Source organism: Thunnus thynnus, chromosome 7 (assembly GCF_963924715.1).
Source record: "Thunnus thynnus chromosome 7, fThuThy2.1, whole genome shotgun sequence".
Lineage (NCBI taxonomy): Eukaryota > Metazoa > Chordata > Actinopteri > Scombriformes > Scombridae > Thunnus > Thunnus thynnus.
This window is the reverse complement of record NC_089523.1, coordinates 14,130,279-14,274,457: the sequence shown is the minus strand read 5'-3', so window position 1 is coordinate 14,274,457 and position 144,179 is coordinate 14,130,279. Positions and strand designations below refer to the sequence as shown.

General features: G+C 39.5%; 7 protein-coding genes across 16 annotated transcripts; 2 read left to right on the top strand and 5 right to left on the bottom strand.

Annotated features, from left to right (window-relative positions):
* Positions 1-8,424: 8,424 nt before the first annotated feature.
* grk7b (G protein-coupled receptor kinase 7b) lies at positions 8,425-15,682 on the bottom strand. Its single transcript, XM_067594499.1, has 4 exons — positions 14,576-15,682; positions 13,978-14,415; positions 12,469-12,740; positions 8,425-10,216 (listed from the first exon to the last, which is right to left on the bottom strand). The coding sequence occupies exons 1-4, from the start codon at positions 15,173-15,175 to the stop codon at positions 9,892-9,894; spliced, it is 1,635 nt and encodes a 544-aa protein (XP_067450600.1). The 5' UTR covers positions 15,176-15,682; the 3' UTR covers positions 8,425-9,891.
* A 1,861-nt stretch (positions 15,683-17,543) lies between these two features.
* On the bottom strand, positions 17,544-19,726 carry rnf7 (ring finger protein 7). Its single transcript, XM_067594498.1, has 3 exons — positions 19,499-19,726; positions 19,308-19,355; positions 17,544-18,021 (listed from the first exon to the last, which is right to left on the bottom strand). Exons 1-3 carry the CDS (start codon positions 19,662-19,664, stop codon positions 17,903-17,905), a joined length of 333 nt encoding a protein of 110 aa, XP_067450599.1. The 5' UTR covers positions 19,665-19,726; the 3' UTR covers positions 17,544-17,902.
* A 6,149-nt stretch (positions 19,727-25,875) lies between these two features.
* LOC137185937 (transmembrane protein 255B) lies at positions 25,876-51,432 on the top strand. Its single transcript, XM_067594497.1, has 9 exons — positions 25,876-26,854; positions 28,784-28,923; positions 29,670-29,732; positions 37,039-37,128; positions 38,702-38,782; positions 39,303-39,388; positions 39,564-39,723; positions 45,048-45,152; positions 50,314-51,432. The coding sequence occupies exons 1-9, from the start codon at positions 26,791-26,793 to the stop codon at positions 50,461-50,463; spliced, it is 939 nt and encodes a 312-aa protein (XP_067450598.1). The 5' UTR covers positions 25,876-26,790; the 3' UTR covers positions 50,464-51,432.
* Positions 51,433-65,194: 13,762 nt separating this feature from the next.
* rasa2 (RAS p21 protein activator 2) lies at positions 65,195-96,266 on the bottom strand. The gene is made up of 24 exons (XM_067594495.1): positions 96,144-96,266; positions 92,943-93,066; positions 87,839-87,942; positions 87,656-87,750; positions 85,055-85,131; positions 81,886-81,969; positions 80,876-80,948; positions 80,639-80,715; positions 79,979-80,080; positions 77,699-77,852; positions 77,197-77,345; positions 76,716-76,830; positions 76,231-76,305; positions 76,010-76,133; positions 74,320-74,426; positions 74,132-74,215; positions 73,749-73,826; positions 73,572-73,645; positions 72,302-72,408; positions 70,847-70,929; positions 70,346-70,554; positions 69,265-69,368; positions 68,689-68,869; positions 65,195-68,595 (listed from the first exon to the last, which is right to left on the bottom strand). Exons 1-24 carry the CDS (start codon positions 96,199-96,201, stop codon positions 68,565-68,567), a joined length of 2,469 nt encoding a protein of 822 aa, XP_067450596.1. The 5' UTR covers positions 96,202-96,266; the 3' UTR covers positions 65,195-68,564.
* A 16-nt stretch (positions 96,267-96,282) lies between these two features.
* Positions 96,283-143,202, top strand: trip12 (thyroid hormone receptor interactor 12). 9 transcript variants are annotated; one of them, XM_067594485.1, is made up of 43 exons: positions 96,283-96,408; positions 97,136-97,216; positions 117,223-117,369; positions 117,747-117,872; positions 118,084-118,871; positions 121,839-121,944; positions 123,191-123,327; positions 123,552-123,635; positions 123,748-123,843; positions 123,941-124,092; positions 124,284-124,319; positions 124,431-124,526; positions 125,007-125,099; positions 125,201-125,362; positions 126,551-126,619; positions 126,755-126,920; positions 127,574-127,691; positions 128,550-128,706; positions 129,013-129,166; positions 129,667-129,895; positions 130,118-130,236; positions 131,981-132,188; positions 132,561-132,661; positions 133,392-133,566; positions 133,752-133,893; positions 134,110-134,301; positions 134,458-134,609; positions 134,713-134,870; positions 135,167-135,240; positions 135,369-135,568; positions 135,962-136,089; positions 136,467-136,618; positions 136,813-136,955; positions 137,080-137,236; positions 137,502-137,600; positions 139,164-139,278; positions 139,548-139,702; positions 140,162-140,326; positions 140,472-140,636; positions 140,761-140,874; positions 141,094-141,188; positions 141,483-141,586; positions 141,690-143,202. In XM_067594485.1, the coding sequence occupies exons 3-43, from the start codon at positions 117,272-117,274 to the stop codon at positions 141,884-141,886; spliced, it is 6,177 nt and encodes a 2,058-aa protein (XP_067450586.1). In that variant the 5' UTR covers positions 96,283-96,408; positions 97,136-97,216; positions 117,223-117,271; the 3' UTR covers positions 141,887-143,202. The 9 variants fall into 9 exon arrangements, with proteins under 9 accessions (XP_067450586.1, XP_067450587.1, XP_067450584.1 ...); XM_067594486.1 differs by lacking the exons at positions 96,283-96,408; positions 97,136-97,216 and adding an exon at positions 113,518-113,656; XM_067594483.1 differs by lacking the exons at positions 96,283-96,408; positions 97,136-97,216 and adding an exon at positions 113,971-114,100.
* Positions 98,388-110,624, bottom strand: zbtb38 (zinc finger and BTB domain containing 38). 2 transcript variants are annotated; one of them, XM_067594494.1, is made up of 2 exons: positions 110,045-110,624; positions 98,388-102,790 (listed from the first exon to the last, which is right to left on the bottom strand). In XM_067594494.1, exon 2 carries the CDS (start codon positions 102,788-102,790, stop codon positions 99,086-99,088), a length of 3,705 nt encoding a protein of 1,234 aa, XP_067450595.1. In that variant the 5' UTR covers positions 110,045-110,624; the 3' UTR covers positions 98,388-99,085. The 2 variants fall into 2 exon arrangements, with proteins under 2 accessions (XP_067450595.1, XP_067450594.1); XM_067594493.1 differs by lacking the exon at positions 110,045-110,624 and adding an exon at positions 105,876-106,669.
* fbxo36a (F-box protein 36a) lies at positions 111,464-113,538 on the bottom strand. Its single transcript, XM_067594496.1, has 4 exons — positions 113,419-113,538; positions 112,851-112,959; positions 112,159-112,331; positions 111,464-111,927 (listed from the first exon to the last, which is right to left on the bottom strand). The coding sequence occupies exons 1-4, from the start codon at positions 113,536-113,538 to the stop codon at positions 111,778-111,780; spliced, it is 552 nt and encodes a 183-aa protein (XP_067450597.1). The 3' UTR covers positions 111,464-111,777.
* Positions 143,203-144,179: the final 977 nt, after the last annotated feature.

The following is a 144,179-nucleotide window of genomic DNA, read 5'->3' as shown; positions in this document are numbered from 1 at the left end:
GATGAGAGGCAAAACATCTTCAAGTATCTTCAACCAAGTCCATTTGCCCTCGATTCAACCCTCCTTGAAAACCATGATGACTGAGAATCTTCACAGACAAAGGAGAGAACAATTTGAAGTGTATCACAATATTTACCGAGGTTAGAAACAGACTTTGGTGATTACACACCATGGATGTGAAGCATCTTCATTAAGTGTAGACACTGGTGGACAACCTGGTGGTGATGGGGAGCTGGTGGGTTGTGCAATAATAGGTGTGAAACTAAGAATGACAGAATTGCAATAATATTTAAAGAACAGCATCCAGGGGCTGACTGGCTCACTGAACACAGGCAGATTTTGGATCAGATTTCACTTCGAACATGTATACACATGTATCTGAGAAGTTGACATTTTGAGTAAAGAATGAAAAAAGTAGACTACTACTACTATAGTTTGTTTCATGGTTTGTTAACTTAGCCTCCACAGCTGGTGGAAGTCTGCCGAGTGGCAGCTTCTGTGAGCTGCTGGCCAATCAGAACAGATTGGGGTCATTGGGAAGGGGGCCTTAAGGAGACAGGACCTAAAACGGCAGACAGAGGCTGAACTGAGGGGCTGCATAAAGGGTCAGTATGAGTTAAAGTTTTCTGAAAAACAACCTGTATATGTGTTAGGGATGTGCAGAGAGCCCAGTATCTGTATTTGTATCTATATTTGTTTAGGCAGCAAAATTATTTGTATTTGAATAAAAGTGGAGAGAGGCTTGAAAATCCTGTTTTTGTTTTTATTACGCTTTTAATTTTAGAAAATTAAAGTATTATAATAAGTGTTCATGAATAAACAACCTTACGAGGGAGGTCCCTACACCGGGTCTCAAACTGGAGCCTCCCAGATCATAGACAACTGTGCTGACTACTGATCTAAAACTTAACTCATCACCTCATTGCAGACAGACTTCTACCTATTTATACACCCAGAACACAGAGACAGCACAGCGTTTATTGCCTATTTTTTACAACCTAACTTTGTTGAAAGGGAAGGGGAACGACAGGTTATGGAGACTCCCTCGGGAGCACTTTGAATCTGTCAGTAGCTCAGTTTTATCTCTGGGGAACACCCCCAATTCCGAGAGTGATGTCCAAATTAGGAAATGTGCGTCATGTAGCTGGTGGATGTGACTCCCTTCGTTGAGACCTGCTGATAGACATAACAGCGGAGCAGAGGAGAGAGACTGAGATAGCGATGTAACCAACCTGCATGCTGGTACTTGACTTTTTTTTTCCTTCCCAAAAACAAATAATTTTTAAAATATTTGGATAAAACAAATATTCGTGTAAAACCCACTATTTGTGCTTTGCCGAATAATGTATTTGTATTCGGGCACATCCCTAATATGTGCATGATGTGTCCCTTTTAAACTTAAAGCTTACAGTTAAAGTTGTAATAAACCATATTTTCCTTTAAAATCCAACAGTAAACCAATGATAACAGAGGTTGTGGCAAAATCAGATTAGTTGAAGTGAATAGCAATAACCACACTGAGTCAACGATGCAGGAAACATGTATAAATAGGAAATGATTAGTGAATTGCATGGCACCTTTGGGACACCTGCCACGGCATGTCTGACATATACTCAAGGAAATATGTGCTGGTGTGCTGGTGGTGTTTCAAGAGAGCAGATACATTACCAGCATCAGTAGAACCTTTTGGCGAAGCATCGGTATTTGGACGAACATTCCTTTGTGCTTGCAGTTTTATGCGGTGTCCACCTCCAAAATTATATATTTTTTTGTCAAAATACACATAAAAAAACAAAAACTACCCATTTTATGTGTACCGAAGAATATTTCTGTTTGAACCGTTGTGCTTCTGTGTTGGTTCAGGAGACCTTGGGAAAAAGGGTTCCAGTGGAAAAGTGCAGAGCTCTGTTGTGCAGGGCATGGAGAGTTAACTATGCATGCAGGGATAAACAAATGGTACTGGAGTCACAGCAGACCATGTCAAAAAACATCTGGGGGCAGTGTGTGTGTCTGTGTGTGTGTGTGTGTGTGTGTGTGTATATATATGTATTTGTTCTGGCATATTTGTGTGTGTGTGTGCATTTGTGTGTAGGAGCCAATAGACCACATCCTCCTGATGATCACAAGATAAAGCTCAGCCGATTAATCCCGTTATATGTTTGAATATAAAACGTCATTCACCAAAGATAAAAATAAGAGCGATAAGGTTACAGTGTGGAGTTTTTAGATTTGAGGCGTGTTACCGCTGAAAGCATTCTCTGTGTTATGGCCACCGTTACTGAAACGGCAACTTGAGCTCAGTTGGATTTTAAATGCCAAGAGATACCCTGCAACAAGAAAGAGCCTAAAGTAGCCTCCCTAAATTAGCCTGTCTGTCAAAACAAGATGTAGTGCCTCTGAGGACGCAGCATCCAGAGAGAGCACGCTAGTGAGTGTGTATGAGACAGTGTTTTCCATCTGGGAACTGACATTATTAATCATTTTTTCTGCTCATTAGGATGAAAAATGTTTTGACTAGTATTTAATTAGACTACAATATTTTATGTTGAAGCTACACAGCAAAGTTATGGCAGCATATCCTCATTATATGAACCTGGAAAAACAGCATCCATCCATCCATATTTCCAACAACCTTTTCCTCTTTGACCAGCTCCTCATGATCAGATGCTCTTGAATCACCCTGATCTCATTCTTTTGGTCACTCCCAGGTCTTATTTGATTGAAGCAGATGTTCTCTCTCCAGTCACCTGTTGATGAGGTAACTCTAGCTCTCGGTTAGGATCAGATGTCATCAGATGATGCACAACTTTAATTGGGTGTTTTGACCCTCAACCATTACGGCTCCCAGCTGGTGGGTCAGCAGAGCTGGCCAATATGCCCCCTACTCTGGACTCATCTACTTCACATCCAGCTGAGATGCTCTCCCTACTTTTGCAGAGATACATCCCTCTTCCTCCTTGCAGTGATACCCAGAACAGTCACGAAGCACCGAACTGATGCTGCATCTGACCTCAGCAGGGAACAACCAAGCGGGCCACTGTTTGTCTCTGCCAGTGGTGGAGGAAGTATGAGGATCCTTTAAAAGTAGCAAAGCTGCAATGAAAAAATACTCCATTACAAGTAAAAGTCCTGCATTTAAAATCCTACTTAAGCGGAAGTACTGCAGTATTATCAGCTAAATTTACTTAAGGTATTACAAGTAAAAGTACTCGTTTTGTAGAAAATCTGCCCCTGTGGCTAATATATGAAATATGTTTAATAAAGTAATACTGATGAATCAATGTGTAAGCATTTGACTGATGTAGCTGGTCTAACTACTTTATATACAGTCAGCAGGTTTAGTCCAATGGTTCCCAATAGAGTTGCAATGATTAATCGATTACACAGGAAATTAATCAACAACTATTTTTATAATCAAGTAATCATTTTGAGTCATTTTTTAAGAAATATTCTCAAATTCTTCGGTTACACCATCTCAAATGTGAATATGTTTTGGTTTCTTTAGTCCACTATGATAATAAACTGAATATCTTTGGGTTGTGGGAAACAGGGATCAACACTTTTCTCAAACGGCTATTCGATAATTCAAAAAAACAACAAAAATAAGCATCAGCCGCAGCCCTAGTTCCTAAAGGGTCTTCTTGTGAATAAAGCAAAGAATTAAAAACAAAGGTCTGATACAATAATTTGGATTCATTTTCAAATTTTTCTCTAATCTTTCATTTCTTTACTGTGAAGTATTGGAGAGTTTTACTTCTTTGGGCCTTAAACAGTTATTTATTTGACAGTTTAAAGGGGAAAATGTCTTTTTGGTGGAACTGCTAAGAACTCATTGACGTCTGAAACACAAGGAGCCACAACTACACACTGATTTTTATAAGGGGTCAAAAGCCAACAAAGTTAGAAGAAAAGTTACTACTATTTTATTGTAATTCACAACTGTATCATATGTTATTTTATGTAAACTATTAATCTGAACAGCAACTAGTAACTAAAGCTGTCAAATTAATGGAGTAGTAGTGGAGTAAAAAGTACAATATATCCCTCTGAATTGTAGTGGAGTGGGAGTATTAAGTAGCATAAAATGGAAATACTCAAGTAAATTGCAAATACCTCAAAATTTTCCACCACTGGTCTCAGCAATCCTGAGCTAAAGGTTCATATTTTGAGGCTTTCCTTTCATGTGCCTCTTGCTCCTGTTATTAGCGCTGTGAGTTGCACTACAGTTTTCCTTGTTTCTTCTGTGGACAAAAGCACAATTTCAGTACACGGATAACATAAAATGATGTGAAGGACAGCATGAAGGCTGTAAATTGAAAGTTTTGCTTAGGCTCCCTTTTTAAACCAATGCACCTATCCATTGGTCAGTCTCCTTCTAACCTTAATTACTCCTAAGATTATGTTCCTAAACTCTTCCAGCTGCATCTCAGTCATCTAGGGCAATTTGTACTGCATGAAACGTGACATCATCTGAAAACAGCCGGGATGCCAGCCTGCTGTCACCAACGTGGACGCAGAACTCGGCTGACATCCTGTCCATAATGAACGAGAAACAGGGACAAGGTGCATCCTTTTAGGAGTCTAAACACTTTGCCAAGAATCTGAATATACCTCTTCCTCCTCTTCCTGTTAGCATACAGGGACCAAATGAGTCATGGTATGAAGAGTACCTGTGAGGAAATACCACATCATCTGCTCATAGTATGAGGAATAGTTTGTCTCTTTTTAGTGTTGAGCAGACCTGCTAGTATATACACATCCTACACTTCTTTGTCGGTAAGATTTGATCCATTAGCAGCTGTGTATCAGCACACCCCAGATGTCCGAGGATGATGTGATAGAAGTGAATTTAGTGACACACACACACACACACACACACACACACGCACATACACACACACACACAGTGATACTGCAAGTTTGAACCAAAGTGACAGACTGGGAGAGGCAGGTTACAGAGTCTGGGAGCGCACACTAACCGCAGAGATGGACTTGGATTCAGTCCAGACTGCCTGCCACGCCAACTGTCAGTCATATTACACCGCTAACAAAGTATGCAATAAGTACCAGCTAATTAAGTCAAACTGGATGCAGTCTTAGAAACCAATACCACCTCACAGCTTACATTTCTGTTTTCGTGTCACTGTCATCCAACACTGTAGAATCGATTGCTTTTATACCTGTCACTGAGACATAAACACACACACACACACAGGCGGGCAGAGACGTCAACACGAACGCAGATGCCAAAACCTTCTCGGTCAGTGACCCCCGGAGGCAGCATGTTGTACTGTAATTAAAGTATATTAACACATGCACCATGACTGTTTTTTTCTTTCACAGTCCAGGAAGAGGGGTTGTAAAGTGTTTCCCTGATACAGTATTCTGTATCATTATATCCCCCCTCCCTGCGTTTGATGTGCTGATCTTCAATCAGCCTGCAGTGGAGGGGTGAGGAACATCAGAAAGCTTTATACTGCCGCCAACTCGGGTTTCAGGATGCTGTAACTTTTTGAACTTTAAGCTGTTTCCTTGGGATTTTCTACTTGTGGGAGAGAATTTTATTCCTTGTGACAGGTGACCAGAGAGCAGAGTGATGGGAAAGGGTAAACTGTGAAAGTTAAGAAGTAGGATAAAAAGTTTGGTTTAGGCCTAGCCTAATAACCAGACTGAATCAATGAAGAATTTAGGTCCATACACTGTATATTGTATATTATATAGTATATATACTGTGCATATACATCTGCTTTGCTAAGTGTTACTGCTTTAGCAGATACTTGATACTGTGAGACTTTGGTTGGACACCCAGAAACCAACCAGTACTCTCACGCTCGAAAAATATTATGTGGCCCTCGGTTTTACTGTGTGTCAAGTACTTTGAAGCAATTTCACAAAACACAGGAATGTGCACCATCTGAGCCCAACATAAAGTGAAATAATTAACGTCTAAAAACTAGATTTTGACACAGGTTCCCTCCTTAAGACCAAGATTAGGAAATTAAAGACCCCTCTTAGTTGATATTGTACTTTAATGGTGCAAATTCCACAACAAATTTGTAATTAATCAAGCTTTATCCATCTGATATTGAGTAAACCTGGGGCTCTTAGGGTTCCTGGATGTCTGTGGCGGTTGCCTGCTTTGCTGGGCGGATAATCTAGCCTTGTGAGTGAATCACTTATTTATTCATTTATATAGCAAAAATGTAATTTTTTCATCATAAAATCCAAAATCTCCTGCAAAAATTCCCATCAGTCATTTCCATCTTCTGAGTCTTAAAATCTTATTTTCTTTAATCAAGTGAAAACAATCTGCTAAAGTGCTAAAGTGGTGACATAACTTTCCCTGCTTCCAACACTATTCAACTTGTTTCAAGAATTCTGTGCAAATGTGTTATTTTCTTGATCCTAATTTCCCTTCAGTTATCCATTTATAGAAAGTTCCCAAATATGGGATTTGATGGGAAGGAAGTGGGATTATTTTGCCCCACTGGCAGCATTCTTTTCTTGCTGAAAGAAAAATAAGTCTTGAAGGGTTGAATATGAGACTAAATGACATAGACAGATGATTTTTGCAGTAAAGGGACCAAAGATGGCGGGGAGATAGGACGAGAGCTGACAGTGTGGGACTGTTTACAAGTGTGTGTGTGCGTGTGTGTGCGTGTGTGTGTGTGTGTGTGTGTGATCAAGCTCTATCCGTGACGTTGTCCAGCCCCTGGCAGTGGAAGGGGACTGAGGTCTGGCCGCCATGGAAACTGCCCATTGGGCCTCAGTGGGGAAGAATATCACGCACACACGCACACACACACACATGCTCTGTTTCTGTTGGACCGCCCTACAGGAATTCACTTATTTGTGGAAATGTTAAGAATTCAAGCAATGAAGCTTAGAGAATTGAACGTTAACCAAAAACGAAACACTTCCTGAGCGGCAGTAGGGTCACTCTGGTGGCTCAGCACAATGAGGCTCATACCATTTGGTTCTAGGTCCTGAGCTCTCTACAGTGTAGTAAAATAAAATGCCATGAAAAACTGATTTTATACCAAAAATAAAGACGTTACTCGCATGCTGGCTGTGAGTGTGAGACAGCGAGTAACGACCTACCGTCTTCTTCCTGTTCAATCTCTCTCCCACATGGCTGCCTTTCACTTTCCTTGCATAGACAATGGCCATACTGTCTCGACTGTTTTCTAACCTATCCTAAACACTCACACACTCTCACAGACACACCCTCACGCACACATGAGTGCACATACAGACACTGATCAGTGCGATTTTCATGTTAACATCAATGTAAATGCATGCAGACACACACGTTTGCAGGGAGCACAAATACAGGCGCACACTCACACCCAAAAAAGGAAAAAAGCAGCAATATCACGGGTGTGATACCATCCTGAGGATGCCAGGGCAGAGCTAAAGTGTGGCACATGCCTTTGATGTGAATCCAGAGCATGGGCATGTAACAAACGCAGATACCAAATTACACCCTGTCCTGCTTTGATCTCTAAAACCCCATGCCTGCTTCTACAGAGGTAATAAGATTGTGTGTGTGAGAAAGAGTGTGTATCAGAGTGTGTATATGAAAGTGTTTATTCAGAGGTTTGCCTGCATGATCAGCTGTGACACAAGCATGCAAAGATGCATATATTTGTATGCATGTGTGTGCGTGTGCATGCATGAGTGCAAATGTGCAACGATCTGTGCAGTGTGTGTGTTGCAACGTGTGTGTTTGTCTATTGGAGGGCAGCAGTAACTGTGACGGGCCGTTGGGAACTAAACCCTGGCAGAGGCTTGTAGGCGCCTGGTAAAAACATGTTCCTGGAGACCTTTTGCCGCGTTTGTCTTGTCGTCACGTTGTCCACAGTAGACTCCCCACTCTGCCTTCGTAGCCGATGATGATCAGGTTGCGTCTTGGATTTCCATCTGAACCACCCTCTAATCTCATGACAGTCGAGCGTGAATGGAACCACTTCTCAGCCCTGTTAGGTCACCCGCTCGCAGGAATTAGCACAACACATGTTTATGTGTCCCTCATTACCTAAATGCGTCTCAGATTTTGGAGTGATACACCAAGTGATGGGTGATGCACTCAGAATCAAACACTGAAGTGACACTATGTCGTAAGTATGAACGTACTGTGGTTGATATGTTTTAAAGATACAAGCGCCCTCCTGTTTTTCAAACTGATCCTTGCTGATAGATGCTGATAGATGATGCACCTGAGTTGAGCAACAAGAGGATAAACAAAATAACTGCCGGACTGTTAACCTGTAACTTTGAATGTCATCACGTAGAAGACTTCTGGGAAGTCTTCTACTGAAATCATTACACGCAGTGCAGATATGACGTAAGAGAGTTGCTTTTTTCCCCACTCAAGCCTTTTGAAAATCGGTTTTATTTTATCTTTCTTTTCTTGCTCAAACATTTATTAAAAAAGATAAGAAACATTTAAAATACATGAGCTCAATCATTACAAATCAAAATATGTCACATAAAGAATTGAAAAATAAATATTAAATTACAAAATTACATTTAAATATTACAAAATTTGATTGGCACGGACATGCTTTGAGTACATTGTTATTTAAGGCTGGACACGGGTAAAATCAGTCATCTGAGTCAGAAAAAAAGACACCTGGGTGGCCCGGAGATCTAAGATGTTGATCATTTCATTGCAACGCCTCTGGTTCGAGTCCAGACAAGGATCTTTGTTGCTCGCTATCAAATCAAGGCAAAAATGTTTGAAAAAACACCTGAAAATGAAGAAGTTCCTCAAGTAAAAGCTGTAGTAGAGTTTGTTTTGACTGTAATCACTGTTGTCCATCAGGGGCTGAAAAATCCAAGATTATGCAATACTTACAATATTTATTAACAGCAATTGGAGATAAATGTTCTGCTATCATGCAGCAGGATCCATATATGGATACAAGAAGTAACCTTCTGTGAAGGCTGCATAGATTAGGTTTTCAGAAACAAGCGATGTTGTTTGTTGTTGCTATGCTGTAAGTAGTTCACATCTTTTAATTATGTTATGTATTGCCTGTAAACACAAGATGATTTGGGGAGCAATAAAGGGGGTTGGCAATGCCTCGTTAAAGCTGTTAATATCTTTTTTTTTAGCGGGAAAGTAGGACAGTTTGTCTCCCTGCATCCCCTTGGTAAAGCTGAACGAGTCATCCAGTGCTTGTAAATACCTGAGCAGCACAGCCAGGCTAATGGGGGATGGTGATGATGAACAGTGCTGCGGGAGGTTGAATGCACTTCACGGGTGTCTGGCGGCACTTAGTGGTGAATGTCTGCTACTGAGAGACATCAGTCTGTGGCACTGAGGTCACATGCGGTGGGTCCACTCACATGAGCAAAAGGCCTTCATGGCATCTTATGTGACACTTAACTCTTTCAAACCGGTGTGTCGCATCACTGCAAATACTGATCATAATTGTGCTGCTATTCAGTGACACACAGCCAGTATGCAGCTTGTTTACAAACACGTGTAAACACTTAAGCCTGCCAAAATGGCCGAGTGATGTAATGGAAACTATGAACGCACTGGGATCTGCTGTCTCACCAGGAATAGAGGGCAAAGTATGAAGCAGCGGCACAATGTCAGCATGTGTTACCATCCGGGCATGAATCTGAAAGCAGCAATGGTTTTATTTTACCACCGAGACAGATGTCCCATCATGTTTGACTCTAACTTCCAAGATGATTCTTCTTAGAAAGATTAAGGCAAAAGGCTTAAGGCAAAAGGCAAAGCTGTTGGTACTTAAGGTGCTTAGTGTATAGCGTTATAGCGGGCACTTCATATCTGTAAGACGAATTAAATCAAAGGACATTTGCATGTTTTCAAGTGTTCAAAAACATGCAAATATTGGTGAGTAGTTGAGTTGCTTACAAAATGATGCACGTCCTGGATCTCCATACAGCTTCACGATCATGGCTGCTCAGTTTGGGGTCATTCAGTTCATCGAACAACCCGCAGTCAATCATCTCCTTCTGCCACTGGATGGAGACTGCGCCTGTGCTGAATTCCCTGAAGAATTTCTCATCCTTGGCATCGAGCTTAACGTCATTGACCTCAGAGGTGACCTTGAACTCGTCTGTGTCCTTGGCGTAGACCACGTTGGACTTTGGCACCCAGGGGGGCTCCACCAGCCCTGCGTCCAGACGATGGAAATCGATGCTCTTGAAAAACACGTGGTTTCGTGGGTCACCACTTGTCCAAAAAAGACACATAACAGGTAATGATTTTACTATTGAAAAATTGGACAGTTTTACTTGATAGGGGGCAGGTGAAACAGTGCAATTGGGCAATAAAAAGAGTTCATTAGGGGGCGTTAAAGGTTGGATCAAAAATCCATCTGATGATGACATACTGTGATATATTAAATTCTCACAAGGTTACATTATTCATTAATTAATTTAACAGAGTAATACAACTGATTGCTTCATTACTGTATATGCTTTTCTTAACACAGTTGCAAGACGGAAAAAACAGGGAATAAGACATCCACTATCAGTGAAATAAGAGAAATAATAGTGAAATAAAATAACAAAATCAACAAATATATATGAAATACAAGTAGAAAAGAGGTCAAACTAGTTAAAGTACCCTACACACCCATGGTACATCCCACAGGTTTTTCAATTATTTAGCCTGGTTAGAGCTCTTCTCAGAACTCTGTGAGCATGTACAGACTTTGCTTAATAGGACTTTTTTCACAGCAAACATTTTTTAATGTCATTCTAGTAAAAGTGTGTGACTAAGGACATTAACTATGGTTCTGGGTAAAACCTGAAAGTGATGCAGCTAAATAGAAGTGAGCCATCGTTAATGTGATAATTTACACCTGTGCTTTTCCTACTGTGACATGTGAAAAATGGTTATTGACGTCTCGCTCACTCTATTATTCTTATTAGTGCATAAAATAAGGTGACTTCATGTAAATCCCACCCAATTCCATCTAAGAAGAAAGATGTCCCATCCTTAATTTATTGGTAAGATCAGTTCCCTCATACAAGTGAGCTCTCCGATACACCCAAGTGGCTGCAATTGGAGTCACGGGCAGTAAGAAACTTCTCTTTCAGCTCTTCTGTTTTCCAGTGAGGATTATTCAACTGCATCTGGTGGAAGATAGTTTTGTCCTGCAAAACTCACTTAAAATTTGAAAACAAATTAAAAGGGTGGTTCAAGCACCTGAATTTTCTGTATATTCTCCTGTTTGTTTCAATCTTGTTTCAATTTAATTTAATTTAATCCCAATTTGATCAAGCCTTTACTTACTGGAAGGATAAAAGTCTGACAACCATCACAGACTTGTATATAAATAATCACTTTGCATCTTATATGGGGCTGAGAGAAACTTTCGCCCTTCCACAAGCCCACTTTTTAAATTATTGAAATTTTGTTGAAAATAATTTTTGAAAACCAACTCAAGAAACACTCTTTTTATGCTTTAATGAAACAACATCCTGACTCTAAACATCTTGTCTCAAAATTTGTGCTGCTGTTTTCTAATATGACTGTTGTATCATCAATCCATGTCAAACATGCCTGGGAGGCAGATGTTGGTGTAGAGTTGACTGATGAGGTGTGGGGGGAGGGGTTGGTTCAATTAATGCAGCTGATTCATTTCAAAGTCACGTGTAGATTACTTTATTCTAAAGAAAAGATTAACAAGCAACACACAAGGTTTTCATGAAAAAGTCGAGAGTACCTGGTTCCCAGTTATTACACAACTTAACTCTCCTGCTTGTTAGCAGAATACCCTTCTGTCTGATATCAAGTTTTGCCATTCTCAGCCATACGCTTTTTTAAATGTTTTTCTTTTTTTAATGATATAGGCTGAAACATTGTTGTATTTTTCTCTGTCTAGTCTGGCTTTATGTGGTTGTTGTCTTTTTTTAATTTTGGTTCTGTTTTGCATCAACCAGAATGTGGCTGCAAAATGAGGAGGAAGTATGTAGTACATTAAAGTATATAAAATCACTTAAAAGGGGCAGTTCAGAAGAGATTTAGAATTACACCAAATTGGGGAACTTACGAACGATAGATTTAATTTAATTGTATTTAATGGGAACCCAGCTGAGAGAAAACAGAATATGTTGTGATCTCATTTCCTTGTTTAAGTGCATGATCTGGCTGGTGTGTTTTCAACAAATGTCAGAGTATGTTTTCATAAATTCAGCACCCCCTTGTGCTGGCAGGAATCTGTTGCTTCTGCAATATAATTTCTCTGATCTCTGAACATCTGAACATTGTTGTGTAGACTTTTAATTTAGGTGGTACTTGTATAATAGCAGGATAACAGCATGTTTTCATTGTTTTGTGGGAGAGTTAAACATTGGACATTAGACATCTAATTGGATCAAAAGTGCTGCTGCCAGGTAATGAACTGTGTTACTCATTACACCTACACCAACGAACCTCATGTAAGGAACTTAAGTTTGAGGGTTTTTTTTACTTACCGGCACCCAAGGCGTTGGTGCACTCTCTTCTTCAAAAGCCGGCTGATGATATCTTTGGTGGGAGAATCAAAGCATTTGTGGTCAAACTTGCACTCATCCTCCAGAGTGCGGCGGGTCACCTCGTCATTCAGCACCTTTTCTCTGAAGTCTTTAAAAGGCAAACGGGCAGCCACCATCTCATAGACGCTGCAGCCCAGAGCCCACCAGTCCACAGACATGCGGTAATTCTCTTGCCTCAGTATCTCAGGAGCCATGTAACCTGACGTACCGGCCTGACGACACACAGAGAGAGGAGAAAAAAGAAGAATAAGGGAGGATTCAAATCTTTCTCCATAATTTAGGGTATACAAAGGTTTTGCAATCTTACAGTCTGTTGAGGTTTTTAGGTCTATTAAAATTCTGGTGGCCAGGGACAACTGTGTTTTTGTGATGGCGCTGCCTTCTGTTTCTATAAACCAATGGTTCTCAAGCTGGGGGTCAGGACCCCCACAAGATAAATCTTTGCTTTTTTCTTGTGAATTACTTGAACATGTTACCTTGATAGGCCTCTAAAAATGATGGACAGGCATATACAACTGGTGACAAAGGGTTATGAGTATACATTGCTTCATTTTGAGGGGCCACAAGCTAAAAAGGTTGGGAACCACTGCTATAAACAGCAGTGTAGATAAACAGTATAAACACTGAAAGACAAAGATTCAACACAAAAGACAAATATGTATGCTATAGTGAGTTTAAAATGCTTAAAACTCATCTACAAGGAGATTTTAAAAGATACTATTGTAGGTCCCGCGGTGAGGTCAATATGATGTACACTTTTCTCAAAGGTGGACGAAAGTTTGTGAGACCAGACAGACTTATCTAGTTTAGAAATAATTTCAGTCTGTTAGAGAGCATCTTGACCTGCATCCACATGATGGAAAACTAAATTAAATAATGAAACGTGGAGACACAAATACAGACACAAGAATGCAATGTGAAAAAATCTAAATGGGGGCCTGACAATCAAACATTGTTAAAGCAGATAATGTTTGCATTAGGTACACTTCATCAGGTCTGTCAGCTGACAGTTGAGGCTTCATTGTCCCGCTTATATCCCATCTCTAGTGAATGGAGACTCGCTGTGAATCTCCTGACTCATCTCCTTGTACAGACATGTGGAAGCCATCGTTGGTATCAGTGATACAAAGATTAGCCAGATAATGCTAACAGGCTCTGGTCAGTGTTCCATACATTTCCCGGCCGATGCAGCGTCCAAGTGGGGATGGGGTCAGGCACCTTTTAATAAGATTAATTTGTGCCAAACAGGGTTATGATCTTGTATGTTGTTGGTCAGAGCAGGATTAAGACCCATCATATCTATTCCTGGTAAGCTACTTGTAGTAGTGTGTGAACAAATATACTATATTAAGAGGGAGGGAAGATGAGCGGAAGAACAGTGCAGTGAACTTCAGGGAGCAAAGGTCACAGAAAGGTAGGTTCAGCCAAAGGACAGGTTATTACACTAACCTTCTGGCAAATCATTTTGCCCTTTGGCAGCTCAACAGCCAATCCGAGGTCTGACAGCCGACACTGGCCTTTACCGTCCAGCAGCACATTCTCAGGCTTCAGGTCACGGTACACAATGTCCATCGAGTGCAGGTGGAGGATCCCGGTGGTTATCTGGGCCGTATAATAAACAACACGATCCATACGGATGCCCCGCTTCCCAAGGTCGTAGATATGGAACCTGAGGTCTCCTCCATTCATGAGGTCCATGACCAGGCACAGGTGGGTACTGTTGTCGTAAGCGTAGGCCAGGTTTACGATGAAAAGGCTGTTGACCTTCTCCAGGATCTCCTTCTCCACAAGGGCCAGCCTCTCGCCACCTTTCTTCTTCAAGCGCCTCTTATCCAGCTTCTTGCAGGCGTACATCTGGCCTGTGTGTTTCACCTGCACCGCACACACCTGCGAGACAGTTTTATTCATTAGCTGTTCTTCTTTTATTGTTTGTTGTCTCTATGCCATCCTAAAATATATTTCTGCACTGTCTTTCACTCAGTTGTGAGTTCATCAAGGTGTTTCCTAAATAGCAATTTGAGATTGTCATAAAATGCTGGACACCTACCTCACCAAAGCCACCTTTTCCCAATATCCGAAACTCATAAAAGTATTTGTCAGTGATCGTCTGTTTCTCATACTCCTTCCACTGCAGAAACCTATAAAAGTAGATGCTTTCCAGGTATTCAGAGAAAGGTTTGCCTTTCAGGAAGTCCCGTGTGGCTTCTCTTATCTTGCTCACGACCGCATCGTCAAAGTTCTCGTCTGATAACTTCTTGCATCCCTCAGCAGCCTCTCCTGTAAGGTAAGAGAGAAAACTCCTGGACTCAGGTTGACAGTACTTGGCAAGGACTCTCCATTTGGCCGTCTCTTTGGTTTCCGCTTCGGCAAAGGTCATCTCACTCAGCTCCTCCAAGAACTCAGCAGCAGCCACATACTGTGAATTCGAGGCAAGGAGAAACTGCTGGAACAACTTCCTTCCAATAGGCTGCTGCTCACACAGTGACTCGTACTGTTCCTCTGCTGCTGCCCGCAGAGCAGAGGACTTATTTGGTTTGGGCAGCGTCAGGGAGGCTCTCTTCTTTTTCAGCTCATTGCGATCTATCTGCTGAGCCTTTAGGTAGGCCGTGTTTGCCACCAGGTTGTCTAGTCCCACCAGGTCACCCATATTGGATGTGTCCTGTGGCCCGCCTGTAGGCAGCTGGGCCAGATAAACTAAAACACTCAAGCTCACTCATCTGCAGGTTCCAGTCAGAGAGTGAGCACCTCAAGCACCTGCACCCTGAACATCCTCTGCCTCTTGTGCCACGCCTCTTTACGACCATTAAAAGTACAACTGTCCTTGGGGATTTGTTGGTAGCTAAGTGTCTATGCAGGCTTATTTGTAGACGGCACACAGGGAAAGTAACTTATGTGGTTTGAACTTAAGAGGATTTAGGCTTGTCTATTTTTAGAAGATGTTAAGTGCCTGTGCACAGTAATTGGGCTGCCAGCATGACATGATGAGGTGGCACATCCTGACCTAAACAAGTTATGGTTGATTATGGCTTGTTAAGAGATAAAGAAGCCACTGAGAGAGCAATTTGTGTGTGTTGTGTGTCGTATGCAATGAAGTAGGTACACTTCATACTTACTAGAGGGGAAAGAATGAGGACTTCACTGACTTAACAGTAATTAAGCAGCCTAAGAAATTAATGTTCATAACAGATCAGTGATGCAGCTGTAGGCGCAGTCATTGCTGAACATTCATCAGTGTTCAACAATGATTTTAAAAGCCCCTGAGATACATACTGATCATCAATATTCCTCTGTACGACAGTGGACTATTGCCACACTTCCGCTTATACATCGTGTGAACAAAATAACATGAACACCTGCGTAAACTAATGCAATTAAACAGCCTTGCTATAGATATTACACTTCCAAAGCTGAAAAGGTTCAATATTTTCTGAAAGTGTCAGAGAAATGTTGTATGAACTCTGTTATCTTTTGAGAACACAGTTGGTATGAAGTGTTGCTGTATAAAGATGCATCACATGGTAATGGTTGTATTGATAATTTGATGGTTAAGCTTGTCAGATACTTCTCAAATAAAATTTTCTGCTTCCTCCTGTCTGACATTATAGTAAATTGAATATCTTTGGGATTCAGACGTATTCAGGACAAAACAGGATATTTGCTGACATCCCCTTGAGCTCTAGCAATTGTGTTTCGTATTTGTCACAGTTTTCCTAATTAAATCAATTTCATAGATGATTAGAATATTATTGGCAGAATTAACTGATAATGTTAATAATTGTTAGCTGCAGCCGTAATATCAATTAAACATCACATTCAGGGTCCTACTCGTGTGAAATTTGCTGGATGAGACGTCAGGCAGTGCCTCATGTTCACTTCCCCCACATGGTCAACGGGTTTGAAGCTACGATCTTCCAGTCATTAGTTGCACGTCTAAGTGAATTAACCCAATCAGTCTTCCCCTCTTACAATATTCCCCCAACAAAGAAACTGTGTTCAACAAGGAACACGAACTGTCCTACACAACAGCAGCTGCAGAAAATCCACAAAAACATTTTTAACATGTTGATGCACTCTATATGTTTGAAAAATTCTAACTATCGTCAAATCCCATGTAATTATTCCACAGTGTGCACATTTATCACATTAAATTTCATTGATCTTGGCTGGGTTTCGCCTTGCATTGAAAGCAATGAGAAGGTTAAGCTTTGAATTGGAAATAGCCCAGCCTTACCATCCATGTATAACATAAACGCTAGTGGTGGTATGGTGGTTAACATGGCTGCCTTCCAGGTAGTTCACTTTGACTGCCAAAGTACTTATGGTGGTGTGTAAAGGTTTTAGAGTCTGTTGCACATATAGGAATTGTTTGGTGTTTAGAGGCGTTGTTTAGTAGCTTATTCTGACACATCTTGTCTATCAGGATCTCATGTACAGTATGGGCACCTAAACTGGATTAATCTAGACCTCCGGTTACTGTGCAGAGAAAGTTGCCCATTTTGTGAGTGTGTGTATCAGTGGAGATAAATAGTTGATGTTAAGATCAAGGTGGTTATGAGGTTAAAGGTGCCAAGTCAGAGATGATGCCCTTTCCCAGTGACTATTTCAAATGCGAAAAAAACATGTATTTAACAGATAACTTCATCCTTCAAGCTCTATACTGCAGACATGATACCTGTTTTAGTACCAAAACTATAATATTTTTGAGAAATTATCTTATAAAAACTGAACTTTTACTTAACTATTATTAAACATTTTCCACAAAAGCAGTTGTACAATAGTCTAAAACTTGCATAATTATGCTTTGATTCAGAAACTGTCTGATGAAAGAAAAAGAAAAGCTGCATAGCAATTTTAGCAGGAATTTGGTGCCAAATTTTAGTACTTGACAGCTTTTAATTCTTTCTCAAATCTGGTATTGAATATCTGTTGTAGAGCTGCATCAATTTATATTGCTTATATGAATTATTTGCCAAGCTTATCCACACAAGTAATACATACACAAACTGGACACAATGTTTACAGCTATACACAATGTTTTTTATTCTTAAAAAAACAGTCACATATTCAAGATGTGCCAAACACCACCACCAACAATAATGTAACGCTAACAAATGACCAAACACTGCAACAAGTTTCATCCATCTCTTCACGACTCTTCATCCTTCCAGGTCATATCAACCAATCGGTGACCAAGGAGTCTGCGCTGCTTTATTTTGGCCATACTCCTCCTTCGCCACTTGGAGTACTGGAACATGCAATCATATGTAGGAGGGGAGCTGTAGACAGTGGCTCTGTAATGATCATTGTCAAGTCTGACACCACTTTTGGGTGCATTCAGGTGTAGTCTGAGAATCAGACTGCCTGGAGGTGGAGCTTATTTGCCGATTCTCTGAACCACCCAGTCCTGCTGGCAGAGGGGACAGCGATTGTTCTGCTTCACCCACAGAGACATGCAGCAGTTATGGAAGGAGTGGTTGCACTCTCCCCACACGACTGAAAGACAGAGACGGACAGAGCATGATGAGTGACATGGTGAGAGATAATGAACGAGCACCAACAGGGAATAAAACTGATTATCTTTTAACTGGCACTTTTATGTACACTATGATTTCAGTTCAGTATCACCCTTTTGCAAAAATCACATCTCTTGGTGTTGTGCTTCAGTGCAGTGAAACAAGGTAGTGGGGAAGCTTACAGAGACTACTAAAAAGGAGAAATTATAATATAGTGAGCTGGTTATGATACATTTTCAGAAAAAAAGAAACTTACAAATATGGTATTTGTTATATCTTTCTTCATATAAATAATGCTTACAATATTTACTCTAAGATGGCTATAAAAAAAGCTGGAATAACCCCATGTACAGAATAAATGACAGTAGGTAATCCAAATTGAGTGAAGTTTTTTACATTTAAAAACTATCCTAAAGCATGTTTTTGTTACAGTCTAAAACTTTCAGTGACAACAATACAGCACCAGAACAGAATACTATCAGTAAAGCCGCAACTTACCATTTATTTCAATATCATTTAATCCCTAAATGATTTTTCATATTCACAATTAAATATTTAGACTATAAAATGTCAGAAAATAGAGAAAAAGGCCTTTCACAATTCCCCAGAGGCTACTGCGTCATCTTTTTCTTGTTATGTTCAGCCAGTGCTCAAAATCAAGACAAATTTAAACTGATGTAAGAGAAAAGCAGCGTCTGCTCACATTTGAGAAGCTGAAACTGGAAAATGTTTTTGCTATATTGTTCAACTTATCAATTTATCGAAATTGTTCCATTATATTCTGATGATCAATTAATCATCTGAGCACTAACTGTCAGTTATATTAATTTAGATTATGTCAGTGGTTTATAGTGTAGGTATCCAGTAATCCACTGGTATATTGTACTGTTAACTGGTTCATGATATATGTCTTTATGCATTGCACTGCTTTACTCACATTAGTTATATAACAGTTACTTTGCATGTAGCTCTTATCAAATGTTGACTTATGTCATTATCACATTCATTTCAAACGTTATATAACTAAATAATGTGTTTCACTGTCTCTCTGTGCAGATTCTGGCTGATTTAAGTACATTTGATTGACATTAAAACGGTAAAAAGAGGAATTTAAAGCTCCTTCCTCTGTGATTATCTGGCTTGGTGGATTTCCGTGACAGCTAGCCGAGGTTAGCTGGTTGGATTAACCTGCTGAGTAGCTTTAGTCGTGTGATGACTAAACACTAAACACTACTAACAAGTTTTTAAATGCTGACATGATCTTACCCACACAATCCTCCTGTTTGTTTTCCGCCTGGCATCGGAGACAAGCGTCTGCAAATGAAAAAAGACACGTTACAGTTGCACGACGCCTGGGACTGCAGATAACTGTTAGTTAACGCCGGGTAACATTAGCCATGTTAGCTTCACTGACTGAGCTAGTAGCCGACTAAACGCCGTCAGCTCCCCAGACTCACCCATCACCTGCACCCGACAAATGGCACAAGTGTCACATTCAACGTCCCAGCTCCACATGGCTACAGCATTCCACTTCTTTAAGGAAAACATCTTGTCCCCGCCCGACTTAGAGCCCGAAGAAGTGTTGTGAGAGAGGACTATACCCGGCTCGTCACCGTCATCCATCTCTGCTACACAGCTAGCTAGGCTAAACAAAATGGACGGAACTGAGGCGATGCTAGCCCCGATGCTAGCTGGGTTAGCAAGCGTCTTGTTGTCATAGCGACAGGAGAGGGCGCTGTTTTCTAGGATATAAAGTAACTGCTCCTAATATTATGTCCACCCCATTAAGGGGGGAAAAATATTAGGAACACTTTTCAATATAATGCACTCCAGTACACCACCACCCACTACGACCTCAGTAATAAACATAAAGCAGAATTATCACATTTCTGACAATGTCAACAAAAACTGAACATGTATAAACTTTGTAAATGTAGAATTTTCTGTTGTATTGGATTGTATTAGATTGCATAGGTGTACCTAATGAAGTGGCCGGTGAGTGTATGTACTATAATTACTTATATATGCATGTCTAGGGGTATGTAAAGATGTATATTTGATTGTTTAAAGACATTTGGTTTTTATTTATATACTAAAACAGTGTTTTTGTTCATCACCTCAGGGCAACATTGTGCAGTTAGACCACTCTTGTTAGGGCATCATGCATGGAGATGTGCTGGGAGGCATAGTTATAAGACTGCAAACACACACTCGAGCATATATGTAAAGAGAGAAGCTAAGGCTACACACACACATATTTTTTTGGGGGGGGGGGGGGGGGGGGGTGTTGTCCTCTCAGTGTAGATAATATCAATTATATATATGATTAATATATTATCATTAATATATTACCCCCAAAAAACAAATACAACGATGTACACTTACAGTTTGGTCTTCTATAATGGGTGATTAACAGTGGGAAAAGGCTTGTTGTATTCAAAATAAATACTACATTAATAATAGATTCAAGATTCCTTTATTGTCATTTCTTGGTACTAGAGTACATTGAATTGAAATTCTGTTTCTCCCACATCAAAAACACTTGCAGAATAAGTTATTTAAACAAACGTAACTATTAATAATACAAGATTACTAAAAATATACTTAGCAAATATATTAAGAAAGTTTCAGAAACATAAAGTAATGGAATTATATAAATACACACAAGTACACAAAAGTATAAAAGCCTTCAAACTGGAGCAATGGTAACCATGAGTATCCTTCAAGATTTTTCAATTCGACAAATTTGTCCTGTAAAGGAAGTGTGGGAAAGATTTAGGCTAAATATAGACTATGCCTGTGTTTTTTGCAAGTCAGATAGGGAAACAATATTTCATTTGTTTTTTCACTGTGCTCATTCAAATTTATTTTGATTAGATATGCAAAACTTTATATATAGGAAAATGTGTACTAATGTACAGATGGATGTATTTGATGATATATTTTGTGTTCAGTGGGATGGATAGCAACATTACCTACCTCTACCTCCTACCTAACTTGGTAGATTCCACATCTGCAAGAAATAGTCTGACTCCAAAACTGCTTTCATTGGTTTGTTGTTGAACTCAAGCATTATGGCACCTTAATTGAAGACGTGAAGAAAAAAAAGCCAAGAAGACTTTCAATATTTTAAAGGAAGTTTAGAACATTTTATTTGAACTCTAAAAGGACTCACAGTGAATGGACTTTGGACTCCTCCGGTTTGTATGACAATTGTTATTATACCAAATGTACATTTAAAATATAAAATATAAAGTCAAAAATATACTCACAAAATACACACACACACTCACGCACACACACACACTATTAACTATCAATAATGTGTAACACAAAAAAGTTTGTAGTCATAAAACTCAGGCACTTGCTTCTTTATATGAATACATATATTTATACATAATTTAATAATGATACTGCCATCTGTTGGCCCAAAGGTAAAATGTCCAATTCTGTGGACAATAAATTATATTCTAAACCATGTTAGTCTGTTTCTTTATGTATACTGGAGGCTCTGTGTCTAAATGTGTCTTTTCTTCTGACAAATAGTAGCAGATGTAACACTAGGCTGAGCGTTTATTAACTTAAACTTTATTTGTATTGCAGGAAAGAAATGAAAAAAAGGCACTAAATACCTCTGCTCACTAGGTTATGTACCAATCAGGTAACACCTGTCTTCAATCAGGTTTAACGACTGCTTCTCTCATGCTGTAAAGTTTATGCACACTGACGAAAGGCCTAATAAATAACTTTTGTAAATTTTGTCCTTCCTCTGAATGTTTCAAAGATGTTTCAGTCCCTTGTTTTGACTTGAGATTTTTTTCAGATTCTCTTAAATTATTGCATCTTCCCCAAATCTTATTGATTCAAGGTTGTTCTTGCTGTGCTTGACCTTGATTTATGCAATATCCTTTAGCCAGACTCTCAGTGTGGAAGCTTTTGTTCATTGTAGAATCTAAGAATAAATTATTTTAATATGTTAAAATAAGCCAAATTAATAGCAGACTCTCATTAAATATTGAGGGGAGTTGTTCAGTTAAGCGTGAAGTGACTGAAGCCAACTTCTCTTTTTGAGACAATAAATACTCTTGAGTTTCATTGTAAACTTAACCATGAACTCATGGACAAGATGCTATTGAAACAAATGTCTGTCTGCAAGTGATGATGAAGTACTCCCTTCGAATGTGAAAGAGACATCCTGCATTAAACTTCACAGTGTGACATTCAATGTCAATGTTAAACTATTCTTATGCTGCCCCTGCAATCAGAAATAAGAATCCCTGCATTAGGTTCTTCTTGAATAACCTCCCATCAAATGTGTCAAAATAAGTCCATCTACTCATTGTTATGGGAAAATGTATAATTTAATGCACCTGTATATAGTATCAAACCCTCATTCACCCTGCATATGAAAAGGCATGAATGAAAAATCTAAAATTTAAGAACGAAAGATAATTGAGATTAAGGAGTTGCTTCATATACAATTCTGGTGAAAACAAATGGTTTTCAGCTCCTTTTCATTTTCATTTAATTTCACTGGGCATGATTTTTAATGGCACAAATGTTCAGTAATGCCTTCTTACACTTGTTCAATTACATACAAACATTATGAATACATTGTGGGTTTCAATGTCAGCTCATAAACTACTAAAACCTAGTCTGACAATGTGATTTTATCTAGCATCACCAGATTTACAGAAGTTAATCTGTAAATCAGTGATGCTCCTATAACGTTCACACATCTTTATCTATCAGCTTTGTAGTGCCGCCTTATTCTAACAGTTGTTAATTCAAAAATATAGACTTTTTTCTCTCTTTCAGCAATCAAAAATTCTGCACAAACAGATCAGAAGCTGTGAAACCACTAGCATTCACCTTTTACAGTAGACAATATAGACAGCAAACACTAATAGTGTGTTTAGTTAAAATACCAGCTAACTAGTCAGAGTGTAAGTCCTAAAGCACTATGGGAGTGTCTCATCCATCTCTGCTGTCTGTCTTGCACCACTTCTGCCCTCACAGCGTCTATTTTCTCAAGAGCAAGCTGAACAGGCATCATGGCAAGCAACATCTGTTTTTCTTGAGAATTCCTCAAACAAACCTGATGGCAGAAAAAAAGTTCAGGGGCCAGCTGAGATGGGAGTGCACTGTCAAGTCATCCTTGATGTAGTGTGTGTGGATACTCATTATCTCCACCAAGTTTAAGCCTGGAAGGAGATCATGTGTTTGGTCATGTGTGTGTGTGTGTGTGTGTGTGTGTCTGTGTGTCTGTGTGTATCTGTCTGCAGCTAATCTTGCATACTACTTGACTTATCAGTAGTGCACATTTATCACTGTATGCTCAACGATCTCTTGTGAGAGGTTTGAAAAACCTATTGTATAATGCCAAAAGCTTACACTTTCATCTTGTTAGCAGTCCTCGCCATTTTACGATATCTGTTACGACATAGCAAAAGGCGTGTCCGGTAATCGGCTAGGCTAAAAAACAAAGCTTACTTAGTCTGTTGCAGGCCACATTTTGGCCTTTGTCGTGACTCAAAAACTGACATCCATAGAAAACTTTGGTCTAATCTTGAACTGCAGCATCTGCAGATTAATTCCATCTCCGATATGTTATGATCCACTAAAGTTAGGAACAATACAGGATGAATACATCCCCATTTTTGTTATCTTCGCCCCTATCTCGACTGTACACACCTGGTGGAGATCTGAACTCTATCGAGTGCACTCTTCTCGTTCCTCACTGAATTTACTCCCATCCTAAAACACAACCAGTAACACACAGAAATCTGTTTTACATCATGTATACTGTATGTAGGCATGGTGCCACGAGGCCCTCTAAATTTAGGTTTTAAATAAAATCATGTTGTCTCAAACCCACCTCACAGCAGATAACATTACCATTTCTTTTGATATGATAAATGAGACAAATCCCTTCTGTGTGTTTCTGAGTAAGGCACAGCGTGGAGATAGCCTACACAGTATGCATGTGTTATCTTTAATTTATATCTTCATATTTTAAACGCCAGGTGTGACCTGGTATAGATTTGCCTCAATCAATCAACGTGCAGCCCTCCCAAAGTATCCCAGCAGGTCAGACCAATAACTCCACCTATGACTTCCAGGATCACAGTAAGTGCACTGGGAGATGAAAATAGTGTAAAAAGCTTTGAGGTAAAGCTTTGAAGTAAAAACCTCATATATGGCTGGACCGACTGTGTATGGTCAATGTGTGAAATTGTGGCCAATTTGTTACAGGGATAGTCAGTGGTAGTGTCTATAATGTGAATTCCTGGATATTAAGTGTGCATCTGCAATTTTCTGTAGTGGTCCCAGTAAAATTTGTTGTTAAAATGTACAAGAACAATTGCCTACTTTCCACTCATATCTTGGGATGTTTGAATTGAAATATAACTTATTTTAATTATAACTATTCTAATTATCTTTTAACTCCTGCTTTTTCATCTGTTTCTATCTGTCTGTAAACATATAGTCTCATCCATTAGCATGCTACACTAACAGTCTGTCACCGCTGTGACATCTCTCAGAGCACACAAACACTGTAAACACACCTGTGACCTGCCCAGCACGGGGCTGTTAAACCAGAAACACCACGGCTACACCTTATTTTTATACAGTTTATGGGCTACTCATAGCACAGCACACCTATGCTAATGATGCTAGCCATGCTAACTAACTGCTAGCCGCCGTGCAGGCAGGTAAATTGGATCCATTGCGTCTCTTTATATCCGTGGGTTGGTGCTCCTGTCAGCGTCGCAGCCTTCGTGTGAGACGCTTCAATCAGTAAATGTGTGTTTTTAAAACTTATTTTGGGACGAGACAGTTTCTGTTACGCCCCCTAAGGACGTAATATAAACTGTGCCATTTCATTTTGAAAGAGCAACAGCCAATGGGGAAATTCCAACATTGAGCCGGCCAACCAATGGTGTAACCTCATCAGTCATTGAGTCATTGACGGACATTCGGGGTTATAGGGCTGATCCAGCCAAAAATGATAGTATTATATATAAGAGTTTCATACACTAGCCAGAAAACCACACAACATGAGATTAAGTGTTGAATTTAAAGATTGAATTCACTGTCTCCAATAACAATTAACCATCCCTGAGTTTAGAAAAGAATCTGGTGCTTTGCCTGCCGCTCAGACTGAAGGGCCATGTTGTTAACTCAAATTTGATTCTGGCCATTAAATCACTGGACAGAGTGTGAGATCTGAGGGGCACTTTAGATGTCTGGAACTGGGCTAAGTAGAGCTGACTCCTCTTATCTCGGTATCTCCACCTATCTGTCTGCTCCATAAAAATGATTTATCACGCAATAGATTTCCCTGGCTCTAAATACTGTATGTAGAGTTTCTTGTAACTATGTCCAGCTGGCTGTTGGGATTTGATTGATTACCGTGACGATTGGGTGGTCACAGAAAGAAGGATAAACTCTTAACAAACTTGTCACTAATATGGATGAATTAGAGTTATTACTCTCCAAAGGCCATGATGATTATAATCATTAATGATTTATGAAGTGTTTTTCCAACTAAAACAGCCTATAAAAGCAGGAATTTCCTTGTAATTGTGTAATTGGTCTGGATATAGATGTCATTTTACATAAAATTTTATTATCTTCAGTATGTTTCTTCACATGTTTGCTGTAATAATCAGGCAGTGTTCAAGCCATCATGGCTGCAAGTTTAGTGCTAAAAATGTGAGTGAGAAAATGTGACATGCCTAAAGACGAACTCCAAAGCTTGCAGCAGAATTTCACCATTTACTATTAATATAATTGTAGCCTACATGTGTGCAGTCTTTACAGTGAAACATCAGTTTCATCGTAACAATATAGTGTTGAATAGCCTGACATAATCTGTTCTTGCTCATTGTTAACTAGTCAGTGCATCATGCCAAACATTTGGCCCAATCCACATGGTATGACAAGACACCATTATATGTTAAAATAAAAAAATAAAGCCAATTTTAGTACTACATACAAAACAAAGAGAAAAATAATATTAATAATACATATTCTGGATTACCAACCAGCCAAAGTGGGCACTTGCCTGGGCACTTCAGTGCTATGTGCTAATTTAATTGAAAATTTGATTGGGAACATGTACCAAAACAAAAAACTCATGATAATGGCTTTTTAACATTGCTGCTGCTTTAGTGCTAAATTGGATGGTTTCTTGAAAAAAATCTGTCAAAATCAAGTTTTAGGATCTTTATTGTTACAGCTTATAGTAATAACATAGAAAAGTGTGCACATTTCATAGAGAGTGGGAGGAATTGGGGGTTAAAAGAGGCCCAGCAGCAAATTTTTGTCTCCCCAGATGTTTAATCTGTCCAGGCATAGAGGTAAATTCCCACTGATGAAGATCTGCTTTAGGAGATGTGTTCACATGATATGCACATGTTCTCAGCAGCACATAAAATAAAATAATATGGTGTTGCTTGATTTATAAGAGTAATATTCTTTTATTATTGGCACCACCACTTACTATTGCTTTGGCTTCCAGTAATTGTTAGAAGTAGCTTATGTGAGGACAGCAGTGCACACACACAGGTTTCCGACTGTCCTTGAATGCAGCAAAGGCCGGAGCAGATGCACCCTGCACACACAGCTGCACAGAAGTAGACTCACACACATACACACAGCAGACTCTTGCAACTGCTCAGGGTTCAGCAAGCATTCAGGTGGGAGAAGAGGGACTTCTTTCTTTCAGATAAGTGGAGCTATCATGACTGCGAGAATCCAGGGAGTGGCGGGCCAGGACAAACCAGTGCCAAAGAGCCGTGCAACAGGTAATTTACACATGCATTTTTATTAATGTCATATTGAAACTGAGTTAAACAGCTTTAAAAGTTCAGGTTTTAGACCATTTTTGCCAAAATGATCCTTTTCCTAATATATGTTAATCAAATTTGTATCAGTGAGACAGGTAAATGTTGCCTTTTTTATTTTTCAATATATACAAACAGGTGTGCTTCCTGATATGAGTCTATACTTTTAGTGTAGTTCATTGCAAAAGTTCAGTGATATACTTTTTCTGTCACTAATGGTGTCCCATTTTTGTGTGTCTACTTTTTAGTAGAAGCCTCAGGGTGCCGACTAATTTCACAAAAGCACATTTAGCTGTGGTGGTTTTATACTCTAATGATCATGGTCATGACTGAAGTTTATGGCCAAGAGGATACGCTGTTGAAATGTAATTCAGTCGCTTTTTACCATAGAAACTCAATAATAAGAGGACTGCAGGGCAAGAAGGTTTGGGTTTATCCTTTAATTTAGAAAGTCTGTGATGTTGTTGTACAATTCAGATTACTGTACTAGTTTTGAGGTTGCGTGCACTTCCTAAGAAGAAGAGAGGAGACGAATTGAAATAATATGTGAACTCTCATTTAGCATTTTACTAGCTATAATCTTGTCCTGTGTGTGATGTTTGTCTAACAACAACACACAAAATTAAGAAGGAATCGGAGCCATTTTTCTTCAGTTTACACAGAGGCTTTATAACAAATGTGTTAAAGTTTTGTTTGTTTGTTTGTTTGTTTTAGCAGTGTTGGCAAAGGAAGAAACAAAAAAAACAAACAATGCAGGTGGCTAAGTGATCATCAGACTTTAGTACGGAGTTGGTTGAGTTTGCTTGTTCACTGTATTTGTGGGTTTCTCAGTTTCAGTTTTCAGTTCTGCAGTCCAAAGACTTTAATGTCTGCTGGATTGATGAGCATATAATTTGCTGACATATTTGAGTAAATACAAAGAAATGAAGGACAAGAGAAAGAAACACTTCATTTTTAGGATAAATTGGATAAATATGTTTTAATGTGTGGCAACAGTTGCCTCCATGTAATGAATACAACAAATTGTATCTAATAACAGACTAAGTAATGTCAGCTGTGGGACATGTCTGTAATGAATGTGGTATGTACTCTTCAGTGGGATTATCTCTGATCTTTTATTTTTCTTATTAATAGGAAACCTGCTTGTTGGTATAATATAGCCTGAGGATTACAAGCTGAATTTTGCTTGTTAAACTCAGATAGTTTGTTTGTTGACCATATTTACACTGAATATACAGGAGCAATGGAGAATAATGACACCACTTTGTTTCAATTAGGGCTGCAACTGGCGATTTTTTTCTCTATTAAGTGATTAGTCGTTTGGTCTATAAAATGTCAAAAAATGGTGAAAAATGTCAATCAGTGTTTCCCAAAGCGCAAGGTGACATCTTCAAATGTCTTGTTTTGTCCCGACCAACAGTCCTCCACCCAAAGATATTCAATTTATTATCATACAGGACTAAAGAAACCAGAAAATATTCACATTTGAGAAGCTGGGATAAGATAATTTGGACATTTTCTTCTTAAAAAATGACTCAAAACGATTAATTTATTATCAAAATAGTTGGTGATTAATTTAATAGTTGCCAACTAATCAATTAATCGTTGCAGCTCTAGTTTCAATAGGCTGAATTGTAATCATTCATGGCATTTAAGTTGAACAAGATGGAGACATGGGGATTGAATAATTGTTTTTAAAATTAAATCGGGTTTAATTAAATTAAATCAAATTGAGTTTGTTTTATCGACCTTGAAATTAAATTAGAAATATGCAGGTAGGCAGCTGCCAGGAGGCTCACAGCTGGCAAACATGTACTTATATGTTTCAGTCTTAATGTACTTTGCCATGTAACACAACTTTGGGTTTTCTTCCTCCTCTGTGGGTGGCAGAGACGATGATGAGGGTCAGGAGAGCTCTGTGGCTTGTACTGGGCATGCTTAGTCTGTCCCTGCTGCTGGTGGTGCTGGGAGTCTACATATCGACCCGCACAGAGAGCCTGACTGTCTCTGGCTACACTTCTGGAGTTATTGTAAGCAATATTTTTTTATCCCTTGAGAAATTCCTGTCATGATTTATTCAGTGAGAAACAGTGAGATGACACATTGATATGATTTTTTTTTAAAAAAGATGTAAAAATTGGGTTTTCAGTTTGTAGCTACCAGGAAATCAGCTGGAAGTTTTAAAACACAACAAAATATCCTCCAGCATGTGATATCCATTATGAAATTAAAGCTGCAATCCTTTAGTCTTGCAGCGCCGGCCAATAGTTTTGTTTCACTCATTGTGGTCTGAGGGGCGTTTTTTTGAGACAGACACAGTTTTAAGTAGGCTGCGAAATTGATGATTGACATTTCTTTGTGCTTTAGTCAGACATCAACGTGAACACTTCCTACAGTGATTGGTGCTTGGCTGGCATTCAAGTTTTCTTCTTTTTTCCTGGAAAAGCATGATCTTGAAATTCCTCCTGAACTGTATCCACCATAATCAGTTTCACTGGCAAGATTCAGGCCATGCAGTTGCTGAATTATGCTTTATTTTATATGTTAAAACACCCTTTGAAACAGTATGTCCACAAAATTGTACCAAATGAGATTTATTTATATACATATAACTGTGAAATGCTAATATTGCCTTGTCATTCTTCATTTTACAGATTGATTTCCATGGTAGAAAACTAAATCATAACAAAGTGTCACAGTTCATATGAAAAAAGTGAACAGTATTTCTTTATTTTGCACAACACTTACTGTGTTCATTATACTATGTTCTCTACAGCTGACCCTTGGATCATTCCTGGGACTTCTGGGACTCCGCCTGGAAGAAAACCGCAAGCAGCTGGTATATTCTTATGCTGTACTTGAATCACTTCATCTGACACACACACACTCACGCACAGTCACACACATACATCCTCTGTCATAATTTTTCCTCGTCTTTTCCCTGTGCACTAGGGGTGGCAAACACAGATGAATTCACAATATGATACTGTCACAATATTCTTCCCACGATAACGATACATCACAACAAAGGCGATTCTGCGATACACGATATATCACAAAGAAACACTCTAAAATATATCACGATATCTGTAACTGAAGAAGAAAGAAAAAAATTATTTCAAAGAGCAGGAAATAGTCAGATAATTTACAATGTTTCTTGACAGTACATTAGTTTCACAGAGCTGCTCGTCCTGTTAGCAAGTCTGATAAGAAACAACAGAGAGGTGATGTCATGCTAATACCCTGAGATATTTATTCCTTTTCTGTGGCAGTAAACACAACACACAACCTGCTGATAACTAACTATGGTATATTTAAAACTTTAAGAGACATTCAGGGCTATCGACGGCAACGTTAACATGATAAACAGCAGGGCTACAGCTACATACTGACCCTCCCCCACAGACACACCGGAGAGCCTCTCATAGTAGAGCTGCTAGCTAAGCTACAACACAGGTACCGCACAGAAACTTTTACAAAGAGCCATGAATGTACTTCTAGTGACTGTCAAAGCTCCGGTGGACTGTCTGTGCTTCCAGCGTGTTCATGGAGAGTCTGACAGCAGCTGATCATGGCTGGTTATTTTACTTGCATTTCTTCTTCGTTGTCACATATAATTGCCTGACCACCACCGGTTTGTTCAATGTCTACATAAGGAGACGGAGTGTAGTGGTGCTCTTGTAGTGGTAAGCCAAAGTAGCTGAATCAATTCTGAGTGGTCCTATGTTTAAAAAAAACATATTGATACTTGGTACCAGTGTATCAATAATGTATCACAAGTGGAAATATCACGATATGTTGCAATATTGATTTTTTGTCCCACCCCTACTGTGTACACCTAGCCCCAACCTGCCAAAAGGGAGTGAACTTTGTTGCACTATAAGCTGCAATCGCAGTTAGCATGTCTGGCTGACTAGCTTATTGGCTAGCTAGCTTTCTTCTGCTCTTCAAACTGGAAAAAAACATGATGGGTCTCATGGAATTGTTGTCAAATTTCTACTAAACTGTATCCACCAAACTCAATTACTATGGCGAGATTCAGGCCATGCAGCTGCTGAATCTTATTTATTTATTTTATATCTCAGGCCCTCCAGGAAATTGCGATTTTTTGCAATAATTAACACAAATTCAAGAAATCTCTGCAATATTTTCGAGAGCTTGCAATTTTGCTAAATTACCGATTTGGACCAATTGTCGCATTTTGTGTCGACGTAACTTACGTCAGCAAAGCGCGCTTTCAGGTGGAAGATGGACAAATCCCACCTGCCAACAAAAATTACTGCAAAAATTTACTACAAAAAGTTTGTTAGTGGAGCTTGGAGCTGAGATTATTTTGTCACAGTACAGTCAGGTAGGCGTGTTGAGGACTTGGCATAAAATAAAACAAAATTTAATATAGACTGATCTGCTCATTTTAATACATTTATATTTATTGAAATGTGGTGATATCTGTACATATAGAGCCCCAGAGGCAGTGCTGTTGTTCTGTCCAGTAAAAACATGAAGCTTCACTTAACATTCAGACAAACTAATGTGGCAACTACAATTGTTAGATTGTGCAGAAACATTACAACCAGTGGTATATCACCAAAGAGCTGCAGATTAGTTCACTGGATCATTTTCTCTCTGGGATGATGACAGAGGACTTTGGCTGCTGCTGCCAGATGACCAGCTGGCCTCACCCGGCCAGCGGCTCCTCAGATCTCTGAAAACATCGTAACAGATTTACAAACAGGTGTTATTTGGATAAACTGACCACATATTGGGAATCTTAAAAAATATTAAAACTTAATAAAGTGACATATTAATAGTCCAAGAGCAAAAATTACAACAGTGTCACTCAAAATCTCCGCCAAGATACCATCGCCCTCGGATATCTTTGTCGGACTGCAAGGCATACTAATGTAGGCCCAGCAAAAACCCTCCTGTCTACACCAAAACGCTGACAGAGTTGAAACCAGTGACACTGAAAAAAGCTGACAGCATAAAAAAAACCCTGTCACTGACAAATGACAGGGAAAACATATCATAATGCAAAACATACCAAAATAAAGTAAGATAATAATATCGTAATCTTTTTAATGCCCGTGTTTTATTTTTCAGTGGAGTTTTTTCAGTGCCAGTACAACTTTTTCCAATACAAGTGTTGCAACGCCAATTCTTTTTCAATTCAGGTTTTGTTTTCATTGCCAAAATTTAACTGCCACTATTCTGGCCCCATAAAACCGCAGCTAGTGTTACCCAAGATAGCGTTATGTTTGCAAAACACTTTGGCTTGTCATTTTCTTTTGTAATACTAAAACTGAAAATATAGTTTTGAAAATAGAAAACACGAACATTTGCCAGGGATGCTGTGGTGTAAACATCCCAAAGTCCAATAAAGACCAGTACAGAGCTGCTAATTTTACCCTAAATGCTGATAGCACCCTGTTACACAAATTTTTCCTTCCTGCTTTAGCCTCAATCTTTGGCATGATATCATATGTATAGCTATCATGTGCGTATTTAAGACCACTTTTTTAGAGCCTCTTTTAAACCTTTTTTTAAAATCTGTTCTTGATTAATGAGTGTACAGTTTCTCAAATATAAAACACTGGCAGCTATCACACAAATGAGCTAATTCATGAGAATCTATCTGGTATTCATCATCTGAATGTACTGTAGTGCGTATTTGTGTCTTTGTGTCATTTTATTTAACTAGCCTAACTACATGTTCAATGTTTTGAACAATGCTAGCGGCATATGGCTGGATAGCAATGTCTATCTGCCAGTTGATCACTCGGTCCACCGTTTATCTCAACAACTATGAGATGGATTGCTATAAAGTTTTGTACACACATTCATTATCTCCAGAGGATGAATCTCAAAGCATTTTCAAACCTGCTTTGTTTAGCCCAGTTGAATTGGACTCGTTTGTTTTTTTCCCTTGGTATGATTTGTTTGGACAGGTTTGAAAACAGAAATAATACTGTGCTGACCAAAAAAAAAAACAAAACATTGCGATCCTTTGAGGATGTGGTCTTGGTCCAGCCCCAAATGAACACTGGAGCAGTTAATTTGTGGTGAGAATGTGATCCAACCTAATGTAGATCCGACCCAACTATAGTGCACTTTGCAGACTAGGATGCGGATTTGTGAAATCAACAGTTGCTAGCAGCTAGCCGGAGATTGAATTGATGTCTGGCCTGGACTAGCCCAACGAAGAACATTGCCTTCTTGATATTTGGACTGATAGCACCTTCTTCTGGACCCTCTTCCTGTTTCTATATTCTTGCTCCCGCTCCAGATAGCCTACACCTCAAGGCATTTAGTGATGCATTTTGGTTCGCTTGAATTCCGAAAAGAAACCAAACCAACTCATTCACTGAATTGGACCGGAGCAAATAAACTCTAGATTTTAAAACTCTTTTACTGACCTTGGTGAATCCCTGACTTTTCCTCTTGCACCACCACAAGGATGACACTTGTGCTCCAAAGAGAAATATCTTGACAACTAATGGTGATGGATTTCCAGAAATTTACAAATGATTCAAGGTCCCTAGAGGATACTTCTAACAACTTTGGTGATTCTCTGACTTTCCCTCCAGCACCTTGAAATGTCTCAAACAAATATTGGATGGGTTACTGTGAAATTTGGTATACACTTTCATGGTCCCCAAAGGCCAAATTGCAATAACTTTGATCTCTTGACTTTCCATCTAACAACATCTGGTCAAAATTTAATTTTGTCTAATACTTCGGTTTATGACCAAATATCTGCAAAACACATGACAATCCCATTAGCCACAGCTGCACTTTATGTTCAGCGCAAATTAGTAAATACTTGCATGCTAAACCAACAGAATGAACATGGTTAACATTATTCTTAGCATCAACATGCTACCATTATTATTCTGAGCATGTTAGCATGCTGATGTGAACATTTAGCCTCACAGAGCCACTAACATGGCTGTAGACTCTTAATCTTGTTTAGATGTATATCCTGTTCTGTATATGAAGCTTACAGTAAATCATTGCAGTAGAAATAAGGGGAAAAACAGACTTAGATGCTAATCTGCGCTTCAGTCCTTCAACATACATTGCTTTCACTAAAATACAGCTCTAGATTAGGCAACTAGTCCCAGTGTTATTTCTACATTTGTGACACATACCTCTATCTGCTCATCACTGACTGAGTTTTATTTTTTCACTGGTGACATTTTACTGAGTCAAAACAATTTAAGAGCTAATAACAGTACATTAGATAGAAGTAACAAAAGTATGTCTGGTCACAGTATGAGAATGGGAAATGAGGTAATTTGATTATTTCTAAGAAAAGAGCAGTGTATGTTGTTGCTTACGTAAATGGACTGGCCTGCTGTAATCATGTTATTCTAAAATGTTCTCTAAACAAACTTTCCAAAAGTTAATTATCTCCTCACCCATGTATCAGTGTCATGTCTGGGCCATATATTTATGGTCTGATATACTCAGATAAGTGTTATACCTTTTTTCTCAAGAAATGCTCAAGAAATACATAATTGAAGATGAATTTACAATTAAAAGAATTTACAATTAAAATTTACAATTAAAACAACAACTCTGTCCTTTTTAGACAGCATGTGCTTTTCTTCTTCCTCATCTACAGGCTTCAGAAGTCAACTTTGCATGCATGGTAAATGCATAATCACGTTGTCAGATTGGCCTTAAATTCACTGACCACATTCATGCTTTTAATTTAAATCACCCTGTTGTCTTAAGGGGGACATATGCTTTTTGTGATTTTCTGTTATTATTAAATTGTTATGATGTTGGATATCTATGTTAAATTTGGTTCCAAAACTTGAGGTTAACATATTTAGAAATTCTCCCTGCAAGTCAAAAGCCAGGGCTTCAGCCTGTTCTGCACGATCCGTTTGTGAAGTCCGAGTTGCATATGCCCGTAAATGGCTGTCCACTTCATAGCCTTTGGTGCTAAGGTTGTTGCCAAGGTTTTATGTGTTGTCTACGTTGTCCACTCTCATATTTCAGATCATAGTTTGGTTCAAACATGTATGGATGTATTTAGGAAGTCTCCATGTTGAGTAAAGAATGAGTAAAAGAAGTGAAATTCTTACTACAACTGTTTGTTTACCTCCCGAGCCAATGGAAGTCTGCTGAGACGCAACCTCCATATGCTAATAAATCAGAACATCAGGAGGGGGGCCTTAAAGAGACAGGAGCTAAAACGGCCTGTTTCAGACAGAGGCTGAACTGAGTGACTGCATAAAAGGCCAGTATAGGATTAATATGGAGTTTTTTTTAACTGTAGATCATGCAAAGATATTCCAGTAGAGCCCCAGAATAAAAATATAGACCTGGAAAAGTGCATAGTATGCCCTCTTGAATTCAGGACAAACCTGCTGCTGGTCAAGGCTGGGGTATGAGTGAAACAAACCCGTTTTGCCATCCAAACATGTCTAAAAGTTTGGCAAGTTGTGAGAGTGTAATTTATTTTAAGTGGAGTTTAACAAGCAGTGTATTCAACACATGTCTGTCCTGGCTGCACATCACCTCCATGGCTTCCAACATAAACACAGTTTATATCATACACACACTACATATAATGGAATATGAGTTGATACAGTAAAACACTACATAATATAACACAAAAAAACACTTGTATATGTTTTGAATACTTATCCAGGCAATGTGGAACTTGTGAAACAAACAAAACAAACAAATGTAAAAAAAAACCACTCAAGGAGCAATGTGCCAGAATGAACAAAACAGAGATTTAAAACAGACGGTAGATACATTTTTTTATGATTGTTCATTGCAAACTGAAGGCACACTCAAAGAACCAGACGTGATCTGAGCATAGTACTCATGGTCATTACTTTATCCTTACCTGATACGATATCAAAAGATGCTGTCAAAACAATCCCAGTTTATGTCAAAAAGGTTAAAAACACCGGATCATCATGTCCATGAGGGACGTGAGGGCATTTGTGGACAAGACTTCCATTGGTGGAGTTTTTGGATAGAGCTGGTTGTGCTTGGTCACGCTTTTAATCCATTTCAGTGGTGAGATAAATTTCCCTGATAACAACTTGAAAGAGATGAAACTAATTCAGTGCAGAATAACATTCTGTTTTCACATTCAATTTATTCAGCTGTCGCCATTTTTCCAAGATGTGGTAAACCGAGATTGTGATTAATGAAGAGCAGGAATAGAAGAAAGATACTCTGTCTGTTCTGAGTGCTGCACAGTGAGTGGATATAGCTTACACTGTGTTAACACAATTGTCTTGCTTTGTTAGCTGTCAAATAGGCAGAAATAATGTTAAGATTTTGAACAGTCACTGTTCAAACAAAGAGGACTATCACGTTTCTGATATCAGGCCTTCAGAGAAAGGCTTTAGAGATCTCACCCACAGCAGCCACGTGTTTCCTTCTGCCCTGGTTGACCTGCAGTTTACTGTAGTGGATACAATTAATCTGCAGTAGCAATTAAAAATTAAACAAATACAGTATCAGCACAAAATATGTAACAAATGCCGAGATTGTTATAAGAGGCTGTTTAATGGAAAACAGTATTACCCAATGTTTAAACAAAGTCTGTGTTCACATCCTGTAGTTTTCACAAGGGAGTAATAAGACATCGTTCACAGCTATTAACTACTTAAAGCTATGTTTTCTTCCAAATAACTTTCTTTTTTTAAACTGCCCCACGAAGAAACCAAATAGCTTCACATGTATCAGATAAATAAATAAAATCGTGGTTTGTATGTGTGTGTTTTGGAGGGATACAAAAGTATATATACATGTATGTGTGAGCATGTGTGTGTACATTTTTATGTGTATGTGTATTTTACTCAACCATTTGCACCTTTTTAACTATCTCAGGTCACTTTTACTGCACATATGTATATGTATTTAAGTATATTTATGTTTTTATTGTTATTACCTGGTCCTGTGAGGAACAATATCTCATTCTGCTGTATGTATATTCTTATGGATATCGTTAAATAAACTTGAACTTTGTTAGAAAAAATCAAGTTATTTAACTCAAAGTTTTCAGTCATAATCAGCGTTCTTGCATTCAAACTGTGCTCTCATGCAAACCAAGTCATTTCAAAAATTCAACATGTAAATTCCCTCCTTTGTGCTTTATCCTTCTCCAGCTGACTGCTGCGATAGTTTTCCTCAGCTTTGGGATCATCTCCTCTTTTCTGTGCCTGGTGATTGATGGTGTCTGTATTGTCTTAAACCTGGTGAGTTGCATGCCCTCGTATGTGTATATTGTGACAGTAGATAGGTATCAGATGATGAAACTAAGCAGTAATAGGAGACTGTGAAACAATAATAAACCACTGCGTCGGTTGACTTGGATCCACCTGGACAGCCTCTCGGCCCGCAGTGTGTGCCAATATTATTCTGTTGGCAATATTGACACTTGACTCAATTTTTCCCACAAATTATAGCTCAGTCTTTATAACATTCGCCAGCTTTGTTTTTTGTTTTTTTTGTTTTGTTTGACCACATAAATTACCAGTTGTGAAAGCACATGTGAGAAAAAAAACTGGACTTGACTGGACTGGATTTGGTTTTAAAGATGTTTTGACCAAGAGGCTCCATCACTGCAGAAGTATTGAAGGAAGTCTAGTTGCTTTTGGCCTAAAACACACAGACATGAAGACCTGGATGACTGAGAGTTTTCAGACACAGTTACTGAGTTTGATTGATGTTAATGTTATAGAGAGCAAGCAGCCTCCCTAAAAGAACAACTGGTTTAAAAAAGCAAAGAAGCATATATACATTTGTTGCAACTCTTAAAAACATCACCAAGCAGTGCATGACTTACATGTCTGTCTGATTTTTTATCTTTTTGGACCAAACAGTCAAATTATTCAACAAGGATGGGATGACTGCTGATTTTAAATACTGTTTCACACCATAATGTTCTTAAAAGTTTAAATTACATGCAGCATAGAATAGAAACATGACAAAAGGGAAATAGTGCTTTGATTTATTGTAACTATAAACAGCAATTTCCTTTAAAAAAAATTAGATGATGTAATCATGCTTAATCACAGCACTGCTGTGCTTTCAGAAGAGTTACGAGAAGGGACCTCCCTTTCTAAGTGTTTCAGTGTGTTGAAGAGTCTATTTGCTGTGTAGTGTTTAATTTTAATTTAATTTAATTTCTTAACTTAATTAGTTTATATTCATGGTATTGGTTTTAATGCTACATCAGGAAATAGTTGGAAACGTGTAATATTAAAATAACCACTTTAAGATGTAGCCCTTTTTGTTTTTGTACTACAACATCATTGACTGGTCAACATTATTCCCTCGAAAGACGAACAATCATTAATCAGAACAAAAAAGAGCAAATTACCGCTTGTGTTGAGTTTTGTTTAACCACACAATTGTTGGAACAGAGTTTCCAAAACTTCATAGTTCCAGTCAACATCAGTGTAGGTCCAAGTCAAACCACACACTTAGAGGCCATGATGGACAAAGCAACTTCTGACAAAGTGTTATATGATGTATTCCATAATATATATCTCAAAATGTTGCCAATATAGCGATCAGGAGAAACAATTTCCACCTTTGTTTTACCAATTCTAAAGAGCCATAAAACAATATTCAATCAAAGTGGACTGAGTGTGTTTTGGAAAAGCTTGTGTTGTTGTCATATTGTACACATGGCCATCTGGATTATCTTGTATAATAAATGTCAGTTCATTTTTATTTTTTTCTCACTTTGTTCTCACTAAAATTGGATCTGTGTTGTTTTGAAATGGAACTTGTGGCTGACATTTCTTCGTAAATTTTTGCCAGGACATGCGTCCACTGAAAGCAGGAAGATGCCAGTATTACAGCAGCGGCAGCAGCTACATTTATGAAAATTTCTACACCTCTGTGAGTACTGCTGTGTTACTATGTGAATGATGAGTAGTATTTTATACTATACTACTAGAGGCAACTGACAATCCTCCAGACACTAATGGGGGAAGGATCCAGAGCTTAGTCTAGTCCAGCAGAGTATGAATTTATGTAAAGTACAATGCCACTTTACTCAAAAATAACTGTGACATCTTCCTTTGGGAGGTACTGACATACCTGAGAGCACTGCATCTTTACCAAAAAAGGCCCACATTTGATTTGGGATATTAGGGCCATATTTGCTATTTAACATGTGGGCCATTTCAGACTCACATTCATTTTGTCTCAGCCAGAAGAAGGCCAGCAGTGCCGCATCATTGCCTGAAGTAGCCCACTTCCATATGCTATATGGGCTTCCTCTTCAGCTTCAGGTTTATTATACTGGACTATAAAGAGAGAATTCAGTCTCAATATGTCATCAGTACTGAGACTAATTTCTCTTCATAGACTTATCTGAAGTGCATTGTGGTACAGTTGAACTTGTCTCTTCTTGCAGGTGTCGTGTTGGAATGTAAAGGAGTCTTGCAGCATGACGGTACGAAGTGGCACCTGCTACTGCTGCGACCTGTACGACTGTGCCAAGTGAGACAATGCATCATCATGCGTGTATTATTACCACTGTCGTACCATTGTTTTTTAAATAAGCACACATTATCACACCAGCGCACCATCTCAGAGGGTCACAGGCTTTTGTTATTTCTACCTGTCATCCTCCAATTTTTGTCCAATAAATCAAAGCTGTTGTTTTGTTCTCCAGCGGAGGCTATCTCAGCAACTACTACGAGTTTGTTGGAGTGCGCAGCTGTGAGGAAGTTTTCACTCTGTACATTTTGATCTGGACCCTCACTGGACTGAACCTCGTGGCCTTTTTCACAGGCATACTGACCACAGCAGTACTTGGCAGCATCAAGGACTTGGTAAGACACACAAACACACACACACACACACATACACATTTCTAAAGTGCATTTTGTGTGTGCACATGGTTACATGATTTTATTTTACATTGCAATTAAGAGCAAGAAGGTATATTACTGTTATATCCACACATACAGACATAAATCAGACCTGCCCAGAAGGCTAAATGGGATTTTTTCTGGATATATGTAAGGGTTTCTCTTTCTTTTCAATAATGAAACATTTTTGTCTGCACAATGGGAAGAGTTATGTAACTTTAGATGGATTTAAAGCAGCATTCATTGATTTTTAGCTACCAGGAGGCAGAAGCACTCCAAAACAAGCTGGAGCACTTTGTCTTTACCTTAATTTACACCACCGAGAACGAGAATTGGTCTCTTCACATATGCGTACAACTTTCACTGACTGTTTTTATTTTTACTTTTTAAGTTGACAGCAACTTTGTGGTGTTGTCACACAATCACCATAGTTTCTTACACTGTGGCAAAAAACATCAAATCTGGATGAACCTGAAATAACGTAGGCAGGGATTTTGGCAGAGGTTGAAGCTGATCCAAGTATTTATCAAACACTCACTGCCTGCTATTCAGCATCCTTCATATTCTGGTGCTTGCCGTTTTCACCTTGCAGTTTTACAAACAAGGAAAGGCAACAATCAATACCTTCTGAGAGAGAAATCTGTCCCATGACCTCTCTAAAGTTGGCTGGATGCTGGTTGCTCTCAGTATTTCACAGACCAAAGTTCAATTGGACTGAAACTCTGCACAAAAGCAAAGGAGGCAGGAAGCACATCATGAATGTGAAGCAATAAACCTGAGTCACCAGGATGCTGCACTGTTTTCTATTTCAATAATCAATGAGAAAACTGTTTTTATTTAGCAAAATCACTTTCACTGCCAGCATTACATGCGGATCAAATTTAAATGACAGCCAAAAGGGCTATGGTAGGCCATATCCAACAGATGCACCACAAAGGTGACCTGCAGAACAACGCCTGCCTGGAAAGTCAAAATTGATAGCATTCAGCCACACGATGAAGCCTTAACCCTCTTGGCGTGAAGCATTTCTCACTGATTGTTTTTCATGCACAAGATGTCCACTTGTAAATTTATAAGAAAACAATGGATAAGTGAGGGGATGTGGCTCACAAAGTACAGGAAATTTTGACTATGTGCTGTCCACAATGTTCTACCGTGCAAGCCCAATATGGGACTCATTGTGAAGAGATTATGTCTGGCTCAAGGCACGATGTAAACGCAGTCTCCAGACCTGTCAGTGAGAATCATCCCACCATGATCGGCTGATGAACATTACACTGGAAAGACAAGTGGGTTTAGAAGAGGCCTGGAGTTCATTATGAAAATTTTAGAGATGGTTACACAGCAACTGAACCTTCATTTTCTGTGCAGCTTTTAAAGTCGTAACTTCATGCCTGAGCTATTACTTTTAATATTGAAGTTTATGGGATATCCGCTAACAGAAAGCTAACTTTATTCTTGGCTTTATATCTTAGCATGGTCAACTATTTAATGGGCTTATAAAATGCTTATTTTGTTCCAGGCTGTTTCATTGTGTATTTAACAAGTGTCAGCCAAGAGCTTTAATCTCTTTCACAGAGGAGTTATAACATTGGGTGGTGTTTTAAAACACCAAATGACGGATACTTTGCAAGTTTGTGGTCTTGGCATTCTTTGGTTGCATGCTTGCATGTTATCTACTAAATTCAATTTCATTTCAAGGAAAGACAAAGTAAGTACTCCATACAGTATATACTTGGGACTGATGTCAGGTGTAAAGAATATAAAATGGCTAAAATTGAGTGCAGGATTTTTAGGATTTGTGGAACAAAACCTGGTGGGAATGCAATGTGTTCCTGATCCATGACAAGCATTTTTAATCGTAGTTACATCTAATTTGGTAAATGTGGTGCTGCTTCAATAGCATACCAACAAACAGCCTGAACAGATGATCTCAAGACCACATTATGCATTTGAGGGAAAGAAAATCAGTCTGGTTTACTTAACCATGAGAGTATGACTGTTAAGAGTCTCGCATGCTGTAGTGAGATGGCTGGAGAACAGTCACTACCAAATCAGAAACACTAAACTGGTAACAGGTTCACATAATTGTTCAAGTCCACATCTGTCCGAATGCTGTTGTGTTGCAACAACACTCTGGTGTACTGGGGCGGCAGCTTGCCTGCATAATAAACTCTCCCTTATCTCTCTGTCGATCCCAGCATGTTTTTATGGTCTCTTAGAGAAAAGTAAACACACAAGGTCATAAATGTCATTTGCAATATTCTGAAGCCTGTGTGGCTTTAAATCAATCCACAACTATGTCCAGTTCTGTTCAGATCAGAGATTTTTTGTGCAGCAAGACAAACATAAAACAGTAAGAATAAAAAAATCACTACTAAACATGACTGCGATAGCGCCTGCACTCACACATCGATTGCAGATGAGTAATGCTTGTTGAGATCAGTTCATGTGGCTGTAGTGCTTGTGGTCAGTTCACCTCTGACCTTTGTGACTCTCCTCCTCTGCCATTAGTGGAAGTAAGAGCTCAGGAGACAGGATGTGAAGTTAAAGACCACGAGAGCTAATAAAACATGAAAAACACTAATAGGTGTGATAAGTTAAGCAGAACCGTCTCTGGATGCTAAACCCCTCTTCATCAGGGAGGAGACACAGAGTCCAAGACATTTTTCCAACCAGCCGGAAGCTGAGAAAAAAGATTTTCTATAATTTTCTACATTTGAGAACTTGTTGAAATGTTTTGCATGTTCATCTTATTACAGCAGTTTTCAGTTTGAAAGGAGATTACAGCATTATTACAGGAGCAAAAACTAGTGTCAGTAAAAGTTTTGGTTTCCATTGTTCTACATGTGCTGTGTTTGATGTCAAGTGATAGCAACTTTGGGGGGGAAATTGCTCTCAGAATGATATATGGTAATATATACCAGCTATGTCCAAATTTAATAATACAGTAAGTGATGTATCCTTAGGCTTTGCACCAAGATAAGGGCCACTGCTCCTGGTCGCTGCTCCTTCCAACTGAAATCTATAACTGGTCTGGACATCTTATTGTCCAGAGAACAGACAGAAGAGGAAGGAAGAACAAGAACTTTCTTCTTTAATGATGGATTAATTGTTTTAAGCTGTTTTTTTTATAAACAAAAATGCTACAAATTCACATTTTCCAGCTTCTCAAATATTCATATTTGAATATTTACAGCCCTCTATGTTGGTAAGTTAAATATCTTTGTGTTTTGGACTGTTTGTCAGACAAAACATGCAATTTGAAGACATTAACTCAAATGTTTAATCTAATTTATTATATTTTGAAGACCAAAAGATTTATTGAGAAAAAAAAAATATAATAGTTAGTTCCAGCTCTGCTTGATTTGTCTGTCCAAGGAACCAGCCTGGTCGACACCAAACTGATATCAATCTCAGCCCTGACCCCAATTGTCATGGTGTAGCTGCCTGGATAGCACTGAACCAAAACAAAAATCTCAGTCTGACTGGTTTTGGATCTCAGAATCAGTTTCAACTGTCCCACTAAAATCTGCATTGAAAACTGCTAACCTAGCCTCATTAAACAGCAAAGATTCAGCGTGTTTGTGGTCTTTTGAGAGCTCAGTGGGTCCTCTGCTGCCAGAGATTGAGCTGATCTGCACCGAGTGACCCCAAATACTGCCCACAGACCACACAGACTCTGTCCTGCCATCATCCTTCACCGAATGCTGCCAAAGCTACCATCTCTCTATTATACCATGCAAAAAGTATTTCTGTAAATAATTTAGGGAGTAGACTTCCTGAACGGTCATAGTTTTCTCTCAGTTATCTGTAGATCAGCAGTTGGAATGTATTCAGATTTTCCTCCTCATGGTCTGGAATTTAATATGATTAAATACTTAAATCATTGATCAGTCAACCACTCTCCCACATTCCACGTCCTGTATGATGTGTGTGTGGTGTGAAAATACTCTAAGTAAACTTCCATGTAGGAGTGGAAATGTTATTACTCCTCAGCGTGAAATTAATCTAGTATCAGAGTCCCTGAGGTTTCCATTATTGGAGTGGTGACTTATTGTCCAGTATTGTCCATCCCATACTTGCTTCATACCTATGAGAAGATTGATCATGTTATAATATTTACATTAATTGTTTTGCAGATGTTTAACTTTTTTTTTTCCTATCTGGCTGCAGCAGATTATATAAAAAGGCAGGGAAAGTAACAGTTTGTAAAATTTATAGATTCCCAACAGTTTGGGGTTTAACCTCAAGTGTGCTACAGAGAGACCACCCAAATGGAGACCAAAACAACACTGAGGCGCAGATTCATCAAAAATTATTTTGCAGGGAAGAATGCATGTATGCATCACCAAAATGACCATGAAAGACCACTCGTCACTAACTGTGTACACCAAGTGTCAGATGTGCCACAAAGCAGCTTGAAAAAATTTAGCTTTTTGAACCACAACCTGACCTAAAGCAACTGGGATGCAGAATAACATGTAGAAAACAACGTGGTGAAATGATTCAGCATCAGACAGTTAATATTATAACATCATTATTAGTATTATAGATTAAACTTAGTGTTAGTTCAGGCAGAGCATCAAAATCGTGCTTGCGATTATTTTCTTGATTAATCAATGAGTCATATGATCTATAAAGTGTCAGAAGATGGTAGAAAATGTCAATCAGTGACGTCCTCAGATGTCTTGTTTTGTCCTGACAGTTCACAGTTCACAAAACAGACAGTTTACTATCATAGAAGAATAAAGAATTCAGATATTTGGATAGTTGGGATATTTTTAATCAAACTAGTTGATTGATTGATTGATTGATGTATTGATTGATTAATTGACAGTGTCTCTGACTGAACTGATTTTGAAGCTTTCAGTTCAATCTCCAAGCCCAAACTACAGGGTCACATTCACATTTGCACAGATTTCAGTCATGTAAATAAGATGTTTGAATTGTGATGGTTCCAACTGAATTTCTCATTTGGGAGGAGAGACATGAGTCTGTCCGTGGTGACCCGCCCTATAAGTGCTGACCTTTCCATAACTGTGCACAGAGTGTTCAGATCATCTTAATCTTTTCATTTCGAAAGTCTGAGCACGACAGTTTTCATTTATGTTTATGCATTGAGCTGTATATGTAAGAAACTTAACAGATTGTTACAGGTTGTTAATATAAATTTATGGCTCTTGAAGGGATTTAAATCAAACTGTGTCTCTGTGGGTTTCTGTTTCTTCGAATGTATGATAATATTTTGTGTGTGTGTGTGTGTTTCTCTTTATTTGTCTCAGAGGAGTAGCAGCCAAGCGTCCAAGCCCTCTGAGAGTGCAGCATCCTCCCCCACAGCTCCTCTGCTGATGGACGCCAACACACACAGAGCACACCAGCTCCACACAGTCAGTGTGCACTGCAACACACGAACACACACACACACACACACACACACACACACACACACTAGCAGAAAACTGCATCAGTCTCTTCTTTATGTTTCTCTTTTGATCGCTCTCTCTGTCTTTATCTGTGTTCGTGAGACTAACTCAGTCATGCAAACAACACAAACCTCAACCCACATCCTTTGACTCACAGTCAATTGAAAATCATTTATATCCAGGAAGTACCATCCTATTTCTCTGTAGAACAGGGTTTGAATGAGCTCCATCAGTCTGATTCTGTACGTAAAAACTGAACACACAAAGCAATAAGTTGCAACAAATGTAATTGACACTACTGAGTAGGACTTGTTAAATGCATATAAAGTGAAAACAATACTACATGGAAAACAAGTTACTATTAATTAAAGAAACAAACAACAATGGTTTGTACCATTTAAATTTTTTCTTGTTTTTTATGGTACTTCTTGCATTTTTTAGGGTTCAAGGTTCATTTTAACTGACTGAGAAAACTGAGATATGAACTAGCATTAGGGTTTCCAGCCTACATTATTCTGTATGTCTATTTGGGATGTCAGTGACATAGTGTCATAGGATGAGTCAGTCAAATGAGTCAAGTCAGTATATTAATCTGAATGATCAGGGGATACATTCTGTGAATTATTGAAATAAGAGATCAGGGGTTGTATGAAAAAAACAGACCCTCTGGTTGTAAATTAGATTTTTTTTTCCAGTTGTAAAAAAGACAGGATGTAGTTGGTGAGGGAGTGTCTGATTTCCAATGTAAGAGTATTTTTCAGCAGGCAATTAAAGAGGAAAAACCAATGACACTAGTCTGTTTAGCAGATAGACCCGCATCCTCCCAAGGAACCCCAAAGATAGAAATTTGAGGAGATGGATATAGTGTCAAAGAAGGATTACCAAAACCCAGCCAGCCTCAGACATGACCAAAACATATGGGATAAGTCCCCTGGTGCTTGAGAGCACCTGCTGCAGACATCTGCTATTTCAGGTTATATTTAAGATAATTTAGTTTTATTGGAGTGAATTTTATGGAGCACTTTATGACCTGGCTTATGATGAAGAGGCATTTACACGTTCCAGTGCCTCCTCCCACCACTGATCAGAGAATGGAAACACTAACTCTGCCTCCCAGCCTGTTCTGATCTTAAGTATGGATGAAGCCAGAGTCAAGTTTGGCAGGCAAAAAAAGGTGGTTGTTACAAATGGCTGCTGAAACAGAGGGTGAAGTCCATTCAAATCTCTGTCTAATTTGGCCTCAGATTTTCAGTGTGGAAATGACAGTTGGGTTATTACAGTACTTAGAGGGCAATAATGTTAAATTACTACAGGCTCCAAGAGAGGATGTACAACAAGATTTAGCCTCCAATTGGCACCAGTTTCTCTCTGGCTTATTCAACCAAAGCAAAACGTTTTGTAGGTTGGCCCAATAATAGCAGAAGAGGTTTGGTGAGCCAAAATGTCTCTGCAATAGGGATATGCGAGCCCTTGGGTTTTTGCCACCCCAAATGAATGATGAAAGAATGCTATTAATCTTGTGAAAGAATACTTTAAGGAGAAAAATTGGAAGGCATTGAACTAGATATAGATAGCTAGGCAATAGATCAGTTTTACAGATTGTACCCTTCCAGCTATAAAAAGGCATAAGCCACTCCATCTCTGCAAATCAGGCTTCATTTTAGTTGTCAGGGCAGTGAAGTTATGTTCCTGAAATGCATGAACAGACCTGTTGATATTAACAGCCAGGTATGTAAAGCCTGGCTTGGAAAGAAGAAAAGGTATGTGGGACTGACATATGTTCTGAACCAAGTTGTTAATAGAACATTCACATTTCTGTATATTTAATTTATAACCTGAAAAACGTCCAAATACACTGAGAATAGATCAAATATGCAGAATGCTGGATACCTGGTCAGATATGTAAAGAAGCAGATCTTCAGCATATAGGGAAACTTTATGCTCAGTATCCCATCTCCTGTACCCAGAGAACATGGTACTAGCCCTAATTGCTATAGACAGGGGTTCATTGGCAAGGGTTAAAACACACCTTGGGAAATGTATAAGGTAAACACATCCAGGAGGATATTTTGTCTCCAAATACAAACTGTTTCAGAGTGAAAAAGAGGTAAAAAAAAGAAGAAAGCTTTTTCAGCATCAAGAGAGACTACTATCTCAGGACTAGTAGGAGCGGGAGAATGAATGACACTTAAGAGTCTATGAATGTTTGTAAAGCAATGACGGTTCCTCATGAATCCTGTCTGATCCTCAGAATTTACAGTAGGTGAAATCTTTGCTGCTACCTTTGCTAGTATCCTTATGTCCACATTAAGGAGTGAAACTGGACGCGATGAAGAGCAGTTTGTGAGATCCTTGTCTTTAAGAGGTGTCATCTGGAGCCTTAGATGTATGTAATTGGGAGTAGAATATTCTGAAAGCATCGTTAGGGGTCATGGGTCCATTGTAAGGGTGTCCAAGCTGTTGCAAATTTGTTGAATTAATCGTGATGCAGTTCTGCTCTTCAACTGTTGGGTCAATAGACAACCTGCCCAATCCCCATGTTCATACAAAGCACCCCGTGTCTTAAAGCAAGACTATGTAACATCTGCTGAACAGCAGCAACAGCAGCCTCTGCTGCAACATCTGGTAATTAAAGGACGCTGGTGTATTTAATTCCGTTGATAACAGGGCAGCCAAAAATCTGTCAAGTGCGAATAAATGTTTTCATTGATCGCACAGGTGCGCCTGAAATTTTTCTCCTATGTTCCTGTTTGTATTTTCAGATATCAGCCTTATTTTACTGTTTCCCGATCACTTTCAGCCATATCGGAGCCAGAGCTAAGATACATACTAGCAGCCACTGGACTGTGTGATGATGATGTGGATGGTAATATAAGTCAGTCAGTATAATAATAGCTGTTAGCAACTACATTTTAGCACACAGCTGCTGTGGGTTCAGATGTTGATGATCACAGAAATAAGATCAGCCAGAAGCACATTAAGGGATGTCACAACAGTAAGTGTTGAAGTCTGTTCCCCTTCAAATAGTGTTCCCTCATGTTACAATACTGTGGTACCCTCACTGCAAGGTAAAATAAGTTGTTTAGGCTACCTGATGGAGATGTGCTGTTTGCCGAAAATGCACTAAGAGCCTGTCATCCACAGCTCCTCATCAAACCTCTCACTGTGGCTGTTTCTGCTTTTACTGTTCCTCTCTGCAGTATTTCTAAGTGATCTGCTGAACAAATAGCTCCAAATAACTCCAAATTTTATTGCGTCAACTTGTTTTTATTAAAGAATAGAACCACTAACGAAGCTCTGCTAACAAAGCTCTGCTAACTCAGCGATAAACACTTTTCACTTCCTATAAGCTCTTCGCAATAAAATCCTTTCATTAGTTTGTAAGTGGAAAGCTTTTAATATGAAGCAGCAGCAGGAAATGGAGTTACATCCAGTTGACTACTATTTCTTGCAGGTGATGGTACCCACTCAACCCAAGTTACAAAGTGCAAGAACAGGTGTTCAGGGCACAGAGTTGGAATGAAAGAGGCACCATTCTCTCTATTACATGTCAGTGTACCATCAAAATGATTTTGAAGCTGTTATTTTAAGGTAAAATAGTTGCATAATGTTGGTTTAAGTAAAAGGTGTTCAGCATCTTTGGTGGTTAACAGGTTTAACTCTGTTTGGACACTGACTTTTTCTTTATAAATTTCGGGTAAAGGGGCTGCAGAGTAACGGTGATACAGGTCTGTTAACTCCTATTGCCATTTTCACACTGTCTATTGCCATACGCAGTATATGAGATAATGTTACCCCTAATACTTGCCTTCAGGGTTTCCCATAGTAAGGAGGGGGAAGTTCCATCACTTCTGTCATTCTCCAGAAAAAAGGTCTATATGACCTGGGAAATCTGCTAACATCTGCTAACAAAGTGGGATCTAGTTTCCAGACAAGAATTTTAAAATTTAAAAGTAAAATGATGCAACTGGAAATGTGTGGCTAAACACAGGCAGCTGGTTGTGATGTGAACATGACCTGCGGTAAACCGCTAACTACTTAGTTCTCATTGAAGATCACATTACTGTTTACATCACGGTTCCCAGTATCACGCTCTAAAGAGGGATATTTTCTCTGTGAGCTTGATCTGCATAATTCCAGGCAGTAATTCATCCAAATCCAGATGCAAACCACATCCTGTTTGTCTACGATTTACCTCAAAACAGAGCACAATACTGCTCATTTCAATTCTGGAGTTTTGCTCATTAGTGGTGCTGCAGGGTGATGTTTGATGAGCAGGTTCTGGTTTTGTTTACCAGCTGGTTGATGAGCACATGGGGTGACATGACACACACTTCTGTTTGATGTGCCTCCCTTACTTTCATACAAATGCACATTTCAAAATTTGGCGATGGTAATGTGCCAGAAAAGGTAGCTGTGCACCAATAAAAATGGAAAAATAAACAATGGAGGTTTTAGAACATTAAAACTATGCTTTATAAGTGTTTTGTGAAGTATAAAGTAAGTGCACACACAATGTTTTTTTGGTGAAAAACCTTTAATTCTGAAAAAAAAAATCAGCACTTTCCCACAAACAGAAGTTGTATAAATCTACCGCTGCAGTCTCCACACTTAACCACCCACATTTGACCAACTTATTTGGTTGTAGTAATTATGTCTCAACCTATGTAATAAACCCATGTGTTTAGTACCAGGAATGCTGTATTTACAATCAGAGTAGTAAACCAGTCTCATAATAATCCTCAATAAAGCTGTTTACTGGAATTTATATCAACAGAAACTAATCAAAGATTGACTGTGAAAGTTCAGCCTTGACTGTGGAAACAGCAAAAACATTGATATGTTTTGAAAGGTTTGGAAAAAGCTTGTAAGTGGATGTTTTTTGTCAAACTGATCAATGGAAGATTTTACTAATAATACCAGATACCGTAGATTAGACCATTCAGCTTTTTTTCTTCTTAATTTCGTCATTGGAAAGGCAATGACTCATTACATTTATTGTGAGTCATTATGAAATGTCTTTAGTACATATATGTGGGACAGTGGGCAGATGAATTATTTCCCCTACATTAAACTCTACTTTTCTTCTTCTCTCATTCTTTCTCATCCTGTCCTGCTCATCCAGGGAGCCTCTGTGTATTTCCCCCCAGCAGAAGGGACAGTCGCCTCACAGAGTTTTCCCTCATCGTCGACTCCTCATACAGAATCCAACCCTCCTCCCTTCGCCCCGCCGTCCAGCCTGCTGCCTTACAGAATCCACAGCATCTCAGCCTGAGCTCCACCGGCACCCCCCGACCTGCAGCGCTTCACCAGAAACTGACTAGAGAGGACAGACAAAGGGACAAACAGATGCTTTATTATTATTGTTCAGTGGAAAGGAAGGGAAGCAGGTACTGATAAAAGCAAAGATATGCTGGTTTGAATATTATGCCACAATATAAAGATTTTGTTTCCCAAGTTCTTCCGGTTTTTCACTTTAATTTGTATGCAAATATTATTATTCACTGTATTGTTCAAAAATATAAAGGTTTGAAGTTGTAAAATGTTTGTAAATGAAATGTTATGTAATATAAATGTGGTACATAAGTCGACTGCATGTGTACGAGGGGGCGTGTAGGCTGTAAGTCAAACCATCCCAAACATCAGTGAAACCTGAAACACACAAACACAAAACATGAACCTCATCCTGACACAGTAGAAATGCACCACAGACAGTTTTAAAAAGCTAAAGGTTCTCATACAAACTGATACACACACACAAAATTGCTTGTTTCATGCAATATTGTAAATTTAAATAGTGATCATTTAATTTGTCCTTTCAGGCTCCTCTTACATGTCGCATACATACATGTAATGTTTCCTTTTTTTACTAACTGTGGTCCTGTAGAAGATATTTTGCATGACTTCATGTTAAAGTGTTCATTATGTGTCAGGTTAAACTGCATACCTTCAGTGTTTTTTTACTGTTAGTGTCACAGATAACAGTATTAGTCTGGTGACTTGTGCCTGATGTTTCTGTCATCAGAGGATAAACTGACTGTGCTGCCAACAAACTGAAATGAGGACAGTGTAACTTGAATCTGATCTTAGTGACACATGTGAACATTTTTATATAGAATAAGAGATTAATCACTGAACCAACTGATCAAATAAATGAAATATATCAAAAAAGATTGGTCTGGATTCTGTAATCCTTCATATATGTTATAAAAAAATAAACAATTTATGTGATAAAAACATTAAATGTCCCTTGTCCCTTGACCTGAGTTTGTCTGTGCTGTTTGTTTCTTTTTCTGAGAGTATGTTCACTGCATTTGTAGTCAATGAGAATTTAGTTTTGTTGAACTCAAATGTACCTTTCAGGTTTAAAATCTATAAATCTATTTTTAATACACTGTATGAGCCAATTCGTAACTTAATTTTCAGCTAAATTTCAACACAGTGCTGTACTAAAACAAATCTAGAAAAAATATACACACTATATAATATACACACCAGAACTTCTTTTTACAACTCTAAACTAAAAGAATTGCTTCATTACACTGCTAATATAAGATATTTTTAGTAGTAGAAAAGATATCCACATTTTCTGCAGCACAATCGTATTTATTTGCAAGCATATGCAACAAAACAGAGTGCGTGGCAAGGCCTGAGGAGTGTGAGGTAGGTCTGGCAACAAGATGTTGGGGGAAAACCAGAAGGACTGTCAGCACACCAGCTCTGTGGGAATTACAGGGAACTTTTCCTCTGTTAAACACTCCTCAAGACTTCCAGTCAAAAAATAAAAAAGGGTGAGAGATTTCAGATAAAAATGTCACGATGTATGTATAGTGTTGTGTTTGCCAGATTAAGACAGACACGTGCAAACATTCAAACAACATACATGATTAAATAGAGTACATGCAGGCTTCCTAATCTTCCAACCACAACATGACACATGACAGAATAGAAGAGACAGTTCCCAGTAACGAGTGTAATTGCACCGAAATCAACCTAAATGACATGAAACACTTGACCCCCTCAGCAGAAATAGTCCACACCGGTGTTGAAAATGAATGAGCATCATTAATGAAGACACAGTTGTGGTTTAAACCAAGTTGTGCTAAAAGACTTATATTTCAGAACTCTTGCATACCTGCTTAAGATGTGATACTTTTAAAACATAAAAAACACCTTCAGTAAAGTAGTTAAATACCAAACCGTTTAGAAAGCCAGCACCATGAGGATATGTCAGAGTCACCAAATAAAGTCATAACAATATACACAGTAATTGTATATCATGTGTAAATCTCAAGGACATGATGATCCCACAGTGGAAAGATGCTGAGAAGAAGAGCAGAGATCCAGACACATAGAGGGAACAATAACAATGCAACAAGTTTAAAATCTTCGACATCTGACAGTAAAATATGGTTTGGGGGTGATAAACGACCACAGAAAAAGGAGGCTACATAGTTTTCAATATAAGCTCAACCAGTTGGCTTTATTAACCTCATCTCAAATGACTTCCAGGAAAACATAAAAGAGGAAATTGTAAAGCATGGGTCAAATTTCAACAGAGAAATCCAGTGACCTCAGATTAAGAACAGCCAGGCTGTCACTCATACGCTCCCCAAACATTCCTCTGCGGAGGGTGTTGTGTGACACCGCTGAGCCTCTGTGGACTGACACAGCAGTCCTGTAAAGTAAAAAACGGGTCAGACAGTCTCACAGTTGGGTATAGGATGAAAGTCAAAACATGCTCATGGTTTTGCTGTGAATGTGGAGAGTGTGACGTTCCCAGACCACTGTGAGAATGCCCAAAGATGATTCGGTCACATTGCAGCAGCAGGGCACCGCTGAGGTTCAGAGAAATGCCGTCCCCGCTAGTAATTGCACATATGTAATGTAAATAACCAGAAAGAGAAGGGAAAATTGCCAGACCCAGTGACCATAAATGGCACTTTTCACATACTGTGGGTTTGTCTCTGTCAAAGTCAGTGAGACATTGGGTAATAATTGCATGGTTTTGGGAAATGCTTTACCCACTAAAACAGGTGATGTGGAATAAATAAAATGTTGTCTGGAATATGAATTGGACAGCTTTGAGTTGACTATTCGTCTTTTCTGTTTTACTTAACACTACAGGTGGAATATTTATAGGTGGAATACACATAATTGATAACACTTCAGGCCAAAGCGAACTTAGTGTCAACTCAGAATCACACTGAAAAGTCCAAGCCAAATAACCAAGAAATGCAATCCACATTGCAATTTCCTACAAAAAAACTGATTCTTTGAAACAGACAGAGGCAACAATGGCAATGGCCTGATGACCACATTGGTCAGGCATGTAAGGCTGCTTTTCCAGTTTCCAGTGCAGCCAAAAATTTTTTGGATGCACCATACAAAGTGTGCTGAAATGATCAGTGTTGGCACTGTATTTTCTTAAAAGACTGCTGGCTGATATTGGCGACAGCAAATACAGTCTCCTTCTTGATGAAAGCACCGATGTAAGTATCTCAAAGTATCTTGGGATCATAATTCGGTATTTTAGTGAGAACAAGGGAAATGTGGTGGGATGTTAGATCAATAGCCAGAACAGTTGTAGCTTTTCTCGGGAAGTGTGGCCTCAAGAGGGAGAACCTGCTCGGCATTGGCACAGATAACGCATCTGTGATGACAGGAGTGTACAACGGTGTGCAGGAGAGTGACTTAAAACATCTGGTCCTCATCCGCTGTATGTGTCATTCACTACAGGTAGCTGTAAGATCTGCCTCCAAAAACACATTTCCACGTAGTGTTGAATTCCTTGTTAGAGAAACCTATAATTGGTTCTCTATTTCACCAAAGCGCAGAGAGGCATAAAAGGCTGTCTATGAGACAATAAACTGTGAGGAGAAGCCTGATAATTTAGGTCTGTGCCACACGCTGGCTTTCCATGGAGCCTGCAGTGTCCACACTCCTGGATCAGAGTGAGGAATTAAAATTGCATTTCAGCCTCATCATGGCAAGTGAACATTGCTACATGGCAGATGTTTTACATCCCATGTACAGTGACCCACAGATCATCCTGTACCTCTCTTTTTTAAAATCTATAATTAGTGAGGTGCAGTCTGCTGTGAAGGCTTTAGAGGGGATCAGCTCAAGCTGCTTGACTGTTTAATGAGGCTTATTAAGTCTGTCTGCAGCACAGTCATTAACCTAATGGCAAATTTTGACATGCTCCAAGAGCCAATAGACAGACACATCTCTCCCAAGCCGTACTTTGGCTATACATTTGACTCCAAAGCAGCACAGCTGAATCTCTCTCTTGAGGAGGAGGATTGTGTGCGAAGAGTGTGAGTGACACCATCTCCTTAGCAAATGAGCTAAGAGCGACGCTCCCAGATAATGTGGAAATATTGCAGCACATGTCTTTGTTCAATGTGGGAGAGACAATAAAGCACGACAAAGAGCCTGGATGACATCACAAAACTTAAAAGCCTTCTAGGATATTGCCCGGCCACAAATGACAACATCATTAATCAGCAGTGGTCCATTCACCTTCAGAAATGAGAGGAAACAACAAACATCATGGCGTTCTAGGATGAGGTGAAGAAACACAGAGCACAGCAGGGATAAACCCATATGAAGACTTGGTTTCTGCTGCAGTTTCTGTCCTTTCTCTCCCACACTCAAATGCTGAGGTAGAGAGACTGTTCAGGCAGATGGGTGTCATTAAAAACCCTCAGCTCTATTCTATATATTAGATACGGTTTGAGGAGGCTGGAGATGCATGCTATGAGCACAAACTGCCAGATAAGGTGCTGCAGCTCTTTGGCACTTCAATTGCCTACTCGTTGAAGTCATGTCCTGCAGCAGGTTCTAGCTCTTCCTCTGTACCCAACATCACCCCACAGGGGGAGAGCACTGAGGGTGATGATGATGAGTTCTGTCTCAACACCCTCATGGAGTGATCTGGAATCAGATCAGAATCACAAACAGCTTTACAGTATTGTTAAATAGCTTTTATTCACATACAAAGAATTTGCTTTTACCCAGGGAGTTGTCTGATGTTCTTCATTTCAATTCATTTTTTTAAATCAACAATCCTGCCAAGATAAAATGTTGTTTTTAATAGCCTAAGCCTAACTCTTAAGCTAAATATTTACGTATTAGCTTAATAATTGTATTACTTCGTAGCATGGAGACACCTTCAGATCACCTCTAGTGATTCAAGATAAATATGGGGAGCAATGTTTGCTCAATGCAAGCATCAGACTAGACTTCTCTACCTGTTGGCATGATGTCTACATACATAACTCCTTATTTTATTTCATTATTTTGTCATTACTGTCTCTCTGTTCTATTCATAACCCATCAGAAAAAATGCTATAAAATAATCACAGAAGAAACACTGCAAATCTTTTTTCTTTTATTTTTTTGCAAACGACTCTAGTAGCAACTCTCCCTCTCCCCGCTTTCTCGCCGATCCTCCCTTAGCTCTGCTTTCCATCCACTCTCTCCACTCTCTGTCCGTCCTCTCATTGTGCCTTCTGTCTTCCCCTCTCCTTTCTCTCTCCCTCTTCTCTCCTCTCTTCACTGCCACTCTCTCTTTCTTCTCCTCCCTTTCTTCCGCTCATCATTCTTTCTTCTCCTCCTCCTGGAACTCTCTAAGAAACGTGAGCCACTCCAACTCATGTTTCCTCTTAGAGCTACTTGGAGTGCTTAATTCCTGCTCTGGAGGACAGACCACTGTTGCAGGGGTTGGTGCCATGACTGAAGAGATGAGGTTTGGTGGGGTTATAGATGGCCTTTTGCTCCATTGCCTCATCCACGGTATCAAACAACTTCCAGTTTACTGCAGTGGCCTCTCCTCCCTCAGCGCTCACAGCTGTGCCAGGTCCCTTCAGTTCCTACAAAACAACATATACAAAAGTCATCTGATTCAGCTGGATCAGCTAAATAACACACTTGCCCCCCGTTGTTGTGGCTGCTGTTACCGTTTGGCCTCGGGACAGCACACACAACGCATTTCCCTGATTTTGAGTAAGGCATCAGGGTGTATTATCTCTCCGCCAGGAAGAAATACACCTGATGCGCGTTAAACTCAGAGTAAGGGGGATATGTGAGCATCATGTTTTCCTCCATCAATCTCCACACAAGAGACGAGAAAGATTGAACTCAGTGGCACGAATACTGCTGCTGCAACGTTTATGGGATGGCCAGCGGTTACTGGAGAGGGCAATAGGTGGAGTGTGGCCTCCGACAGAGAGCTGACACATCAACTTCCTCGAACTCCAGGCCATGTTTGTGGTCCTCCAACTCTTCAAGTCCCTGGTGCAAGGAGGGAGACTTGTGTTGGGGAGGACTGACAACAGCACCATGATGGCCTACATCAACAGGCAAGACGGAGTTCAGTCCGCTGCTCATGTAAAAACATGTTGCTTTGAGTTTTTAAAAGTACATTTTTACTGTTTCGAGGAGGTTGTGGAGTGGTGACAGAACATCCAGAGGCGTTGCCCAACCCTTAAAGCAATGTCAGGTAGCCGCAGGGGACAGGGGACAGGAAGTTCATGCACAAGTAGTAGAAGCACATGCATCTGCACACAGTAAGGACTGTACATAGGCTTCAGGGATCAAAAAGCAGCATGCCTCAGCATGATCTGTGTATTCTGCATTAAACTTTTAATAACCATTTTCAAGTGTCTGTTTTCCTTCACAGATGCAGCTTTGTACTCTTGTAACGTGAAGACATCTCACACTGTGGTATAAATTTGACCCTTAAAACACAAATATTTTCCTGTCATAGAAACTTTCAAAAATGTATTCCCCCTAATAGAGGTGAAGACAGCTTGCAAGCCCTTATGTTGTTACATATAACGATGCTGACAGTGACAGATGAGAACAAAGCAGAGGTTAAACTTTGAGCCCAGCCCTCTGATTAGTGGCATTTCCCCCAAAATCCATTGTGACCTCCTAATAGAGGTTGAATCAATGATTAAACAAGGCTTAAGCCCGTGAATAATAGTACAACACAGTGTAGTAGACTATGTTGCATAAGCCTACAAACTATAATACACGCTGTTCTGTGATTGATTCTGCCCAGATGTGCTCTGATGATATTTCAACCTCATCTTTCACATCTTTCATCTTTTTTATTTGTTATTTTTATTGTGCATTATAACTGTTCTTCATCCAGCTTTTGTCAAAAACGATGTAAACTCACTGAATACTGCAGAGGATTGTCAGAAGTTATACAGGACTGCCGTGTCGTGAGGAAGAGGCTCGCTGTAATAATAACCCAGTGTTGGAGTGTTTTCCTTCTGCGTAGCCCTTCTCGCAGGACGTGAGAGTGCAGGGTCGGCAGCGGGACAGCATCCTGCAGCTGGTAGAGACCTCAACCAGGAGTCTCCCTGAAGGCAAGGCAGGTTTATTTGTGTAGCACCATTTACACAGAAAAGAGACACAAGGTCAATCACATAAGGCATAAAAAAAACAACATTTAAAAGACCAGGAGAGGGAGAACAAAAATCAATTGAAACAGAATAAAATTAAATTAAATCAAATACAAACTGATAAAATAAGGTTAAGGCTTCTTCCCTGCACACGTTAACAGATATCTGTTAACATAACATATATCTTCTTTATGGATGTGACTTCCAAATGTCAAACAAGCTTTAGCTCAACCATCCATACTGGACATACTGCACTCAATTACAAGAAGGTTCACTACCACCTCCAACATCAACAAACCTCTCAGTCTTTCCCGCTGTGTTACTCTTTGTCAAAACTCCTGTCAATCAATTTAGATATATAAAGAGAGATATAGAGAATGGACTTAAATATTACATGTATATATGATATGTTTTAATGACCATGTGAAGCCACTAAATCAATAGCTTGGACTGTGACCTTTGACAAAAACACCAACACTAACAAAACAATGTCTAAAGAAGACATATGGAAGGACAAAAAAATCTCTAATTCTGACATTTCTCTTGTATTGTAGAGACCAGGGCTGCATAGCTGTCATGTTTGTCTGATCATGTTTCAGTTTGTCTCATTACTTCAACAAGACTAAGAGTCAACAGTCATGTGAAGCTGGACTTCCACTGGTTTCATCTTTAACAATGTGTTGTATTTTAAAAGCTTGTTATATTATCCATTGTGTCAAATCTTCATCTGAAAAGTAACTAAAGCTGTCAAATAAATGTAGTGGAGGAGAAAGTACAATATTTCCCACTGAAATGTAGTGGAGTAGAAGTATAAGTTAGCATAAAATAGAGATTAAAGTGCAAGTACCTCAAAATTGTACTTAAGTACAGTACTTGGGTAAATGTAATTAGTTACTTTTCCCCACTGGTCACTGGCATGGCCTAAAAAATGAACTGCTTCATTTAAGTGCTCACAGGATGCCGCAAGAAACTGCTGAAATGCAATGAGGAGATTTAAAACCAGCTCACCAGTTCATCCTGCAAATGAGATGAATTGAAGGCTTGCAATTTCCAGTTGTCAACACTGGTTACAAAGCCAGGCTGACATATGATGCTGAGCCTTTCACTACAAAACATCCCATGGCAGTATAGAGCACGTAACACTCGACTGTCCTGGTTATGTCAGCCATTATTACAGTTTTGAAATGCACGCCTGTTTAGAGACAAATAAGTATTGCAACACGAGGATCACACAGCACCCTCCTCCAGAGAAGATTTATGTTCCCATGGAGTAGGCAATACAAAAATACATATATTTTCTCTGCACCTCACCTCCCCTGCTGCCTTCCTCACAGGTAGCTCAGACTTCAAGGAATGTGGAAGATAAAATTATATTACTCCCAGGATACAGACTGTAGTTTATTAGGTGCTTCTGACAGAACACATCACTGGGAGCTCATTTCTGTCTATGTGCTCATTATCCACAAGTATGGATAACAGCTTTATATGTACTATATAAGCCTGTTTATTTTATGAGCTACCAGGTAAAACCCAGCTAATGTGGGAGCAAGGCTAGAGAGCTTATCAGCTGAGAAAAGCGGACCCAGCTTTTGTTAATTGTGGCACTGCCAGGGAAGAGAAGAAAAAATGAGAAATATAAGTCTATCCATTCATTCAACTCCCACACAAAGTCATCACTGCGAGGGCGTAGGTTTGGTTTTAACTTTGGACATATTTTGTCGGATGGCCAAAATAAACTGTTGTGTATGTGCACTTGCTCTCTATCTCTCTTTTCTCTTTCGTATGCACACGTACACACATAAAGAGCTTGACTCTGCAAAAAGTTTACTATACTTACTGTGTTTTCTCATATAACTTGCCTGAAACAGGACTTGTATCATAATTTTGTCCTGATTTAATCAGATATTTACAGATATTTATTTGATTTATAAAAAAAAAAAATGGAGACTGAAATACACATTTAAAATTGACACTTGATAGATTTTCACAATTCATGTTAAAAGTAAATCACCTGTAGTTAATGTGCTACTCTGTTAAAAAACAACTATCTGCTGTCAGACATGTTTAAACCTCACCTGAGATTCTGCAGCTCTGTTCTTACATTTTGTTGATTTTGGCAACAAATCAAGTTTCCTTCAACTAAATATTGGATTCATTACAGAACATCTATATTAGATCAGTGAATACTGACACTTCAGTTCTTCTGTAAAAAGGACCTGATGACTTATTTCCACTTTTCGCCAACAGCAATAAAGTTGTTTGATAAAATGACATCATGTTTGAGCAATGATCACAAATTAGCTAAAAGACCTTAAAAACAACACCTGGAATATAAATATAATATCAACTGATTAACGTTAGTTTTGTCCAGTGAAGACGTTTTTAATTCATCATAAAGTCGGTATCCAGATCTTATTGGTAACGTTATGTTTAGTTGACTTGAATGACAAGACAAGGTAGGGACAAGTAAGCAACACCTTGTCATTGGTAGAGACATGTCCCTGCCGTCTAAACCCAAATACGCGCCCATGCATCCCTGGGTCATCCGAAGAAAATAATTCTTCAGATGACCAGATAAACTAATATTCACTCTGTTTTCACTGTAGCTACCTTTTACTTTACCCAATCTTCTGAGGGAAATATCCAACTTTTTAGCACCAAATGCTACATCGCTGAACTCTGTCTGCTGTATGTTGATGGCTGATGGTTGCGGATCGTGGGTTTCCATGGCTTGTGCCTGCTGCCAAGGCCCACACCTTCTATTATTATTGTTATTAGTTATATTTCTATTATTATTATTATTATTATAGTTGTTATTGTTATCATTGTTGTTACTGTGCATCTCTGTGTCTCTCTCGCTCTCCCCCTTGACCTGCTCTGTATAAAAGTGTCATGAGATAACTTTTGAATTTGTCGCCACATAAATAAAATTGATTTGATGTGACATGACTGTAACGCACAGTAACTTTATCAAAGCTTTATTGAAAATAGCTGCTGATGGGGCTGATGAGAACAGTAAAACAGTAAAAGTTGTGGGCCGTAAAACCAACACAACAGAGTCAAAACAAAGGATCCAAAGCTCCTAAAAGATGAGAGGAACTGCAGAGTCAGTTGATGATTAATTGTGAGTTCATCACTATGAGCAATCAGTTTCACATTATACATTTAATTTGATCCATTTAGTAAATATTAAATATTTATTGGTGCAGCTTTTAAAGGTATACTATGCAGGATTTTTCGTTTGGTGTTTGTAAACACACAGCATTCAAAGTTGACCCCTCCTCCCTGGCACTAAGCGAGCTAGAGAGTGAATGAAGAGAGCAAGCGGCGCTGGTGAGAACAAAGCCGTGAATCAGATAAATAAAACATTATTTTCTGAATATTTCACAGCGGTTACGTTCTAAAGCACAAATAAACACACTCACACCTCCGCACAACCCTGCATAAAGGTGCCGCATTGCTGGAGTTTGTGTGAATGCAGAGCTTCATCCTGTCCGCTGTGGCTTCTCTGCTCTGTGTGTTTGTAGCTCAACCCCGCCCTCGGTCAAGCAGACACACAGACATGCAGCTCTTTATACATCCACGACACAGAGACAGAGAGCAGAGGGGAGCAGAGGAGGGAGACGGAGACAGCGATGTAACCTGGTCGCTACCCTTCAAATCCCGACTTCACACCTGTGTAAAGAAGAAGAAGCCTCTCGAGCAGAGTCTTGTAGGAATATGCTGCATAGTATACCATCAAATAGAGTCATCATATTCAATATTTTGTTACAAATCCTTTGCTTTCAGTGACTGTCTGAAGTCTACCACTTTGTATCTGCAGGCACCTTCACTTCTTGCTTATTTGGGTTTTTTGCCTCAGGTCTTCTTTAATTTTGTCATCATGTTCATCTATTTCTCTAATTTCTTGTTCTGTTCTGTACCCACAACATCTTTTGCAGGTCTGTTCATCCTGGCAGAGGGATTCCTGCTCTGTTGCTCTTCCTGAGGTTTCTTCCATTTTTTAGGGAGTTTTTCCTGCAAATTTGTGATTTGTAATATTGGGCTATATAAATAAAACTTGACTTGACTTGTTTTCTTGGCATTCACAAGCACTTGACTTTCTGACCCTTAGTTGGTTTGTTGGCTTGTGTGTACGTTTAGGATGCATTGTCCTGAAATTGGGGGACTATACTCTATAAAGGGCTACCTGTCAAACCACTATTAACTCAATATGGATATTAACACATTTAAACCTTCCAACACCTTTATATCTGAAAGCCAGTACTTCATCACAATCATTTTAAATCCAAGATGTTGGAGTATAGCAGCGTCCTAACACTTCAAAGGTATATGCAGGTATTTACCGTTACACGCAGAGTTAAAACATGAAGCTGCTCCCTGTCTGTTGCCACTTATCATTTTTTCTTTCCCCGTTGACTGATTTTACCGTTGAAATGGGATGAATAAAAAACTCTAAACATGAGAATTTAGATTCTTCAGATGCATTCTTAGCTTGAAACATACACAACAGCAGAAGAATTTTAGAGAGCCGTGATGAAAGGAGGGAAACATCACAGCCACGGCGCCAAAGCACGTTGCCTGATGATATGAAACAGGTGCACTGCACACAAGGAGTTGTAATCAGCTTTGGTGACTTTTGTTGTAGAGAGTAAAACAAGTCTGTTTTTAAAAAAAATAGACAAGAGAGAGAGAGGTTTAGCTTCTAACAATACAATATATAACATGGCTTCAATGTGAAATTCTGAATCTGAAAAGTAAACACATACATCATTGAGTAAGGTAAAGAAAATGTGTGTAGCACTGCAGACCTGGGAAGTTTCCATCAGCTCTGCCATGTGAAAAGGAAACAGATGTGTGTTGACTTAACAACAGATTGGTATTCAGGTACATCGATATCAAACGGGTATTTTACTGCAGGGGAAACGAGCAAAGGATGGTACAATTTAAGAGATCGTGCTGTTTAAAGCCCTGTTTGGAGCCCCGAAGTCCTGGAAGATGATATTTTTAAAATTTTGTGTGGTATTATGTTGAGAGTTCTGCCACTGTCTCTCAGACAGTTATAGCTCTGGGACATGTGGCCTGTATATTTAACCCTTACATACTGATCATACTATGACCCTTCACGATATCCCCTCAGAATTAGCCCCTATACCAAACTTCTGAACCACAAATCTATTTTTCACAAATACCTCATTGGGCATTAATAAATGGGTGATTAATCCTTACAGGACACGTTCATAGTTTTTCCAGTCTGCCCTAAAACAACAGTCAGGTCAAATAAACACTGAAATATGTTTTTCTTCCTATAATCATTCCTCCTGTTCATATTGACCATTAGAAAATGAAATGTCCAAAGTCCACAGTCCTCCTTCTGTGCAAAAATGTATAAAGTTTATCTGAGGCTATTATGAAGCTTCAGCCGACCAAATTAGTCAAATCAAGTAGATATGTTTCAACGTTACAGTCTTTTTAGTGCCAAAGTCTCTTTTTGTTACTATACTTCCACCGCAGCTCAACAGGGAAACACAAAGAGGTAATTTGATGCTAAAAAGACTAAATGTGGCAGATATCCACTTGATATGACTAACTCAGACTGCTGAAGCCTCATATAAGCTTCAGATAAACTTAAATGTATTTTTGCAGCTAGCAGTTGAGAAATTGGGGGAAAAAAGACCATTAGTTGGCTTTAGTTGCACTTAAAACACAGCCGGATATGTCTGTAGGTCAAAATGTCAACAACTTGGCTTCAGCTTGCAACTTTTGTGTTCAAGAGACTCTGTTAGAATCAAACCACCACATTAGCTTTTCTAAAAATCCACTTTATGAAGTAATAAATGGAGGCTCGTGCTGTGAACCAAAGCAGGAAACAAAAACATGGATCGGAAGCAGCCAAAGTTTCCTCTAAGTGCCACTGCTTATAAAAAAATCACATTTCATCAGTTTATTACTGACTGGATCTGAGTTAGACAAGAAAACAATATAATAAACGATACAGCTGTTTCCTAGTTTCATAGTCTTTCAGTGGTGGTATGATCAGTACCACATCCAGCAGAAAAATAATTTTCATTACATAATTGTGCTGCTTTAAAGGATCTCTGGTTTGCTTTCTGTCAGTATTTGGAGATTAAAGCTGGATTTGAGAAACCAGCTTCATTCTGAGATATTGTTTTACAAACCTGCCCTTTTACACCGAGTAGCTGAAAAGTGTGATGGAAATGGATAATAGTGTGAGCACTGGTCTGTTGATGTGTGTTAGACACACATGTAGTTTTCACTTGTCCTCACTTCAGAGTCTGAAAGCAGACTATTAAGTATAATTATACCACATAAAACTTCAAAACCTCCCTCCAGACATGTTTTAGGACATATGAAAATCTTCTGCTTGTGTTTTTTCCACATAAAATTTTCAGGTACCTTGTTAAAAATCCTTAAAATGACACCTACTCCTTCTCTCTCATTGAAAAATACAGAATATGCAAATATTGTTCATTACAAAACTTTAATAGTTAGACACAAGATGTCTCCTACTTCACTGTAAAGTCCATTCTCAGTGTTTGTGCACTGGAGGCTTCGAGTTTTCATATTATACTTGTATAAGTTGTTCACTGGTCCACAATTTGCTCCAAACTAGTTGTGATGTCACAAATCGTGCTCGTAGGTTCACAGCTTAAACTCGGCTTTTCAATGAGCACAGAGAAACTTTCTACTTTCAGCAGATGAAAGTGAAAACAGCCTTCTAGCGTCAAACTCTGCACATACATCATTCAGCACAGTGAAGCTCAAACATCCAACTGAAGGAACAAGAAGGAAAACACATTTCTTGACTGGAGGGGGACTTTAAAGAGTTGCAAGATCATGGGCCAATATTTTTACAGCTGGTTAGTGATTTTCAAATCCACCTCCATAACGTTACTAACATTCCTACATATCATGTAATACGTGTATGTACGCACATCTGTTTGCTTTGAAGAACAGCAGGCTTATTTTAAAGCGGCCGGGCTGATGAAAAGGTCTCAGTGGGTCATTTCTACATCATTTACGTACACATATTCTTCAACCCAGGTCACTGTAGCTCTGAATCTGTTTATGGCATGTTAGATGAGTCAGGGCTGTTTTCAAGAAAGGGGTTAATGACCCTGGAGCAAAATAAAAGGTTTATAAACGACTGTAGACTGACCACAATTCATTTTATTTAAGCGTGATTATTGAAGAAAAAAGGTGGTGCTCTCTGTGATGTGTCTAAAATCAATAACCTGACCTTTCTTTCTATTAATGCTTTGCTCTTCATTACAAAGTGTTATAGAGGATAAAAGTGGCTTTTAATTCAGACAAACTTGAATAACTTTGTGATCAGTTATAATTCATCACTCAGAGATAATCCAGCATCCTGCGGCACAGATTTGACATTGTTTTGCTGCAGCATTGAATCCGTCACACTAAATCCTCGAGCTCTTCATAAAACCTCCCACATAAAACCAACAAACCACAGCAGGTTACGACCACTGCAGTCCCACCAGCTTCTATTTCAGCTCTTGAAATGTCTCTCTTTGTTTGAAAGTCAAAATATTACACAAACAGGAGAAGCATTGGCAAAGTGTTTATTGTAAATTGTTTCAAATGGACACAAAAAAAAAAGACCATGTATGGAAAATATAACATTTGCGTATAAAAAGAACAGACTTTATGGAGACATTCAGAAGAGATGAGTTGGAGATGTGAAGATGCCCTCTGCTTTCTGCAACTACTGACTGTACACTGGACAAAAGCTTTTAAATTTCAGAAAAAAAACAACCTTGTAAAGTCTTCAAATTGACTTACAGAGCAGATGTAAGTTGAACATGACAATGGCAGGGAGAAAAGACTGTTTTTTTTATAAATTATTTTATGCCCATATTTAAAAAGAAATTTAAGGAAACCACGGGAACAGACCTTAAAATCAATTTTTGTTCTTGCACTCTTCTCCTCAGTTTGGTAACATTAATGATATGAATTTGGCCTCAGTCCAACGTGTGACTGTCTTTATGCTCTTCAACTACTACCAGCGTGTCCTTGTGCATCTCATCCACATCCTAACAAGGACTGGTCTTATCGGAGGAAAATGTGCCAACATGGACAAAAAAACCCAAAAACAAACAAACAAAAAAACAAATAAAGAACTTCCCTTATCAAAAAGCAGATAACATTTTTAATTAGTGACCAAGTGAATGAAAATTAAAGCCCAAAACATCTTCATACACAAATGAGCACGCTACCAGAGAGAGTACTGGCCCTTTTTAAAACTAGCAATGAAGTTGACATGCAAGCTTATTTTTTATAATAATAATAATAATAATAATAACAATAATAATAATAATAATAATAATAATGATAATAATAATAATTTTATAAATAGTTTAGATTCAGATTAATGTTGAAATTTGGTCCAGAGTAATCTAGTTGAACCCAATTCAACCGAAAACTTTCACACAGACAGAGTTCATCCAATGATCAATCTTTAAAAAAAAAAAAAAAAAAAAAAATATCAATCACTTTACAGTTTTCTTTAGGCTCCGATCAGGCAGTTCATTCACTTACAGCCTGCATGTGAACAGAATCAGTGCCAGCTGCGGATCGGTGGAAATTTACAGACAACATTCACTTCAGTAACACTGCATTAGCTATCAACAAGTGGAGGTTTGGCAGCAACTACAACCACGTATGGTCAGTGAAGGTATCGCTCGGGGACAAAAGCGGCCAGCCTTGAAGAAGCTCTGAAGACAAGAACAAGGTATCGTACCAGTATAGCAACACATTAAAATCAGTGTTTAAAACAAACAAACAAACAAAAAAAGATACAAAAACATTTTCCTAGAAAAATATATTGTTAAATATACAAGACATGCATGTTAGAAATATATGACGGACCAAAGACAAAACAAGTTATTTCCACGAGCAAAAAAAAATAAAAAATACACGGTTCACCCTGTATTATCAGCATTCAATGTTCAACTTTTGTTGCGAATATAAATTCAAGTTTCTTTTGTATCTTTTCAACACTTCATTGTTCAGATGGGCAGATGACGAAAATCATTAAAGGGGAAAAAAGTGGCAAAAAAATCCAACAAAAACAGGATTTAATAAAAAATTGTTCATTAGTTCTGTCCAGCACAAAAATGATTTGTTGATTAATCGATGTGTCGAATATTATCATGTAAGTGTTTTAAGAATTTGGTTGCTTGTTTAGTTTCATATCATTATAAATTGAATACTTTTCACTTTCTTTCTCTTAAAAATAGGAAATTTTATGACATCACATTGGGCTCTGACAATTTGTGATATGCATTTGTAATTAATTTATGACTAAACACTAATAGAGTCATCAACAGGGTGATAATGCCATCAAATGAACACATCTTTTAACTTTTATACTACACAGACTTTTGAAGCGCTTGACTGTTCTGGCAGTGGAGTGCATCGCCTAACAGCCGGGGAACAGTTAACGATATTTAACTCTTTTCCACAGAGAGCCACATTTCAAACAAATTCTCTAAAACCATAAAGAACAACAGCTGAAGCTGTGAAGTGCTGCTCATTAAATTATTATTTTTTTAAAAAAGGAAAAAATGACAATGTGTTTGTTGGTTGCTGCGATTGTCGGGACTAATTTTAGGGGTGACGGGGTGTTAATTTATCATTCTGACTGACTACTCTCTGCATTTTCTGTATCTTTTCTAACATAAGCCACTACAGATATGTTGCAACACTTCTGCTCTCAACGTGACAGCACAGACCTGATGTATACCGTACCGATACGATTCACAATCACAGGGAAACACAACTCTACACCACAAACATGTGCTATCAGGATTCAAAACTAAAACGCATGCAGTCTGCTTGCCTTAAGTCACTAAAAAGTAAAGGATATATTAGCAAAAACCGTACACATGAACCAACCATTATTTATTTTTATTATATATATATATATATATATATATGTGTATGTATATGTATATATGTATATATACACATATACATACATATATATAATTTGTCTCCATTTTTAAAAGATTTGTATTCAAAATACATTAATTCTTTTTTTCAAGTCAAACCTATGAAATTGTCTTTGGTCAAGAAAAATATCTTAAAATCTACAGGCTATATAAATGTTATTGTACAGGAATGAAACATAAACGTACTGGAGATCATGTAACTGATCAAAAATGGGGAAGCTGATACCAAGTATCTAATCATTTCTTTCATTTGGAGTGCTCCAAATATTTAAAGTGCTTCTGCATTATTCCCTCAGCATTTAATGTGAAAGACACATCCATCAAAGTAAGGCAGGTCGGTTTTTTTTTCTACTTAACTCTGAAAATATATACATTTGTTCAGAAGAGGAAGGACACTACGAGAGTAGAGAAAGAGTGTATATAGTGTACACGGGCACAAATGGAGGACAGTCCTCCAGAAAGATGATGATTATCATTCAACTCTTAGGACAGATGTCAGAGCAAATCCTTAAAAAAAAAAAAGATTGTGAGAGCATCATCACAGCTGTCGATATAAAACTGGGTGAATAAAAAAAATTAGCAGCCTATTCACACACCATCTAATGATGCCTTTTTCACACAGCTGTAAAAGAGGACATGAATTAAGACAAGGAAAGAGTCTCTTTAGAAGGTACCTAAAGGCAGAGGAGGGGAGGAGGTGGCGACAACGCCTAAGGGGTCGCTCGTTTCGAGGACCGAGTTCGTTGGACTTCCTGTTCTTAGGCTGTCACTGCTGTAGTGGACTCATGATGTCTGGAGGTCAGGGTGTATCGCTCGTACTTCTCCTGGACACACGGTGGGCGTCCTTTGCTGGAACAACTTCCGGGGCTCCTTCGGGACGCCCATCGGTGTGTCACTGTGGTGCTCTTTGTGGTGTACTGCCACCTGCTGGCATGGCTGTCTCAGGCCACACCTGCTTGCCCTGGTTAGGAGGTTTTCCCCACGATGGGGTTGTCCCTGAAACAGAAACAATAACAAAAGATGAGTGAGTTTTTCTTTCTGTGCGGAGGCGCAGCTGTGTGTGGGTGAAGTCTAACAATCCACACTTACAGGCTGCCGTACTGCGCTGCGGTGTCGCTCCTGATGTTGTGCTGCCTCTGAAGCTCCTCCATGATGTTTCGGAGCTGTTTGAGTGTCTGAAAGGTCTCTTTGGGTTCCTGAATGGTGAACTTGGAGTACTCCTCCTGCTCTCGCTGAGGGCCCTGGTACACTGCCATACTGGCACATGCATCTAAGGAGCGGACACACATCAGTAGACAGTTTGAGTCTTTATGATTGAGGTCATGTGACTACTACTCTAAGAGCTAAGAGACCTACATCAAATCAAAATCTTAAAATCAAAACTGAAAGTCAGCATTTCAACCTCACAGTCATTGTTTAAATTCTAATCCCTCATGGTGGATTAAAGCCAAAACAACACTTCATGTCTATTTCACAATTTGGACTTAGATAAGTTGAAACATCTCTGTATGAATCATTATAGAGGTTATGACCTCTAATAATGATGTAATGCTCCAGGAAGCCACAAGTGGTTTGGGCCAGTTTTTGTGACATTTGACAACAAGTGTAATCAATAAATCTCTCCTTCTAATAAACAGACCCAACATTTCATGAGGAGACACTGACCCTCCATGTTCTGGAGCTTGGTATCGTTTGAAGAGAGGAGGGAGAATATTCTCTCAGTTTCCCGATCGCAGTCTATGTCCAGCTGCAGGTTGGCCAGCATGGTGCTGAAACAGGAGAGAACAAAACAAAATGTATAAAATGTGTTTGGTAGGAGTGAGTAGCAGAGAGAGGAGGATAATATTTCCATCTGTAAAATGAAAACACAAATCCAACTGAGCTTTTCTATGAACTCTGTGTGTTAAAAAATATAAGAAAATACACATAATGATTAAAAAAAAATAGAGCTGAACAGCTTAATGAAAGAGACATGGCAGTTTGGAGATCATAACATGTGATTCAGGTGCAACTGACAGTTTCTTAGCATCCTCTAACCTGCAGATATAAGACATAACGCAAGTTTCTGTACAGATTTGTGATTTTGTAGAATATTTAGTGGCGATCAAACAGCTACATAAATAATAAAGGTTGCGTTAAACTAAAATAAATCAGCTTTTTTATTACGAGAAAAAGAATTTGCTAACATACAGTACATTTTGATTAAACAGTCATGGGAACTAAACTTGGAAAACTTCATTCAAAACTAAATTTTTTTGTTATTTCCTTAAAAACAAGACATGCAGAGGTGAAAATGAAGACTGAAAACATCAGAAACACCTCTCTCCAGTGTAGTGAGGGTCTGCAGGGCATTTTCTATTATTTTTCTGCCTTAGTTCGTAATTGCACTCAAACAATTATCACATGAAGATACGTTTAGTGCCTAAAGTTTATGGCAACATGAAGAGCGTTGTGCGGCGGACATAAAACAGCCCACCTAGGTTTTGTGTTATGAGCTGTTGTGTATTTGTCGTTTCACACAGTTTCCTTCTTGTGTGTTCTGGGGTCGGCTCTCTCTAAACAACATCACTGTTTTCAGCTGAATTTACCACCAGTGGCACACTTTCAAAACAGCGGTGAGCAACTTTATGAAGTGTTTATTGGGATCGGCAACATATGTCCCACAAAACAGCAGCGAGAATATTTAATAGATCGTGTATTTCTTGTCTTGTTGGTGGTGATGATGACGATGAGGGGAAAGACTCACGTTGTGCAGGGCTTACAGCCTGGTGCGTTGTTACTCTGGCTTTTGCAGCACTGCCAGGCTCCGCTGGTGTAATTGGATGGGTGGAAAGTAGCGAGACGTCCCTCGTTACAGCGACTGACCTGGCTCAGGACCTCCAACCACTCGCTGGCTTCTACACAGTTTCCTGCTTGCACGTACAGTGGTTTCTCAGAGTGGATCACCTGAAACATCTGACATGACAGAACCAGCAGTTCTTAGATGTGTTTACATTCAATAACCTGAGCTTAATTTTGTTTTTCAAGATGATCTCCAGGAAATTTTGCTTCTTCATGCCTTAAAAATGCTGATGTCAAAATTAAGACTCACATTCATCTAACACACTGTCAACAAATGCTCCAGAGACAATGAATACAATATTTCATCATTTGTTTATCTTAGATTGAGGAACTGGTGGTGGGATTTAAGTTTCCGTTACAAGGGGGCCACACTTTCAGGAGTGATGACTATATGTCTAAGGCTTACATTTTTGCGGTTAAAGGCACTTTCATCCAGTTTCTCCACTGCCTGGATATTTTTGACATTGATGACGCAGAGGGCCTCTTTTCCTAAAAAGAAGAAATCATTCTGTTAAGTTTGTGTCAAGACTAATACAAAGTGACAGTCTGGAGTTTTAGCAACCTATATTTTAGGCTTTTTGTTTATGTTAAAACAATGAGATCTTGTAAAATTAGATTATTTAAGAAGAGGGTGTAGGTGAACATTTGTCTTGAAATAATAGCACTTTTTCTCTGTTGTGATCTACATTTTCAAATTGCCTCCCATGACATATGCTAAGGCTGGTAATGTGCCACACATTGACAGATTTGGTGTGTTATCTCAGGTAAAATGGGATGTTAAGCAACCCAAAGAAAGCACTGCATCTTACTTCACTCACAGCAGTGTGCACAAATGTCAAAATACACACAAAAGTTACATTTGTTGCCATCCAAGACAGCAGATATGACACAATCAACATTTCTACAGATTAGACAATATGCACATTGCAGCTCCACTCATGTGAAGGGTCTAGTATCAGAGGTGGCTGACAACAAACTGAGACTATGGATCCATAATCTGTAATTCATGATTAGTAGGTTTTTGTAAATTAAACATATTGTTTGCATTTGAGTTTAATTACAGTTGCTGCTCTAACCTTGCAAAAACAATTCAACCCAACTTTGATGGAGAAGTCAATTTTCGATAGTGACTTAAATCTCTCCAGGACAAAAACAATTACTCTAATTTATCACTACATCTTTTCATTCCCGACACGCTACGCTACAGCCTCAACCTCTCAATCCTCGACCATTTCTTTAAATCTGTTGAGAAGATAGCATTCACTCTGTTCCCCTCCCCTTTAAAATGCGATAAAAACTCATCATCCCACATAATTAACAACCCATCAGTTAAGGCAAGTTTAACACATACTTAACCGTCTTGTGACCCTACTTCATTCTATTTCTGTGCCTGAACAGCCCATAAATCTATTAAGTCACATGTGCAGGCAGAGAAGGAATTCTATTATCTGCTTTTGATGTTACACATATATCTACAGGTAGGATAATATAGTTTCCTTTCCGGCAATTTAACACAGACAAAATTTTAAAAAAACAATTTAATTCCCATAGAGACGCATATATATGTACATATTGATGGAATACTCACAAATTTATTTCATCTATAAGTGATTGAAATAAAATAATAGTAAAATAAAGAATAGAAAAGTTTAATATTGTCAATTTCTCTTACTTTAATAAACAAGAGATTCAGTTAAACCTGCTATGAATAAAACTGGGAAAGGCCGTATTTTGGCGCCATCTGCTGGTTTTTATCAAGAACGACACTGTGACAGACAGACATGCATGCAGCAGACTATATTATACTACAAGTTCTGGATGAAAAATATATTTGGTGTAAGATGATAGAGGGTGGTCTCACCTTTATGTTTGTGGTAGGAGAGCTCTCTGTTGGTCACTCGCAGCCATCTCTTCTTAAAGTTTTTCTTGCCGAGGCGTTTTCTCCCCTGGCCACGTTTCTGTACTTCCCTATCACAGCGAAACACCAACAAGAGGATTCAAAACTGACACGTTTTACTGGAGGTAAGCAAATAAACAGTTTCAGTTACATTTAATTATTTTAAGCGTTTGTTTCACTGAAACTGTCCAGCTTGACAATTTATTACACTGGAACAAAATTGATCTGGAACCGTTTATTACACCTTTATGGTCATTTTTATAGTCTGGTGCAAGATTTAACTTGATTCTTTTATTGTCGATCCATGTCTGAATTGAACGTGTGTTATGGGATTTTTTAAGATCACACAAGGACTAAAAGTCTGGCCACTCTTTTCTTTGTGTGTGTGTCCAAAGTCGCCAAAACAAAAGTGAAATACTAAATCACTGCTGCAGTACTTCAACGCTTCATCTTCACTCTGATGGATAATAAAGCTCAAGGCAACTGTCCAGGCTGCATAAGTTGTTTTTCATATTATGCAACAATGAATGTCTTCTTCTGAAGAGAGAAAAATGGGCCCAATCCAGTATTTCCCAAATATTCACAAACAATACTACAAGTAACAAACTCTTCTGTGGATGAAGCTGTAGTTTTACTGGTGAAATGTCTGTAAATGAAAACATAACACTTCAGTCGCTGCTTCCTAAGTAAAGCTTCCTATTGAGCAAACATTGTAACGATTTCATTTTAAAGCTTCCTGTAGCGTTGGTCAGCACTGTCAGCGACTGCAACTCACTGGAGCAATAATTGCAGAAGGTCGACATACAGATAAGCACATTTTCCTAAAACATTGCTTCAATTTTGTAGGGAAGAGTGACAAAAGAAGAAGCAGCCACAAGGAGCTGATTTGACGAAGAGGTGAATGAAGCTTACGACAGTTTGGAAATATGAAAACTCCCAACATCTCACCAAAATCAGCATCACTTTAACTGTGCTGTTTCTGTTGCATGGAAAAGCAGCAGCACTATGCCTGCATCACTCTTTTATTATGAAGAATGGTATTTCTGGCTAAATACACTCCACTGATGTTGCGTTTCATTTTTTGTTCTGAGTGTGGGTTGAAGTTCAGTGTGATGGGAGGAGTCCTGAGAGTATCAAAGGCCGCCCCGAGCGTAGCTCCACACAAAAAAACATTACTCTTAATCTTATATCTCCTTTCCTACGGATTCTGGCAGGGTTCATAATGAACACTCACCCCTCCTTGAGAACCACAGCGTCCTCCAACCCGCTGGACCCTTTGGAGACGTTAGAAGATATCTCATCAAGAAACTGGAAACAGAGTAGACAAACAAGAATACCAGAGCTAACAATTAGAAATGAGAAAAAACAAATAACATTCTATAAATGTTTGAGAACAATAAAAAAAAAATACCTGTTTAACTTTTTCAATACACTTATCTTCTTGGAATGATTTGAAGAAGTCATACATGTAGGTTTCTTTGAAACTAGACTGAACGGAGAGAAAATAAAGACTTTAAATCAACATGTGACTGATTAAAAAAAGGCTGCATTTTATTGTATTTTTGATTAACAAAGAGTGGCACTCAATGTTTTATGACAGTTGCACATATACTACAGTACATCTAACACTGTTCAGTGTTCTCAGGCCAGAATAAAGTCTTCTTAATGTCGCACAAATGCCTTCATTAAGGAATCATGATTGAACTGAAAGAGTGATGCACCCGTCTTTCCTTCTTTGCTTTAACAGGCTAAAGTCAGAACTTCTCATTGCTACATAACTACCGTTCATCTTACCAGTTTTTTTGACAAACTACCCCAGCTGCCGAGTGTCTGGATGGTTTTTGAGATGAGTGTGAGTGTGCGGGAAATCTCAGGATCCTAGAACAAAAGAAAATGTAAAATGACAACATTGTTTAAGAAATATGTGAATTCAGTTTGTATTCATTGAACGGTCAGCTGTGGTGCCACTGTCATGTACTTACAGGATGATGGGAACGCAGTTGGAAGGAGTGTGGAGAAAGAACGGCGACAGCAAAGAACCGCAGGAACACAAAGCTGCTGACAGCTGAGTACTGAACATGAGGGTCAGCTGTGGAGAGAAAGAACATGTAAGAACGGATTCTGGCTTTACTAAACAAGCTATATCGATCAATAAAATCTTGATGACTTTTAAACTATCATCATTTTATTATGATTGTGTCTTGCTTGTAAACAAATGGAGAAGTGAGAAATAAGCTACTGTAAGATCATATTTAATTATCTCTAACTTATTTTTAAGTTAGGCAGGTAAGTGACGGTGGATGCGAGCGGGGCAGAGGAAAAGGTCAGTAGTAAGTTGTCAGTCTGGCAGTAAATGTACAGTACAGACTACAGTGTGTCAGTTAATAAATGCTAAAAAGTCACGTCTGTTGTTTCCCCAAATGCTGGAAAAGTAAAGGGGGTTAGCTGCAAAGTTAGCAACAATGGGCTAGCATAACCCGAAGACACAAAATAGAGAAATAGAGAACAGAGAAATGTGTGACTGCCGAGTTTACTATGCACTCCGTCCCTAACACTGGCCGTCCTGGATAACCAGTATCACGAAGCTGGTTATCAACTCGTTCAGTCAACTCCTATACAGCTACGAGCACGTTTATGTGAAACGGGGTTGTTAATTACGAATGACATCATCAGAACCATGAATGAAGTACTTCATATGATATGAGATGAAACTGTGATACCAAGTATCTGCGGAAAAATAATGTTTTAGGGACAGAAAAAAGTCATTTTCAACAAAGTGAAATATAACGAGCCTGTAATCATACAACAGAATAAGAAAATGTAGAAACACTAGAAATATTTTCCATATATTAAAAGTAGGCTAATAAGGATTAAAATACATGTAGATATTATTATATATGAGTTAAGTATAGAGTGAGTATTTTTTTTGCTATTTAGTTGGATGATGAAGAAACCATTCTGAATATGTCACATAAGAAAACTTCAATGTAATGCCAGACTTTTTCTGTTACCGAAGCAAAGAGTGGAAAAGTAGTTAATGACTAATGAGGTCTATCTGACTGAAATGTTGCATTTGTGTGGGTTATTTTTCTAATAAAAGACGATCTTTCGTGTTTATTTCCAGTCACCATCACACAGGAGTCTCATGTTATTCTGAGCTGCAGTAATGGAATCAGAGTGTAAAGTCATCCACACTGTCAGCTGTCACTCCGGGGAGAAAATTAACTTAAACAATTAAATTGCAGCTAAAATCAACATTATGCTCCTTTATTGTAAACTCAGGACTTTTGTCCATGTGGGGATACTGTAGGAATGATGACTCTTTACTTCCAGTGATCTGATTGGTCAGTGGTCGGGGTGTTGACAGGTTGAGATCCGATACTCTGAAGTTGACCTGCTCCGGAGCAGGTTAGCGGTTCATCATAAGTTACCATGGTGATTTATCCCAATTAAAAGTGAGTCAGCTTTATGATACCGGAAAACCTGAGTAAAGCCCAAAGATAGCAAACCTAATAATCTTGCTTCATGATACAGGCCCCTGATCTTCTCATATTAAAATATGCACATATCTTTTGCAAGGCTGGTTTCTTTTAGATGTCTGACAAGCAATTCCTGTGACCAAGTAACTACAAAGATGCCACAGTAGCCTCTTATACAAGCTCAAGCACGTACCTGGGAAGCGTTTGCAGGCCAAGTGTCTCAGTGACCTGAAGACATCACACATTAGTGGGGGACAGCTGGCACTGGACTGGGTGATGGAGGAGAAGACTTTCTGCACATAAACCTGAAGATTCTCCTATAGAGGGAACGCAAACATGCACATATGATACAGAGGAAAACAAACCAATGTCTTGAAAAGGTAAAAAAGCCCATCAGAGTCTGTAAGCATTTACCTTGTTGACCTCCACATTGTCCCCTTCCTTTAGTTTAATGGGGTCAATCTCACATGTTTTGTTGGATTCACAAATCTATAAACAGATTAAAAAACACAAGAAAGCAAACAATTAGAGCCAGACGTAATCTGTTAATGTGAAATCAATGTTTGTGTGTATTTTAGGTTTATCTGAAGGACAACACGAGATCATTGCTTTTTTGTCCTTGACATGTCAAAGAACTCAAATTAGTTTTTAAAAAGGTCATGTAACAAATAATATAAAGTCACACATATAATAATAAAAAGATGTGCTTGATTTGCTATTGCTTAAAACATTACAATTACTATTCATACAAGCTATTGGGAGGAAATTCAAAATATATCTGCTTGTTTGCAAAGACAGTCAGCTATTCAAGTGGAGTTTTCCATATTAACCTCAGTGATTCATGTTAATTCTGGCATCTATACTGGAAATGTGAATATGTGTTTCCTTGTTGCTCATACCTCATCTATTACAGGCTTCAGGGTAACAGCCAGGTAGTTCTTTCCCACAATCTTCATCATGTCATCAATGCAGCGCGTTGCCAGTGAGTTGCCACGGAATATAGTGTTAGCCTCCCTGTACGGACACAGCAGTATTTCACTAATTTGATTTTCCCTGTATTACTGAACATTTCTTGACAAAGTAGTTCTGGTTTAGATTAGATGACAACATTCAAAGAACAACTCAGTTTTGAAGGGGACAAAAATTGAAGTATGTTATTCAAATTTCCTTTGTAAATGCTTGTAATTGCCTTCTGGTTTAAATTTGACTTTGGTTATGTTATCATAGCCAATGGGAATGATGGCAGGAACTACAAAAATAACACAAAGAAAAAAGGAACTTAACTTCAAGGCTATGAGAAGTAACAATTTGGCAACGACTTTTACTCGTCTACCTACACACCGCTCTGTATCTGTAGTGTAGGCATGTGGGATTACTCACTGAGTGTTGTCCAGCTCTAGCGCCGCCACAGCAGAGACAAAAGGCACAAAACGATTGTGGTGGAGCAGCAGTCGAACCATGGGCAGAACAGCCTCATATCGCTCTCTGCAGATGTCCCCCAAGATGTGTGCTGCTGACGCCGAGATGGGCTGATGGTGGCGATAAAAAAGAGAGTGCGGAAGGTGAGTGAGTGAAAAGGGGAAATAACACAGATTGACTGTACTGAGGAGAGTAGGAGAGAAGGAAGTAATGGAGAAATAACACAATGTGTAACTAATGAATTCCATGATAATATCTAAAAACTCTCTATAAGAATATGACTGAGGTGTGTTAGATTCACACAAAGAAAAGCTACATTAACATTATTATCTATAGAGTATTGTGCTCAATGGCGTCGGTGCACGTTGGCACAGATTCTGCAAGTCTGTGATTTTTTTTAAATTCTTTTTTTAAAAATTTCTGTCTGTCTTAGGTTTTACTGTAATTCTAGCAATTGCCCAACCTTCACATCTGGGGATTTGAGCAGCAGGTTGCAGAGTGGTGTGTAGCAGGCAGATGGCAGCACCGTGTCTTCTATGTAGGTCAGCTTCAAACGCAACGATCCTAAGTCATCAGACTTGGACTTGCTGCCGTTGCCTTTAGGTTGGAGGAGATACCTTTAAGACCACAGGAAGACAGACTTTTTGTTAGTGAGCTGTGACGGGAGGAAAAAAAAACACAATGCAGTGCAAAACCATGATTAACCAAACTGCTAAGAAATGGTGATTCTGGGAGACCAAGACCCTGGACTACTGCTGTCTGCACCACTATCAACACTAATCACAACTAGAGCAATAAACACCACAACATACTGTATATCAAATTACACACAGATAACATAATGAACAAATAACTTTAAGTGTGCTGCTGCTTTAAAGAAACAGAGACTGATGGGACAGTCGCTCCTGCTGACCTGAAACCAGCTGCTCAGCACAACAGAAACCAACTGTACCAACTATTACCAGCTAAAAAGACAGCTGAAGAAAAAAATGGAGAGAATTAAAGCTTGCTAAACTTCATTGGACTGAAAAGGAGGCAGATATCCTGAACCTGGTGTGAATACAGGAAAGGATGTGCAAACAAAATAAAAAAAATCACCTTATAGAGGCAATGAACACGAGCAATACTGCAGTATAGACAGCAATATGTAAGCTACAGACTTTATGGAAACACAGTGGCTTGTATGCACGGTCTTCTGACTGGAACAATTGTGCTTTTGGGAGAAAAAAAATGCATTTGAGGCTCATACAGAGCAATGTTTTACATGTTTTAATCGACAGGCATAATGACTTGATTTTTACAAAAAAAGCCAAAACCAAACAGTACATACCTAGAAGATCAGCTGTGTCCAAATATCTGACTATTAAAGATACAGTAAAACATCTTTTAAAGAGGATTTGTAACTGTAGCAACTGTTGCTCTGAAAGCAGCTCAAACATCTCGTAAAGGGGGTTTCTAAGTGCTACTAAACAAAGCTAATGCCTTCCTGTATATACTATATAAATCAGACAACTGTCTTTGCCATCTGCTCCTTATTTTTTCCAGTCGTTTAACAATTCTGGTGGAATGAGTAACTTCCACTTCAATTTAAAGCATATGTTAAGAGACAGTTAAGAGAACATTGCTCATATTTCTGCTGCATGCACGTCCTCCCAAAAGCCAACAGGTGGAGCTAAAGACAAACTGATTAAGCACAGAGTTGAACTGCAGTGTTTCTAAAGCTGCAGCTACGCACTGAAGGTTTGTCTTTAAGCTGCTTGATCTGTAATCGTGGCACACAAAGTCGCTTCTGTCAAGAAGTCAACAGATCACCTGCTCTGATTTTATGAAGCTTGATTTTCATGTGTGCAGCATGGACTATTTCCAGCATAAACATAGGACATGAGGTACTGCCACCATGCAAAAAGCCACCCACGCACTCGACTCACAGCCCTCATGTACTAACAGATTGCTATCTGGCATAATCCCATATCACCTACACTGACGCAAAGCTGGGAGACACACACACACACACACACACATTCAGTGGAAAAACCACAGAACACTGAGAAATCTAGGAAGATTTTCAAATCACCGTCTAAAAGGTTCGAAAATCTTAGAAGTACAAGTTTTCCCGACAGATATACAGGAAAGAAATCCTGGACAGAAAGACAAAGCACCTCCTAAGTGTAAAGATTTGATCTAGTTAAGAGGAAGGTGACCGAGCCATGTCGTCACAATGACAGTGTCTGGCTTGGTTTTGTTTATTGCCAGCAATCTAATACATTTATAAAAGAAACGAAACACATCAGAGCATTCATTCAGTGAAAGAACAGTGAAGTCCTGGACTTATTTTCGTCATTGTCCCTCATGTTTCACAGTCCAATAACTTCTACCAAAGAAACAGACTAGCCCCATTTGAACTAAAAAAGGTCTTAGTCTCCTATTATCTTTCCTGAAAATCTAAAATGGGCCTATTCATTTACAGCCAATGCAGTGCATGAAAGCCTTTAAGGCAAAACAATAGGTCTGCGTGTGAAAGGATCCGACTGCATGTGGCTGCATGAAAAGAGTGTGGCCGAGGTGACTGAATTATGAGTTGTATGGAAGAGATGGTACATATTTGTGACCTGTTTTTAAAAGTCTTCATTACGAACCAACAGGCTTGTAACTGAGAGGCACAGACACAGTAGAGAAACTGGAAAGTATAAAACCTTCATTATCCTTTAAAATGTGAAGTCATTTTCTTATGTCTAGTGCTTACCAGGCCTTGTGGATATGGTCATTTCTCAGGATCTTGACAGGCACCCGCGTCTCCCCCAGAAACACATCCTGAGCCAGATTCTCACTGTTCCACAAATCAACTCTGCAAAGGTAGAAGATGCAAACTGAGACCATGTATTTTATGTACGAACATATGGCGTTAAAATACAATCAAACTACATGTACATCAGGTAACACAAAGTTTTTGTTGCTGTGTGTGTTCAGCACAAACACGTAACCAACCAATTCCAATAAATGGCAAACAGGGGTTTTTAAAAAAAAAAAAAAAAATCACTTCTCTATGGTGCTTACCTGTTTGGTGCATTAAAGCCAATAAAATACCCGTGCAATGACATCACCTCAAATCCAAACCTCAAAACCATGCATGAGTGTTTACCTTTGAATCTGTCTAGCCTTACCCAGTGAGCTATGAGTCCACTGTGATGGGAGCCCCACATATCCTTAACCAGAAACCAAGGCTCTCTATCAGTAGTCAGAACACACCAGATCCAAATTCACTTTTTTGTCCTCAAGTTGTTAAGAAATAATTTTTCTTCTGTCAAGACTATAGAGGGGGAACGAGAGAAGGAGAGAGAGAAAGAGAGAGAGACAGAAAGAGTCACAGAAACACACAAATGAGAAGGAAAAAAAAATAACTTACTTGATCTCTAGTTTTTCAATGTCCTCCTCCTCCACTTGGAAATGAGACTTTTTAGAGTAGCTGCTGGACCGCGTGACCTGGGGATGGACATGTCAACCAGTTCAGGCATCTCCAACACTTTCCAGCGAATTGCCTAAAGGCTTCTCTGGTTTATAATTAGACTTGCTTACACATACACAGTGTTTTTGCGAGCCTATCATGTGGTTAGACAGCAAAATGTGTAGGTACAGGATTTACCTCAAAGAAGAAGGTCTCTTCAAACTGAGGGTTGCTGGTTTTCTTCTTTACTTTTGTTTTCTTTTGGTCGGACCTTAGGAGATAAGTTACAGAAACTCTTTTCATGAAAAGGTTCCTTAAACGACTATTTACATGATAGTTTATGATTTCCATTGCTTTTGAAATTCAGTTTTTTGTTCTTAGCACTAAGATTATGGTGATTTTTAAAAATTCTGCACTGAGGAGCAGCTATAAAATAAAGTCAATAAAGTGCAATTAATTATATTCCTGTCTTAGCCACAGTTCCCTTCATCAACTACAGCTGGTGTAAAATGGATCAACATCAAACTAGTTTTAGCTGCCCTCCAGTAAGTCTCAGAATTGATTTAACATTGTTTTCATATGTACTGCACCACATGGTCTGGTCCCTGGTTACTTTGGTGAACTCATGACCCTGCAGTATGTAATAGAAGCTCCTCAGATCTAGTCTTACTAGTTGTACAAAGGTCCCAGTTTGTGGTAAAAGGTGAGTTGACATTTACAGTCAGAAAGACCTACAGTGTAAATTCATTTAAATCACAATAAAAACGAAACAAAAAGAAAAGCTACACAACTGGGCTCTTGATTTGAGACTTGACTGATTGACATAGAAGCCACACAGAATAACACAATGTTGTGATGTAGTTAACATTCACTACATACATATTTTAGGCCAAACATATTTAGTTGAGCTTTATTTCACTTTATGATGTTATGATTAATGTTTTCCCCTTTTTGTCTTTATCGTTTAGTGTAAAAAAAAAAATTAATTACAAAACATGAATCATCTCTTCATTTAAATTGGCAGCAGTCTCCATTTAGTATCATTAATATCAAACTGTCAAATCAACCTAGCAAACGAGCTGCTTCTGTACTTGCACACTAACATGCACTAACATGCATAGAATAATATAACCATATACAGTATATGTGTGTTGTTAAGAACAGAGTGCTCCTTTTATTATATGTCTGTGTGTGGCATTCAGAGTTACCTGGCAGGTCCAACGAGTGACACGGTGGCATAGGGGTCACAGTTCTGCCCACTGATCAAAGGCAGTCCCTGGCACTCGATTATCCTACAGGTGTCATGAGGAAATACACAAGGACGTCAATTAATACTACAATTACCACGATTTTAGAAAAAATTACGCTTAATTTCTGTGTTAATTTACATCAATAGTGTCTCAGTTGCACTACTAGTCTAAAATATATTTCATTTACAGATCATCTTCCACTCTACATGATACTGTGCAGCTGATCATCTTGCAACATAATTTTCAGCATTTCAAACAATTATGAGGTGACCTAAACATCGGGAGAGATTAGCTTCCTTCAGAGCATAAATGGTAGATAATTTCTTGTTTGTTCAACAGATTTTGAACAAACAAACAGTGGAAAAGCATTTGTTTTTAACCCTCTATGTTCTAGTTTATAACTGCACCGAGTGAAAAAAAAGGAGGTTACTTAAAACAGGAAACTTTTATCAAACTTTTTATTTTTATTTGGTAATTTTGGAGTTGCTACAATGGGGATAAACAACCACCAATGTTTAACATTTGTGTCTTTTTTTAAAAGAAGACATTTAATCAGAAAAACAATGTGTTTAGTTGTTTCCTCTGGTATAATGCATGTGCCACAACAGATAAAAAGTCAAAAAAGCTTCCGCACTCTGAAAGATGTCTCAGAAATCTCTCTCTTTTTATTTTTCTATTCTCTTCGACGGTTGAGCACCACAGAACAAGAAATCTGCGTGACTGACAAGCGTAGACATCGGCTTAAACAAAGTTTAAAAACAAATTAAGTCAAAAAGTCAAGTAATAGCCAATAAAAAAAGATAAGAATCAAATTCCATTGCATCATAATTTTTTTTATCTTTCGCACATATTCTCACACAAACACACACGATTATGTGTGAAGGAAATACTACTTATATAATACATTAATTACTTTTAACCCAAAACAGTCTCGTGGATATACTCCAATACAACACTATTATTTTAACAATGGTGAAGAAGCTTGAGCGTAAAGTCATCAGATTGTCAACAACATAAAAAAAACACACTATGCATTGATAAAGTAGTGTTACAGTCGCCATTTAGAAGTACTGCTTTGCCCTCATGTGTGGCTCGTGTCACACAGGGACCACTGCTTTTTTCACAGGTGTTTCAGGTGACAACAAACAGACACTGTAGGCACCCTAAACAGGATGTGGCTGCTAAGCAGGAGTCACCGGGGAATAAGAATGAATTCAGCTCTTCGCTAAGTGAGGCCAGAGGGAGAAGACATGCAGAGAGAATGTCAGGATGTTTGTGTATAATCTTCCTGGGTGTCATGACATTATTCCCTATAGTCTCCTTTGCATCTATTTTCTTACTCAGCCCCACCTCGCTCTGCTCCTATCGTCTCTGGTGTAATCATGCTGCAACAGGATGGCATGCAGACATAGAAAGTGTGCAAATTATAAGCTTGACACCTGTGATTCTGACTTTGCTGCCCTGTCTGCGCGGGCTGATGTTCATCATCTGTGCGCATACAGCACGAGGAGAGCTGAACAGAGAGCAGGTGACAGTTTAAGCAAACAATCTGAGTGACACAGTGAATGACGGCAGCAGAAAACCACAGAGCTTGCAAGTGTGTGAAGCGCAGGCTTCCTGCTCAGATGCCATCACTTCCTCTGCATAACCCTGCTCTCCAAGTATGAATGGGGGGTGCAACAACAGGAGGTGCGCACATGCACACTTGTACGTGTTCTTTATATGCTAACCAAATCCAACAATGAGCGGTTTTTTTCTGAGCAGACCATCATCGCTGGTTATTATCTGGTGACAGTTTTCACTTGTGACAACATTTCTAACTCAAATGTCCAGTTAGGAGGTAAAGGTAACAGATAAAGTTATGTTGTGACACATGCAAACCTTAAAACAACCCACTAAGTGCAAAGATCGGTGACTGATAGGATCTTATCAATGATTACCTCTGTACATCTATTTAAAAAAGAGATCTTACACCATATTAGTCAAAGCACAAATATTGCATTTTAAACAAATACTTTTTTTCTGACAGTTTTTTCTGGTACTATTTTAACTTCAAATGTTTCAAAATAATGTCTGAAATTGCTGAAAAAAATGTATACAGCTTAAAATAATTTGATTTGCTGCAGTCTGGGGCTGCCACTAAAGATTATAACAGTTTCTGATGTCTTGAAATAGCCTTTTTGTCTGACCAATGGCCCCAAAACCCAACGATATTTAATCTACTACACTGTAAGACAAGGAAAAGGAGTAAATCCCCACATTGGAAAAGCTGCAACTATTTCAATTTTTTGCTTGAGGGCTTAAACTGAAGATGTATTGATTATTAAAATAGTTGCTGATTACCTTTTTGTCAATCTAATTTTCTGTCTAATTGTTGCAGCTATACTGCAGTCACCGTTGCTCAGAAGACAAGGGGAAGGTTTCCTCTGTCAATAAGCTAAAGTTGCTGTTGTTGCCTGCGACAAAAAGCTAAAATACAGATTCTGTTTGTTTTGGGAATAGTGCGGCCAAAGACTCCCTAACCTCTCAGGACAGTGGGGGTGTTGTGTCTGCCCCCAGTGTCTCAAACCACACATCTAAAATAACAATCTCTGAAGTCTGGCTAATCGTCCATTTCCTGCGTTGTTTAGAATGATTGTCCACTTATTTCTATGTTCCTGACTGTCTGTCATATCCATATGTTTGATACTATAGTTAAGGCCAAACAAGGGTTTAAACGCGGTCTTGTTCTGTCCCTTTAATTGTGCCTTCATCCTTTTCATTATATTATTGCAGGCAAATCTAGTTTTGTAGTTGGTTTGCACCTGTATTTTCTTTGTTTGTTTAGTTTACAAATAAGATGCATACCCGATACCCGATCCTCTTGTGTGAAGTACTTTAGCACAAGCTTTTAAATTGTTGTAAATAAACAAGAAGTTGAATTTAAAGAACAGGAACACAATTAAGACAACTAATGGAGAACAGAGAGGAAGCAGGATTCGATCGTAGGCCAGAGGAGGGACTCATGTGGTTCTCAACTTTTCATTTCTACCATGATTTCAATTTCACTTCAAACTTGTCAAAATTATACAACAACCAACTGGATCAGATGTCACTTGACTAGCGACAAGAGGATCTAGATACTCACCGGACTAGTAAGTGTTGACCTACTGAGCCATTCTCTGTAATCACTTCATTCAGTTTCATCTCCAGGTGAACCTTGCCCTGTTAAAATACAAGGAGAGGAGAGCGACAAATGAAAACTTTGAAATGACTCATGTCACGATATCTGTTTTACATCAGGTCTGAGTCAAAAGTTTCTCATAAAGTCCCAGGTTACAGTAAGGTGAGGTGTGCTTTCAAGTCAGTGACAGTGAATGAACACAGATTTATCTTTCTTTACTCCAAGTTCACCAAGTCAGTAATTAGCTTAAAAAGGTAAAATATGATAGAAGTGTAGGATGTATTATTCAGCCTAACTAACCACTAACCCCATTTTTCAATTCACTACAGACATGCACAAATACTTTCATTGCATTTAAAAAAAAAAAAAAAAAAAAAAAAAAAAAAAGGAGTCATCCATTTTTCTCTCACTTTCATATTTGAAATAGCTTCTTGTTATTCTCTGTTCTTACTCGAGCTGTTTTAGGTTAATGGAGGTACCATGTGTGACAAGAGCCACAGCAGCTGTGAATTTTGTAATCATTCAAAAGGATCTTTACGGGGTCGGATGTGGTGAAGGCTGCCGGTCTCGCCTTCGGAAGTGTCAGAGAGAAAGAGAGAGAGAGAGAGAGAGAGAGAGAGAGAGAGAGGGAGAGAGAGAGAGACAGAGAGAGAGAGCTAGCAAGAGAGAGAGGGAGCTAAACAAAACGCCCACACACTTGCACTCTGTCTCTGCAATTCAGCACTTGGCTGAGATGGCGAGTAGTTCTTTCTGATGCAAGATAGGCCTTTAAGCCTGTATAATGCTAACCAAATGAGTCAATATCAGCAGCAAATTAAACACTCGTATTACAACTACCTATCCCCTCTGTTTGGAGTAATGAGTCAATGTGGTCACAACGCTGTTTGTTGTTTGTCTCATATGATTTCTACCATTGTAAGTGTCTTCATCAACAAAACAGGTTCACTAGGATATGGGCTAACACAGCTCACAGGGGTACGTTACATGCACAGCCGCTGTTTGACTACAAACCAAGAGGCATTGCAATAACACCTCCATCTCTCACTGATGTAACTTTGCAGTTGAAAGTGTCTACTTGTGAGTGAATCAGTGTAGCAGCAGATACCCAGAATAGTCTGGCGTGGGCTAATGGCAGCTAGAGTCAACACGTTAGCTACAGCAGCACACAAGTGGTAGTGTGCTGTAGTTTCACCCAACACAAGCAGACCACAAAACTCATCTGATCAAAGACTGATACAGTTGAAACAAAACAACCCACATACATCATGTCCTATATGTAATAGAAAGTAGAACAGCAGACCTGAAAAATGTTATCAATAACATGAAAAGCAAAAAAAAACAACAGTTTCAACACATAAGGCAGACATTGGAGCACAAACATCTCATAAATCAGGACTATAGCTACAGTGTAATATCATAATCATTAGTCACTGCTGCGACAGCAAGCTTACGGGCTAAAGTAAGCCAGCTGCAAACAATCTAGTTTAGAAGTGCAATTGATGTACAAAAATAAAAATTAAAAAAAAGTTACAAACTCATTCAGGGAATTCAATGGCATCAGTTATCAAGTTGTTAATCCCACAGAGTATTGACTTCACCAGAATATTTCCTCTTGGGCTTTGAGCAGGTCGACATACTGGTATTATAAAATAATGACTATCTGGATTTAGCCAGTATGCAAAGTCAAAGTAACCATCTTCTACGCAGTCATAACAACAAAAGGTAGAAGTGAAGTGGTGACAAATACTTCATAAATTTTAGCAAGACTTTTGAAACACTGAGATTTTAATCCTATACTGGTTCTGGTCAAATGCAAATTCTAAAAGCAGCATAAATAGTGACTTTCATAAGAATAACATCAATGAACAAATATGAAAATATTATTTGTAGTACTAGCATTTTCCACTGTACTAAGCTTCAAAGCCCCCTGCTGTTGAAATCCCATCTTTGACAGGTTTGCAATTTTTCACAATGCATACTACAAAGTGTTTACAATGTGCAAACTGTTACACTGTAATCCTGTAGATATATACGATTCTTGTTTAAAAGTCAACAAGTCTCACAGAATTATTTGACCTCCTTCATGTCATGACATACGACTCTGCCAAAAACATTTCAAACATGAGTCTTGCACATTGCCTTTCATTCTCCTGCAACCGGACTGCTCAGATAGTTTTTGAGTGTGGGCCGACAGCAGCAGCAGCAGCAACCAATCGATGAACAGAGTTGAGCCTGTCTCTGCATTTCAAACTGTAAAAACATGACAGCCTGCGCAGAGACTATTAAACCTTACTTTGACATGGAAATGATCTTATCTGTATGCAAATTTTAGACTACATGCGAGTGAATTTCCTGCTTGTTATGTTGGGGTGCTGCACGTTATCAAAGCATGCATGCCGAGCCAAAGGTGAATGGTTGTCACTATCAAGAACTTCAGTGCCAACTTCAAAGCATGTGGAAGACAAACCCAAAGTTTTTACATTATAATCAGGATGGGATACACTGTAACTTGAGTGGCAAATGTGTTTGTGACTCATCACTAAAAACCTCTTCCTTAGAAATTACCTGAACTTCAGAGTTAGGATCGACTGGATGAAGGCTAAACCAGTGCTCCTTTCCACTGTATTTACACAGGTCATCCTTCCGGATCGACACCTTGCCTGAAAAGACAAAACAAACAACTCATGCAACAACTCATCTATTGAGACAGGAAAATATACTTGTGTAAGTGTGCTTATTGTGACTTACCAACTGGTAAGTCCCTTTGGAAAACGCTCTTGGCGTAAACATAGAAGGATAAACACTGAAATGTACGTGGGATCTCAAAGTAGAAGTCCTCTCCATAGAATGGGCTGTAAACAAAAGGCAGAGGTTTAAACAACAAGATTTTGGCTTTGGGGGAAAAAAAAGAAGTGTATGAGAATGTGTGTAGTAGGTGGTGTAATGTGTGATAAACTAACCAGATTAGTGGCTATAACCCAGGTTACCTTATTTGACCCATGACACATAGGATTAATCAATGATTTGTGAAACTTGACAGTTGATTCTTGACATGGGCTGCATTAGTGTTAGTCGACTTTAAAGACTTGTTTTGGTGTAGTTCATAACAGTTTCCAATCCAAATGAACCTGTTTTAAGAACTAGGATCAGGTGTTTTTATGTAAATGTAAAAAAAAAAAAAAAAAAATCTGGCATCTTCTACACACTTGCAGTTTTTAATTGACATTTCTTCTCCTTCCAAAATCATCACACAAGTTGGTGCTTGACTTTTGGAAAGACTGTCTGCACCACTTTCAGATACTGGGATTTGGACCACATTCACATCTGCTGCTCTACCAGGTCTATAGTAGTGGTATTTCTGTACCCAGCAGGTGAGCATCCGCACTGATAGTTTTTGAAATTGCTGGGATAGGCCGAGACAGTGACTCACACCAGCTGCCGTTAATAAATGATAAAGTTATGTGAGTAATGCAATCATGTATGTGGCAAACAATTGCTGCCTGTCGCTTTATGCACTACCTGTTCTTTTGTAGTTTTACTGTTATACTGTTGTTAGCTGATAAAGATGATTTGATACAAGATCAGATTATGTGGAAAAGAAAAGATCGGTGTTGTGCTACAGCCTAAACAGAACAATATTTATTGTCATTTATGTGCCCAAGTATCATAAACACAGGATTGTGTGAATTAACTGGGAAATGAACTGTCTGAGCAGAAGGTGGAAGACACAGGGTGCCCTTATGACTCATCACTGTGGTGGGGAATGTTGTAGCTATGCTATGTTGCTACGTTGTAGCTTTAAATCTGCCACCTTTGCCATTCATCCATTCTCCTCCGAACATTTCTTTTCATTTCTTTAATATGCAAGTGTACAGTGTACAAAGAAGAATCTCTGAAGTGGGAGCTGGACTGAGTAAAACCCCAAAAATGCCTAGAAAGGGCAGATTTAGATTTTGTAATGTGCTGGGAAGTACCGTTTGGAGAAGAGAAAGATCATATGTTTAAAAAGGCACCAAGAAAAAAATAATCTACCAAGAAAAATTGTGGTGGACACTATTAACTAGGGCTGCAGTTAATTATTTTTGTTTGTGATTCATCTGTAACTGTGTTACATTCTGGATTAGGGCCCAAGACGACATCTTCAAATTGCTTGTTTTATCTAACCAACAGTCCAAAACCCAAAAGTATTTAGTTCACAGTGACGTAAAACCGAAAAAAGCAGCAGCGAATCATCACAATGGAAGGACAAGAACGAGTGAATGTTTGCCAATTTTGCTTGAAAAATGACATAAAGATAAATCGATTATCAAAATAGTTGCAGTTTTTCTGTTGACAGGCTAATCGACTAATCAAGTCATCGATTCAGTTCTACTGTCAACCAGCAGGTCTTCAATTACATCTGGATTTACAGAATGAGCAAAGGGTCTGAAGCATTAAACATCAATTTAGAGCTGCAAATATTGGTTGATTAATCGATTCGTTGATCAACAGAAGATTAATCAGAAACTATTTTGATAACTGATTAATCCTTTGAGTCATTTTTTAAGTAATAAAATGCCAAACATTTCATGTCATTTGTGAAAATCTGCGGCTATTCTTGGTCTCGTTTGATATTGAATTCATTATGTTTGGATTTTGGACAGCTGGTTCATCTACAGACATTGAATAGAATGATTAATAGAGAAAATAGTCTGCAGATTAATCAAATAATAAAAATAATCTATAAATGCAGCCAAAATGAAGCCTATCCCAGCATGCTGCTGAGAGATAGGGCTGTGACATAATTCAATGTTATCATATACTGACTTTCAGGAGAATCGTGTTGTAATGATATGATGGTGACGTGTTACCGTTTCAACAGCATGTGCTAAACACTGTACAACCTGTAGCCTTGCAGCAGAGTGGTTTAGATCTCTTCTGTTGAGCGCAGGACCGACTGCCCTGTAGGCGCTGGCAGAAACACAGAGAGCCCAAGCATCTGTGCCTCTCACTCCTGCCAACAAAATTACCTCGCGACCAGGACTACGAGCTGGACAGCTTGATGTGACATAGCTGATTGTAGGTTAAGCACTACCTCAACGTACGTGCTGGCTGCAGATGGACCACCTGTCCCGAACAGGCTGAACGGTACTTAGACAGTTGTGCTGGATTAACTGTTCATATGTTCAAGTAAAACTGCAATCCTTGTTGTTCAGGTTTTTCTTACAAGTCACCTTAGACCAGTTAAGTCTGTTCAATCGAGGGGGAAAGAAGCAAAAGAATCCTCAAATGAGCACATAAGATAATCTAAAGAAGTATCAGAGACATTAGTTCAGTTTATAGGTCATGTGTCTCGATCAATTATACTTCATGGTTCCACTTTCTCAGTCCCATGCAATTCTGTATAAAAACTCTTTATTAGTACCAAGAGAATCTGGTCCTACAGCTCTTCAATCCCTGCACCGATGCTTCCTTCTACAATTTTGCATCCTGGATGGTGAAATATCTTGCCTGACACCGCACTAGGTTTGGCCAACACATCCAGCACACACCCACGCATCCTACTCAACATCACATGGAATTATGCACTTGTAACCTCCCCATTCTGCACACTCTCGAACATACACCCACCATACTACCGTACCTTCCCTTCTGTTGTCATCCTAGCTTCTAAATAATGTGAGAATAGCTAGGTAGAACCACTTGACCACGACTGTTTGAACATGCCTGCTTTATCCAGGGGATTAGCTGCAATTAGAGCTTCCATACAGCCTTTAAACCATTAGAAATAGGAACCCATACAATAGGCATGAGTCAAGCACCGTTGCATAAAAAACACCAAATTTGAGTGATTATTAAGATGTGCTAACCAGAGGCTAAGGTAGTTGAGAGTGACACAGAGAAAGACAGGGGAGAGCGTGGGAGGACACACTTCCTCAGAGACTGTAAAATCCTTTTGAATGGCACCGAAATCAGGAGAGAGAGAAAAAAAAGAGCTGTTGCGAAACACCTCGAGAAGGCAGGCCCATGTTTACAGTGAGATGTGCAATGATGTAGATAGAAACCTAAAAGGTTTCCTGATGCCCATCTCCCACACCTTTCTGTGAACCGCTTGTGAACATGCAGCTATTGGTAAAATAGCTCGTTTCAGACAGAGTCACTTGTTTGCTAGCTCAATTGGTACCCCACACACATTCAGCTCTGAGTCACGTATCGACAGTTTCGAAGATGTAATCAAGTGACTGCATTTAAAACGGACAATTCTCTCACGATAGGGCTACAACAAGTCCCCAACCAGAGTTCTCAACAGGTAGATTTTTTTCAAGTCTGAAAACAACACCCTGAAAATTGTACAAAGAATAACAGCAGCCAATAGTAATACTCCAAAAAAGGCTTCAGGCTGTGCAATTCTTTTGGTTTCATTTGAGCGAGCTATGTCTTACATCCAGAAGAATACGTTACCAGTTGAAAATCAAAGTCACTGAACTTAATGCTATGCTCAAAAGCACTCATCAAGTGTGTAGCCAAAACTCTGACATATAAACTGTATACATGGCTAATATATTATGGAAGTTATATGTGGCTGATAAATCAACCATCTATATTGGAAAAAATAGGGACAATTAACATGGTTCCTGAAATGGGATGTTGCATATTAGGCCATAATATCATGATTTTAACTTCAGTAATCATGGCAGTTCAACAACCAGATACATACAGTTACATTCACAGGTAAAGTACCAGTTAAAAGTTTGGACACGCCTTCTCATTCCCTTGAATGAGAAAGTACAGTAATCAAGTAATCTATCAGATATTCTGTCAATGAGTCAGAAATAATGACAAAAATACTGTCCAAGGTCCAACAAACTTACAAAGGCTTTCAGTATATAATGTATACAGTATTTAGAGAAAAGCAGCACAAGCTAAAACAATTTTATTAAACAATTTATTGTTTTAGCACAAAATATTACTACAGTTATTCCTACAGTAGCAAATAAAAATTGAAGTAGTAAATTAAAGCAATCGTAAAAAAAAGTTCACTACAAAGTTGAAAGATTTACTTCAAGGAGGAAATAATGCAAAAAGACACTGAACCAGAAACTTAAGCCCACATATAAACAGAGGGATGTTTGGATTTCTTGTGTAGTCAACATTACTTGCTATAGATGAATTGTGCAATGACTTTACATGATAAAGATCCAGACGCTAAAACTCTCGTTCACAACTGCAATCTCCTCCCCTGAAGACTTTTCTTCTTCTTCTCCTGAAGTACTAAACTGACCAGGAAAATAAATTATTACTGTGTAGTGAATATATTCATACTACACAATTACACTTTTTTAATTACTACACTACACGCTTTTTTAATTGATGATATGGAGCTGTCCTGAGTATTGATTACCAAAAGTTTACACTTCATTACTACGAGTAATACTTTCGGCTATGTCTGCTATTTTTTATATTAGCCATAAACCCACCCAAACTGCCATATTTTTTAATAATACATCCCTAATGCGAAATCCTACCGATTTTATTAATCATTATTATTATTTAATAATAATGATTAAAACTTCACTATTCATTTACAATGTGTCAAAATGTAGACACTGTAAACTGGAACAAAGCCACTAGTCCGTGCTCAGCAACAGGACAAAGAATAAATATAAATGTAATTTAAGTGTAATGTTGTAATGTTGTAATGTAGTGTAAGTTAACCCTTTACTGTAATGTTAACCTCACCGACACCAAACTGTACCGTAAGAGCTTTAAAACTGGAGCCTTAACTGGAAATAAGACAGTAACAAGATGGGGTTGTAAACTGGAATCTACATTAAAATGTACAAATAAAACGTTACAGGGGTGATCTGCTTACCTGACACTTTTGTCAAACACCTTGGTGCGGAACACCTCCTCCTGATCAAGACTTATGGTGGAAAAGGTACAGAGATCCCTTTGTCGATTTGGACCTGAGACCGGACCCAGGTTTTTAGCTTCACCTGCAACGCCAAGAGAAGAGCATCGTTACCATCTTGACTGGCCTCAAAAAGACACTGGTCTTTCTTTCCCAAATTAAATGAAAATATAGAGTTTTTAGACAATCTTCATTCATACCGTGCAGTAGTACAATCTAAAGATATTAATCTTACATTAAACAAGGTACATGTGACTATCAAGTGAACTAGATGACATTTCAGCACATTTTTTAGACCTTTGAGAGTTTCACAGGCATTGAAGTTTTAGATCTTGAAAAATCTTGACAGAGCTAATTCATTGCAATACACTCGTGGAAGTGTAGAATCTGGCAACTCTGAAACTCATTTAAAATGCGTCTGGATTACAAAGTTTCTACTGTTCATCTTCAGAAGAGATAAAAAAAAAAACAAAAAAAAAAAACAAACAAACCAACAAAACAAACTTGGCCTTAAATAAAACTGAAGTTAATTTTACTGAGCCTGACTCCACACAAGCTTATCTTAATTAATATCATGATTGCAATCATACATGGTACACTTAAAATTTGTTTTTATATTCAACATCCTCATATTTGTATGGGGACGCTGGCTGTTGTCGGTTATCAGGGCAAGCTGCAGAGCGGATGTAGCTCAAGTAGACTTGAGGCTCATATGTGGTTAAAAACATGAAACATTGACTTCCTCAGTATAACCAATGGTGACGATACAGCGCTGATTCACAAATGACAAACACCTTTGTCACACACACACATCACTTGCACACTTACATTAACGCACGCTGGCAGGCCCAGATTACAGCCATAGGCTTTTATGCAACACATACATGAATAATGCACAAAACAAAGGCGAGATTCAAAGATTAAAAAAGGTCAGTACAGCTGAATAGCAGCCACTCAAAATACAGCACTATCAATATCTTCACAACGAGTCAGATTTGGACCAGAGGATTAGTGGGACACACAGTGGTCTAAATTAGTCCTTTAGCATTGAACAGGTAGCCTAAGCTCAGGTGGAGTCCTAATTAAGAAAAGCCACCACCGAGATCAGGTATTTAACAGGCTATTAATAATGGTGTATGGCTAATCTTAAGAATGACCAGTAAAAACAGCCGAGTTGTCGCTAAGCTCGGACCAGGATGACCTGGTGGGAGTAGAGCGCACAAGCACATATGCGCACAGACACAAACACATACTGTTCACTACGGCTTACCAAACCTACAGCCAACTCTTCTCTTCAATAACATTTCCACTAAAACAGAAGCACATCACCCGGTGAAAACCATGACCTAAAGGTCAGAGAGTATGCTTCAACAATATCTGATTTAACTGCTGACTATTTAGATATTTCGCCTATTGGGTTTTCCCCAAATCTATCGTAATAATGTGACAAATAAGGGAATACATCTATAAAAATACACTGGCCATGCTTATTAGAAAAGAATACATCTTTACAGAATGCCACCTCCATTGATGTAGGCTAAAGGAAAAAGGACAAAGCGTCAACGAGGAAGAATGGAGTTTCGCAAGACTGCAAAGTGAGTTACATGCCATTATAGTTCCTCTATTTTGTTCTGCTTACCGTTTTCTCATTAATTCATAGTAGTGAAACTGACATTTGTTTTCCTATTGTGTGCCTATGCATACGAGCCTTTCGTACTATTTAGCCTATATTCACCTGACAGTAAATACAGAGCCAAACACTTCTAGCTTGTCAAGATATCTGTTTATCAATTTGTGTAAAGTACGTCAACAGCCACTTTACACTAATAAAATGTGTTCCCAGTGCAAAGTTTTGTGCTTTTTCCCCCTTTTCATATAAACTGAAAATAAAAGCACATTTTTAAACTGGTTTCTCTTGAAGATTGACACACAGAACTTTTACTTTTTTTCCATCTTGATGAAGATGAAGCAATAACACTATGGCAAATGTATTCGTAACCAGAATCTATTACTTGTGATACCATCACAGGAAAGATACTGCCACAGTGGTGTAGACCAGTGGATATGTTTTAACAGTGTAATACACAAAACTGCAACTTTTTGGACATCCAGTTATCGGTTGAGTAAATGCGCATTACAGGAACCGGTACTGCTGAAGTGTTTTGAATCTCTGGATGAAATGTTTGAAAGAAAAGCAGCCTTACACAGCTTAAATTTAAATTAATTGGTCAAAAAAAAACACCAATTACACATTCAAAACACTGGCACACAACCCAGCCTGTGAATGAGGATGAGGAAACTGGCTTGTAAAGTATTTGAGTTTAGGCCAGTGTTTCCATTAGATGCAACGAGACAACCATATTCCAATAGTGACCTTTAATCAGTGATGATACTGGCTAATTGTATTTAAAAATATCTTGAGGGCCGCCTCCACATGCTGGTCAGAGACTATAATTCAGAGACCTGAAGGGAAACTGTGCAGCTATGTGATGATATTGAAGTCAGATCATCAGGTTGGTCACTTCCTCACCCATCAGCCAACATACCAGTGTGATATTATGTGCGATGATTGACAGCAGTGATATAGATACTGCTTTATATTTAACGCTGGGTATGTCTGACTGAAATAACTCGAGTAGGAAGCGTTATAAACTCTTGTTTTGCTACCTGAGACGATTTTTATACGCGTTAACCTATGTGATAACTTCACATTGTCACTGAAATTAACTACTTGACTGTCAGATGCCTGAATGGGTTAGTGACGATGGACTGCTAGCCTGTTTTGCCACCCAACGTTAACTTAGCTTACAAGGAAAGCTGAAGTATACACAAAACGCCCACGATTTTTTTAAAAAACGTTAACATTTCTAATACACAATTAAAAACACCCAGTCTGCTCGTACAGCTTCGTTGTTGGTCGAGTAGCGCTGCTCCATGAATGAAAGCTCACAGCTAGTAGCTGCTGCTAGCAAGCTAAGCTAAGTTGACGTTAACCAACAGCCAGCAGACCGACCAGATGAACTGGCTGTCTCTGCCTCCACACGGTCGGCTGTTGGTAGCACACCGCGCCCCTCCGGCTTCCCCTGTCGCCGCTCGCCTCTTCTTCCAACCTCCCCCCTCCTGTGAGAGACGGAAAACATCGGCTCGCTAGTCAAAACTTACATATTTTCCCCCGCAGGCTCTGTAAAATCCGAATCCCCGCGTCGTCCTCTTCCGCCATGGTCCGAGCTGACTGTGGTCGCTGCTCCGGTGCTTTCAGCGCTGGTTGATCATATCCGTTTATGAATGCAGGCAGAGTAGAGGAAAGACAGCCCCACTGCCGCGTCACGTCAGGCTCTGTACACACTGGTGCCTCAAAACGTTTGGATCAAGCTTCCTCAAAAGTCGAGCCCCTTTTGCCTGGCTAGCACTTCAGTCTGGAGACGGTGTGAGTTTTAAACGGGCTTTAATGTCTCCCTGCTGGGTTGCTCAGAACGGAACAGCGGCAACACTTGGCGGAGAACCTAATTTAACTTGTGGAGCTATTTTAGCCAGCTAATCTTAAATACCAGCGCTTCAACCTGTCCGTGTTTGTTGGCGCACACAGTTTTAAGATTGCTGAAACCACGAAGAATTGATTAAAACGTTTTCACTTTTGAACCACACTGCAAAAACACACCGCGCTCTAAAAACGCATGGATTAATTAGAAACAAATGCACACAAAATGTTTAATTTTTGCAATCACATGACAGCTAGTTAGTCTATTAGCACTCTTAAAAGTTAGCAGGCTAATATCCACTTTTTAAAGTGCATTTCAATCTATATAAAAAAACAGAAGTTTAAAAGAGCATGATGTGCTACCAAAAATGATGTTAGCATTCATTGTAGTTGTTATTTCCAACATATTTGCATTTGGCAGCAAGATTATACCCATTTGTATCATTTATCAGTGACATTTTCATTGAACAGATTATGATTATAAAATAATGATTGTGTCATAGCAGGGTTTCAGATTTTTTGTATTATTATGCATGGGAAGATACGGTACTTACAATAGGCTTTCCTGGTGAACATGAATGCTTAAATTATCAGTTAAATTTTAGTCATTTTGAACAGTGTTTCCCAAATATAATATTTCAGGATTGACATCCTTTGTTGTCTTCTGTCTTTCAAGGTGATGTTGCCTTTGTTTGAGTGGAAACACAGGCCTGATCCTCATCACTGATAGTGAGAGGGAGCCTGGAGGCGCAGTCAGGTACTGTGACTATTAACTTTTACAACCAGTTTCTATGTAATACCAATGACATCTTCTAAAATCTAGCACATACTAGTCCCCAACACCTAGACACTGTGAACATCTAATCTAGATGTGTTTCTGTGTTATTTATTTACACTTACCGTTAACTCAGAGGCATGTGACAGCTGATGGAGTGACTTTTTAACTGTACACACAAATGTCACACAATTCTCTACTGTCTACCTTCAACGTTTGGTCACATTCAGGCTATTAACTGGATGAATTATGTAATATTTTATATCTTTATCAAATCATGTTTTTTAATATAGTCATTCAGTCCATGTAAGGAAAATCTTATTTTGTGACCAGGAATCCTATCTTTAACATGTGTGTTACAACAATGAAAATATGTAAAACTGGCTGGTCATCATACTTTCTATTTTACATTTGTATCTCATATTTTATGAAAGCACATTAGCAGCTACTGTACAGCATAGATAGCATGTGCCCTTTTGTGTACTGAAGTGATTGCATGCAAACATATGTTTGTTTCGCACTATACTATTACAATATGAAGATTTTACTTTACATTTAGTGCAACTAATCTTTACTTATCTCAAGATTATAACTGGCTCACAGAAAAAGTAAAAATGAAATGTTTCCACTTTTATCTGGAATAGTACAAATAACACGACTCGAATTGTTGCAGCCACAGCTTTAATAGGTAGTCATCCCTTATTAAATGGCAGATACAGATACAGGGAAAATGTTGCCTCCATGGCATAATCAGACTGCTGAGATGTACCAAAACGTATGATCCACCTGTTACTTTGCAAAACCCAGTCTTAGAAAGTAGAAAGGAAGTCAGGAACATCTGGAGATCATATCTTGAGGCCAAACTCTAGATTCAGATATGTGCGGAGAATTGAATGAATGAACTTCTCAGAAAGGCTGCTGGTCCCTGAAGGACCAGAAGGAGCAGATGACCACCATGTGGCTTTATATTTAGGAAATTGTTTGCTGTGGAACAGATTTTGAACCAATATGACTGTTAAAATCTTACTGTTGGCGTCAGTATCAGAGTATCAGTGTTCCTGTATGTTATGTTGGTCAGTGGTCAGTGGTTGATACCATATCTTTAGCTAAAGATATGGCTAAGATATGGCTAAAGGAAGACAGGATGCAACTGTTTAGAATATCAACAATATTTATTTAAATAGTTTGACAGGTTTTATACATATTAAACACACAAAAGTATTAACTGTAACCTCAATGGTGCCATGTGGTAGAAATTAGAATTATAACAATGATGCTTAGAATTTTAATTGAATTATCAAAGTATTTAACCAACAGATTAGCATAGTCTAACTATAAAGTGCAACTCACCATGTCCAGTTAACTGAACGGAAGACTCAGAAATGTGACAGTTGCAGGACTCATATTGTTTTCCTCATACATATATTAAAAAGTGAAGGTGTTGCCACCCCTGTTCTGAAATTACACATCATTTTAAATCATGAATTACTACTCTGAAGTAACATTTATTTCTTTTCTTGATGTTACAGTCATGTCACTGAGTCTGCCTTATATGCATAGACAATGGAAAAAAGTACAGTCTGTGTCAGAAGGTCCTATATTATCCAAAAAATATCTTCTACAAAGGTGAAAAATCACTCGGTCAGTTGAGTTTAGGAGGGAAGATATTACAGCTTTAACCGACATAAGATCCTCGTGTTCAGTGTTTGTTGTCCTGTAGGAACATTTTATTGAGCTCTGCTACAAAGACAACATTACAACTCTTACATTTACAAATCAAAGCAGTGGCTCAAAGTCAAGTTTCATTCATTTTCTCTTTTGCCTACAGCTGGCTGCCGTCCTCCGGGGGCTTTAAAAGAATGGCTCCTCTTTGCACACCCATTTCTCTGGCTTGTGTATAGAAATGTGGGTACCTTTAGAGTCAGAGTCATTTCTCCTTGACAGTTTACAGGACTTCTCGCGATCATTGTGACTGTTTGTTCTTGACCCCGACAAACTGTCCTTGTTGCTATCGCTGTCTCTGTCACAGGCTTGTTTTTTTGAAGTGAGATGCATAGAATGCATTGCATTGATTCGTTTTTTGGCCATTTTGTGTTTCATCTTTGAGGGTGTCAGAGAGAACAGTCGGTCACTGCAGGGCGATAATGGACTTTTAATGTTGGAAAATGACATCTCCTGGTATGGAGTCAAAGACATAAAGTCAGTTGTATCCTCAATTTTAGGTTTAATTTTATCCAAGGAAAAATGTCCTCCTTCCACCTTCTCACCTTTCATGTCAGTACTCTCTTGATTGTCAGTTTCCTCTGTTTTGATAAAGTCTTGTTTATCATCTTCACTCAGGTGTGCTGAGTATTTAGAACATGGTATGAAGTTGTCATAATTGTATCCCTCCTCCGTTGTCTCCTGGTGTTTTTTCTCATGGCTTCTCTTGGTGGCAAGGTAGAGAAAACGCTGGGGACAGAAGGAGCAGCGATACTTCTTCTCTGGGTTGGGGCTCCGGGGTGTATTATCAAAGCAGGAGCCGCTCTCCATACAGCTGTTGCAGATGTAATCACTGCCGGCAGGTGCCTCACCCGGGGGACCTTGTTTACCACAAGTCCGGCAGAAACATGGGTGGGAACCAATAATGTGTGCTCTCAAACCAGTCTCTGTGATAAAAGAGCTGTCACAGATGTCACAGTTGTAGGTGGCCCTCGGGCTACAGTTCCTGCTAAGACTACGCTTCAACTCTCCACTACCACCTGAGATACTCTCTTCTGTCCTCCAGCTGTCAAGTTGGGCCTCACTGTCAGCAGCTCTATCTACAGATGTTTCAGGATAACGGTGAAACAGAGCTTTTCTGTGCTTGAATCTCAGCTTCTTTGTCTTCTTTTTAGCTTTGTAAGAATAGTAGGGACGCCAGAGCTTATCAGCTGTGTCACAGTCATTGGGATCATCATATGTCTCAGGGGCTGTAGCGGCAGGAACTTCTGGTCTGAGGCGGAGCCTGGGGCTCTCCGAGTTGTCCCGTACTGGAGACTGTTGACTTTCCACTTCGCTCAGTTCTCTGACTCTCCTTTTCTTTCTTGGGAAGAGCTTGGATCCTTTGATTCTGCGGCGGATGATGGCTTCATTGCCTATTTTCACTGTTATCTGGCAGAGAGGCATTGTGTCACCATCTGCTGATGGACCAGGGCATGCAGGTTTGGCAAAATACGTCTCCGTCTTTGCCCCCACCTTTTTATCAAGTACTAGTTTCTCAGTGCTTGACTGGAGTATCTCCTTGGTCATATCCTCAACTCTTTTTGCAGAAGCTGATAACTCACCTAGCTTTTTAACAGTGTTCAAAGAGTTTAAGAATGGCACATTATGACTGATGTGCTGTGAGCTAATCAGATCGAGAGGATCATCTTTCTGACCTCCTGCAGGAGAATCTGTGTCAGGTTGCAGAGAGAAGGTACTGTTATAGTTGAAGGGTGACCCTCTATGCTCAGCCTCTTTTCTTGTGCCTCTCTGGTGACAGCTTTCCAATTCAGCGTTCAAACTTTGGTCAGTATCTTGGTCACATGGTTTGTCAAAGCTGATACGAGGCATGACAGGGGACACTGTCTTTGTCGTTGCCATGAATGTCAGAGGGAATGGAACAGTGTCAGGGTAGCTGATCATACCATTTTTTTCAAATGGAGGGATAGGAGAGTTGCTATCTGATGGAGCTTGATCGCCTCTTTCACCAGTCTCTGAATATGTCTCGCTATATGTCTTGTATTTTCTCTTTCTAAACTTCATAGGCAGGAGCCTGTAAAGTTTGATTGGATAAACACTGGCTTTCAGCCCACCATTGGCCGATTTTTTCTTCACAGCTAGTGTGGGATCAATGCCATGAAAAGACTTCTGATGATTCTTTAAGATATAGTATGTCATGAAGGTCTCCAGGCAGAAAATGCACTGATAGCGGCGTTCACCCGTGTGCCAGAGTTCATGCTTGGTACGGTACTCTGCCAAAGCAAACACTTTATTACAATAATGACAGGGATAGGCCCTCTGCCAGGAATGTACATTCTCGTGCCGCTTCAGACTGGATAGGGTGACATACACTCGTTTACACACACTGCAGTTGTATCTCTTCTGACTGCCACCTGGCTTTATTGTCTTCTCCTCCTGCGGAGGCTCTGATTGGTCCATTTGAAGAGGCTCTGGACTGTAAGGGGCAGAGAGGTCAGCAGAGGGAAGCTGTGTCATGATGTTCTCCATGTGCGGTGTGTCACCTGAATGGAGGTCCACCTCTCTGGCCGATATGTCACTGGTATCTAGTTTAGGTGGGCCTCTCACAGGCTTGGGACAGATCTGCTCGTGGTTGCGCAGCCGTTTGAGGTGTATGAACTTTCTGTGACAAAACTTGCAAAACAAATGACTAACAAAGCGCTTTTTATGCACCTCTGAGTGAATGGTGAGAAGAGCTTTATTTGTGAATATCTCTGGACAGTGGTCACATCCATAGATTGAGATGCTGTCCTCTGTGTGAGGAGAAAGAGTTGGTGGATCTAAGTCCATTTGGACATTGTCAGTTGCCACTGGAAGCACTGTGTCTATACGCTTGTCTGTTTCTGCCTCTGAAAAAAGTGGAGGTGGTGTCATGACTGCAACAGGTGCTGCCGTTGCACCATCAGCTAATATGGGGGTGACAGTATTTGGTTTATCTGTGTGTGGTTCAGCTGGTGCTGGGAGTATATTTCTACACAAAGTGCCTCTCAGCCTGTGGCGCTTTTTAAGCGGGCCTGCATTCCGGTACATGAGTTGCTTTGGCTGTGATATTGCTGGCTTACAGACTTTCTTGTTGTCCCACTGACTGTTGTCTTTTTCTTCAGTGGCTTGGCTTACTGCATATGAGTGCTCTGAGAGGGCCTGGGTGGTCTCATTGTTCCCGTTGAGGCAGGAGGTTGTAGGGCAACTTGCTGGGAGCTGCCCCACATCTGGTGACTGCCTCTCACCATTGGTTTGAACCAGAGGGGTGAAAGGATTGTTCCCAGGGCACACTTCATTGATGGAGAAGGCATTGGTGATGCGTGGCCCTCTGGCACTGTCTATCTCCTCGGGCCTGGGGGCTTCCTTCTTTGTTTTTGTAGGCACTGGGGCTGCGCTGGAGTCTGTGGAATTAACATATTCGGGTAGGTTTTGAGTTATGCCTGAGTCTAGTTTCTCTTGTTCTGCAAGCTTTTCCAAGAAAGGAATACCAAGTCTTTTTCCCGCTGCCACTAGGCCCCCTGTGTCCTTTGCAGCAGGTGATGTCACCTTCGAGCAGTAGATAAAGTTGAGGATACTAGCGAACACCTCAGACTTCAGGTCCATCAGCTCCAGCACTTGACTGGAGCTCCATGTCTCAGGAGTTGTCAGAGCACTTCTGAAGTAACCGCTGCAGGCTGCCAGGATGTTCTTGTGAGCCCGAAACTTAACATCCTCCACCACAATGGTTACATCGCAGAAAAGGCCTTGTGAGCGCTGCTCATTGAGCTTGCTTAGCACGGTGTGAGGGTGAGAACTATCCATCAGGTTCTGAGTGCAGGGAGACACCACAGTCATCTAAAGACAAAAATAGAAGAATTTATTACATCAGTGTTTTACAAAAGTGAAAGTATTGTTATAGAAATTCAGAAGGTACAGAAGGTGCACTTTCCATATTTGAAAATAATTTGGCTCTTTTAGTGTTTGAACACTAGATGGCAGTAATGTCCTGACAGATAAGTTCCAGTGGCAACGGTTCTGGTGAGTCATGTAGACCTGATGTAGGTTGGTAAGAAAAAAGCGATCATGATCTCCGTCGTGTTTCATCAAATACCTTTATAAGGTTTGAAACATAAAGTAGTATTGAGTTTAAGTCAAAGAGTTTAAGAGAAATGTATGAAGGCTTGTGCCACTATCCTCTTTTTCTAAAGTGATTTCTGGTATTTTGTTCTCCCCTTTTCCAATTCTTGTTTCTTTCCGTAGTAGTACTATAAATTTGATGAAGCTGTCTTATCTGGTTTTATTATGTAGAAGAGATGTTACATGTCAGTGGGATATAAACAAAGGCTAAATTAGACATATTTAAAAGTTTATCTCAGACAGACCTCGCTGATGAAATATTGCAATGAAAATACCTTTCTGTTGATATTTCAATAACAGTTGTTAATCAGTTGTCAGTGCTAAGATGTTGGGCTATGATTGCATTGAGGAATGGGTTTAAATCCCAGCTGTCAGGAAATTTGTGAAAAGGAAAGCAGAACGGACATTAAAACTGTCAACATGCTGCGAGGGAGCTGCTTAGTGGTCAACAGGTAGCAGTAGAAAAGACCCAGGGGAAGGTGTCCCTTGCTGCCTCTTAAAAATATTGAATAATAGATTTAAGTCAAAAGGTCAGACTAAATTTATAATATTAATGAAAAATATATATAGATAGATATAGATATAATAAATTTATATATATAAGATTTTTGACCAAATATTTGCCGCCATTTTCTGCCATTTCCATATATACAATTTTGTGTCATAAACAACCTAAGTACGTTCAGGTTGGTTAGACTCTAATCTTTAAAAAAAAAAACCCAGCAGTAATCTAAATACAAGGGAGGTCTTGTCCTGCACCTGCTAAAATGTGATATGACTCATTTGTCATAGCTTTTTTTTCCATTATTCCTACTGATAATTCAGTTTGGGCAGTAATTCATTCAGTGTGCCACCTACAGCTCTGCACTGGGTCTGTTTGTACAGTTTTCATGATGACAGTCTTATTTTTGTCAATATGAAAATAACATGCAGACAGTTATGCACTGGTGGTTGCATACTCTCTGCTTCAGTTGTCTCTGTTAGTCGGCGGTGGAAGCATCCTTTCACTTGTCTCACATATTGTTGTCAACTAACTACAGGAAACCGTTAATGAACGCCTCATGAGAGGGGTGGCAGCAAGAGAGGAACATTGAGATAATTTAATGTAGCACATACGTACAATAGTCGTTGCTGTGAAAAGTAGAAATATTGATATGCTTTTGCTTTTTCAAAGGAGTTAATTTGCTAATATTATTGTAATACTATATATTAAGGATACGCGTCTTCCTGTTGCTCACTTGAACACACGGCTGCATTGTTTATAAAGGCAAAACAGATTTCTTGGCATAGTTTTTCTATATTGATGAAGCAGCATTTGTGGATTATCTCGATTGTTACAGTAAACTGAAATGATCCGCAATCTGTAACTTTTAGAGCGAGTTACATTCCATTCATCGTCAGTTTGGAAGAGGATGTATCAAACAGCATGGCGTTCATACTGTGGCCCACTCATGTCTGAGTCAGTCTGCACTGAAACACTTGGCACGTCTCACGCAGACTGCTGACTGCACCTGCTAAAACACACTTGCTGCTCTTCTAAGTGATGAATCATCACACCAGAATCAACGTTATTTAAATATCCAGCTGAAGCTCACACAGAAGTTCCTGCTTTACATTATTGTTATTTTTATCATCTTTTGTTTACGTTTGCAGTGTTAGTCATACTGTGACTGTGCAAATCAGCGTGAGATCGTGGCAACTGCTTCTCTGGAGGCGACGCTTATATACTTAGTATCTCTCTCTCTTGCGTGCAGTTGAAAACAGGAGGCTTAGTTTGTCGTGATCCATATCCTGATTGAACTGTGCAAATTATATTGTAAATATAGTGTCAACTCATATTAAATTAATGCCAGTTCAATGTCATATATAATTTTGTTTCGTGTTTTGCAAAACTTTATCCTGGACATTACACATCAGCTGTAACCTGGTTTTAAAAACAGTATTCTAAATGTAATAAAATTACTGTATTTTTTGTCTACTGAAATGAGGTTCAGGTAATTTTTTAGTTGTATCATTTAATTTGTTTTTTCATTCATTTCCGATTTTGTGTTGTGTGCGACAAATACAATATGGCCGCCGTTCTGTAAAGGCTCTTATATTGCTGTAAATGCAACCAGCCTCCTGCCTCCTTTCTCATACAGGCCTCCGTTGTCATGGCAACATGCTATGGCGCAGCATTTATTGGGATTCAGCTGGATGGCAAGTGACTGTATTAGCTGTCCAGTTATTCGGTCGCCTTTCTCCCACAAACATCCTGCCCTTTCTGAGAACCTGCAACACACAGCAGCTTACAGAGCAATTGAGGTTTGCCTTTGTCTTGAATAAACTTTGTGTATGTGTTGTGGTCTGAGTGTCTTTGTCTGCAGCAGAGATGCTACCCAAAGGACTTTCTCATCTCAAAACAGCAAGTGACGTACCATGGCTTTAGTACTAATTTCAGTGTTTCTGCTGTTTATAGAAACAGTTTCATCTTGACATCTCACAATCATTTCACAATTCTGCCAATTGTTGTGGTTTATTGGCACCACATGCTGAGCGGAAATTTTGAATTTGTCATCAGTGCTTATGATTTTGCCACACCCAACCTAACTTTACCTTGAAAGCTCATGTGAAATCTTTTAAGTCTGTAAATAAAATCCCCTCATACCAAACCACAAACCAAGAAATGACAGTATAGTATACAGACAGTCTTGTCAAACAAAGAACGAAATGTCAAAGCAAAAGCCACTTCACGCATCTCTGCAAAGCGTACTTCCGCAAAAAAAAACAGGTTGTAAATTGAGGGAAACCATGCAAAACATACCTTAGAATATCAGAGAAAATGATGCAGGCGAACAGGAAACAGTGTCATGCAGTATCCCTTTTCTACAACCCTCAATATGCACTACTATACATGAGAAACAGTTTCATCAGAGCAAGGCGAAAGTAGTTTTTTCTTCTATGATGGTCGCTGATCAGTGGTGTTGACAGAAGCAGAGCTTTTTCTGACGTCTTTCTTCCTCTCCCTCCCTCTCTGTGTGCAGATGACATCCAGCTCCAACGTCCTTCGCCTCTATCCATGCAGCCCATGTCCTGGGCTAGATCTGCCCTGCCCTCCTCTGGCTGTACCTCTTCTGCTCTGCTACAGCTATAAGAAGGACTCACAGTTTATACAGCATGTATCTAGACTGGAGAGTGGCTCTGCCTTTGTGCTAGCTGGGCAATTGAAGCGTTCGCTCTGGAGCCACTGAGCAGGAAACGGCAACTTTTATTAAGCATGGCAGAGGGCTGAAGGGAGAGCGGAGAGATGCTGAGTGCTACATCACGCACCAGCTCTGTACTCCATGCAACAGCCAGAGAAAACGCTCAGCTGCATTGCTGGTAGCAGGAGTCCTCTGCTCTGTGTACATAAATGCCGTATTAAATCTCCCCAGAACCACACCAGCCAGATCCCGATGCATCTCGATGTTGACCAAAAAAAACCCCGTCTTTTGCATGAAACAAAACGATCTCTCATAGAAACAAGATGCACCTTGAATGCATAACGCCACACCATCTGTTTCATGCTTGTGCACAGTCTCAGTCTGTGCAGCAATATATTACAGCAAAGCCCTTTCGTCCGCGCTTACGCAGTCACTGTGGTTAGGTAATGCAGAACACGAGAGATAGCAGTGACTACTGTCCTGTTGTGTATTACAGCAATAAAAGGACAGATATTCATCAATGCTTTTTCACAGTATTGCAGCATGCAAACTGAATGCAAGGCTGAGGGGAAAAAGCGATTCCTGCTATCAGCGGGGACTCTGGGTATACCTATATAGAGGCTGCTGATTGATGCAAAAGCAGCAGATGCGTCAGCACTGCAGACGAGGGGGAGGGGAGGAAGCTGAACCCGGCATGGCACTCTGAGCCTCTCGCAAGCCTCTGAGGACGGAAGCAGCTCTTTTATTTACACAACTGAGTGGAGGGTCATATGACTGTGTAGGTCTTCAGCTCATGCTGGCCATGACCTGCTTTGAACTAGTTTCAAAGCCGTTTCATTTTATGTCCTGTTGATTTCACATGAGAAAGTAGCAGGTGCCATATCATTATGTATGCACTCACTCATCGCACGGAAGGAAGGAAATGTGCTATTCGTTTGTGCTTTCGTCTCTTACGCTCGATAATCACCAAGAATCAAAGCTGTTGTATTGACCCCTTCCCTTTTCTGTGTTGAGTAAAACACGTTATTGTGGTTTCATGAAAACACAAGTAAACAAAAGCTCAGTCTTCTATTTTTGGTGCTGACAGTAAGACCTTCTTCCTTGAAGACCACAACATTAGCCCAAATAGCAGCTGGTGTATCAGCTTGTCAGGGAGTTAATCATAACTCTTTACTGACCTTTTTTTGACTACATAAGTTATAGATAGTGTATATTCATGTTCATAAGTGACAGGTTTTATAGATATTGACCTGCTTTGCTGCTGTGTAAATTACTGATGTAAACAAACTTGTAAAAGCAAAAGAAAACATTAAAAACTTAGATTTAGTTGTTATCTGTATTAAAATAACTGTCAATCCATTTGAGAGTGGATCAGGTTCCAATCCTTTGTTGAGGGGTTTGGTGATGGTGCTACCTTTTTGTTTACATAAGGATGATGGATTGGGCCTTCAAGGCTTTTAAAAACTGCACACAAAATTTTTACGTGCAACAGCCAAAATTCCTCTCAGAGATATAATATAAACTTTTCCACAGAGTCGGGATAAACAAACAAAAAAAAGACTATAAAGTAAAGGTACCCAAAAGGTGCTCTTTAGCGCTTTAGTACTTGCAGTTTAATGAGGCACAATTTTGGGAGAAAATATTTATTAGTTTTATAGTTTTATTTTATTGATTTTTCCATAGTGTTTCAGCCTTTTTCAAGGTTTATACATGTAAATGCTGCATTTAAGAAACAGTAAAAGCATCCACTAGGTTAAGCAATTTGGAACAAGAAAATCATAATGTTGTACTACAGTAATTGCAGTATTACATCAACAATGTATTAATAAATGCCAAGAAGGTTATGTTGCACACATTTATTGCATCAAATACAGCATATCCATTATTCCCATATTGAAAGGTATAAAATCCCGTTTCAGAAATGGAAATGAGGAGCACTTGCACCAACATTAGACACAATATTTAAATGTGAGGAACATAGTCCACTTAAAGAAAATGGATTCAAAATCTGTGGTTTCACGCCTGTTTTTGAAGGATACTCTGGTGTTGTATTTATTGGTTGCTGGGTGTGGCAAACACTCAACATTCAGCACCTGCCGTAACGCATTTACATGAACAATCAACTGTAAAAACAAATTCAGAGATAGCTTAAGGGTTAACAAAGGTTAAAGAGATGAGAAGCAACATGAAGTGGTACTCTCTAAGGGTACGTGTCAAGCTCATGTTTTTCTGAATGAAACTATTTTTACAAACTTGCCCACAGACAGCAAGGAGATCCTTTGATGTCCTCATAGTTGATTAGGCCTGAGAAATCCTGCTGTAAAATTGGACTGTGTGTCTACATCCATTCATATTTTGTTTGTGACAAGGTGTTGAGTGACATATAAATACGTACACATATGTGTCAGAAGCCTCAATATCAACACCCACACACCACTGAGTGTCCCTTACATCATACAGATCATTCTTGATCTTTTGATGGCCTTTACCTTTTCAAGATATTTTTCCTCTTGGTATTGCAGCTCTGTCCATTCATAGCAGCCACCTGTTGGTGTGTTTGGCCACTCAGTGGTGGTGTCTTCTATGACTTCAGTGCATACCTTCTATAACTGGAGCCAGAACAGCTAAGTGCTAACAGCTAAATGTGGAGAACAAGGGGGGAGCCTGGCTGAAGTGCAGCAACCACTGACCAGCTGACTGATTTACTAAGACTCCTGTCAGTCAAAAATATCAACTTCATGGAACTCTAGTTTTCAAATTCACTGCAGAGACACACATTAGAAGAAATGAAAATGACTTTTAAGATCCTAACTTCTTTTGGACAAAAAATATTGGCCTTATATTGAAAGAGAGAAGTCGGAGGTCTTTCCTTGACTTATTTGGGGTGTTCTTGTAGCCACCATTCAACTGCATCGTACAGCACTTTGCGGTGACTTAAGTATTTAGGTCAGGAAGAGCAGTGCCTTTTTAAAGCAAAATAACAGTTTGGTTTGTTTTTTTTAGCTTTTTTGTCTCCTCATCTCAAGTCTTCCTCAGTAACTTCAGTGCCGACGACATGAAGTGAATGCAGGTTTTGTCTTCCAACATAAAAAAAAATCTCTTATGTATATGTACAGTATGTGCTGTATACCTGATGGATGGCTGTAGGCTGAAATGCATCTGGTAAATCAATAAAATAATGCTTTTTAATCCTTTTTTAAGTCTTAAATGTTATTAAAACCATTTTAACCATTGTGCCATTTAACTGCCTAGGCTGTCATTAATCTTTTTTCATAATTGGCATATTACTATATTTATAAGGATATTTTAAAGGACTGGGAATTGATATTTAGATTGATTAAAGAATGGAGAAATTGTTAAGTTTAAAAAATTCACATACAAAAATGATCTGAAGCTAAATTGGAATCAAAACTGCAAATGAAAGTAAAATCCATCGCTCGGACTGAAAGTTGATATTAGTCTGTATACCACTTCATACCATTGCGAATTTGTTATTTTATTCAGTGGAGCCTATCAAGTATTATGTAAGCAGCACTTTGTCACCTACACTTAGTACCACAGCTAGGATGAGTCCAAAACCACAGGACAAAGTATACAAGCCTCTGTGTGTCTGATACTCAGCTGCAGCCTGTGGGGACGCTGATCTGCAGGGAGGCAAAACAGCAGTACAAGGCTGAGTAGGCCTCATCCTCATTCTCAAAGCATTCACACTCTTAGCATACAATGACACTCATCCCTAGTAGCTTTTATGTTGCTACCATAACAAGCACTCATACTTTGAGTTGCCTACCAAAATGTGTCTGTGCGGAAGGTCTTGCTGGGCCTGTCTCTGCCGCTGTGGAAGTCTCTCTGGTGTTTGTTTGGAGGAGGAAAGCAGAGTGACTACCCGGCTCCCGTTCTCCCTTTTGGCCTAGATTAGGCCTTTACCATCTTCCCTCTTCACAGTTGTCTGGTAGCTGTCTGTGGACTATAGTTCTGGCAAAAGTTCCCTGTTCCTCTTATTGCTGTGTATAGTTGCCTTCTGGAGGCTGCTGCCACTGCTGCGTCACTCCCGCTGCATCACTGACCCACAAAGAGGAGCTGAGAAGGAGGGGTGGCGTGGTGAATGTGTGGAGGCAAGGGATAAGCAGAAAACAACCGGCACTGCTCTACACTGCTCCAACAAATAAATGGATGAGGCTTCCGCTCTGCCTCAGTTTGAGGCCTAGTTGCTGCTGTGGTATTCAGGAAGTGGGTCTGGGAGACAGATCCTTTATTGTTACGTAATGAATATTTTTCCTCCTCAACCAGACTCAGCTGAGAAGGCGGTATCCAGTGTTCAGAGGCTAATAATAGGCAATAGTACCTACCAGTCAGGGCTGCATGCGGTCATGTCAGATCACTCAAACACCCAGCTATCCTTTGAGCAGAAGAATATTTAATTTTAAGGGGAGTCTTATTGCTTATGGAAAATGGTGGCATTTTAACATGTGCTGTAAAACATCTTTTTCTTGTTGTTAACACAGGACAATGGAATGCTTTATGTTTTATGTGTCTGTGTTGCAGTTCTTTTTGCGACAGCAGCTATAAAAGAAACAAGGACATTACTATGGTATATAGCTGCTTTTGTTTACATTTATTGTACCATATGTTGTCTGTGATCCACTAAGGTACCTTTTTAGAAACAGAAAAAACAGTGCATACCTTTGTCTTATGTTACTGTAGCTTGCTTGTACAGGTTTCAGGTGAGGTAAGACCCGTGTGGCAGATGCCCTTAAAGACGTATTTGTACAATCAGAATACTCCAGAATAAGTGTGTTGTGGTCTTAAGGCCTGGTCATGGTAACCAGAATTACAGCACTTGTTTTGCACACGTTACCCAAGGGTTTATTTGCTTGATCCTCCTCCTCCTCCCATCATCTGACTCTAGTTTTCATTGCCATGTTGCTCCCTCTGCTGGCTGCAAAAGCGAACAAAGCACAGATTGTCACAGTAACTGGGCTGGCTGTAGGGCTGAGGCAGCGCTGAGCGTCGAGGGTCTTCAGCAGAGGGCGCAAGAACAATTCACTGGCAAATGTAAACAGGAAGTATATGGTGAAAATGACCATTGACCTTGATATGATGTCAGCAACACTCCAGTTGTAGAAGTGTTTAATATTTTTTTTGTCATAGGTTCTCCAAATGTATGCTTTAAGAGTTTATGATTGAAGGAACCATATGGGACACTAAATAATATAAATATAATTTGTTAATGTGACAGTGATGATCACAATGTACACTCTTTGCAACATATTTAATTTGCAGGAAATTGTTTCTATGTATTGAATATTAGTGACATTACATGTCAAAGTAATAGGATAATACTGATCTGTTTTAAAGATAATTTGGTATTTTAACACTAAATCTGAAACTTGAACACTCACAAAACATCACTTAAAATACTGCCTATTGTTTCACAAAGGGCAAAATTAATACTGACTATCTGACTGTCAACACATTTATATTTCAATTGTATCAGAACAGTAATTAAACTGTTTGGTTGCTTCACTGCTGTTCCTTCCTGCCGCTGGTGTGGAAGAAGGTAAAATAGATCCTCCTCCAGCCCATAGCATTGGCTATGCCATCCATGTCACTGGTGAACTCAGGACAGCGATTCCTCACAATCTGCTCCCAAAACTTCTCAGAATTGCAGAGCTGGTACCGTCCAATCAGAGCACAGCACAACAAAACAAAACAAAATGGAGGTCTGGATGTCAGTGTACACAAATGTACTACACATATGCCGTAGACAGTGCAAAATAGAAACTAACAAACTCTTTTTGCATCACCTGACTGTTGAGGAATATCATTCTTTAAACAAATACAGTTTTACTGGATGTGACTGTGTTAGGTTAATATAAACAGCACTGTACTCGAGTTTCTCACCTTTCTGAATCTATGTGAGGTCTGTGCCAGCTGTGTTATATCTTTCAGCTGCAGGTAGGACAGGATTTTGAGTAACATGTCGTCAGGTAAGCGCTCCAGGTAATCAAACTTTCCTTGACAAAGAGATATTGTATATTCGAGAATCCTCTGCCCAAAAATGGCACCAACTTGTTCTGCAGATAAAATGTGGGAAAGTACAGCCTGGACATCAATTTCTTGAAAACCCAAATAAGCTTTTTTTGTCAAATGATAGACTTACTTTAAAGCAAATAGCCTAAACATTACTGCACCACTTCTCAAACAGACTTAAGAAGAACAATTGTTAAGATTTTCAGCATCATGAACATAACGTAAGGCTACTGGGCAGTAATTAGGTTTAGAGATGCAACGATTAATCGATTGGCAGAAAATTAATCAACTATTTAGTCATTTTTAAATCAAAAATGCCAAGTATTTGCTGGTTTCAGCCTCTCATATGTGATGATTTAATGCTTATCTTTGTCATACATGATAGTAAACTGATTATCTTTGGGTTCAGGACTGTTGGATGAACAAAAAAAGATATATGAAGAAGTCAGGCATTTTTCAATTTTTTTGACATTTTATAGACATCTATTAATCAAGTAAATTGTCAGATTAATCAATAATGAAAATAATCGTTATAGGTTTCTATTGTGGTGAAGAAACCTTACGCTGTGGCATTTTCTGATGTAGGAAATCGTGATGGGATGTCTTCAGCTCCTTGGGTGCAGCACCCCGGCATTCAAGTCGCAGAGAAATCTTCCATGATCTCAATATAACCTCAAGTTAGACAAAAACAAAGAATTGTAGGACAGAGTGATATTTTGACTTAATACTAGGAAAACTTTACAATGCATTGACTACTGATGGTCATGTGGATCCAAAATACTATTTATGTATGATAATAATAATAATATCTTGAATAACAAATTACCAGTTAGAGGATACACAGAGGCATAATGATTTTAACACACTGCAACTTTATTTTACGTCATATACTGTATTCCTTTAGCATACTATTTACCTCACATCATTCAGCTTGACATGTAAAAAATGTATTAGATGGTACAGAAATCTTAGCTCAAAGTGCCTGAAATTAGCCAACAAAGTAGTTAAATATCACTATTATTAGCCCAGCAAGGTTAACTAACTTTTTTAGTTGAAACAGTGACTTTATCAACATTTAGTTATTCTTTCTGGCTCTACTTTATAAATAGAATGCAATAAAAAATACTCTACCTCATTTTTGGTTATAACAAGTTGGAAAAAATCTTTTGGAGGAGGTGGACCCTGACCACTAATTTGAAACAGTTGCCCCTCGAGCAAGGACGCCATTTTTGGACGCAGAACTGTAACCATGACAACTGAAAAGCAACTGAAATAACAATATCTACTCAACGGCAGAGAAGACTGTTTTTTTTCATGGATAATATGTTATGTTAAATATGTTACACTGGTGTGATGTGATGACAAAAAGGTAATGCAAATCAAATTAATTTATAGATAAGTGTTTTATGTGCGTGTATTAAAGGGGGGAGGGGGAGGGGGTCACGACCCAGCGGACTGATACTTCATATTTGTGACAAGCTAATGTTACTTCAGTGTTGCGCTGATGTTTGTATACCCGCAAATAAAAGTTAGTTCCATCTTTTGGTCTGAAGACCTTACCAGCTAGCTTATATATATGTTTACAGAGAAATATACCCAGTGTTCGCAGTGACATTAATTTTCTAAAAACAAGCAGATGCCGAAAGCTTAGCGTTAAAATGAGAAGTACCGTTAAGTAGTCCCTAAGCGGATGAATCAGGCGGATGTATATTGCAGTTGTAGGCCCCTCAGCTGATGTGAAAGTAGCAGGGTTAGAGAGAGAAAAGAGGAGCTGGTGCACTGTCTGTTACAACTACAACACTGGAACAAATAGGTAACAACATTATACCAAAAGGTACAATTTTTCAGTGACATCTCATCCAACAGTCTTTTGGACCTTCGAGATGGTTCAATATAGAATAACATAGGGGGAATTATGATTCAGTGTTGCGAAAATATCTCGAATCCCGTCTCTGCTTTCCTGTTTTTTTGTGTCTAAAAATGTATCAAGAGGCCATTTCTTTTTGCTAGCTAGCGTTAACGTGCTAGGTAGCTGTTAGCTAGACAAACTAGTCAATTGTAACACAATTTTTAACAAAATTGTGCCCCACTCCAAAAAAAGACTATATTCGTGTGGTGTAACGAAGCTAGTAGTTTGTCAAAGAAATCCCATTACCATCCTGTCGAGCTGGCAAAAGCGTAAGCTGGCGACAACAAGGCTCGCTAATATTAATTAGCTTGCATGCCAAGGTTAGCTGGTAACAGCTATAACGCTGTTGTTTGGTTTGACAACGCTCAGCTAACTTGTGTGACTGCCCTGCAGCAGTTTATTCTGTATTCGTAAGGTCAGTAATTTATTGTCAGTCGGACAGCTAGCTTCACTAATACCAACCAATAACACCAGCTTGTCCAGCAAACGGCCAGTTGTTTATTTTTTGTCAGCTTACTGTTTGCGAGTGAGCGGTCATAGGAAGAAACACTCGCTTAGCTAGCATTAGCTTGCTAATAATTAGCCTAGATACTTGTCATTCTGGCTCGGATGCTTAACATAAATACAATGCTTGGCGTTATTTTGGTCCCATTTACCCAGCTCTAAATAGGAAGTGTGTGATATGTTGACACGTTGCTTGTTAATAGTCAACTTGTTTCTGTCTGGCTAACGTTAGCCACAACGCTAACCAGCGCTTTTAGTGAGAGACAGGCATTGGCCTTATGTCAGCTTAGAAAACATTAAGTGATCCTCACAGCTAACGTTAGATGTCGTCTCAATATTCGCGTTGACAGTTGCTAAGAGAGTGATCCAGGATCTGCCTGATTACCCATCAACTTGACAGTTATGTATTTTTGATTTGAGCACCCCATCAAACAGTGTAGAAGGTGAGCTAGCTCGCTTGCGAGACATGTATATATTTATATATATTTTTTTCACTTTAAACTTGATCGCCAGCCAGACACAGACCAGTGTGTCACGGCAGGGAGAATACCAAGTTAGCTTCCGCTGGTTTAATGGTAGCCTGCGAGCTATATTACATTAAACCGCTTTCGGAAAGACGGTTCAGTCGATGCTGCCATTTTCGATGTGAAGCTAATCTCAGGTGGACGTAATCGTTAACTTGACCCATAAGAGGGCCCGTCTTGGCCATTCAGTGAAGATTTCGCCGTTTCATACCACAAACAAGGTAGCTATTCGGAATTATCAGTGCGTTTAGTTAGGGAGCTAACGCTAAATAGGTTGACACACCGGTACGCCAACTACGCATTTCCATCTAACCACTGCTACGTTAGCCAACGTAACTTTAACGAACGAGTCTCTGGTATGTGATTACTATCCTTTTTAGCGTTTTCTCGGCATAATATTCAGAAAGCAGTGGTTACAAGCTTTACAGGAGTTTTTGTATAGGTAGGGATGTGACTAAGCCACTGTCAAAATGTATGGCACTAGCTAGGATATGAGTGGCTAAACATGCTAGTCGGTGGTGGTAGAGAACTACGTCAGAAATATAGGCCTCTGTAAATCATGAGTATAAAAATTGGACACAGCCGTGCTTGTTTAGTGGTGTATTAGAAGAAACTTAGTGCCAGCGAGTGTTTCAAGCTGCCGATCATTTGATGTGCTTAACTAATCACATTATGGGCGAGTGTGGGGGACCAGTTGTCAGAATGGACGAATAAACAAAGACTAGGATGCACTGTCAGTGCAGGCCTAAAATGGCCCTGTGAGCTTGCCAAGTATGGCGTATTTATATGATCAATCATATCATGATTTAAACCTTTAATAAATGAGTAAATTTAATAATCTCTTTTCTAGATGGCAAAATGTATTTAAGTTGTGGTTCAGTAGTCTTTGTGTACCAATTGATAAAATCATCATACAGTGTGTATGTGTGTTCAAAACATATCAATCACTCATCACCTGTCCTGTTATCAGTGCCTTCATGTCATTGACCCGTGGGAAATCCATAACTGATACTACTTTTAATATGTAAAAGACATTTTCTTTCACATGCTGACTAAAAGGATTACTCGATATAATAACAAGTTCTGTTGGTTGGGTATCTAGGAATGTTAAAGTCATTTTAAAGAGTATCAACTACTTTTAAAGGTAATTCCTGTTTTGTATAGTTTGTTTGACTTGCAGTCTTTCCCATGGTTGTTTGATTTGTCTGTGATCTTAATCATTTTTACTCAAATGAATCTTGGGTCCTTATTTTAATGTAAACCGATATTCTAATGATGAACATTACTATTATTGTTGTTATTGGATGAATGAATGCCAGTTTACCATTCATGATGGGGGTTAAAAGTAAAGTATAAATAAATTATAGCATTTACAGTATAGGCCAATCTGTACATGACATCATGATACATGGTGACAAAATTGTTTTGAACTTTTGTATGCAGTGTTGTCTCTAAAAACCATAATGTTATCATTTCATACACTCACTAATAGTTCATTTTTAAGGTAATTTAGTGGAACCTATTGCAAGTGGTTCATATTAGTATGTTTATGTATGTATGTGTAAATATAATATATCTGTAAACTTGCACATAAATTGAGCTGTGTGGATCTTGCTTTTTTGTAAAAAGAAGAATACTTTTACTGACACCATGAAATCTTTTTTATCATGGAAATCTACTGTACATATATAGTTTATATTTCTTATTTCACACACACAGTCACATATATATTTATGTAGTTTCTCATTTCAGTCTCAACTCACTGTTTTGATTGGGTGTTTCTGCCCCTACATGAATGGTAGTTTGGCTGTCAAATTGATGAGACGAGACAGTCATGCCTTTGATCATTTCAAATGCACAAGAGTGGTGAGCTTGAGCTTAATGGTGCAAAAGCTTTATCAACTGTCACATGCAGCACCTACAGCGGAGCAACTTGTTTTAAATCAACCCACTGGTTGTAGTAGAGTATTCTTATATGGTTTCTTTCTTTGATTGCAGTGAATGGTAGTGTCTAGAAAGGGTATGTCCCTTCAGGAGAGAGGTGCCAATGTCCAACCGGCCTAATTCCAATCCAGGGGGGTCACTGCGCCGTTCACAGAGGAACACTGCTGCGGCCCAGCCACAAGACCATACAGTCGCGGGAAGGTGAGTCTACCTTCACACTTGCCGTTCAGTTTTATTCAAAATCTCAATCCAGTGAATTAAGTAAGAGGCAGCAATCATAGTTTGTGGGGAACATTTGTTGTATTTTTTATCAGGGAGCAACAAATGAATTCTATAAAATCAGTAGAGGGGTGTTTGTACTCAGTTCATGGGTGGGTGTGTACTAGTGCTTTAATCATAGCCAAATGGTGATTAACTCAGTTTTAGCTGTTATTCATGCTACTCCAGAGGTGTTAATGATCACAGGATATGCAGAGGAAGTCAGCCAAAATGATTTGGGGATTGATTAAATCTTTCTTTTGTGGCTTAATTACAAAAAACCCACACTGTTACTTGCTCTTTAATTTCCAACCTTACAGGTTGCAGTCAGAGCAGGTAAAACATAAAGCAAATTCCCCACCTGAAAGTAGAAGACCTAATTCTAAGGCTTCCAAAGCCACACCCAGCTCAGCCACTGGCCAGTCCAGAGGGCACAGCTCAAGAAGGTACCCCTCCTCTCTATTTGGTACTTCATTGTGTGTGCGTGTGTGTCGTAGGGTTTGTACTTTATCCAATAACGTCATACATATTGTACATCTTTGGGTTTTGTTTTAAATCTGAATGAGTACAATGAATGTGGCACTGTAATTAATCACTTTTCACGGTTGGAGGAATATTCTTAGATGGTGTTTTGTTGTCTCTCTTGCTCCCTGGCAGAAGCGGTCTTACTCTGTCCGTGGCTTCACTTGTGTTGCAAGACGACCCAGAGGCTGCAGGGACATCTGAACAAGAGCGACCAGGCCACCAGTCAAAAAGTGAGGGCACCCGAGGGCTGAAAAGAAGTGAAGCTCCTGACCAAATTAGCACCCTTGGACCGACCCCTGCCAAGAAGCCCAAATCGCTCCCACCACCCAGAGACAATACCTCAGAGACCAAGAAAGGCCCAGCTAAGTCCAAGAAGAGATCACTTGCTTCAGAACCACCTGCATCGTCAGGTCGAGGCCAGAGCAAGAAGAGCGGGGCCGCTGGGGCCTCACCAGTCCAGAAACGGAAGAAAGCGGACTCTCTCCCCGGTCTAAGTAGCACCGCTGGGTCCCTCCCCAATCGTACCGAGGGCAGAACTGCAAAACCCACCAAGCTGGCGTCTAAATCGGCCGCCTCAGCCAAAGCTGGGTGTAGCAACGTGACAGACTCCTCCTCCTCTGCCTCCACCTCTTCCTCCTCCTCAACCACAGGCAACAATAGCGCCACCACGCAGGGCGCCAGAGTCAAACAGGGAAAAGACCAGACCAAGGCACGTCGATCTCGCTCAGCCTCAAGCCCCTCCCCACGGCGTAGTACCCGGGACAAGGAGCAGGCCAAAACCGCCAGTTCTTCAAAGTTTGAGTGGGCAGCACGCTTCAACCCCAAAGTCAACCTGCCAAAACCTAAACTGTCCCTGCCTGGATCCTCAAAAACTGAGACCTCCAAACCTGGGCCATCAGGATTACAAGCTAAACTAGCAAGTGAGTCATTAACTGTTTAATCATCCTCTCTCTTCATAGTAGAAACATTCATTTTAATCCACTTCAGAGCCAAAAGGTCTTTATTTCACTGAATTTTGGCAAAGAGACAATTTCAGTACTATTTAGTATGATATCAGAAATATTTGTGTTTCCTATTTGATTTGATATGCTGTATCCCCCATTTAGTGATGGGAATTGTAATTGCTATTAAATGGGATTGTAATTGTGTGAAAAGATTGAGGGGTTAAACAGGGTTATGACGAGCTTGTAAAGGGTCAGCACATAATTCTCGTGTGCTTGGATGGAGGTTACACCTCTGGGATTAAATGTCACAGGACCTATGATCCAAGCAGCGTCACAGCATCAGTTACGAAACCTCACTCTTCACCGCTGGGAGCAGATATATTTGGTATTTGGTGCCGCTTAAATGAGACACAAACAACACCGAGGTAAATCATACAGATAATTACTGGACTTAAGATAAAATTTATTATGCATAGTTTGTCTACATATGTGGAGGAAAAAGGTCTTATATAGGCATATGTGTAACTTAAATGATACACACATGTATCTTATATGAATACAATTGGTGACACACTATGTACAATAAAGTGTGTCTGTGTGTGAGTGTGTGTTTGCGTCTGGACTAGCACATCTAGCTTGCATGTGTTGATTGCGGGCTGCACTGAGCAGAGGGGACGGCTCCGATTTCAGACTTAAGCACCAGTAGCCTGAAACTTGAGAATGGTTCAATACATAAATACTGCTGGTCACTCAATTGTCAGCGTGGAGCAAATGTATCATTTCACAGGTGTGATAGACATTTAAGAATCAAACGTATAAAGACTCTTTAGTAAAGTAGCCCTTGTTTTGGCTTTTATATGGTCTTGGGATTTGTGAACACTTGAGTTGTAATATTATGGAAGTGCAGATTGTGTCTTTTTATGCTGTCACAAGGTAGCATTGAGGTAGCATATTTCTCTCTCAAAATGGACTCTGGTGGTTTGGGACTATGCTAATAGCTAGGAGGTTGAGTTAACATTGCATTCGGTTTTTATTGACTGTGTGAATTAGGGAAGGTATTGTGAGAAAGTTTTGGATACCTGCCCTTGTTTGAAGGGTGAGTTTGGTACCAGTTAGGCTGATATTTAAGTTTTAAAAAATCCTGTAACAATATATTGTCTGATTAACACAGAACATTTTGATAAAGATCCCTTAATATTTATCAAATAACTATGACCAGGATATGCATTGAGCAGGAAATTTTATTGAGAAATTGAAAAATAAACTGGTCAGTGCTCTCTGGAAAAACTGTCACAGCAATACTGTTTTGATGCAATTTTTATTTTATGTTACCATATGTTAATTAACAAATGGCATTTCTCTACTATTTTTCATAACCAAACAACTATCTTGTTTACATTATTTGTTTCTCACCAAAAAGTATAGTGTGTATCGTTGAGGCCTGACAAACATGTTGCAAAGCCAATGTTGTTGATGTTTAAAATCCTTCATTGTTTACATTCTTGTTTGCTAGCTTGCAGTCTTCTTCTTTCGTTCTTTTGTTGGTGTATTGCTTCATGTACTTGGTGCGTCATCACCACCAACCACCATAGTGTAAATTGGTGGCAGGAACTGGGTATTGCATCCTTGAACGTGTGTGCATGACAAACAAAATGGGGACGTATCCATAAAAATACTCCTCCCATAGTGCTTCTAGTCATCAAAACCTCCACAAGGTACCTTTTTTAAATGTTTACGTAATTGGTAGACAGTAGGTGAAATATACAGAGATATTACAGTAGAAATCTGGTGTGTATAATTAACACATTCAAGCGAGTAGTAGCTGTCCAGGTCAGTGTGGGGTCAGGCTGTTCTAGGGAGGTGAAAGGATTGAAACCGCGGTGGGCTCTGTGCCATGGGCCCACTGCCCAAATGGAGAGACCCCTCCTAAGTTGGCTTGGCTTGTTGGCCCACCAGCTGACCAGGGGTATGTTTGAGGACAGGGGGAGGACTCATAAGCTGCTTCTGTTTAGAGGAAAGAACTGCATTTCACTCACAACGTGTTCATCTCTCTTTAATACCTTTTAACACACGTAGGTTGTGTCACTTTCAGCATGGTGAGTAAGCATATACAATTACGTTGCATGTAATTCTGTAAGGCTGTCCATCGGGCAGTGCCATTTTGATCACAGTGAATCATGTTACTGCAGCTTAAACTATAGGAAGAGATTTGTAACTGTGTCGAGCTGCTTTAGATAATTTGAACTTTTATTTGAAATCTTTGGGAAACCTGCGCAGAAATTTATGTGAGGGATAACGGTTTGACCTGCTATAATTCAACGGAGTGACACTAAAGTGAGGTCAAATGAAGTACGAAATGGAAATTTATTGTCCTTATATCTTTTATTAATTATGGTCCTAACATTTAAAATGTTTATTTTTATACTACTGAATTATGAGTCACAGATCTAGCATGAAGGTTGTCCTGTCATAGGGCCATGGTTGGGTTACTATTAATACCCATGCAGTCAGTGGTACAGGGCTCTAACCAGACAACACTAAAGCTACTCAGTTTCTGGAGCCTTTATTGAAAAATAACCCTTTCATCATGAGTCTTTGGTCTCACATCTTTATCAACCAGGATTTGTCATACACCTCTGAGCAATAATTGTGATATTGATAGATATTTTCTGTTGTGGTACCGCAATAAAAGATAGTTTGAAGTATGCTGTTGTGTTGAGTAATTCAAACCAGCTGTTTTGTGAAACTTGTTGTGGATTCCAAGGATAGTTATGACAGCTAGGTAATAAATGTTTGTCATCATCTGACCTGTAGATCAACACAAATGTCACACTGTATTTGTTTTATTGATGATATATTGAAGCCAGCCAAAGTAATTGATACCAGCATTGGTTGCTTTGTCCACAAGTATTTATATTATGTCACTGTTTTTTTTCATCTAAGGTTTGAGAAAATCCACTAAGAAGCGCAGCGAGTCTCCTCCAGCAGAGCTCCCCAGCTTTCGGCGGAGCACACGCCAGAAGACCACGGGCTCCTGTGCCAGCACCAGGTATAAATCACAGTGACTTAGTGTAAGACTGTAGTGTAAACTGTAGAAATTGTAAAAAGTACTGCACATGAAAATTGTGAGTCTTAAGTTAGATGTTTCGTGCATATCAGCGAGGGTAGACTTATCATTTCTATTTAATATCCCACCACACACTGGCAGTGTCTTGGCGTGTCAGCTCTCCAGAAAAGCAGCAGTTTTATCACATTTACTTACCAGATCAGCACATCCCTGCTGACAGTCTCAGAACTGTCACCCCTTTCATCCCACTTTTTTGCAGGCCTGTACATTTATTTGAGTATTTAAACATACTGGTGTTTCTGCCCTTAGGTCAGGATATGGTGAAAGCATGACTAAAAAAAAAAAGTTGATGCAAACCTGCCAAAATTCTCAAAAAAATTTAATTTTATCCCAAGAATGTGAAATGTTAATGCATGAAGTGACGGCCACTATGACCAATAAAATGTAATGCAATCTTTATCAGTATTGCCGGTGAATGCTTTTAGTTATTCAGGTCATGGGATATTTAATAGTACTAGTAGGAGCAGCTAAGTCTAAGGCAGCTGGAGCTTCTTTATAATTCTGAATATGTTTTACTGCTCATCCAAAAACCTCACTGGGCAGAGCAGTAACGGATCCCAATCATACTGTCACACACAAGCAATTTCAACCCAGCAGTAATCACAGGACGATAGTTTAGTTTTCAAAGCAAAATGGCCAAACGGGATAAGGAAATCATCCTGATGGACCTGACAATAAAGGACTGTACTGTCTCAGTTGATGAAGCTATTTCACAAAACTCAATGATGTTATTGTGTCGACCGTCACTACATTTACTTCCGCCTTCATACTCAAAAATCCTGTTGAGAGCCTGGAATTGAAACAGATGCCAAGATCAAATTTGTTAAAGTAGAATCCTTCACTGAACATATCAGTTGCATGTACGGTATCCATTAGAATGGGTAAAAAACCCAGATGTTGACGTTTACAGGACAGCTGACTCACACAAATATCCAAAGTCCAAAGTTTTGAAACTGTCAACATCGAAAATTTTGAAAGCATGTGGCTACTGAGCAGTTGTTAAAACAGCACGTAGGACCTGCATGAACATAATTTCCAGAATGTAAAAAAAAAATACCCAGGGGAATCACTGCTGTGTATACTTTTGACTTGGAGTGGTAACACAGAAGGCACCAAGCTTGTAATTATTCTGCTGTCGCTCATATTGTCTCTGCTACTATTGTCACAGTCGGCGGGGCTCAGGCCTGGGCAAGCGCGGGGCAGCCGACGCTCGCCGACAGGAGAAAATGGCCGACTCCGATAATAACCAGGATGGGGCCAACTCATCAGCCGCTCGCACTGATGAGGCATCACAAGGGGCTTCAGGTACTTACCCCCACCACCTGTTTAATTCCTGTTTGGCAATAAAATACTTGCCTTTGTTTTGGACTGTTTTGAATGATCAAGGATTTTAGGTTTCTGACAAGTAACAAAAAATTGAGTCATATTTAAGCTTGATTTTAAAAGATATTAGGTCATTGACTTTAAAGAGCGTTTCTAATGATTGTTTAACTTATCACTGTGGATTTTGCTGTGTTTTTTGTGTCCAGCTTCAAGCTCAGTTGCCGGAGCAGTAGGCATGACCACCTCTGGAGAGAGTGAGTCTGATGACTCTGAAATGGGAAGGCTTCAAGGTATGATAAACCCCCCTCTGAGATATGAGTATTCTGTATTCTAGGGCATAAAAATGTATCTACACATGTCCCTGGATTTTTTTCTAAACTTGGCTGTTTTTTTACACTGTAGCTCTGTTGGAGGCCAGGGGTCTCCCTCCACATCTTTTTGGGCCACTTGGACCCCGCATGTCGCAGCTGTTTCACAGGACCATTGGCAGTGGAGCCAGTGAGTGCAAATTTCTTACCCTTACATCTCTATTTGTCTTGTCTTGTAAACTCTTAATGACTGTTAAAACTGTGCTCCCCACCCCTCATATTTCCAGGCTCCAAGGCTCAACAGTTACTGCAGGGCCTGCAGGCCACAGGTGATGAGTCTCAGCAGCTCCAAGCTGCCATTGAGATGTGCCAGCTGCTGGTGATGGGCAATGAAGAAACACTTGGCGGATTCCCCGTAAAGAGTGTGGTGCCCGCTTTGGTGAGTCTTACTCTGTTCGACCATGAACCTCTCTCTGCTGCACAGACATTATACAAGACTGTATTGTGTTTTTTATATATATATATGCCTCACTGACATGTTAATGCGCTGGAGGAAATAACCTTCCACATTGCTATGTGCAGTATTAAATAACTACTGCTTCCTTATAATTTCTCCAATTTCTTTCACAGATTACACTGTTACAAATGGAGCATAACTTTGATATTGTGAGTATGGTGAAGTTTTATTGCTGTAAATGTGTTTTTTTTTTTTTCTCTCTTTTACATTCATTGTTTTTTGTAATGCCATTGTTGTATGGCTTTTATCTATGCACACAGATGAATCACGCCTCTCGTGCACTCACGTATATGATGGAGGCACTCCCTCGATCCTCTGCTGTGGTGGTTGATGCTATTCCTGTCTTCCTGGAGAAGGTAAGCCACTGCTCTCTATAGCCCCTTTCATACAGAGGTCCCACAATATTGCTGTAAAGAAGACCCGTCAATATGCTAGCTTTGCTTTTTTACACTGAACCAAACAAAGCCGGCATAACGCCGCCCCCGTGTGTGAGTTTTAGAAAGCATGTCGGCGTTCTGGAATCAGAGGCGTGACGTGTAACACAACAGCGATGATGTCTAGTGTATGTTGTCCCGCCATGCCGGTTGTCTCTTTTTTTCACACAGACGTCAATCCGTCAATGTGACTACCTCCACTGCCAGCTTAAAGGGTGGGACAACAATGACACCCATTCCGTGTTTATACCTTTTTATAAACAACAGCGAGGCAGAATAATGGCGCAACATTCCCGCCTTGAACAGGCTGTGTAAAAGGGGTTTCTCTGCCTATAATCCCTTGTTAATAGTAATTGTGGCCTTTTGATATGCTAATACACAGTGTCACCTTCTTGTGTGCAGCTTCAGGTGATCCAGTTCATTGACGTAGCAGAGCAGGCCCTGACTGCCTTGGAGATGTTGTCAAGGCGACACAGCAAAGCCATTTTGCAGGCTGTAAGTGTAACACTTTCTCTTTTTGTCGCAACATGTAAACCGTCCTCTTTGTTTATCTGCAACTATACACCACAATAATGTTGTCATTTCATCCCTCACAGGGTGGGCTGGCTGACTGCCTCCTCTACCTAGAGTTCTTTAGCATCAATGCTCAGAGGAACGCCTTGGCCATTGCAGCCAACTGCTGCCAGAGCATTACTCCCGATGAGTTCCACTTTGTTGCTGATTCTCTGCCACTGTTGACTCAGAGACTCACACATCAGGTACTTGTTTCCTCATGTCAGCACACTATGAAATATGAAATGCAACGCCGTCACAGCTGGATATCGGCTGGAGTGGTACTTGGTGGTGCTCCCTCTTTTCGCCGTTTTTAAAAAAAAAAAAAAATTAATATGCAACATATTGGATTCAATATGAATTCAATAAGAAAAGTTAATTTAAAAAAAAAAAAAAGGCTTTAGGGTTCTTTATTATTCATCAAATTATCAATAATGAGGCCTGTGTGAGGAAAAACATCTCTATTAGTCATACTAGCCTACTAAATGACCAGCTTTAATGTTAAAAGGACATGTTTATGCTGATTTCCATTTTTCAAACGGCCAGCATCTTAAATGCATTTAAGTGAAGTGGGAGTAGCATCAAGACAAACAGAAAGTGGCTGGCTTGTGTCATCTTGTGCCATGCCTGGTCTCTTGTTAGGTAGAGCTGAGTGTTGTCTGTTTTAAATGCAGATACGTTTGTTAAAAAAAAAAACATTCAAACCACCGTCGATGTTTAGTGTTTTCTGATTGTATTCTAAAAATGATGCATGAATTGACGCATATTTTGTGTGACAATCTAAATGATAAGACAATATAGATCTTCTCATTGATATGTGCTATTTTAGTGACAGCTGTCTATAAAATGCATAAAATGATGAAGAGTAATAAATGCTGCCTGCTAACCGGGGCTTATGGTAACTGTTGACCTTCTGTCAAATCACTTTCATCAGTTTTACAACCAAAATTTGTGAAAAATTAAAAATAACACATGTTTTGTCTGTTTGTAAGAAATCAAAGAACAATCTTTTATTAGCTTTTGAAAAGGTGCAGGGCCTAACTGAGAAAAATATGTTTTTGTAGTTATCACCATCAATTTAATCATCAGCTTTTTAGAGACATGAACCACCTTCTTTAGTGAGGTCACTTAAAAAAAAGAAAAAAAAAGAAAGGAGTCAGGTTTTGATTTTATGTGGTTCAGTTTATGACAAGAACAACATAACTGCTACAGTTGTACAGCAGTAGTGGCTGCTGGATGTAATTACAGAGAAAAACAAAACCAACTCTGCCCTTTTTTTCAGCTTTTTCATACAAAAATGAATGTTCTTGAGTTCACTTTAAAAATTCAGTATCTCATCTTCAGTGTAACACGTTGAAAAGACTAACAGCTATATTCATTCAACCTCCTTGCAGGATAAAAAATCCGTCGAAAGCACTTGTCTCTGTTTCGCCAGACTGGTGGACAACTTTCAACATGAGGAGGTTTGTAACTTGTTCTTTTGTTTTGTTTTTTTTTAGACATGACACTCTGTTTTCTGCTTTTGTGTTTGCCGTCTCTGTATTGTCTCCTCCATTTGCCACGCAGCTAATGTTTGTGTGTGTGTTTTAAATCAACAGAACCTGCTGCAGGAGGTTGCATCACGGGACCTGTTGACCAACATTCAGCAACTGCTGGTAGTGACCCCTCCTGTACTCAGCTCGGGGATGTTCATCATGGTTGTGCGCATGTTTTCCCTTATGTGCTCCAACTGCCCCTGCTTGGCAGTCCAACTTATGAAACAGAGTGAGTGACCCTTACACACACACACACACACACACACACACACACACACACACACACACACACACACACACACACACCCTTGTCACGCACCTATTTCTTGCCCCTTTTATCATTTACAGGACAAAATGTCTGAGGGAAAATGTAAAGACGCACTGTTGTTTCACTTTTGTGTTCAGTTAAAGACTGATAATAGTCTTACCAACAGTTATTCATCCAGTATCATTGTAATATAATTTTAACACACTCTGGATCATTGTGTCTTTTGAAAATATAACTTAATACCCTAATTATCACTACACTAAAGCTGTGTTCAAATAGCAGGTGAAGCAAATTATCACCTTACTTTATTTGTGAATTTGAGTGTTTTTGTTTCTCTGTTTATTTGCCACAATCAGCCAACTGATGTAAAGTTTAATTTGTAAAATTATCTTCAGTCTTTTGCTCATCTTAAAACATTCTCACTTCTCACCTCGTATAGACAAATCTTGAGCTAACTTGGCCATTTTTGTCTGTTCACAAGAACTCACACCTCAAAAATTTACTTTGCATCCAGTCTGAGCACACTTTTAGCGGTAGCGTTGGAACATAATGTGTTGAAGATGCAACTCGGCGGCTAACAACAGAAATGTCTTGCGTCATCTCTTCTTAAACAGACATAGCAGAAACTCTGCGTTTCCTCTTGTGTGGTGCATCAAATGGCAGCTGCCAGGAGCAGATCGAACTGGTACCCCGGAGTCCCCAGGAGCTCTATGAACTGACTTCCCTCATATGGTAACATCCATTTGTTCTCTATTCAGATGTCCTATGGAGTAAGATCATGCTGGGTGATATGGGAAAAATTGTATTAACTGCACTTTACTGCACTTGAAGTCATCTTGTCTTAAGCTGTAAGAGAAGCCACTGTGCATGGTTTGTCGTTGCCTCTCCATCATATTCTGTGACTGGGTATTGTTAACAAACAGTTCTCTTTCTCCCAATCTAATAATCCCAATGAAAACTGTTGACAGCAAACTCTGTGGATTATCTGGACACAGTGGAAAGCAATGTTGCTGTTGTGTTTTTCAATTGTCATTTTTCAATGCTTTGAGCGCCACAAATGAAGTTATTCAGTTACATTGTATTTCGGTGGCGGCAGCAGAAACATCAGATAGCTACGTATCTCAAAATGTCAGCAGATAAGCAGGTAAACCCACTACTATCTGCACGGCTGGTTAATATCACACATAATATCTGACTTGCCTGCAGAATATTCTCAAATCCTCCTCTCATACTTGATTTGATGATTTACAAAAACTAATTTATCAAATACACAGATGTAGAGCTTAAAGCTGTGCCACAGATGTTACACCTGCATCTCCCTGACCTCAAATTACAGACACAGTCTTTGTCATTTTCATATAAAGCTTATTTTCTTTTGTTTTTTATCCGAATTTGAACAAATTCATCCATAGAACAAGCGTTACTTTTCTGTAGTAACACCTATAAGGTCATATTACATCATTTCATGTCTGAAGCATTTGCGTTAAGTTGTTTAAAGAAAAATCACAGTCATATCACGTAACAGCTGGTAAACTAAAATGAGATTAAACAGACTTGTGCATTTTTCTGAAACCGCTCTTCTTCTTACAGTGAGCTGATGCCCTGCCTGCCCAGAGAGGGCATCTTTGCAGTTGATGTAATGCTGAAGAAGGGCAGCGCCCAGACGACAGAAGGAGCGATCTGGCAGTGGAGGGATGACCGGGGACTGTGGCATCCTTACAACCGCATTGACAGCCGCATCATCGAGGTATAAATGCATCAGAAGCTACTATGTCGCACATGTATTGTATTTTTTTAAAACCTCTAAATTTGCCATGAAACAATCAATAATGGAGAGATGTATTCTCATTTTTGGTGCCGTTTGTTAAATGTTAAAACCAATGTGAAACTTAAGAATTTATAATAGTAATTCTGGACCTTTGTTACACTTGAAGATAATTACATGACAGCATTCAGCCCATTTACAGTGTGTTGGCATCTCTAAATAAATATACACAGATAATCTTATATGCAAGGCTGATTTTGGGTGTATTTGGTGATTGTCTTGCTACAGACAGCCCACCAGAATGGGGAAGATGAGATCAGCTTGTCAACTCTAGGCCGCGTGTATACAATTGACTTCAACTCTATGCAGCAGATCAATGAAGACACAGGAACAGCACGTGGGATCCAGAGGAAGCCTAATCCTCTTGCCAACCCCAACACAGGTAATACAGACATTTGTGTCAAGATGATAGTGTTTTGTATTTTATCTTAAAATAAAAAAAAAGCCAGAAACACTTGGTGGGTTGATCCACTTATCAAACTTGTAAAGGAATAATCCAACAAAAGCCATCAGACACTCACCGCCTGTTGTTTTAAATGGTGTTTAAAACAGTGTTTTAGCTTGCTGCTCTGTGAAGGATGGCAGCTGTAATCAGCTTGGATTCACACAATTATGATTTCAACATTGACCCAGTTCTGTGGCATAAAAAATATAAAAGGCAATATTTAACTGTATTGTTGTAATTTTTTGATCCGACAAATCTGCCATGCATGTACTGAGTGCAAGTCAGTGCATGTCAGACACGCAGATTTTTGCTGCTTCGCCCATTTCTCACACTTGAATAAGTTGATGTCAGTCAGTTTTCTCCACTGTGTGATAGCTAAGCTGTACAGTGTGATTTTTAAGAGGTAAAAAAAAAAACTGTTCACTGTCTATTTCCAGGGAGTCACCAGGAGGTGCGCAGAGAAGATGCACGAGCCCAGCTGATGAAGGAGGACCCTGAGCTGGCAAAGTGCTTTATTAAAACTCTCTTTGGGGTCTTGTATGAGGTGTACAGCTCATCCGCTGGCCCCGCTGTTAGACACAAGTGCCTTAGAGCCATCCTCAGGATCATCTACTTTGCTGATGCAGAGCTGCTGAAGGATGTGCTGAGGAACCATGCTGTGTCCAGGTAACACATCATCCAGGCTTTTGGCTAATTTTAGTGTTGACATTACAGAAGGATCAGAAGGTTATCATAAAGGAGAGAAAAATAGTTAATGTATATTCAAATACTACACATTTAATAATATAATCAAACACCAGGCAATGATTGTTGACAAGCAATCCAAGTGTACTCTTTGAGTTGGCAGTAAACTGACTTGTATCTATTTTTATATGTGTATTTCTACAGTCACATTGCCTCCATGCTATCCAGCCAGGACCTGAAGATTGTAGTGGGTTCTCTGCAGATGGCTGAGATCCTCATGCAGAAGCTGCCTGACGTCTTTAGTGTCTATTTCAGAAGAGAAGGTAGTGTATCATCCCACTGAAAACCCACCATAGTAGTTGATGTACAGTGATTTTTAAAGATGAATGTTTAAAAATTAGATTTAGATTTCCACAGTAGCAGACCTGCCAACCTGTATGCATTTTGTGTAGCAGGTACACATTTTGACATCAAAGCACGCTGGTACAATTTGTCACTCTAAGCTGATAATGAGAACAGTTGTATTAACCAGCTCTAAGATATGTATTTCATTTAATATATTTGGCTTAAAGTTTGATTATTGTGAAGGTGTAAACAATAGAAACTATCTAAATGCAGCAGTAGTGGTAGATTAGTTTGTAGTCTAAGTGAAATATTGTTCCTTGGTAATCTATGTTTAGGCAGGTGAAAGACAAATGGACAAACATATGCATAAAAGACCAACTAACAGTATTGGGATCTGCAGATATTTTTGTAATCAAAAATTTTCTTATCAGTGCTTCCGTCAATTTTTGTCTGTTTGACTGCTGCATGTATGCAAATGATGTACAATAATTCATTGTGCGAGCAGCAGTGATTGGCATCTGACGCAGGTCGGTCGCCCAAGTGGTGTTCAAAAAATTCTTCCAGGGTTGGCACGTCTGCAGTAGACAGAGTGGTAAATTTCCTCCACTATATATAGCTGACAAGTCCATTAGGCTTATGGTTTCTTACAGTTTGTAAACTTTGGCTATAAAATGTGTTGCTGGCAGTGTTCCTTTATATTTTATGTCCAATACAGAATCCCTTTAGGGAGACCCAACGTTTGACGTACCGATCTGCAATCTTCAGCCAGATCCAAGTTACTCTTACCTAACCTAAAGGCCTTTTCATATTTTCCACGTTCTGCGTCTGCGGGCAGCTGTGGACTTGCACAGGGACGCGCACCCGGTTCCATTCATACTTTTTCCGAGGGTCCGCAGACACAAATGCGTTCCACACGTGAGCAGTAGTAAACAGGATTGCAGCATAATAACTTTCCAGAGTTGTAAAATCCAATCTGGGAGTATTACAAACCGCCGTGCAGCGTTTTTTCTGATCAGCCTTTTAAATACAATAATCTGTTACAACATCTGGACTTGCTGGATTGTATTTCATTGCCCCACCGGCACTTTAAACAACACGCCCACACCAACACAGTCCCTTTGTATTGTTGGCTGGACCGACCACAGGCCAGCCCTATAACTATGGTTGTCCGTGAGTGAGTGACTGAAGTTACACCATTGGTCGGCCAGCTGAGTGTTGGAGTTGGTGTGTAACAAAGCGGTACACAGTTGACCATATACGGTCCAGCCATATACTTAGACTTTGACCTAGTCTTGGTTTTACACAGGACTGTTTTCAGTCTGAATGCAGATGAAGAGTTTCTGTATGTTGCTGAACAACAAGAAAAAGTCGAAAAAAGAAAAGCGGCAGCTAAATGAGAATAAGAATACAGTACATACATACAGCAGGTGAGACGGGCATCCCTGTTCTCTTTACTCCTGCTACTCAGAGACCCGGGGTCATACAAGTAACTTAATGTTTGCTTTCCTAGCATATGCACAGTTGACATGCTTGCTATGCGTACAGTCTGCGCAGTCATACGTTTTGGACTGCACGCGGACGTCTGCAGAGGGGCTGCATGGAACCTCACGGACATTGGCGAATGACGACATTTACGTCACACGGGTCCTCGCGGTCACGTATGAATTGGCCTTAACTGAACACGAGGTCTAAGGTCTGTGTCCTGTGTCCTCTCTTCTCCAGGTGTAATGCACCAGGTTAAGAACCTGGCAGAGTCTGAGAGCTTTCTAGTCACAAGTCCTCCGAAGGCTTGCCCCAGTGGTACTGCCAGTCTGTGCACTACCACCATCAGCACTGCATCCACCACATCCGCTAATAATGCAACTCCTGACCTGGGCTCACCCAGCTTCCAGCACAGCATGGACGACTCACTGGACCTCAGCCCACAAGGGTGAGTATGTGGCCATGTGTGGCTTTGGTTTAACTGTTATTATAAGGGTTTTTTAAATAACTTGTAGCACAGGGCTTGAATTCATTCAGACTGGAAACTGAGCTCATAAACACATATTGCACTCATGTCCTCCAACCTAAAAGCAGCTGGAGCCAATTACCTTGCCTGACAGCTAGCTCTAGAAATTCTATGGGAAACTATTTATGGAAAATATGCAAATACGCAAATAACTGTGTTTAGGAATTCATGTATGTAACTGTGTTTATTGTTTGTTGATGTATGTATCTATTTCGAACCCTCCATATTTAGCAGTCTCACATATTTTTGTACTTTATCCAAAATCATTGTATTAATAAATGTCTCTCCACTCAGGCGGTTAAGCGATGTCCTAAAGAGGAAACGGCTACCTAAAAGAGGACCCAGAAGGCCCAAATACTCTCCCCCAAGGGATGATGATAAAGTAGACAATCAGGGTAAGTTATATTGTTACTGTCACTCTAAATGCTATGTTTAAAGGTCTTGCCACCAGTCATGTGTGCATTAAAAGACGAGGGAAAAAGAACTCTACATTGAATAATGTTTTGTCCACACTCAAAAAAAAAAAATATTGAGAAATGCTGAGAAGTACTATTCCTCCTCTCTTTTTGAGAATAACAGAATCTATGAAAATGCCATTATGGAGATGTCTTACAGCATTCACCACCACTGGTGAGCAGGCAAGGTAGAACTCTGAAAGCCGTCTGTTGCATTCAAAGGATTCTTGCCACATTTTATCCCCAAAATATCTACAAGAAGTAACAGTAAAAGATTATTGCTCCAGTTTTTTTCCTTTACTAAATTACCGTTTAATGTTTTATGGCACTATGATACTGTATGTAGATGTATACTGTCCAGTTTCGCCAGCCAGCTAACACCTGAATAAACAATGAGTGCTTGGATCGATGCTAAGAAAGCCACCCGTGAAACTGTTGCATGAAGAAAACATATCTGCTTGTTTATTTTTGTTCTTTGTTTAATGATCTATCGTTTTGAAACAACAATATTGACGGCAGGTGCTGCTGCTTTTCAGGACTGGCAAGTTTATCGATGATTCCTTAAAGCACATTTGAACGGTCATGAATAGAAATGGCATTGTGGGCTCTTAATTATGTTTTTAATCTGCTTTATATTTATATACTAATCTATGTTACGGGTTCTCAACAGCTAAAAGCCCTACCAGTACTCAGTCACCCAAATCGTCGTTCTTGGCCAGTCTCAATCCCAAGACCTGGGGCAAGCTCGGTGCCCAGACTAACAATGCCAACTCGGAGCCCTCACGCACAGCAGGGGGGAGTGGCTTGGCAAGGGCACCTCCCAAGGACTCGATTTCAAACAACAGGTATGATGATGATGATGAGCGATTACTGTTAATATGTTGGTTTTCCACTTGAAAGAGTTTGGGATTATCCAAATCACACACGTTTTGTGGTTGAGTGTACAGCAGTATGATCAGCCACTGGATGAGCAGGTAACTCAGACTACCGTCTGCAATCAATGAAATGTCTTGTTTTTCTCTTTTTGTAGAGACAAAATCAAGGCCTGGATCAAAGAACAGGCAAGTAAGTTTGTGGAGCGCTACTTCAACTCTGAAAATGTGGACGGCAGCAACCCTGCACTGAATGTACTCCAGAGACTTTGCACAGCCACCGAGCAGCTCAACCTGCAGGTAAAGAACAGTTAATCACCAAGCACCAGCTAACAACAAATAAAAAGGAACATGTTCTGTTATTTTACAGGTTGTCAGTAAAGTTGAAATGATAGAACTGGTAGCTTACAAACCTTCATCAAGTAAATATAAGTTAGACAATAACATTTACAGGAAAAAAATGTTATCAACTAGTAATGAGACGTTTTCCTGATGTGTTGTGTTCCTGTTTTCAAGGTGGATGGAGGTATGGAGTGCCTGGTGGAGATCTCCAGCATTGTATCAGAATCCGACGTGTCGTCTTTTGAGATCCAGCACAGTGGGCTGGTGAAGCAGCTCCTGGTCTACCTGACCTCCAACAACGACAGGGACTTGCTTAGCCGTGATATCCGGCTCAAGAGGTTCCTGCATGTCTTCGCTGGCTGTCCGGTGAGAGAAGACATCTTGTATTTGAGCATTTATAGTCTGTGTGCAGTGGATGCTGCACATACACATGAGAAGTTTGGAGTCCTATGTTATGTTTGCTGTGTGTCTTCTACTCTGTTCATTTTAACCTCCTTTTCTCTTTTGCCATGTGGTTTGCAGGTTCCAGGAATGGAGCCTGTAGGTCGTCTGGACCCAACAGAGAACGGGCCTTACCTGGCACTGGTGCACAAAATGAACAGTTGCCTGAGCCAAATGGAGCAGTTCCCTGTCAAAGTGCACGACTTCCCCAGTGGCAATGGCAATGGGAGCAGGTCTGTGGATTTGTTGTTTGTGTTTTAATCAGAATAACTTTGTATTTAATCGTTTATACTGTTTGGTACACATTTGCTGAATGCAATGAATCTGTCTCTCCAGGGGCTCTCAGGCACTAAAGTTCTTCAACACGCATCAGCTCAAGTGTCAGCTGCAGAGACACCCAGATTGCACTAATGTTAAACAGTGGAAAGGCGGCCCTGTGAAGATTGACCCTCTTGCTCTGGTGCAAGCCATTGAGAGATATCTCGTCGTCAGAGGTGAGGGACGGTTCAGTTGTGTTTGGAGAGGTTGTAGACTAGTTCCTCCGTCACTACAGATGGAGCCATGAGCAGCTTGTTCAAGTGTATGACATAAGTGAAAGTTCATACTGATACCCTGTCAGCTTCCCCCTGAAAACACTGCCGATTGAATTCTATCAAGAATCCTGTTTTTTTTGTTTGTTTGTTTGTTTTTCTCAGCATCGACCAGATTTTATTGTCTGTTCTTATAATGAGTTCATTATTCACAGTGTTTTACGCAGTTGGGTTGCTAACTTGAAGTCTTGTCTCTACAGGGTACGGCCGAATCAGAGAAGAGGATGAGGACAGTGATGATGATGGTTCAGATGATGAAATAGATGAGTCACTGGTATGTGACGCTGTTCTTGCCAAATGAAGCTCAGCTTTTAATCTGTACACAAACAAATCTGTGTGGATATACGTATTGGCCTTAATCTAACTTTAATATTACTAATTTGTAATTCATTGGTTCCCCAGGCGGCCCAGTTCCTGAATTCTGGCAGCGTGCGTCATAGACTACAGTTCTACATCGGTGACCACTTGCTGCCATACAACATGACAGTATACCAGGCGGTGCGGCAGTACAGTCTTCAAGCAGAAGAAGAGAGAGAGTCCACAGACGACGAGGCAAACCCACTCGGGCGAGCCGGCATCTGGACCAAAACGCACACAATATGGTAAGAATGCGTGTTCTTTATCTATACTGGTTCATTATGAATACAGAGGGGAGGGTTTTTTTCCTTTTTAAGGGGGTTCCCTCAAAATTAAATTAACTTTTAACTGTCACCTTTGAAACTAAAGAGTAATGGTTATTCTTAAATGTGTAAAGCACCATCCATTCCTTTTTAAAGGTTAGTTTAGAAATTTATGAAAACCTTCTCTCATGTACTCCTGGTGGTGTCTGGCCATGCAGAGTTACTTTCCAACGCTACTCTTTCAATTGCTCAGCAACCCTGAGTATTGTCATAAAGGTAAATTGGGGAAACGAGGCTTTGTTTTAGGTGTAAAAGTCGATGTACATGCTCATCAAAGCGCACAGAGACAAAATGTCCCGTCTTGTTTCCTGACAGGTATAAGCCTGTAAGAGAGGACGAGGATGGCAGCAAAGATGCTGTGGGTGGAAAGAGGGGCAGAGCCCAGACTGCTCCCACCAAAACCTCACCTCGCAACGCCAAGAAGCAGGATGAGCTGTGGCATGGTGAGAATCTGTCATATAGTGTCTTATAGTGAAGAATTTCTCACACATGGATTTGATAATGCCTTACTATTACTAAAAATGACACTGTTCTGGCCCGGTGTAGATTTAGGCAAAAGTATTAAAGTTGTGTATTAACTGTTATATTGTAAGGTTTGACATTGTCAGACTATGAGCTCAGCAAAGTTATTTTTACTGGGGGAATTCCTGGTTTCGATGTTTACAAAAGCAAGAAGCAATTATTTGAGTCACCAGATTAAGAGAGTAATGTTCTCTGCATGTGATCAGTGTTTAAAACACACAGCCACTTTTTTTTTCTGCCTGAATAAAGTCTGAGTCTGTACAGTCAAACTTCATCTGATGATTCCCATCACTTCCAGATGGTGTGTGTCCCAGCGTCATCAATCCCTTAGAGACATACCTCACTTCGGAGCCACCAGAGACCATAACCTTTGACGACCCCTCTTTAGAGGTCAACCTGCTGCTGAGGGTCCTGCACTCCATCAGTAGATACTGGTTCTACTTGTATGAAGTAAGAATTATGAGAAGCAGGGAGCGACTGTGTTGTCAGTTTGTTCCTGTTTTATGTCGCTTTGTTATCTCACTTTTACACCTTTAAAAAGTTAGTGGTAAATGTACACAGAGGCATGTTTTGTGTTAAATTACTTGTCCTCATGAAATAAGTAAAACATACAAAGTAACATATTTTGTTGTTTTGTTTTGCAGAATGCTGTGTGTAAGGAAATCATTGCTACCAGTGAGTTCATTAACAGTAAGCTGACAGCCAAAGCCAACCGTCAGCTACAAGACCCGCTGGTCATCATGACGGGGAACATCCCCACTTGGCTTATCGAGCTGGGAAAGACATGGTAAATATTTCATGTCAACTGAAAGGAGGAATTAGTATCAGACCTGTCACCTGTTAGGTACGGCTTGATAACACAAACTTGCTTTGTTCTCACAACACGCATGTTGTTCTTTCTATCTCTACAGCCCTTTCTTCTTCCCATTTGACACCCGGCAGATGTTATTCTATGTAACTGCCTTTGATCGCGACAGAGCCATGCAACGCTTACTGGACACAAACCCTGAGATCAACCAGTCAGATTCTCAGGACAGCAGAGTTGCACCACGTCTGGACAGGAAAAAGGTGCAGTGTATTGCCACATTGAAGTGTTAGATGTAACATTTAAAGGAATCCACCAGTTACTGACTTTGTATCCTGTAACCCGCTGATACTTTATCACTGTGGATGTCATCAGTCAGACTTTGTAGTGGCTTGTTGTCTTTTTTTTGAAATATTTAATCCTGTTTGTTTACCTGTTTTTGTTTTAAATCAAGGGTACCTGTAACATTGTTGTTTTTGTACCTGATGTTTAGTGTATTAAATTCCTCCATCTCCTCATTATTTTCAGAGGACGATAAACCGTGATGAGCTGCTAAAACAGGCAGAGTCTGTGATGCAGGATCTCGGCAGCTCCAGGGCAATGTTGGAGATTCAGTATGAGAACGAGGTACCTGTAGTTCTTCTATCTGAACGATGCCAGAAGTCGCACTTTGGTGCATTAAAAGGCTTTTCCTTCGAGTTCATTTTCTTTACTTTGGCTAGATTGGCTGTTAGGTGCCATTATTAATGTACTGAAATCATCAGATTTTTTTAACATGCTTGTTTTGTACTTTAATTACTTCCTATATTTTACTGGCTATTGTTGATGTTTCCTTCTTTTAAAGTACATTTTATTGAATATGAATTGACAACACAAGGTGTAGAATATAACAAAAGGAACATTTACCTCCATCCAAACAACCAACCATCACATAATAACCATACAGAAAAATAAATAAATAAATAAAAATAACAATAATAAATGTATTTATAGGAGGAAGAGATGAAATATGAGAAAAGGGGGAAAAAAGGGAGACAATATCTCCATACTCCAGACAAGTTCTCCATCCGGAGTTTAGGTTTGCGTTGCCATTCATAGAGCGCCTGATTCTATAACTTCTAGTAACTGGAGTATCTTAAACTGTATCTCCCTTAATCTGTCACAGGAAAAGGATGATTTAATCCCTTACAGCTGTTTTTTCCAGTACATGGTACCGACTCGTCTCGACTCTACTTACTTTACTTTTCTGGATTTTGTTGTCCACTGCAGATTGTGACTCCTCAATGGGAGGCAGGAGTTTGTAGAGATTCACTGTCTGTGATTGGTCAAACACAAACAGCACAGCTGCTTTGGTTGTCTGAGTACCACTTCATTCATAAAACAAGGAAGTACTCTTAGTAGTATTTAGGACGAGGGGAAGACATTTCTCTTCGTTTGATAATGTTAAAAGTGAAGTTGGGCTTTTTTTTGGCTTCCTGACTCATTTTAAAAAAGACAAGTGGAAAAAGAGAGAGAGCAGGAGTGAGAGAGACAGTGGCGGTGGTTGAGCGAGGAGAGAGAGCAGCAGTAGAGAAGTGAATGAGAGAACTGAAACGTTATTTCATGGTTGTTTTGTTTCGTGGCGGTTACGTTCTAAAGCACAAATAAATAACCAGCGAACACTCAACAGATGATTTACTATGGAAACAGACACTCTTAGTTTCATTTTCTTCCTCTGCATTTCTCCTCTTCATTCATTCATTTTCCACCACAAGATGTCCGTGTTGCGCACGTGAGGATTCTAGTGACGATTCTCTCTGACCAATCAGTGGTCTGCAGTGTTTTCATATGACCTTTTGGTATCGCCTCAGCTCACTTGGGACCTCAACAGAGGTGATGCCAAAAAAAGTACTAGATACCAGGTACTATCCACAACTTTGGCCCGATGGAAAACCAAAAGAGTCAAGACGAGCTGAGCCGGTACTATGCGATGGAAAAGTGGATTATGATCCCATCCCAGTCATCTTCAATGTATTCTACACACCAGAACTCTTTCCCATTTGCGAGAGAAAGTACTTGTATCAGAAATGTCAGATGAAATTAATAGCGATAAGATAATAAAAAATATAATAATAATAAAAATAGATAAAGTGCTGATATGTTGATGTCTTAATTATGGAGAAGAGAGTCTTAATGTTTGTCATCTTCCAGGTCGGCACGGGTCTCGGCCCCACTCTGGAGTTCTACGCTCTGGTGTCTCAGGAGCTCCAGCGGGCCGATCTGGGCTTGTGGAGGGGCGAGGAGGTGACTCTGGCCAATCCTAAAGGTACCATCTCATGCTGTTTTACTGAAAAGCATGCAGTGTTAGGTGTGACTTATTTTCACTTCTTTATTTAATGTGAAACACTGTCACAGTGAAATTTCAATAGTAAGGTATCCTGATCACCTGTTAGTGAAGGTCAAATTAGTCAGTTTACTCCAAATATGATTATGTATGTAAATATACATGCTTGTGTATTTATATGAAAATGTGATGCTACATGTAGTAGTTTTACTTGACTTATTCTAACTGTACTTTTGTTTCTGCTATAACAGGAAGCCAAGAGGGAACCAAGTACATGTTCAGCTCCAGAGGACTGTTTGCTGTTCCCTTCGGCAGGACAACCAAACCAGCACACATAGCCAAAATCAAAATGAAGTTCCGTTTCTTAGGAAAGCTAATGGCCAAAGCCATCATGGACTTCAGACTGGTAAGAACTTTTGAGTTTTACTCACCTGGGTGTCTTATTGTCAATATGCTCGTACTTTTAACTGACCACGGGCATGTAGGACTTCTTTCCCGCCCTTCTGCTCTTCTGATGGTGCTAAATTACCTGAGATTACCTGATTAAATAAAGGTTATATATAAATTAATCTTATGTAGACATGCTTTAGTTAGAGCCTTCAGGCATAATCAAGCTGTCTCCTTAATTGTAACAAGATGCATTTTTAATATTTCCAGAATTGCCCCTTGATTTGTTTCATGATGAGATGTAACCATTTTTGCAGTTTATGTAGTTCACAAAACTTCATACAAATCCCAAGATGATTGGCTTTGAGTCGACATCCAATACATGTTCTAGCATTTCAAACATCACATACTTTTTATGTACATGTGTTTTGATCTTAACTGAATTTGTGAATTAATTTCATCCGTGTTATTTTTCCAGCTGGACCTGCCCCTGGGGCTGCCATTTTACAAGTGGATGCTACGGCAAGAGATGTCCGTCAGCTCACATGACCTGGTGAACATTGACCCCGGTGTGGCCAAGTCCATCCAGCACTTGGAGGATATTATCCGCCAGAAGAAGAGGCTGGAACAGGACCGATCACAGGTAAAGAGACGACTTCCTCACGTTATTCTGTATCGGTGACACAGAACCCTGCTGGATTTCGTTCTGTCTGATTAGAGACAGCTGTAGTTTGAGAAGAATGTAGTTCACTAGCTATTATGCTTAAAACCAATCTGTTTGTGTGTAGACGAGGGAGACCCTACAGCAGGCACTGGAGAGCCTGAACATGAACGGCTGCTCAGTGGAGGACCTGGGTTTGGACTTCACCCTCCCAGGATTCCCCAACATTGAGCTGAAAAAGGGCGGAAAAGACGTCCCAGTCACAATCTACAACCTGGAGGAGTATCTCAGGGTATGTGATACAGTTTTTCTTGCTCTAATTTTTCTTTTTTTTTTCTCTAATTATATAATTCTTACAGTTCTTTCTCTTGATGTAAACCTTTTTTTTCCCCATTTTGTCTCCTCTCTCCCTCCAGTTGGTGGTGTACTGGACTCTAAATGAAGGAGTGTCAAGACAATTTGAGTCATTTAGGGAAGGGTTTGAGTCAGTCTTCCCCCTGCATCACCTGCAATATTTCTATCCAGAGGAGGTAAACAAATATTTTACTCAGTCATTGCAAATAAAAACACCTACATTTAACTCCAAATTCAATAAAAACATTTTTGGTCCACAGATCCGTAATCTTTCACTTCAACTACAATTATCCTTATTTTACTGCACATGTACACACAAATACACAGGAGGAGTGTTGTTAGAGTCTCTCCATTCTCTTCTTGAATTGTTCATTGTCTCGTCTCTCCGGCTGCAGCTTGACCAGTTGCTGTGTGGCAGTAAATCAGAGACGTGGGACGTCAAGACGCTGATGGAGTGCTGTCGACCGGATCACGGCTACACACATGACAGGTGAGATAACACCGCCTCCAAATACCTACAAGTTTATATCCGCCTCAGTTATTTACTTAGATCTAATTGTGTTATGCAAACCAAATAACCTCATGTGACCTCTGAGGTAGCTACAGCAGACAGAAAAACGCCACACCTAAGTCTGTCACTAATAAGATATTTTGTTATCACGAGTATAGAAACAGTACTGGGTTCACCGCTAACAAAAGCTGAAGGCTTATACCTGACAATTCACAGGTAACCTATGTTCTTAAGACACATGTTTGATGTGTACGTCATCCATTCTTTCCGCAGTCGTGCCGTGCGGTTCCTGTTTGAGGTGTTGAGCAGCTTCGATGCCGAGCAGCAGAGACTGTTTCTGCAGTTTGTCACAGGAAGCCCAAGACTGCCTGTCGGAGGTGAGTCGCCTCATACACACTCATTCTTATTAAATCTCATTAATATAATGTGAAGGCGTGTGTTTACTGTAGAACTCACCCTGGCGTCGCTCTCGTCTCTCAGGTTTCCGGAGCCTGAATCCCCCTCTGACGATCGTGAGGAAGACGTTTGAGTCGACAGAGAACCCAGACGACTTCCTCCCCTCAGTCATGACCTGCGTCAACTACCTGAAGCTGCCTGACTACTCCAGCATAGAGATCATGCGAGAGAAACTGTTGATTGCGGCTCGCGAGGGCCAGCAGTCTTTCCACCTTTCCTGATCTCTCCACATCTCACATTCAAAATGCCTTCTACAGCGACTGATGAAATCATGACTTCCTTCTTAGTTTTTTTGTAATCACATACATTAAGGCTAACGTGTACAGCCTTCTTGTTAGAGAAAGCAGCTTGCAGAAAAATTAAGACTTTAAATATATATTTGCTGCCCCGGTCTCTCAAAAAAAATATAAAAAATAAAAAAATGGAAAGGTGTTCCATGACTCAAAGAACTTAAAATATAAAAAAAGAGAGAGTAAAACTTATATCAGTAGTTGAGTAATGTTAAAAAAGATGAAAACATCTGGGTGACATTTTAAATTGCATTGCTATGTGATATTTAAAAAAGGGATGTCTCCTCTCCAGAAGTGGTGGACAAACGTCACTGGGTGTGGGGGAGGACGGGGGAGGGCAGGGGGGCGGGGTGGGAGGGAGGGAGGAGGGATCCATTGAGCAAGCTAGGTTTACTTTAGCTCCAAAGATCATTTGTACAGACAAATTTGCAGACTTTGCTCATTCTACACATTTGATAGAATAGCTCTTTGTTCTCATGTCTTCTCCCCTCAGTTCGTCCGTTCGCATTCTGTTCTGTATTATATTGGCCCCAGTTTGTGTGTTGCATTTTGGTTCGGCTTCCCCCTCCACCCCCCCGTGTGTCTTTGCTTAAAGTTGCGGAAACGAGAGTTGCAGTTGGTTGAATGCGGGTAGTGATGAGCGCATATTATTTTTTTCCCCCCCCTACCCAAGTTAAGTTTGTGTTCTGGCCTACTTATTATTATAGAGAGCTTCAGCTCACATGAAGAGTTGTAACCAATGTGTTGATCAGGTAAATTTGTTTTGCTCTTACTTTGATAAGAGTTAGTGTCTTTCTGTTGGGCCCTACCAGACGTGTAGGGTTATCTTGGTAGACCAAGCTCTGAGCAACCCTCAACACATAATGTAGCTGGGCACAAAATTTGGCTGGTCTCATTTTATCGTTTCATGGCCAGATAGCATTTCAAGTTCATTTATGGAATAAAGTTTATATGCAGTTTCACACCCTGTTTGAGGTGGGAATGTCTGCTTTACCTATTTTTTTTTTTAATTTTCTATATTGTCTTTATTTCTTGCTGTAGTTGATTATTATTATTATTATTTTTTCTTTGCACTGCTGGCTTGGAACAAACCGTGGTGTGCACCTGCAGTCTGTGGCCAGGGGAGGGCGCCACTGTATGCTCTCCTGGCCCAATCGTTCATGTGCTGGTTTCTAAGATCTGCAATAATTTACTGCATCAGGTTCATGTTTTTACCTGAACATAAATAAAGTAACTGTTTGACTCATCTTTGTTAGTTTTATTTATCCATCCATCCATTGCTTTCCCACATCGCTCAGATGAATCCCCATACACCACGCTGATCATTTAGATACAAGTGAAGCTGATTCTTAGTCAGTGGAAGTTAATTTTTCAGGACAAGTCTTGACACACAGGTTTAGGCGAGTTGCCATAGAGATGGAGACACGAGTAATTATATTTGACTCACCTGGAATGTCGCTCTGAAGATCACAGCAGGGTTTACCGACACTATTGTCCTCTTTAATCATTACCCACTGCTGTGCGACCAAACTTTTAAAACCAAGAGAAGGCTTAACAGTGGATTTCATATTACACGTTATTAACATCAAAGTGTGTGACGGTGTTGAAATAGCAATTTCTGATCAGTGATTATAAACCCGTTTACCCTGAGCTGTGACATGTTCAGTAAAAACTTCTGAAGACCTCTAGCTTTTCTCTCAGAAGGATTCTGTTTCTTTTTATTGTAAACACCTGTTTGCAGACATTTCCAATCTGTTATCATGTCAATGGTCTACATACTGTTTGCTTCCCGTCAGCACAAGCAGCCACAGGCTCTGTGGCACTTAATGTTCCAGCAGATGAGTTTGCTGTCTGCTGCAGTACCTGAGTTCAGTGAGCGGACTGGAGCGATGTGAGGTGACAGATTTACTGCACCGCAGCAGGATTCATCATGGAGATTGGAAAAGTTAAGGGCAGAGAGTGTAAAGGCTGGCATTTCATTAACAACCACAGGGTTTTGATCATACCGAGCACGCCGTGACGACAACGCCACCCCTCCGTGAGACACGCAGCTACTTCATTTAAATACACTGAGGCTGTGAATCTAAGAGAAGGAGGACAAGGTCAAGGATAGAAGCTTCTGCTTCTTCATATTGAATGCAATGCTAAGTAGCTTGACAGCAAGCCCAACTCAAGGTCCACTAACACTTTTTTTCTGTAGCTTTCAACTGTATAACAGGGTCTT

Coding starts and splice junctions, on each gene's coding strand:
- grk7b (XM_067594499.1), bottom strand. CDS start 15,175: ATGGGTGACCTGGTGGGACTAGACAACCTGGTGGCAAACACGGCCTAC. Junction 12,741..13,977: donor GCAAAATGATTTGCCAGAAG/GTTAGTGTAATA, acceptor GTGTGTCGTCAG/GCCGGTACGTCAGGTTACAT. Junction 10,217..12,468: donor CACCAACGCCTTGGGTGCCG/GTAAGTAAAAAA, acceptor TTTTTGGACAAG/TGGTGACCCACGAAACCACG.
- rnf7 (XM_067594498.1), bottom strand. CDS start 19,664: ATGGATGACGGTGACGAGCCGGGTATAGTCCTCTCTCACAACACTTCT. Junction 19,356..19,498: donor TTGTCGGGTGCAGGTGATGG/GTGAGTCTGGGG, acceptor TTTCATTTGCAG/ACGCTTGTCTCCGATGCCAG. Junction 18,022..19,307: donor CAAACAGGAGGATTGTGTGG/GTAAGATCATGT, acceptor TCTGTCTTTCAG/TCGTGTGGGGAGAGTGCAAC.
- LOC137185937 (XM_067594497.1), top strand. CDS start 26,791: ATGACTGCGAGAATCCAGGGAGTGGCGGGCCAGGACAAACCAGTGCCA. Junction 39,389..39,563: donor GACCTGTACGACTGTGCCAA/GTGAGACAATGC, acceptor TTTGTTCTCCAG/CGGAGGCTATCTCAGCAACT. Junction 39,724..45,047: donor TTGGCAGCATCAAGGACTTG/GTAAGACACACA, acceptor TATTTGTCTCAG/AGGAGTAGCAGCCAAGCGTC.
- rasa2 (XM_067594495.1), bottom strand. CDS start 96,201: ATGGCGGAAGAGGACGACGCGGGGATTCGGATTTTACAGAGCCTGCGG. Junction 80,949..81,885: donor TCACTCGTTGGACCTGCCAG/GTAACTCTGAAT, acceptor TTATCTCCTAAG/GTCCGACCAAAAGAAAACAA. Junction 72,409..73,571: donor GCTGTGGTTCTCAAGGAGGG/GTGAGTGTTCAT, acceptor TCGCTGTGATAG/GGAAGTACAGAAACGTGGCC.
- zbtb38 (XM_067594494.1), bottom strand. CDS start 102,790: ATGACTGTGGTGTCTCCCTGCACTCAGAACCTGATGGATAGTTCTCAC.
- fbxo36a (XM_067594496.1), bottom strand. CDS start 113,538: ATGGTTACAGTTCTGCGTCCAAAAATGGCGTCCTTGCTCGAGGGGCAA. Junction 112,960..113,418: donor TTGTTATAACCAAAAATGAG/GTAGAGTATTTT, acceptor GTCTAACTTGAG/GTTATATTGAGATCATGGAA. Junction 111,928..112,158: donor CCTCACATAGATTCAGAAAG/GTGAGAAACTCG, acceptor GGACGGTACCAG/CTCTGCAATTCTGAGAAGTT.
- trip12 (XM_067594485.1), top strand. CDS start 117,272: ATGTCCAACCGGCCTAATTCCAATCCAGGGGGGTCACTGCGCCGTTCA. Junction 117,873..118,083: donor AGAGGGCACAGCTCAAGAAG/GTACCCCTCCTC, acceptor GCTCCCTGGCAG/AAGCGGTCTTACTCTGTCCG. Junction 124,320..124,430: donor TGGAGCATAACTTTGATATT/GTGAGTATGGTG, acceptor CTATGCACACAG/ATGAATCACGCCTCTCGTGC.